Source organism: Corvus moneduloides, chromosome 16, assembly GCF_009650955.1.
Source record: "Corvus moneduloides isolate bCorMon1 chromosome 16, bCorMon1.pri, whole genome shotgun sequence".
Taxonomy (NCBI): domain Eukaryota; kingdom Metazoa; phylum Chordata; class Aves; order Passeriformes; family Corvidae; genus Corvus; species Corvus moneduloides.
The window spans coordinates 12,382,990-12,498,330 of record NC_045491.1 but is presented as its reverse complement, the minus strand read 5'-3'; the positions used below and the strand labels follow the sequence as shown (position 1 = coordinate 12,498,330).

At 42.3% G+C, this 115,341-nt stretch overlaps 1 protein-coding gene across 2 annotated transcripts; it reads right to left on the bottom strand.

Annotated features, from left to right (window-relative positions):
• Positions 1 to 271: 271 nt before the first annotated feature.
• USP7 (ubiquitin specific peptidase 7) lies at positions 272 to 71,854 on the bottom strand. 2 transcript variants are annotated; one of them, XM_032125707.1, is made up of 31 exons: positions 71,327 to 71,851; positions 41,075 to 41,179; positions 35,174 to 35,372; positions 33,636 to 33,774; positions 32,856 to 32,944; positions 32,025 to 32,133; positions 26,142 to 26,272; positions 23,682 to 23,736; positions 23,081 to 23,161; positions 22,896 to 22,986; positions 22,029 to 22,111; positions 20,487 to 20,596; positions 19,468 to 19,624; positions 18,443 to 18,587; positions 17,722 to 17,852; positions 16,479 to 16,613; positions 16,172 to 16,273; positions 15,378 to 15,483; positions 14,936 to 15,028; positions 14,066 to 14,133; positions 13,040 to 13,140; positions 11,520 to 11,673; positions 10,134 to 10,201; positions 8,978 to 9,086; positions 8,807 to 8,884; positions 8,348 to 8,448; positions 7,654 to 7,753; positions 6,688 to 6,807; positions 5,384 to 5,455; positions 4,370 to 4,460; positions 272 to 1,655 (listed from the first exon to the last, which is right to left on the bottom strand). In XM_032125707.1, the coding sequence occupies exons 1-31, from the start codon at positions 71,409 to 71,411 to the stop codon at positions 1,549 to 1,551; spliced, it is 3,315 nt and encodes a 1,104-aa protein (XP_031981598.1). In that variant the 5' UTR covers positions 71,412 to 71,851; the 3' UTR covers positions 272 to 1,548. The 2 variants fall into 2 exon arrangements, with proteins under 2 accessions (XP_031981598.1, XP_031981599.1); XM_032125708.1 differs by lacking the exons at positions 272 to 1,655; positions 4,370 to 4,460; positions 5,384 to 5,455; ... (5 more) ...; positions 10,134 to 10,201; positions 11,520 to 11,673 and adding an exon at positions 12,066 to 12,343 and having other exon boundaries at positions 71,327 to 71,854.
• Positions 71,855 to 115,341: the final 43,487 nt, after the last annotated feature.

Below are 115,341 nucleotides of genomic sequence, written 5' to 3'. Positions count from 1 at the left end.
CCTGGAAAACCTTTTATTTGTTAAGTTCAAATGTTACTAGTTAGGACATAAAAAAACCAAAAACCCAAAAAAAACTCCAAACCCCAAAACTATTAAACAGAAAACCCCACAAAGTTTCCCCAAAACAACCAATGAGGATTATACAATTGTCAACACTTAAGGAAAAAAACCCACACCTTTAGCAAAATCTCATGAATGAAAATGTTTCTCAAAACTCTATTTCCAAGGAGAGGAGAAATCTTCTTCAATGTCCATGTCATCACTCATCGAAAAAAATTTTATAGAAAATTTTATTCAACATACAACATTTTCCAGCAAAAAAAGGCAATATACAGGAAGAGGAGTTGTACACTGCGGCTACAGAAACAAAATAAAATACTGGAAAAGAATGTAAAATTAAGTGTGAATTGCTGATTCTATCTTTACTGCACTCAAAACTAGACACGCGGCTGGCATTAGCTCCAAAGAAAAGGAAGCAGTCTGGGGACTGAAATAAAACTACACACAATGAATATCAACATCAGTGAAATTCACTTGCAGACTCACCCAATAAAATTAACCTCCAAGTGTTAAATTGTACATGTTCATTCATTAAATATACAATTTCTTTTTTCGTTTTTTTTCTTCTTTTTTCGTTTTTTTTTCCTCCTTTTTTATACAAAGTCAACAGCTTACTAAACACTAGTGAGCATGCCCTCTGTGCTAAAAGGCTAGTTCTTGTGTTTTCCCCATCTCTTCCCATGGTAACTAAATTAATGATATTTATAATCTTTTCACTTGCTTTTGCCAACTTTTGAGTGTCATTCTATTTGCCAGAAGATGGCATAATCAATCGCAATGGTATTTCTCAGTGGTTGGAAATTTAATAAAAAGACCCAAATATCTCATTTTAGGACTCGGGGCATCCACTTGGTAAAACGGGATGCAAAGTATTGACTAAATTAAATGAAAACTAGTTTATTAAAAAAGATTCTATGAAGCTGGAGGAGACAAAAATCCCGAATAAGTGCCAACAATGTACACAATGAAGTAGAGATTGCTATTTATTGATGATGTGAGTTTTTCTTTTGCATTTACAAATGCACAAAAATGTCATTTAAAGTATAACTGAAGGAAATAAATCTGATGTGAGTCTAAACATAAGATTTACTAGCTGCAGTGATGGTGAACACCACACAGGAAGGGCAGCCAGTCAGCTTATGCCATCTATAAACGTACTACAGACAAATAATTTTGCCAATGTCAACTGTTCTACTAAACTCTTCCCTCATTATGCTGACAATTGCCTTGCATTACGTTTACCATAAAATAACTCTCATTGGCATCCAAGCTTTTATAAAAACACCTTCATTTTGCTCAAAAAGGGCAGTCAATAGATACAGAGAAGCCAAACTGAACAGCCTCAACAAAATAAAATTAACATCAGCAGCAAATCCTCTTGCTGAAGACTTCAGATATAGTGCACGTGTACCAAAGTTCTACAGTTGTTAAAAAGGTGCACACACACACTTATTTTTGTCCCTTGCCTTGACAATCTGGTTAAGTAAGTCAGTTATGGATTTTAATAGCTTTTTCAAGGTAAGTGTAGCGACTTCTCTTTGGGGCTTTATTGAAATGGTCAAGCCCTAGCCATGGCCTTGGATGAGACATGTTGCCTAGAAAAGAAAAGAGAAAAAAAAATAATGAAGTTTTAAGACTAAACTGGAAAAATGTTTCCATTACACAACCTACTCCTGTGTGCCCTGTCCACAGCTTGCTGAGAATCACAGGGGAAGGCAGAGGAGTGCAGAGCAGCCCCACAGCCAGCAGGGCAGGGCTTTCCTTCCAACAGCACATTCCGCAGCTCTTTCTGCATCAGGTACCTGGTTTTTCTCTTCTTCAGTTTCCTACAGGAGTTTACAGCAGTGAAGGGTGTGCTAAAGCAGGAAAACTGCTGTTTTATGGCCAGAGGCACATCAGAGTACCAGCTTTCACCAGAGTGCTGAGCTGGTTTCAAACAGGGGGGAATCTGCCATCGAAACATGACAACCTACAGTACCTGCCATAATCTCTGCTATTCCTATCATCTGGTTTAACTGGGAATATCTGTTAAATTAATGTAAAATGCAAATAATGCTAATTAAGAAATCATGAAACTGACTCTCCTCTTTATTTTCCAAGAAAAAAAAAAAAACCCTAGTCATTCAGATTGCAAAGAAAACATGCAGATTTTTTCACTTGTTCAACCCAATATTATTTATTTTACTGCTAGTTTTCATGATAAACCACAGTCCACATACTTCTTGCAAAAGGGAGAAATTCTCTTTTAAGACGTCCTCAATGCAGTGCATCAAATGTTCTTTGAAGTGCAATGATAAAGGCAGAAACTAAAGAGGCCCCCAGCAAGGAAAGCACATTCTACATTCAAAGCCATCAGCTGCAACCACTAAAGCATAAAACACGTGACCTTGTTGGTTGCCTGCATCTGCATTTTGTGATATATTTTCTTGAATTTTTTTTTTGTTTGTTTGACATAATGGTCAATGTCGAATTAAAAGAGAACTGCCAATCTTAGTGGGAGAATGTGAATGTTTTTGAAGGAAGAAATTAGGTCCTACATGGTTAGTGCCAGCACAGTCATGGCTATAGTTAGTGTACCTTAGCAAAAGCAAAGGGACACTGTTGACATCAGCTATGCCAATCAAACTGGGGAATGCCACAGCTTTGTTTCCATCACTCCAGTGTGTGTTAAAATTTGGTATTTGTAGAAATTAATTATATCAAAGCACATTCTATCAAAGGGGTGAATTCTATGAACTCTCAAATTAGAACATTTTGCTCTCACATTCCCTACAGTTCCTACAAACAGTTCAAGTTCTCCCTTTTCCACATTCTGACATGCTCTGTGCTTTTGACCTGGTTACCTGGTTAGTTTTTCAAGCTGTTTTGGCACCACTGGCTCTGCCTTGCTCACCAAGTCCAACAGTTCATTCCAGACTATTGCCTTTCCCTCCCTGACCCAAGAAGGATTACTCTCAGAATAAAATCAGGACTCTGCTCTGACCACAAAAGAGAGAGTTTATCTGCCTGTGGAGAAATGTCCACCTCCAAGCTGACCATCTGGAGACCCTTCCCAAGTAGTGCATGAAGAGGTCCTGCAGTGACACACTCCTGGGCTCTCAGGTGACTTGTGCAGCTGCAGGCACTCACAGCTCTGGCAAGCCACGAGCCATGGACCTGCCTGTGCTACATACACAAAAGCTCTGTTTGCTAGGCTCCTGCAAGGTACCCAGCAAGAGCACAGGTCTAACTGTTCTCTGCAGGTTTTGAAATAAATGGACAGCTACAGGATTTCTTTACAACTGTTACATAAATCCAGAGCACAGCTGGGAAAAATTGGAGAAAACTCGACCCTAGCAGAACCTACCAATAAAAACCAGAATTCCTAATTGTCAGAAAAACAGAACTGCAGAGAGCCAGTGCCACTCACAGAGAGAACAATCAGCTAAGCTGGAAGAAGAAACCCCAATGAATTCAAGGGTTTCAATGGATCCCTGACTGCAGATCCAAAGGTGCCATTCCCAAACAGAACTCCCAGAAAAGAAGAGAATTGGATTTAGAAGCACTGGTGCAGGTTGCCCAGAGAAGCTGTGGCTGCCTCATGCCTGGAAGTGTCCAAGGCCAGGTTTGATGGGGCCCTGAGCAATGGGTCTAGTGTGTGGCATGTCCCTGCCCATGGCAGGAGGGTGGAATGGGATGGTCTTTAAGGCCTAAACCATTCTATGACTATGAAAACACTCCAGTGGTGGAACTCCTGAAGGACTAACCTGGTTTCTCCCATGTGTAAATGTCTAAGAAAATAGAGGTTTAAATATCAGTCAAGTTAACAAGCTGGCAGCCTATCCAAATTTAGAACGGAGCCACATTTGTACCTTGGTGAATCATCTCTTGTGAAAAAAAAAAAATCTAACAGCATCTTATTGAGATATTTAATGTTCTTGCTAGAATCTTCAGATTCATCGAGGAGATCGAGAATGAACAAGAATTGTATTTCCATGAGAACCAAACATGCAAGGGAGTAGATGGACAATAAAGGTAAGGTGAAACTGATGCTGCAAAGTGTGTTATACTGATACTGGACCCATTTGGTCATTCAAATGCAATCTTTTAACTCAAAAGGAAACAGATTATTTATCTATATGCCTATAAAATACATACTCTGGAACTAACACATACATGTAACACTGCTCAGTGTGCTCAGTCACTACATCTAACGTATGTCATGTAAAAAGAACAAACTTCCTGCATCCTGAGTTAAGGATAAACAAGTAACAACTGGCAGAGCAACTTCAGCAGGCCAAAAGAATAGTGAGGTTGTCTAACAACTTACCAGGTTGGGACTCAAAATCTTTCAAGTTCACTTCATACTCATCTTCGTTGAGATACTGGTGTCGGCCCATCATTACAATGGCAAATTTAAACTATGAAAAGAAAAAAAAAAAAACACAAAAACCAAGTGGTAGGATACAACACTAAAAAAATTTAAAAAAAAGTCCTCAAGCCTAAGTTCCCAGTCTAACTTGCAGCTGGTTATAAATAGTACTCTTCAGGGGCTGAAAAAGGCCAAACCTGTTTAAAACCCTCACCAACAACCTGGATAATGGGACAAAATAAATGCTTGGGAAATCATGGACCCACATCCTGGAATACTGCGTCCAGGTTCAGGCTCTCCAGGGAAAAAAGACCGGGCAACAAACTGCAGCAAGTGCAGCAACAGTCCAGTGAGACCGTGAGAGGACTGGGGGGGAAGCTGGTGTACAGGAACCTCTGGGAAATGGGTTCTGGTTAGCCCAGAGAACAAAAGGCTGACAGGGCATCTACAGCTTTCCACCACCTGAAGGATGGTGCACAGGAGCAGACTCTTCTCAAAAAACTGCACAGAGGTGACCTCCACAAGTTGCAAAATGAAACATTCTGATTACATGCAAGAAAAGAAAAGCCTTCACAATCATAGTGGAAATACTCTAAAACACAGTGTCCAGAACAGGGCAGAATTCTCACCCGTGGGAGTTTAAAAATTGCAACTAAAAAACCCGGTACAGCCTGAGTCACGTTCTGCTCTGAGCAGGAATGTGAAGGGGGGATGGCTCCTAAAGGTCCCACACCAGCTACATTTTTCTGGGTTACTTTAATGTTTCACCAAGTATCTCTCTTGGTGCAATACAGAAATAGTGATCCTACTCATCCTACCTAATTAGTCCTAGAAAAAGCATTATTTCAGTCAGGAAGCTGCTCTATCACACAAAATCTACACTTATCCCAAGTCTGTGCTATTCCAACTTATTAAAATAAACTCATTTAGGGTTTACAGTCAGCAATAAAAACTCTCCCAAATTGAAATTACCTTTTCAAATTCTTTTTCTTGTATGTCCAGCATTGTCTGAATCCGCTTCATAACCTCTCTGAAGTGTTCACCCTAGTAATTACAACAAGATTTTTAATGTCAAAAAAATATAGGAAAAAAAAGGGAAGCTGTTAGTATTTCCTGCTTTAAGCTTCATTGAAAAACACTGCCTCAATCTCTCAAAAATTACACAAGTGTCAACATCATTCTCTACAATATGGAGTAACAGCAGGCAACTTGCTCTAAATTCAGGAACTTTAGAAGTCTTATTGATTCACCATTATGCAAACTGCCCCATAAATTGGCCAGGCACTGCCACTGATATGTGCAAGTCAGGTTAAAGTTAAGCAGCAAAGTTAGAAAATTAGCAGCAAAATAGAAATTTGGAAAAAAAAAACCATATTCTGCTCCCTGTCTATGTAAACTGCCCAAAAAAGTGACAAATACTATCAACTTAAAGATGAATAATATACATTAACTGTCACAACAAGGAAATGCAGAACAAATATTTTCCACCAAAAATCACAGGCTTTACTCTTTGATCGAAAGTATGAAAATTAGTAAAATTCTAATTTTAGAGCTTTAGAAGCAGAGAGAGATGGGCATATTTCTCATTCCCATATTTTTAAAAGTAGCTAATTTTCACACAAGGTAACATACATCAACCAGAAAAAGTTTAGAAGCAAATGGCTAGCTGCTCCCAGAAATACACTTTGACATTAAGAAAATCAGGTTGACATTCAGCTGGAGCAGCACCACAGAAAAACTTGAGAATTTAAATTAAGCTTTCAAAATTAGCTTTTGTTCTTGTACTAACTTTCAGCCCTAGAAGATAAAGCACATCAAATTACAGAAGGGATGAAATGCAAAGTCATCTCAGAAAGTGCTGGAGAAAGCAAACCCATTTTCCATAATCACGTCTCAGTGAGAGCAACCATGGCTGGGCCACTTTTGCCAACAACTCTGCACTGCAGTTACTCAAGCACTATTAGAAATGGGGTTCTGGGTTTGTTGGGGGATTCTGCAGGGTCAGGGGAAGGGGGTAGTACTGATTTGACAGCTGATGCCAAATGCCTGCTTTCTAGGTATTGCACAGGCTCACTGAAACACTGAACAACGCAGATATGCAAAAGGAACTGAGCTGGGAAGTGATTTAACCATAAAAAGGCACAGATGGGGCACAACCTTTGATACAAGAGCTGTATTTTCCTACACACTTCTTACACTAATGCATTTCTTTGACAGTACTAAAGAAAACATCATCAGTATAATCCCACAGAGAGAAAAAGGGAGGCATACTGCACCTGGTGTATCCTCAGCAAGAATGGAATTCCAAATGTCCCGAAAACCTCTTTGTGGAAATGTGCCACTGTGATTAGCATCTCATTTTCTTTATCTATATCTACCTGGTCCAGAGGAATTTCCTAGATCCAGACAGAGAATTGTGACTCCAATCAGCTAAACTTCCACAAAAAGAAACTAAAGCTTTTAAGTTATTTTTCCAGTTATTAAGAAACTGAAAGCATTATTGATGTACTGTTACTGATCTAAAACAATTCCATTCAAAAACATTTAGAAGAGCCATGTCTGACAGAGTCTTTTACCAGAGTCCCTCATCCCTGGCATGACAGCACTTCAGTTTTCCCTACTCAGGAAACACTCTCCTGGCTTCCCTGAATGGCTTTTTTGACAAGAAATCTTCTATCAGTGCAGAACTAGCTGACTGTAACACAGCCCTCTCGTCAGCTCCTCATTACAGTTTACACTGGAAACTTTTTTTTGGATTTCTGATCTTTGAGGCAAGTTAGCAGATCTGAACAAGATATTTAGGGAAAAAAAAATCACATAGTAAGTATCAAATTTGCCTTAAGAACCTCAAATGTAACAGAAAAGGAAACAAAGCCTTCTAGAATATAAAGGGCACAAAAGGGGGTTCTAAGGATAAACATTTCTACCATGAACTCTCAAACAAACCTTCGAATTATTGCTAAGACATTAAATGTCCTATGGACAGGCACTTGCAAAGTCTTCATGTATTGTTATAAAAAACATACATAAAAATGAAAGAATGAAACCATTATAGGGAAGCAGATGGAACAAGTGACGATTTTCCTAAAAGCATTATCTTTAAAAATACATGTAATATTATCATGCAATCTTAGTACAAACATCACAGTACTTGAAAATCAACATCCAGAAAATTACCACTTGAGAGGGTTTCTTCTCTCAAAGTTAAGTTTTAAAGCTGTTTAAAGACAAGCACAATTTACCTCTATTCGAAACGTTCGACTTGTTGCAGGTGACAAACACTCTAACAGCTCATCCTCCTGATGGACACCGATTATTTTGTAACTTACAATTTCTAGCAGCCTTAAAGATAAGCAGGAAAAGCATTTTAAAGAAGTGAACTAAAAAAAAAAAATAATCGATGCAACATGTCTTTCTCAAACCTTGAGACAGATTAGTGTGGAATGTAAACTGATGCTGCTATTGTATTTGTAAAATTTTAAATTCAATCTTTAGTAAAAATTAAGCAGTAAAGCCACAAGAGGTTACACTATTTCTGGCTCATGACAAAAAGCCAGGATGTGCCATTACAAAATAGAGGTTTCTAGTGGAGATTATTTTATATATCCTCTTTAAATGACCTCACTTTTAACTCCTGTAACTCCTGAGAAGTGAATAGCATGAAATTCTTTGATTTTAAACAATTATTAAGTTGTGACTAACAAATGCAATTGATGAAACTCAAGGATGTAACTTTATTAAATACAAAATAAATAACGGTGTAAAAACCTATATTTATAGTTAAGAACTCTTAACAGTGGGAATCTAGAAGCTTTTAACACAATATTACATTTAATCTGTTAATAATGGTTTTTACAGTATTTTAAATTCTACAGATACTTTGCAGCATAAAATTTACATGATCACATAGAAGACATCATAGTCATGCAGCTTTACCTTAATTTCCCTGAACCTTTTTCAGAGAGTTCTACAACTTTTTTACATTCTTCTAACAGGTCCCGCACACACCCATGCTTATCTGGATATACTGTTATTTCCTGTGGGATTTGAAACACAAAAATCATTAGAGAATCTGAAAATGTAAACAACTACGTGACAGCACAGAACACATCAGATTGTTGTCCTTAAACACTCATCTTGAAAAGATAACTAAAGTCAACACCTACGTTATCTTCAAAACTTTTGTTAACAGATCTAATTTTCTCTTACATTTTTTCTCTTACATGGTCTTTAGGTGTTTTTTGCTGTTGTTAGATTTTTTTTTTTTTTTTTTTTACATTATGCATAACCTTGTTCTAATTTTGTGTTACTCAGGGGTAGAGTGTGTGACCCATAACCACAGTCATACCAGCTCTGACACAGGAATGACAGCAAGTGTGTAATGGCTTCACTCACCTCTTCCCTAAACTGGCTATTTAGCCATATGCATTTAAAACTTCTTCTGTTTTCAAAATCAGTTATCTTCATTTTGAGCTTAAGAAAGAAAAGAAAACCTCTTTAGGCATACTTTGAATAGGGCAGAATTATTTTTTACAGCTCATCCCAATAAAAGGAACAGACTCTTACCTGTTGATAGTAGAGTTTTTTTGGTTGCCTAGGCTTGAAGAACTGCAGAAGATCTCTTAAAGTACCTTCATAATTGTGTCTAAGAGGATTACCAGGACCATCTCTATAACTACAGGAGGAAAGAGAACATGTTTTTGAAATCCATCTCTTCAAACTCATCACTGCTCAGTAAATTGAAGCACCAAGTACATTTTTATTACTGTCTTTCAGTTTCACGTAATTGCTAACACAGCCGAAGCAGCACAACACACAGAACTTTAGTGATTTTTAAACACAGCTGGGCTGTGGGAACAGAAAACTATTCAGGGTGTATGTTAACTCTCCTTTACAAGCTCACTGTCAGTGCTGCAGGCTGGCAGACCTACATTCCTCTGAAATTACTGGCATAGCAGCACATGCTTTAGATTGTGAAAGGTTAATTTGTGGAGCCATATGACACAACAAATTCCACAGTGGCCACAGCACTGGAAACTACAAATTGCTACTCAAATTCTCACTGATGATGAAGGGCAATAGCCTTAGGTAACTAAAGAGCATCTACATTTCCATGTATACAGAAAGATGTAAGTTTGGTGTGTGCATTATTCCTGCAGCACATACACAGAGCTGTAATACACTACTTTCTGCTATAGTTTTATGTAGATTCAAATCTAGTTTTACACAAACATGCATAAAACCACCACTTGAACCAGAAATATCCCTTTGAGCACCTGTGAACTTGTTAGATTGTCATCATCTTCATAAAACTTCATTTGCAAACTTTGAGGGAGGAGGGGGAAATTCAGTGAAGTAACTCCTGAATTTAAATTTGTAAAATCAGCAAAAATCAGCTTTTATGTGCGCTTGTTTTTGCTCTCCTCCATTCTAGAAATCTGCATTCACTGAAACAGCACTTGCATTAGCTTAGCAATTTATCCCACAGCATCAGGCTTTGACGTAATTAATGATTTTTAAAATGACATTTACTAGAACTCTTCTAAAACATGCAATTCTTTGAGGCTCTAGAGACAGTCATTGCAATACTTCAACTGTCAAAGCAACCTGCTGTGTTTGCCAGAAAGGTAACATCTTACTGGTAGAGAATTAGTTAACAACCTGGCAAAGGCTTATTTTTGAGGAACAGCTTAGACACAGAATACTAAGGAATTCATCTTACCCTTGGGACTTGAAAAACTGTAATAACATTGGATCCGTGTTAAGTCTCTGAGCGACTGTCTTTGCAACCTGAAAATAAATTTTTGGTAAGTTCTGAATTGTTTCACACAGTTATGACATTGCTCTACAATCATACAGTCATTCATTCCATGACAAGAACATTATGCTACTGAAAGTCTGAGAGAACCCACTATGCCTACCTCCCAAAGGCTAAATAAACTAGTATTGTTAGCTTCTGAACAGTTGACACAGAGTAAGATATACTAAGAAAAGAAAATGAGGAAATTGTTTTATTACAGTAAGTTACTGTTGCCAAAAGGCTACTAAATCCACAACAATAGCTCCATTCTTCTTTTGCTTGTTTTTGTTGTTTAGTTGCTTTTTGCTGTTTTTTGGGTTTTTTTAAATCATAGTATTAGGGAAATAAGTAAGACTTACTCTTTGAAGATTCCCCCTCCTTTAATCCCCTCCAAGCAAGTTAGCTTGCTGAGTAATAACACCACATTATTCCAATGAGTACATTTCCCATCACTACCTCACAAAGGCAGGGGCATTCTGGTTTTGCCTGACCGAGAAACCTCAACCTATACAGACCTTACACCTCAAGTGAAAAGAAAGTAGGAGAGAGCAACTAGCCTAAAAACAGATGATGAGAACAGGACAGCAAAACTCATCCCTGACTTTCCCTGTGTATGCAGGTGCTCAAAGTTTCTGCCTTTGGGGACAGAAAATAAAACTGTCTGGTTTTAAGCAGGTTTTTTTTTTTTTTTTTGACATTGACAAAAGCAACTGCAGGAGAACTGCAGGCAGTCAAATCTACTCAAGCTCTTAATGGATCAGACCAACTTTATTTCAATTTTTTTCTTATGTTTCCATGTCCAGTTTTCCTCATCTGAACACCCCAACCCATCTATTATCAACACAACAGGTTTGATCTGTTAGTCACTGAGCACTAAACTGCACCGTGTGAAGAAAGCAATACAGCTTGGTCTACAAAATAAATATTGTTGTTGATATTACAAGCACAGAACAGGTATCACTAGAATCCACAGGTATTTTCCTTTTAACGGCCAAATAAGTTGAGCAAGTTTTACATGTCACTTTGAAAGCAAAAGCGTAATTTCATGAGAATATAATTTCCCTGACAGAGCAGAATGGCCTACCAAGAAAGAATTTATTATCAAATAAGTCATTATTAATAAAACTGGGGGGTTTATAGTATTTTCTTCTCACAAGCCTTAGTGGCTTCCTTCAATTTTTCATTAACTCCGTGGAAAAAATGTACATGGACAGTTTTAGAATTTTTAGAAAAGTATGTATAATGCATTTGTGAACTACTGCAAGTTACTTTCAGAACAAGGAAACAAAAGAGAAATAGGACACATGCCTGAAAGTAATTCATCCTATTGGATAAAGTAACAACAAAGCCTGGGTCATTGGGGATGGTTTTATCACAGAAAATGACATCCACACGGTGATAGAGGTCCCGGAAGTATTCCTTAGCTGTTGGGAGCTCGCTGTTATCATTTTCTGGGTCATCCCTACAAGAGCAAACAAATGATGATACCATTACACATCACACTGTTACACACACAGGCAGTTTGGGCTTTTAAAAACACATTCTACAGTAAGTCAGCGACAGTGGAGAGATAGAGATGAAGTTTAGAAACCTTTTGCAAGAGCCACCACGGATACACAGTAGGACTGATGCAGTCAGCAGTGACCCCAGAGCCCGGCGTGTCTGTGCGGTCAGGGCCCGGTGCCCTCGCCTGCTGCGCTGCTCACTCAGCAGCCTGGCCCTACTCTTGATTCCTGTGGGTTCACAGCACCATCACAGCAGGCACCATCCCTCCCTCCCACCCTGGCACATCCCTGTGTGTCTGTACTGATGCTGCACAGCTTTCCATGAACCCCTGTATCAATTGCTTTGCACAGAGGCCGGATGGACAACATTCCTTGGCACAGAGAGGCAGAACAGTGGGCACAGGGGCTGGTTTGGGTCACTCCTGACTGGTACCCCAACTTCTCTGCAGAGAAATAGCACCAGGGTACAAGCTGTGCACTTACCCAGGAGTCAGCAGCCAGCCAAGGGTGCATAACACCAACTGGGTCAACTGGGAATGCGAGTTCCAAGGCATGACATGAGAAATACATTCATCTCACATAATCTGGGGTAAGAGTGCTGAAGATAGACTAGCTGGCTTCCACCCACTGTCAGCCCATGGAGAGAAACAGAGCAACACAGTTGGGTGTGACCATCAGGAGTGAGAGCATAGAAATGCTGATTTATAGCCCCGCCAAGCTTATGAAAGATCCCTTTATTGGATACAAGATGCAGGAGTTCCCCTTTTGCCTTGGAGAAATCTCCAGCTGAAGCACCAGCACATCTACGAGCTGCACGTGCTCAGGCAAACTGGGAGCATCTCATCACCACAGAGCAGTAAGGAACTGACTGTGAACATAAGGGAGAGGCAAAAAGGGAAAGCAATTTAGCGTAGTTCTGGGCTGAAAGGAGCTCCAAGAGCCTTGTCCAGTGGCCATGGTACTGAGCCCAGGATCTGAAATGCTGGAAGGCTCCTCAGTGTCTGTGTTACAGTGGCTCCAGTATAAAGCTGCACAAATCAGATGCACTGCTGAACACACTCTGGGAATATTACGACCTATTTTAGGTTATTGGTTTTCTAAACCAGGAGGACACCTTTTCCTTAAGTAATGTGGCACATGATAACTCAAATACCACTGATATTTGCTCATTTCCCCTTTGAATAAACAAATGAGAACTGCTGAGAACACATCTACTGCTGGAATGTAATACTTTGCTCTTGACAAAAAAGCTTAAAGGAAGTTAAGCTTTCAAAGTGAACCAGGTGATTTAATTGCAATAAGCTGCCACCTTAAAATACATACTTCTGAAACACTATGATGTCACCATCCATGAGTTCATCAAGAGCTTTATCAAGAGATACATCATAGTCTTGAATCCTTTCTGTTAAATTGGGTTTAACTTCCTGTAATAAAGAACAAAAATTATTGATCACAGAATAAACAAGAGACAAAAATAAAGGTCACAAATAAAGGTCACGATAGTGAAGAAATCATCAGATAAGGTAACCTGTATGTTCTTCCAACTGAAACAAATGGATAGATATCTATCCATACAAATCAAATGCATGTATTATAAAATATCTATACACATATTACATATTTATACTTGCAGGCTGACTTCTTGGGATAGAAGCACCTGTGTAAACAAACTAGAATGACACTGTAACCCTGACCTGCCCAGAGCAAGGAGTACAGCTTTGCTTTTTAGGATGGCAGTGTGTGTGCTGCCCTGGAACCACAGAGAGAGCAGCAGGACTGCTACCAGAAATTGCAACAAAAACCCAATTCCTTGTTCTTCCTGTAGCAAGGACTTTGCCTTGGCAAGATCTGCATCTTCAGCACTCAATAAATGTAGCAGTTATGAAGATTTATTGCTTCTGTATTTGGGCAGAAACAGCACAGCAGACTAAGGATTTTGTTTGCTGACTTCTTAAGGAAGGAAGGAGAAGATGCAACATTTTCTCAGCTCCACTGTCTAAGGTGGGCACTGAAAACATGATGGCCAATAATGTCAGCAGCATTAGCTCCTCTAACACAGCAACACAGGTTTAGCACAACAAAGCTGCTCATATAGAACTTCATGGAGATTTTTTTTTGTTTTTGAAGCCTTACACTTCTATCTTATCTGCTTAATATAAAATCTCTTTTGAAGTTAACTCTCTGCTGCTACTCTGTTGCAGCACGGTAGACTTGGAAGTTGCAGATTACAGTGCTGATGATTTATAAATTACCATTGTTATAAGCAACTTTTTTAAATTAATAAGTCTTTTTTCTTTCTTTACAGCATGCAAAAGACAAAAAAGTTACAAAAAGTTTATCAATCCAAACCTCATAGAGGATAAGGTTAGTTTCTTGTGGAAATCCTGCTCTCTCACACATAACTGGAAGCAAGTCACCTGTTGGGGGAAAAAAAAGGAATGTGAAATATGTTGCACGAATTGCTAGTGAGACCAATCACAAAAAGGAGAGAATCCCTTTTTTTACCCTGGGCAGATGGTTCTACAATGTCTAAGCCCTCCAGGTTAAAGTTTCCCTTATTGACATTCAACCAGAGACACATTTATGGTTTCTTTCCACTTAATCTGAACAACAAAAATACATGCAAGGTCATTGAAAATCCAAGAGATGAAGTAACACTGCTCCTTCCCCATAGAAAAGGTTTAGTGTCTTTAAAAAAAAATTCATGACAGCTAAAATTAAAAATGAGACATTCAAAATGACAAACTAAAATATTTTTAGTCAGTGGGTATTTGCTGAATTCCTTAAATGGACCCCTATGAAAACCAAGGCTCACACACAATTCAGGCTGAGCAGCTGCTCAGGCTGCCATAGTGAAAGGTTGTAGAAGAGTTATTTGAAAATCTATTGCAAAAGTATATTCCAAAAGTATCAGAACAGATAGAGGTAAGTATGAAATCCCAAAGCTTTACAACAGGTCCAAAACAGCTCTTTGTGGGCAGTAACACCTGGTGGGTACAGCAGCAATGAACTGACCACCAGCGGGGCTCTGAGGCTCAGACCTGCAGAAAATATCACTGACACAATGTGGGGACAAAACTACTCAGGTGCTGGGTGAAATAAGAATTTGCTTCTATGGTGTACCTTTGGTTTCAGTGATGGAATTATTATTAAAGTATGTGCAATCTACTTCCATTAAAAACTTCAGTGATAGCACTGAAATTTAAATTCAGAACTCACGTATTTTACAGGATATAGGGGTGTAGATATGTCCACAATAATTCAAACTCCGAGTCTTCGGATCATACATCTTCAAAAACAACATTACATCATCTACAAATTAAAAAACAAGATTTAATTTTAAGTAAGGCTTGGGGAGGGGGAAGGAGATCACCTAGATATTTTTATTTACACAGTAACAAATACATGTCTTTGATTTATTAATTCGGTGCTCTTAAAATATAGAGAGAAATTTATTCAGTGAGTCTAAAACATGCAAAACATGTCTTCCACTTCAAGAGAAATGAAGGAAAAACTGCATGAGAAAAATTAATTTCAGCACTGTAGTCGTTTGATGGATACATCAACCACATTATTGAAAAAAGGAGTGCACTGTGTTTTTGGAGATATACCCAAAATGGAAGTGTTTTGTATTTCAGAAATGTTTAGACCATATGCTTACGATCTTTATCAAACTTGGGCAATGTTGCTCCAGTAGCAGCCATCTCTGGATCTACTGTTTCCAAAAATATTGTCCATGGATTCTCATTGTCACTGAGCTCAATCATCTATGTAAAAGGATGTGAGAGAAGAAAAAAAAGTCTCTGAAGAACATAATACAAACCTGGTATCTGCATTTTAATCAGATACAAGAACTTTATGACATTCTACAAGTGGGAGAGGTTTTTTTCTAAGTTGTGTTAGAGGAGGTTTATGAAGTTTATTAAGACACACAAATATAGGTATAAAACTACCAAAAACTTTGATGAAGCACTAACAGTAGGTTTTACTTAAAATGAACCCACTTCTTTATCATTTAAAAGTTGACCTACAGCTACCTTTACAGTGGCAAGGACATTACTTTGTTTTAGAATAAAAAGACACTGAAATCAATCTCTGTCCTCAGTGGTATTTACACACATTTTACACTTCAAGCAAGAGAATTTATTAAATCCAGCGGGTTTGCCCCTTTTGGCAAAGGGACATTTCTGTTTTAATCTAACATAAAAAAAATCACGATCACACCTTTTATCCACAGAAGAAAAATCATGCACCAACCACACTCCTCTGCTTCCTATCCAAATTAATCCACTAAACCTCAAGTCTTCCCAAGTATCAAGCTTCACCAGATACAGTGAAATTAATTTCAAATTAAAAGCCTGAAAAATCTTACGTCTCAAAGTTAGATATTCTTAAAGAGAACTAAAAATCATGGGATATGTACAGAAGTAGTATCATCTCTCAGTGACTACTTACCGTTTTATTGCCATCTGCTTCATTATCTAACATTGCAGGTCTTTTTGTTCCATTACTTCTTGCTTGCATTGGCCATAATCTGATTTGATCCTGGGGAAATCCCTAAAATAAATAAAAATTGTGACAGGAAACGAAATCAAAACAAGGGAAAAATAGGCTAAGATGCTTTTACTAAACTCAAACAGATCTTCTGTGTTAAAAGGTCTAAATTATGATTGCTGTCAGTATGTGGAGAACATAAGGGCTATGAAACAACCATAATGTAACAAAATACATATGTGCTGGTATTCAGCTACAGAAAACTCACCATTGTTTGAGAGAGGTTTTGAACAAATTCTGTAAGTGTGGAGTTTTTTAATACTTTGAAAACGGTGTATTTCACTTTTTCTTCATCATACATATCATTGCCTTGGTGACCACAGAACTGATCCTCTGCCACTATCTGAAAAATGACATTTAAAGGTTACTATTCAGATTAGCCCAGCTGCACCACATAATACCTTCTCAGGATGCTTTACTGTGCAGCCTCACTGGCCCTCTGGCACAGTGCTAACACTATTCATGTTCTCAGGGAGTAAATTTGCAAGAATACAGATTACAATGAAATTAAAAAATTGTGATTGATAATCTCATCAGTGCAAGTAATTAAAATACATTAATTCTTACAAATCCCAAGCAATTAAAAACCAGTCGTGCTTAGATCCCAAGTCTTGGAATGTGCTCTAACAATCTTGACACGTGGAGAAAATAAAAAGGCTACATAATTCTGTGCCTGGTGTAATGCAAGGAGGCCACCTAAGCCTTCCCCTGCATTTCCCACAGCTCCCCATCACTCTTTGTTAACAGAAGCACAAACTGTGCAATGCTGCCAGTGTCCCACTGCAAACTGCTCAGTGCAAATGCAGTGCAGAACAAGCTGAACTTGACCAGTATCTCTGCTTATCAACACCAGAAAGAACAGGCAAGGAAACATGGAGGCCCATGGAAAATGGGTTCTATTTTCCTGTACCAGATGGGTTCTGGAAAGAGCCATAAACAGGGTTCCTTAAGGCAATTCATAACAATCTAGTCCATCTGGCTTTTCCAAAAAGATAATTGCAAATATAAGCACTCTCTCCTTCTGCTTCTACTTGATGAGCTCAGTTTGGCAGTAGTCCAGACCTGCAGCCTATGGCTAGATACATTCTAATTTTAGAAAATAATTCCTGAAGGAGATAGAAGTGCAGTGGCAGGGCAGCCATTTGAAATAACCTGGTCCTTTTCCCTTTCACCTGAACTTACTATTTTCACTCACAAGCACAATAAAAATTCTAAAGAAAACAGAAATGTTTATAACATACAGTACTGTGTGTTTTGTTATGATTCATTGCATATGTAAATATACTTAAAAGCACTAAAATCATTACTTCTCTTCAAACACTACTTCGGAACAAAAACTTAAAAAAAAAAAAAAAAAAGGAAAGAAAAATCAAGGTTTGCCTCCAGGGTGGCTCAATATTCTAAATTTTCATGGTAAAGTAGTTGTAACTTAATCTGGTTCAAAAGCTGACCTGCACTTGCATATAGAGGTGAGCTTCCTGCCTCTCCTTCCTCTTCTGAGCTTCTATCCTTTTCTCTTCTTGTAGCCTTTCTACAAGTTGTTGAGGAATATCATGGTCGGTGACAGGCTGCAAAACTTCACCTACAGAACAGATTTTATGATGTCATTTCAAGATTTACATCAAACAGGTTCTTTTTCATAGACACTTGACTTACTTCTGATTTGAAGTCAAAACCAGCTTTCTTTATCTTTTGCTTAAAAACATGGTTTGGTATCATCATGCTTTGGCAACATTGAAGCACTTTCTACAACAAGCCAAAATGCACTACCTCCACGAAATATGTATCATAGACTTTTGAATGAAATATTCAGTTCAGAATTAAAAAATATTTACCACCACTCCATTTTTTTAGCATATATATGTATCTACATGTTTACAATCAATATGATTCAATTCCATTACTGAAGTCAGTTCACTAAGTTTTCCATTCTATAAACCAACCAAGGCTGAAGCACTTTGTAGGTGCCTTACTGAGCTAAAAGATGACACAGAGCAAGCAGCACATGCTTTCCAAAAGTGAGAGAACGGCCGGTTGATCCCATGGGATCTCTCCGTTCTGACTGTAAATAACGCAGTCCTGTTGTATAGGAAGACTGCCAACAACTCAAGAGGTAAAAAAACCCTGACTCCCTGCCTGGAAGTCCCCCTGGAGCACAGAGAGGACACGTACTGAGCTTGGACTCCCTGATGTACACCAGCATGTAGGCATTGGTGCAGTGTCGCACGGACAAGTCATCGTCGTGCCCCCCGTAGTTGTGCTCGATCGCCTCCTCCTTCGTGCATCTCGACACAACATCATCATCGAATTTACACCACTAGGGAGAAAGTTTTATAGAAAGATGATTTTACATGTAAAAACATATTCCTGGATGATAAATTAATCCTATTTCTGGCATGTCTTTCAACTCTTTGAAGTAACTAAAATTACTCTTCAAGCGGCATGACTTTCAAAAGGAAATCTAGTTCAGTATAATTTGTGCTACCTGCTACTTGTGCTCAGCATAAGGAAGTCCATAAATACCAAACCTTTACTGAACATTTTATAGTGAGTACCAAAAGCACAATAATTATTCCAGGAAGCTTTTCTTAAGACTGTTATTCAAATAGCTAGTTATTTCTGCAGGAAACAGAAAATTGACCTTTTCTGTTGTAAAATGAAATAAAAAGCAGTGATGCACAAGTCATCTAGTAATTATTTGTACATTTAGAGCAATATACATCAAATTTTAAATTAAAACAATATGGCCAATTAAGAATAAATTAAAATAGCAACAAATTCCCAGTAAAATCTGACTTTTACTGTGAACAGTCAGGTACACACAAAACCAGTGAACTCAAGGGAAGAGGTACCTGACCTATAAGTGTCCAATCCAATCAAGTCACCTGAACCCGGGACAGTGGGACATATACAAACATGCTGAACTTCTGAGTCACAGAAACATTGGAAATGCTTGTATTTCCTTCAGCAAAGTCAGCCTCAAAAAAATGCTGGATAAAATTTGATCGAAGTAGAACTTCAACACATACACACACAAGTGAAAGAATTTCCTCAGTTAAAAAGTCTTTTGCTAAGAGTCAAGTGTGTCTGCAGACTTTTCTTTTAGGGGACAAAACTTCTAAAGACTTGTCCATTATGAAAACTGCATATATGCATCTACAACACACAAATACTTTTAGGTGCTTTTCAATACTCACTTTGCCATCGCCCTTTGGATTTAAGTAAACAACGTAATGTCCACCATGGTTATCTCCACTGTGTACTAGAACTGCATGGAGAATGTAATTTGCAGGATCTTTAGGATCTGTTTTTTGCAAAAATTCATCTAGTGGCAACTGTTCAGGAAATTCAAACCTAGTTTTGAAAAGAATGAAGACAATTGTATTTGTACTTAAGATAGACATACTTTATTATGCACGTATTATTATGGAACATTATGTGTACTCCTAAAGCAAAGTATAAAAATTGAACATGTTACTGTTACAATGCCATTTCTATCCAAGACATACTGCATACAGTGGCAGAATTTATACTATTTAAATATGGAGTAAAAATAAACTTTTTAAGCAGCTCAGGAAAGTATACCCTCAGTAACAAGGGCAAGAGCACTTGAATGAATTAGGGCTGGTTTGGATTCACTGTGTCAAGGCAAAAGCTTTACAATCTGTTGTTTTCTAGCAGACAAATGCAGCTTTTCTTGCACAGGTACCACTGGACTGGAACATTACTCTGAAATGTCTCACCTTGGTGAGAATGAGATAATTGCAACACACATTCAGCTTACAACCAACCACGTATCTCCTCGAGAAATTATCAGCCTCTACTTACAGTGAGTGGGCAAATGGCTCTCCCTCCATCCATGGAAACAGATGGAGGGCAAGCAGGTAAATCCTTATTCATCCTGCTTACTCTGGTGGCAGCCTAGCCACAAACTACCCAAAGAATGCTACACAAGCCATTAAAAGATGCAGTCACCTGTTCACAATCAAAACAGTCACTATAAATTACCAAGCACTCAATTTGTCATTCTGAACCTCAACATTCAACCAGTACACCTTTAGGGAACCTCCCCTGTGTGTGACTGCACACATCTGCCTCTCAAGAGTTTACTCAAAAACAGGATCTTAGGAAGCTATTTTTTGGTAAAATACATTCACAGGTCTAAATTCTGTTAAAAAAACCCCAACCCACACACTAAACCAACCAACCCACTTACCTATCATTTATCTTGATGTTTTGGTCAGTCTGAGGATCATACATAAACCTCATGAGCTGTAGGTGTAATACTGGTGGCAATGTTAGGAACTTCACACCTTTCTCTGCCTCCTAGACATTTTAAAGGAAATAGAGGGTTGAAATTTCAGGATTTTTAGCAACTCAAAATAGTTGTTTGCCACAGATACTCTTCATATGGACTTTTATAGACTTGATGACACAATGTGCACCAGAATGGTTCAAAACTTGGGTGCAAGTTAAGTATCCTAATGCTGCACCAATCTCCCATGAGCTACTCCAGTAACACAAGAACTCAGTTAAATTAAATTTAGGCCATTCATACAAGCATATTTGGACACCTCCCTGCATTAAGAGCAAGTTACCTGCATAAATAAAATCGAGAGAATATGGAGGCAAAAACTCATTTTTGATCTATTAAGAATTTCATGTTCATTGCATCCTGCCAACAAGTATTTGGCTACTGTGCTGCACCTTCCTAAGAACAGCTAAAGAATATATAGAACATTACTGACAAAACCTGGCTGTGGTGGCCAGTGAACCTACATTACAAGGGACAGAGAGTTCTCAGTAAGACCAGTCCCGAGTACCACAGGAACCACTTTAGGTTTGGGTGACCAGAAAGGCTTCTCTCAGGATGCTTGTTCAGTTATGTTAATCTATAACATAATAATCTAATATAATTTTATATAATCTATAATCCAATTTGGATTCCCCGGTTGGCTGTTAGCCTCTACCTCTCGTCACTCCCCCGGAGATCCCCATTGGTCCCGTTCCCTAGTCCCGCCTTTTCCCCGCCCCCAGATAAAACCCCGGTTCGCCTTTGTTCTCTCGTCTTTGCCCCTGAATCTTCGGCAGTGTAGAAGCTATAAATGCTCCTGCTGGAACTCATGCAAAGGCCCTTCCCATCTCTTTGTAACCGACTTTACACTGAAGCAGGCCATGCATTTGTGTGTGCGTGCCTGCATGTGACCCCACAGAGCTGGACAGAGACAGCAACACCTGGCATGTCAAAGCTGCAGAAATAAGCTTTAGTAAAACATTATTTATAAAGGACTTCAGCTTACTCCAGTGGGTGCAGCAAAGTGCAGCTGAAGAGCTCAGAAACACGTGCACACACATAAATGTTTAATTTTCATGGGTTCATTTGGTGTTCTTGCTGAGGATACAAACATGAGCTCTCCAAAGTTACTTTTAGAGCTATGCTGCTTTTTCACTTGACACATGGAAGAACAGACTACTCATAGAGGAAGAACTTCTCAGTCTTGAGACTGGTAGAAAAGTGAACCATTCTAGAAACTGGAAGACTTGGACCTATAAAACTCACTACTAATTAAATTGCTATAGAATCAGAGCTCCATTTTAAGAAAACTAACAGCAAATAAGAGGAGCTACATAAAATGCTTGTCTAAGAAGAAGCATCACCAAAATCAGTTGATAAAATCTAGAATGGGTTTTGCAACACAGCTGTGTTATCAAGGATAAAGAAATAAGATTTAAAACCAGGTAAAAAAAAAAACAATACCTGCAAGCCATGTTCTCCTGCATCATACTTGTTATCACCATCCAACTGCTCCACTGCAACGTAGTCAATGAAGGACTCAAAAACTAAATGAAAAAGAATGGGGAATTGTACAGAAGGAGGAAAAAAAGTAAGTTTCCTCTAGCCTGCAATGTATTAATCAAATGACATATTAGGACATGGCAGTTTGTGTTTGAATATTTCTGTCCTTACTTTAAGTAAAGTTTTACATTACTTAAGAATGTCAAGAAATGCACCATACTGCAGGAGCACATCTAAGAATATCGGTAGATTTTAAAATCACAGTTACAGCTCTCTGCCACAACTCCTCACTTTGCAACTGTTAGGCATCAAGCCAGATGCCTCTGTTTGCTGGACTCTTACACATCCTTTTCCATGCCTTGTACACCAAGGGCTCAGTAACGAGATGGTAAGGGACCACTGTTATGCTGTTCTGAGTAGTTCAATCTTTTTTCTTGCTTATTACTGTGGTCAGGTCTAAATAAGACTCTATTTTGTCTGAGTTCATCTTTATATATAAATTATAATTACTGTGACAACACCACTGTGATCACCATGGCACAGTTCTCTGACACCAGAAAATTTCTAAAGTTCTTCAAGTTTTATGAAAAGATACCAGTAAGAGAATTAGGGAGGAAAGAGCAGGGAAAAGAAATGGAATAAGGGAAAAAAAAAGAAATGTAATGCAGGCAAAAACATTCTCTGCATTGAAAATGTTTTCAATGAGGTGTCCTAAAGCAGGTATTTCCAATCACTGTGCACCAACAAACCCATTTGAAATCAGCAGGCACTAAAGTTGTGCAACATGTTGTAGTACTGGATTGGTGCATATCACAATGTGTCACTTACTATTTTTCTTTCCCTTTATACTTAGCTGGATGTCATAATAATCTTCTATTCGTTCAGATCGATAGTCTACGTGCTTGCATTGGATATAAGACTGGAAACAAAAACGAAACAACAGGGAAGTTCAATTTTATACAAGTAGCAAGAGTTAATTTAAATTATTTTTGAGAAAGGTATTAAATACATACCACCATCTTCCCTCTGAACAATTTAGGGATTGTGCCTTCTACACACGTGCCTTTCATTTTATTTTCCACATTATCAAGCAGCTGAAAGAAAAATCAGTTTTTACACAAGACAAACTTGCAGTTTTTAAATTTATTCATCACACACACATGATTACTTGACTGATTAGATACTAAGTCTCTTGGATAAAAACGAAATATTAGTCTATTTGTACTGGCATCTCCTTTCTAGTCCTTTAAGTCCTCCTCCTCCCCCTAAACTGAGGGCTACTCCATTCCTTTGAGTCTGGAAAACCCCACAGATGTAACAATGCATTTCATCTTCAAAACTGCATTTCTCTCCACAGCTATAAAAGTACCACTAGCACATGCTCCAGCTACTTTCAAGCTTCCCTACTGTTTACAAATTCCTCACCCACAAAAGGCCACAAGCAATTCATTCTTAAAGAGGAACCAAGGCAAAAACTCTGTCTTTGAGACCTAATTTAAATTATTCAGGGCCACTATTACTCTGATTGTTCCTAACTATATCATACATATATACACACAATTTCAAGAGACAAATACATACATCACAGATCAGCAAGAAATAATATAAACATACCACTCGACATAATTCCTGGACATCATGTTGCATGAAGCTGTCTAAAGTTTCCCACCTTTGTAAGGCAAATAAATAAAAAATTACTAATTATGAAAAAAACACCTCAAAAGACATTTTTCTGATTTCTTTGCAGATCAAGAATGTAAAACACAGCAAGATGTAAACACTGAGATTTAGGACTGGCTGCTGCACAGGTTCTTTAGTTGTGTAGGAAGAAGGGGCAGTGAACTCGTGAGACATTTTGGCAGCCGTTCTGTGGCCACCCTCCTTCTCCTGTGTGGGACTGGGGACAGGGACTGGGAATGCACCCAGAGCCAGCTGAGGAGGCCACAGCCAGGCTGCTGCTCTTCCAGTCTACAACCCAGTCTCAGTTCATGCCAAAAAGCTCTTAAGAGAAGACTTGAGAGCAATTCAATGCCATCAGTTTCCACAGCAGGTTTCCAGCTGCCTCTCTTCTGAGGGCACTTCAGGTGCAGTCAAGTATCATTTAGGGATTATTTCAGCACAGGAAAGGAAGCAAATGGATTTATAGGAAAGACTGGCTCCTTTGTGCTCATCTAAACAGTTAATCCTGGGCATGCAGTAACTCCAAGGAGGCATTCAGCTTTCTGAACTGTCCATGTGCAAACACACTGTGTGAAAGCAGGGGTAAGGGCAGCAGGCTCTAAATGCCTTCTAGCCAGCATGCCACACAGCAGCAAGGGTGTTCAGCACTTCTGCCTTCAATAAAACAAGAGTAACATGCTTCTAGCTCCAGCATTAAATACTCCTGTGAGAACTGTAACTTCAACTCAAGAAAACTTTTAAGTTCTAAGTCTCTGACAATTTTTTTAGCAGCAGTCACCACTCCCAACTGTAGAAAATAAACTCTGTTGACTGTAGGCTCCAGCTTCAGTGGGATGTTCCACCCTGGCCCTGGAACCAGCACCAGGGTGACCAGGAGCAGTGCTGACTTTATCCTCCCTCACACTCTCTTCTCAGTGACTCACCCCCACTGTCACACGGCAGCAAATTAATCTCCAAAGTGTGCCAACAACTGTGCGGGGTCCACACTTAAACAAGCTGAATCAAGTGACTTGTCAGATAATTAAGAATAGAAAATAATGCCCTGAACTCTCTAGGCTTTACACACTAGTCAGCTCATAGGACAAACCAAAGAAAAAGGTCACACACTAAAATTAGGATAAAGAAGGGCCCCTTCAGACATGGCATCATTTTCTACTTAAAGAGGTCAAACTTAGAAATTCACAACACTCAGTAAAAAGTACTACCCTAACCAGCATCTATCTAGGTAGGGCCCACAAGGCCAAAAACCCCTCTCTGATTCAATGATGAGGGAAGGGGAAAACCTAAATCTTCAAACACATTCTAAAACTCCTTCCCAAGAACAAAAGCAGGCATGAACACATTTTTAAAGCCCTGCTGGTTTGGACATACATTTAAGCATCTGCAACACCCTTGGGAAAGGTCTCTTCATGCTACTGAATATGACACAGTTGGGATCTTAAGTGAAGATGAAATTTTACTCTATCACCAAGTCCTTCCAATGTAACGGGACAGCAGGAGCACTGATAAACTAAATATACAGTGTGGTAGTAGGAAGAGGGTATGGTCAGATAAACAGACAACACTGAGGCTACTGATTTCCCTTTAAGATTCCCCAAAGGGGGAAAAGTCAAGGTTGCAAAGACACAAGGTTACAAAGAGTGTTTCTAGGACAGAGCACCACTACAGGCTGTAGCAGCAGACGCAGGATGAACACGGAGGACAGCTGTGTGGAAAAGATGATACAAACTCCCTAATGTGTTTTGAACTAAAACAGTGCTTGTCAATATTACTACAAGACTAACCTACAGTGAGACAAAGTAATACAAAATCCAGTATTTTAGAACAGATTTTAATAAAATCCTACTCCACACTTACAGCACATGCAAAGAGAAGACCTGTAAAGGTTATGCTAATGTTAGTTTTTCTGTCCTAACTTGTGTCTTTGATATGTTGTAAGAAAATGTTACAGCAGCCAACAATGTACAACATGGACATGCAAATTACTGCTATTGCACTAAATCTAAAACAGATTCCATTTTAAAAAGATATTACCAATGCATGAACTGCAATGTTTCAACAACTGTTTTGTTCTGAATTTTACTTAAGTCAAATTCATCACACAATGTTCAAGTAACAGATAAATTATAACCCTGCTATTAACAGCTCTGTTTCTGTACCATTCCCCTTCCCAAAAAAAATCTGACTTTTGGATCAGCTGTCCTTAGTACTGGCTACAAATAAAAACCTACCCAAGTCAACTACAGAAAGTTAACAATAATAACAATTAACATGTTATATTAACACTTCTCTGCACCTCTCTAAAAATAACCTTATTAAAATAGAACATTTTTAAAGAAAAGCTTTATGAAGCCTGCAAAAGCCCAATAAATAGTGCAAGTTTCTGAAACTTACCCAAATGATTTTGTTAACTTTTTAGTTCCAACTGGTTTGTCACTATGTTGCAGCTCATAAAACACTCTTTGCAACGCTAAAGGAACACTTTTGGATGAATCATCTCCTTCTGTGGGCATCATGTACACAGCCTGAAAAAGCATTTAGTTCAATTAGTATCGGAAAAGTTTATTGCTCATCCTATTTAATGCATTCTTTCCTCTTCAGTGACTTCCTTCATAGAACTCAATTTAATCAACACTTCAAAAAAGTCTGAAAAAAAATCTTGTACTGTAGTGTAAAAATGTTAATTGTCTGGAACAACTCTTCTTAGAGCACAGTGGTTAGAAAGATGTGAACAACAGATTCCATTCATGGTTATTTTATCTAAATAGTTCCCTTATTCCAGCCTAGAACCGTAAATGCACTAAAGCATTTAACACCTTCAAATAACTCTCATGCCTGGTATGTCTGTGCAATCATCACAGTAGGACCAGATATACCAGTCAATACTACAGACTTTTGAAAATAACTGGTATCGTGAAAAAGCAACCACATGAAACCATAAAGGGCAACAAGTGAACAAAAACAGAAATGGCCCACATGGAGAAAGATGTCAGAGGAAGCTCTGAGAGCTCCCGATACATTCATTCCTACTTAACGTCATCACTGTCCAGCAAATAAACAGCTTAACAATTCAATTCACTGATTATACTGATCTGTGAAGGACTGAGAACAGAGAAATTACACAAATAGACCAAACAGGGATTAAGAGTTCAATAGTCATTGAAATGAGATTTACTTTTTAAGAAGTGTACATCAATACATCTAGGGACAAGGAAGAGCAAACAAAAGGTATTTACAGGGAGATGTTCATTTAAGAAGCATAAATAATAAAAAGAAACAGACAACCCTGTAAGGAGATTAGGCAACAAACAAAACTAAAAAGGACCCCAATATTAAGTAGCATATGAGAAAATAACCTGTTAAAAACAGAAAAATTGCCACCTGAATTTTTTTCCTGTGAAACAACAGGGAACGATCCATTTCTGTGAGTGAAGTGCTGAACTGGACTTCAGTGACTCTCCCTCAGTTTGTGCATTAGCCTGAATTCCAGAGGTGTGCAGCACATCTAACTTACCCTGGACTTCAGTTCCCTAAATATAGAGCAAGGGTAGCACTTCCAGCAGGCAGCTGGGAATTGCTGGGCAAACACAGTCACTGCTACAGGACAGCTCAGAGTGATGGGAATCAGATGGGACAAGCACTAGATGAAGACAATGCTAATAGAAAAAGAACACAAGGTTGTGGCAAAAAAGAAAAGAAAAACAGCAAAAGAAGTTCCTAAAAAGTTGACAGGCCCGTTTTCTATTCCAATTCTGAGGATCCACTACATTTTCCAAAAGTACAGCAACAGAAATACTTCAAAGAATAAAGAAACTGTCATCAGAGTATCTACAGCAGTAAGATGAAATAAGAGAAATAATTTCATAAAGAAAGCAAATTCCTGATATTCTGACAAAAAAAAAATGGTTAATTAAGCAACTGTAAAGTAATATGATAATTCATGTGACTGTATCTTTAAAATTTTTAATTTAATTTTCAGAAGTTACCAGTTAATAGAGATGACCTAAAACAGAATCATGAACACCAGTAACTTCCAATTTTTATTTCTACTCAGTTGCAAGCTACACTGTTAGTAGTACTTACACATACAGAAAGGAAACATTAATAAAAATTACCTGAAATTTATCATCAACTATATTCTGAAGGACAGTCAACAGAAGTCTTTGTTAGAGTAATTTTAAGAACAATAGCCCAACCTCACCCTAATGGCAACAATAAAAAAAGTCTTTTGCTCTACTTTGGGATTTGCTTAAACTGCTTTTATAAATTTTATAAATTGAAGAAAACAGCATCTTCAATTTTATCACTGGCAACAGGTTTTAACTGTTGAAACTCAATAACCCTTCAACTTTTTTAATGTGTTAAGCACTGCTTCAAGAGTTTATGGTGATGCAGTCTGGAAGAGAACTCTGTAGGTTCTGATCTCTGTTCCTGCCCATACAGGTGCCAAGTTCAGAGTGGGGTCCAGGTGCTCAGGATCAGATCCAGTTAAATTCTGAGCATCTCCAGGAATGGAGATCCCACCACCTCTCCATACATCCTAATGTAAAGCTGGACCCTGATTATGGAAATTTCCATCCTAAGATCAGAACATTCAGCTTCAAAGCAATTCAAGTAAGCTAATGAAGTAAATAATTTCCAATTGCTTTATGTTTATCATCCAAATGCAGAATCCCAGTTAACCAGATCAATCTGAGCAAACTCCAATTCAAATTTCACTAGCTAGGCTTATACCTCTGATTTCACAAGCAAAAATTATTTCTTGCTTTAAAATATGAACATCAAAACAAGTCGCCATGCTGAAGAGTCAACTTTAAACCTCTTCCTGTACCTGGTTTATGAACCTTTTTAAGAGTGGGTGTCACCGGCTAAAGGTAGAAAGAGAAACAGTTCAACAATCAAGTCTCAAATCTTCTGAATCTCTATCACCAGCCCCTATTAACTTCTTTGAATATCTTATAAATTCTTTTTTTAAAAAAAATATATATCGACACTTGCTATGTTTAAACAAATAGAAACAGGGTGTGAAAATCAAGTAATGAAAAAATGCAAATATAGTCACTGCTGATACATTCAAAAAATAAATACTAAAATGCTAAACTTACAGCAGGCTAAAAATCAACATAGTGATTGACTCTTCCATCAAAAATGCATAAACTGGAACTCAGAATACCTTGACAATTAAACAAAATTAAATCCTTTGCCTTTAGTTCCTTTTTTTTTTTTTCATGTTTTTCTCATATACCATCTGGACAATTAATTCCCTTCCTGTATCTCTCAAGTAATATTCAAATAATAATTTACAATTTACTTATAAGCACTACACTCCAGCTGTCATTGAATAAAAACACCAGTTTTATTTCTCTGGAAGTTCTACATGTGTTATGACAAAGCAGACATTTAACACAGCCTTTCTTGGCTCTTCATTCTGTTTGTGTATATAGGTAATATTGGAGCTCATTTATCTAAGTTTTTCTCCACACTACCTCTTTTTAAGTATTTTCCTCTTCAAACCTTTATTTTTATGCCTTACCCTCCCAAATTCTGAAAGCCTGACCTCAAGATAAAGGAGTGAGGCATTCTGATCCACTTAAAAAAGCAAGGTCTCTTAATTTAACACCTGAGAAATTCCCTCAGGAAATGAATACAAAAGAGGGATAAGGACATGTATAGGCATACTGACAGATATGAGAAAAATTTTAGATATTTCTATAATAAAAGAATGGTACAGGTAACTTTGAACACATTGCTTAAAGCCAGGAATTACTTGAAGAAGGGAAGAAAATACTGTGCATGAAATTCCAAGGTTAGGTAAAATATATTGCATAACCTTAGGAGAGCCAGGAAGAAATGGACCAGTACTTAGTATTTTAATGTAGTTCTATCACCATTCTACAATGTTCTCATGAGTTGTAGGGACTTTTTCAAGGGAACCAGCAAAAAGTTCCCAAATGGACTGAATGCAGCCACAAGCACGGACAAGCTGGAGGCACTAAAGACAGTTCTGGGACAACTCAGGTAACAGACCCCAGGATCAAACCTGGATCCCTCTGGAAGTCACCACTGCCTCTTGCCTACATGGACTGCAGTTAAGCAGAGATTATCAGTCACAAACAACAAATAACAATATGTTCTAATGTGAAAGTTCCTTTCTTTATACCCTACCACTAAAGCCACCTTGTTGCTTAAAGGGGAGGTCTCGTTTCAAACCCCCAAGAACCTCCTATCTGCTATCTGGAAGCAGAGCAGAGAAGAAAGGACCTCTCCATCAATCCTCACCCACGCTTCCCCAGGGCCTGACTTTCCATAGGTACGTGCCTGCCTTTGCTATTGTTCATTGCTTCCCCAGCTCTGCTCCTGACAGCAGCTTCTCTGGGAACAAAGCTCTAAGTAACAGCAAGAGAAATCATTATTTCTTCCAAGGAAGGAGGATTCACAGAAATTATGGAAACAGTGAGAAGCAAACCAAGGATACTGCACATTTCATTTTACTTTGGTTTAAGAGGAACGAGTTTGGTCAAAGTGAAAACAAAAATGTAAATAATACTTTTTCCAGACAAGGCAATTCCTGATTCTTCCTGATCTGTACCAATGCCAAGTGAGTGCTAAAGCTGTCTAAAACTGCCACTGTCATCTGTTCTGTTTGGAGGGGCTCTGAAAGCCTAAGAAATGAGCAAGGAATTGGGTATACCAGCTGAGTCCAGGAACACTTCCATAAAGGAAGCTGCAGCTACCAACTTTAGTAAATTAAGTTTCCTCATATGGTCACTAGCCAGATATTAAGAGACTCTGAAAGCTGCTATTTATTTTGGGGCTGCGGAAGAAGTGCAGGGGAATGCCTTGTAAGATTAGTTCAGCTGAAACCAATCTGTATTACAAAAAGAATTTCTTCTTCACTACCTCATGGTACATACTGATTTAGTGACTACAAGACAATCTTGAGCAAGCTACTCAATTGCATTAGATGGAGCTATTACAAAAACACTTTTTTCTCTCAAGCAAAGTGAAGTTGTCCAAAAAAGTAAAATGCACAAACATTGAGTGCTGAGCAGAAAGAACAGACTTTATAATGAGTGATAAACTGAATGAGTAAATTATACCTCCTGCAAAAAAGAAACAAAACAGGTGCATCATGTAAAACAAGACAAGTGTTTATCTCTTGTCCATGGCATTGGTAAGATCTCACTTACATTCTACTGGAGTTTGAAGTGCTATTTTTTTTGCAGCACTTCAGAGTAAACAGCACATTGCACATTGCAAAGACAGAAAACAAATGCCAACTGGGACACTTACAGGCCACAGGGATATAAATAATAACATGGTGGGAAAATAAAGGCAGTGGAAAGCAGGTACATTGGAAAGGGAAAAGAAAGCTTAACTGAACAGCAACAACTAGTCTACACAAGAGAAAGCCCAAGTTAGAACAGTTCATTTTCACCAAGAGACAGAGAGTAAGTGCAGAAATGCACACAAGGATGAATTAGGATCAATAGGACACTCCAATACACTGAATAGTTCCAAGTTATTTTTTTCTCCCAGTACATCCCCTCTTCCAGATCACCACCTCCAATATCAAGTCATCACTTCTGTTTTTAATCCCAGTGAGGGCACTGCACTGTTTTAAAATTATACATTATCTAGTTATTTTATTCTGGCTTTGGATGAGACATTTATTAAAAGGTATTCAAAGAAGTTCTTTCCAGCAAAGAAATAACATCTACAGTAAACAAAAAATATTACTAAAGTAAATATAAAATTCAGTGTTTAAACTACTGAAAATACAATGCTTTCCATCACTATAAGGATGGCAATCATAATAACAAAAAATTCTGCTGCATAACATGAATTTCAAGATGGAGCAAATGTGTATTTTTGTGCATTGTTTATGGGCTGAGAAGCCATAATTCCCTATTTTAACTATTTCAAAAAAGGGAAATTACTTCCATCTTTTATCTGCAAGATTAAACTCCTTCTCCTGCCCCCAGCAATTCCTAGCAATATTAGCACATAATACAGTCAAAGAAACACCCCCTAAGCTCAGGTCTTCTGCAGGTGCTCTGCCTGCTTCCACAAAAGACAAAAGCTTGTGTTCCACACACTACAAAAGGGAGCTTCCTGTACTCTGCCTGCAGTACGGCATGCATGACCATGTAAGTCACAACTCCTCTGAAAGGATAAAGGAGGCAAAAGGATCACACAACTCTGTTTTGAAGCATTTATAAATGCTAAGTAGAACAGCCAATGTTACAATCTCATGTTCTTTCATGTATTACTTACCTTTCGTAGCTGATTTGTGAAAAATAAAGTCTGTAACAAGCTGTTCATGTAACAAGTTGCTCCCTGGTTCTTTAAGCCAACATATCCTGTGTGCTTCTTTGAATCCCACCTGGAAAATAGTTTGTGGTTGAAACCAAGAGAGTTCTGTATTGCTAATAATAAAGAGTATTTGTTCTAAGGTACTGCTGCTGGTAGATACCAGCTACTCTTCATTGCTACTGAAGGTTCAAATAAACTACACTTCATTACTGCCTGCCAGTAACAACAGTCTTTGCAATGAAATGCTTAGTGATTTTATTACTTTTTAAAGAAATATGTTCTATATGGCAGAAAAATTATGTCCTATGAGAGAGTTGTGGAACTCAGAGCTGTACTTTTAAGGGGCAAGTCTGCAACTCTGTACAGCCCCGTTGTTTACAAGTGCCATGAAGGGGAACAACTGAGATGAAGCAGTTTTACAACAACTGCAAACCAAGGCAAGTTAGACAGCAGAGCCACCTGGCTGCACCTGAAACCCCATCAGCTCCCACACCACAAATGCTTGGGCCAGAACTGCAGAGGTGTTGAATCACAAACCAACTCACACAGAAGCTGAGTTTCCACAACATTTTGCTGACTCGTGCAAACAGAAATTTAAGCTATAAAAAATCTCTATGCGACTATGAAAATATTGCCATGTGAGAATTCATCAATTAGTAGTGACAAAGTGAGAATGTCTGATGGGAGCTACAAATGGCAATAATACAAAATACTTGAATCATCTCAAGCAACATAAAAATGCTAGAATTAAGAATTTTGAATATTGATTTGTTTTTAATCAAAAATACTTACGCTACTCCGTGTGGAGCATCTGCTTGAACATAGACTTCAAAAGTAACTTTGTCCTCTTCTATAAAGCCTTTTTCAGGATCAGTAACTTCCTGTAAAACAGGAGTGACACAGGAACATGAGAAGTGGAACACGCATCGAAGCATTCAGTTAGACATCGCTTTCTAATTTCCAAGCCTGAGCTATCAGTAATAATAAACTGAAGAACACCAAAGCAGCTGTTTGTCAGCTTGCTACATTTAAATTCTTTTTCAGTGTCTCAATGCAGGAAACTTGTTGTTGCCTTTTAAGATTTTGCAGTAGTTTTTCAGTTTTCAATGATATAAGTTGGTAATAAGAGTTGGTAATCAAATGTTCTAGTTCTTCTAGACCATATTCCAAAATCTTTGCAAATGCTTAAAAAACTGTCACAATTCAAGAGAAACCTCAGTAATATTATTAGGGCATTAAATATTTGTACACATACACAAAGAACATATGGAAATGCAAGCAAATGTATGTTGCTCCAGAATGTCATTGACTTTCACAAAGTGAAAACAAAACACAAGCACTCAGATAGACAGAAAATAATAATGAAGGAATATTTAAATTACAACATAAGTAAAAGCACTCTATAAAAATCAAATTAATACAGTAAGAAATTGAAAAGAAATCTACAGCAATGATAGAAAAAAGTAACAGCTTGGGGAAAAAACCCCCTTGCTATCAGCATCTCAGTATACAAGAGTACAAGCACAAAACTGCTCCTATCTAACATAAACTAATACATGTCCAATTACTCACACTCCAGGCCATGAAGTTAGAAAAGCCCCAGTCATTCTCCTTATGAAAGAACAAGTGACTAATACGACGACTGAATGATTTTTCATCATCCTTGTAGTTTATTATCTTGAGAACTGCTTGTGCATGACAGGACCATGACCTATAAATACAGAAGAAACACTTGAAACTCTTTCAAAATCAAGCTTTTTATAGTTGTTACATAATTTTTTTTGTTAGGGATTTTTGGCACATTACTTTCACACACCGGCTTTTTTTTTTCTTTTTAGATGTTAATTGTTATTGAGGGCATGAACCTCTGGGGCTTTCTGAAGCCACGTTATGAACCAGGAATGGAGATTTTCTTATGGCAACAGTGTTGACAAGAAAGTGTGTCAGTGACTTGCAGGTTGGTTTAAGAAACTGACGGCTCTCCCACATGAGTTAGTTCTGATCAACCTCACTGCACATGGACAGGCCAACTCCAAGTACCCTTGGTGTCTACAGAGTGGGAGGTCTCAGCCTTTGGTAAGGAAAGGAGGAGGAGCTTCTACCCATTTTCCCAGAAAGTAAACTCCCCAACACTAATTGTCTCAGCAGCACTTCTTCATGACCACTGGTGTTCCAAACCACCCTACTCGTGCAAGGCAATCAGTCTGGATACCAGCTCAGACAAAGTCCTGTCACTGTCTCATGCAGTGACACTGATGCTTGCTCAGCTGCACCAGCTGCACCTTGGTTGGTACTTCTGAAGATCACGTTGTTCTTTTTCTGTAAATACTAGGATGTGAATCATGTCCTGTGACTTTGTTAATATACTTAAAACTTTTTCTTTACATTCTGCCCTGAGCACTCACCTCTAAATCATAAAAACAATGAAGAAATGCAACTTATTATTCAGAGTAAACAAGCTTTGTGAGATTCAGTGTCAGAATGGGAGTTACCCTATTGGAAAGGACACCTGAGAGGTCTGCACTCTTCCTAGATAAGCTACAGGAATGGCCCAGAAATTTGTAGTTATTTTTTAAATTTTTTCTATTATTTACAAAAGCAGTCAAAGGTAGCCAATGTTGATTTGCATGCAGGACTCCAAGAACACACATGTGTTCAGATCTTGCTGGATGAGTGATGAACTCCACTTAAAGAGAGGACTCATGCCCTGTTCTGCCTGCACTGGTAGCAGTTACCTGTTCACACGCTTCACAGGGCAGCATTTATAGCTTGGCATGGTTAGAGAAGCTCCACTTTCATTTGAAATAAACCCAGAACTTTTTCCATGCCAAGAAAACTGTCAGTCAAGGACTTCTCCTTCAGCAAGCATATATCTAAATTCTACCAAAAATTTCTAGTTACACAAGCTGATTTTAGCTCATCCTAAAGAGGGGATTATTCTTATACTTTGAGATTTAGAAAGGTGGGGGATAAAGGGGACTCAAGCACTTGCAAGAATTCTCTCCTCTTGCAGAAAGCAAGGCGAAGTATTTTTTGTAGATGTTTGTATTTCTTGCAATAGATTAACCAGTATCAAGCGAGGACTTGTACAATAATTAAAAGGGTCTTACGTGGAATCAGATTCAGCATTGCACTGAAGGAAGAATCCTACGCTTTTTTGGTGTGGTCTGTCCGGGTAGAGGCGCGGCATAACCATGATCTTCCATGGCAAATTCCGCACGAAGCAGGGAGGGCTGAGGACTGACTCACTCAACCTGTTGAAGCGTTCGACTGTGAACTGAAATGTTGCTTCTGATCGCCAACTTGTATCTGTAATACACACACACAATTGTTTGAAACACCTTTGAAACATCTTCACTCCAAGATGGCCAACATCATCTAACATGAGCATGTTTCATGTGGTGGGATATTGGAAGGAACAAGAACATCCCCATCCCAGTGAACTACTTAATTACTGACATTCCAATTTTTTAATTTTGAAAAACACTGCAACTCCATTCGGGCAAACAGGGCACTGCAAGACGTGTCCCTTTTGTACACAATTTCCTTAAATGCTTCTTTAGCAGTAGGATTTGTTACCACTCCAGTTTCTTCTAAAGCAGCAGATGCAGCAAGACAGAGACATCAAATGCTTTACAACTAAATCACAGCCCACTCTAACTCTTCTTGTTGTGTAGCATCTCTACAGCCCAGTTTAAGTCAGTTCCCTGCATGAACCCATATGCACAAAGGAATTTGACAATCTGTTCAAATGCCCTGTTGATATCATGTCACCATTTAGTTGGTTTTGGCTTGCAACAGTGTATTTTAGAACAGATGAACGCCACAGGTTGGTCATTGGATTTTTGTAAAATCTTATCAGTTTGCCGAAAATTAGCTCAAGAATGGGGTCCTGTATTCTTTGTGGTATGCAAAGACTTCAGAGATTTTTAGTGGTCTAGCACGTAATTAAACGAGACTATTTTTTTTTAAAGAGCTTATTTTGACACACACGATTAAAGTAATTTTGCCTTCTTCCCACATACCCAATTCTTCACCTACCACAATCTGCTCTGCTTCTGTAGTACACAGCTATAACAGGGTGCTGGAGACTGCGACAGTTTCAGCAAGGCGCAAGACCAGGCTCTCTCTATTGTGACACGCCTCATATTGCACTTAGGGAGAAAAAGCCTGAAACTTATCCCAACAACTCTACAGGCCAGGGATGCACAAGATACTCCCCTCCTTTTCCATGGTTCCAGTCTGACATTCATGTAACACTGAATGCTGCTAGGCTGTAAGGAGATTGGACAGGCACGCAGGGCGGCACGCAGCACCCATGGTCACCCTGCTGTTCTCACTGCACCTATGGGGGATGCACAACTGAAGGTGTGTGACACATGCAGTGACACCTGAAATCAAAGAGCACTGAGGGACAACACCACCAAGCCAGAAATCGGATTGTGAAATTGTGACAAGGAGCACAGCACAATAAAAGTGTTCTTTCCGTACACGGACAGCAGTCGTTTACTCAGCTTGGCACAGCACCAGAGACAGCGCTGAATCATTTTTTCAAAACACAGGTGAGTCCTGATTGCTACCTTACTTAAAAAATGAAACACTGTTGATTACAACAATGTAACAGTGTAAAGATTATACACTTCATACTGAAAATTACCAAGTTTTATCCACAACTGCCAGGGAGCTATGACAGATTTCATTCTTCTCCCTTGTGAAGCAGTTTTCAAGCAGTTTCCTACTCCTGAACTGCAACACAGAGGATTTTTTTGTGTATGGCCCGGCAGCCCTAAGCAGTCCAATTGTCTCTTGAAGGTACTACAGCCCAAACCAGCTTCCTGTCCCCTCTACTAGTGCAAAGACCTTCGTGTTGCCCTGTGCTGTCAGCTTCCTCAGTAACTTAGGAGTTCAAAGGATTACTCTCTCTTTTTTCCCTACCTGCAAGTGCAGCTAAATAGCGGTCTGTCACCTACTTAAAAACTGCTCTCTTCCCAGTTTCACTACTCACTGCCTGTTGATAGAGTGAAGAGCTGATCTTCTACACCCAAGAAGCTGGCAGGCTGCAGACAGAGGAGCTCTAACTTGATTTGCAGCCAGGATAAAACAAATCTGTAACATACTTAAAAATTTAAAATCAGTCTTGCATCACGTGTATCTCAAACCAACTTGAGGCCACCTCCCTACTCACAATCATGATCAGTGCTTCTGGGCTCAGTCTGAGCTTCCAAAAAACGAGCCAAGTTTGCTTTCTGCCTCCTTTGATGCAGCTTTCAGAGCACTTCAGCACAAGGATGCAGCAGTGCTGCTACAGTGTCAGCTAAAAAACGCAGCCCACGCTGCATCTGCAGAGGCTTCAGAGAAAGTTTGCCTGTATTTCTTGATTTCTTTTCAGGAAAGCCTGTGCATGAGAGCTCACCAGGGAATGGGAACTCTTCCTTGTAAAATATTTGAGCAATCACTAGTAACTGCTCCATAAAAATGCAGCCTCGTAACACAGGTCAAGCCCAAAATAGAAGCTTCTTTAAAAATAAAAACCTTCCTTTCTTTCCAGTAAGCCCATTTCTCTCTTCGCAAGTGTAATGATTTAAAAGAGGAATTTTACTAGAAAAAGAAGTTTACATAGCAAATGTGACAATTATTTTGAGTATGTCAATAAATAAAGCCTTTTTTTGCCATCATGAACGTGTCCTCCAGATTCCAGTTACAGACTGCAGCTGGCAGGAGGATAATTTAGCAGTGACTGGCAAGTGAGACTTTTACGAATCCCTGAACTACAAACTGAACACAAGTTAGAAAGGACTGATCCCACTGACAATACTTGGAGAAGTTACATGCAATGGACTGTCTTTGCTATGTGGAAAAGATTTTTCATTGATGTGATGAATGTTATATTCAGCATCTTCATGGAACAAAGATCCTTCAAACCACAGATCCAAATACTGAATATGATCCATTTTAAGACTGAAACACATATTTAAATGTTTATACTTCTGGGAAAAGCAGATTTCTTTATCCTCTTAGTAAATGATGCTACCTTTAAAGTGCACTGGGGTTATTAAAATATTCTGAACCTGAATTATTAATGGAGAAACTGGCTGAATATTCTATGAATATTTTAATAATGATCCAAATACAGCATGCAATACCAGCATACGGCTAAGACTGATGCTTCTGAAAGCCTTCTTGCCTCTGCAATTCTTCACAGAAATGAGACTTCAGGAGGTAATGGCAAAGCTGTGAGTTTATGTTTAGCTAGGGACCTTCTGTTTGAACTTTAACTTCTAAGAGAATTTATTCTATGTGTTGCTTTGAATACTGATGTACTTGCAAACAAAATTTGATCAGAGCCTTGTTTTTATTATTTTTTACTTTATTTGCAGAAGCTGCTATTCCAGCTTTTAAAGTCTGGTTCATTTAAGTCATTCTCCATACAAAGCACAGCACAGTCCTTCAGCTGGTCCTTTTTAATTGCTAAGACTTCATACAGAGCAACAACAGGTACTGGTCACAGCGCTTGAGAGAACACAGCCGTATCTGAAAGTCCTGCTGGTGGTCCACTGCTGCTCCCATTCCCTGTGCCTCACAATGCCTGCAGCCTGTTGCCTAGCAAAGGGGATGAGAGCCACACTTTTTTTTCCCCCAATCTTATCAGTCATTTCTTTATGTGCTAAGCTAGAAGAACAAAATCACCTCAAAAGTTACTTGAGCTCAGAAAATCACCAGAAAGCTGATTTCTATGATCCAGCTGGAAGCATCAACCTTTCACCTTACTGTTTACCTCTCTCACAGGAACCATTAAACTCATTAATTTTGCTGAAGAGGTACCTAAATTCTCCTCATGCATTCAGTATCAGCTCAGATTGATGACCCTTGCTATGAGTAACAGCAAAGAAAAACTGCATGTTTATCAGAGAAGCCAGTATCTCCCATTTTTCCCTGTCTTTGGAATCTCTGAGCTGTCCATTACCCATGCACATCATGCTGCAAACCAGGTTAGCAAGAGCACAAATAGCAAGAGAGCAATTGCACTGATGTGTAAATAATGCAACAGCAAGCAACTAATCGGATTTACAAGACTTGGAAAAGAGGCATCATCCACTTATGTGATGCAAGTCTTCAGGAATGTTTCTGCAACTCTAACATTTTGCAATAACAGTGTTTTCTATCTGTGTCAATGCACAGCTGTAGCAGCACTGAGATGTAGCCAGACACTCCTTTATTCAAATATGATAATGAGGAACTATTAAGAGTATTGCTTAATAATCACACTTGAACCCTGAAGGATGTCCCACTGCAGAGAGGGCCAAAGCTCCTGGCCATGCTAGAAGGCCACAAAGGCAGGAAAATGCTTTCACAAGCCTTCTGTCAAATGCGTTCAGATACTTCTCTCTAGTGCAACACCTTCATACCCAGTTCTGAGAGGAGACAAACAGCTGGAAATTGACACAAACAGGTTCACAGTAGTTTTTTGGTTAAAGGGTCAATGTTATTCTAAATGAAGAGGTGAATATCTGATTATTTGCCAGCCCTGATATAGCCTGGCTTTCGTCAGCTAATTTGTACAAGTCTATACAGACCAACTAGTGGACAAATTTTTTTGCTAATTGACCAATGTGTTATGTACTGGTTATATCAACAGCAAACACCATGAGGCTTTCTACCTATAAACATCACCACTAACAACAGAACTTGAACAGAGCTGCTCTTGCCAGTTGGTGGCAACCTATGGGATCTTCTCTTGCCACCCTCTAAATACCATGGCCTGACAGACATTTAACATCTTCTGTAACAACTTTTGATAAGAACAGAATTCCCTGTTTCAGGCACAACTATTTACTCTGAGCAATAAATCAAAACCCTCTGAATGAGATTAGGTAATCACACAAAATTCATAGGCTAAGGAGACTTCATTTTCATTTCATTGTGAGACTCTGGTCATCGAAACCTTTATCTTTGCCAATAATACAGAAGTGATTCAACCATGAGATGCTTTTGTTCTGAATTTAAACTCTATTCTCTTCATGGAACATTACTATTTGCTATCAGTATTCTATGTTCCTTGAATGCATGAAAGTAAGCACTGTTTTCACCTTTAACCTCAAACTCTAATTTTTCTGAAAAAAATCACTCAACATTTTTGCATAACTCTAACTAAATGTTTAAGCCTAGTCCTGAATGTACTCTCACAAGACAGCATGGAATATGGAACAAATCCCACTCATATGATATCTCCCTTCGCTCAACTCAATTTTATTTCATTCTTGAAAATGAGCAGTCCCTACCCATATCCTCTCGTAAGAAAAGAAACATCATTGCACATTTTCCTCACTAAACATAACAGATTTAAATGAATTAGAGACTTGTTACGTTTCTTTAAATACACCCGGAGTTGTAACTATCTGATCTTCTGTAACAGAAAAACTGTACAACCTTATTTTCATTTAATGGACCAAGAAAAAGACTTCAAAAACACATGTCCCCTTTTATTAACAGGACATTAATATATAATTTTTCCTTTGCTTTTGCAAGTAAAATTGGGCATCAGAACTGAGGGCAAAAGATGTTCATCAACAGAATAGTTACCACTGACTTACCACACAAAGACAAAACCAGAGCACAGCTGCCACCTGACAAGAGAGCAGGACAGATAAGGATTCTAAACACCCTGAAGGAATTGCGTAACTGATAAAATTACTATTCAGCAAAGCCCAGCTGCAGCACCTTTAAAGGGCTGCATCACAAAACATAACAATGGACAGTAGCACTTTCAGCAGTTTAAACAAGTACCTAGAAAGAGTACAAGAAAAAAATCCCAAACCTTCAGTAGTCTAATCCTATTGTACAGCTACGTCAAAAGGATGCCTACACAGAAAACCTGCAGCCATAACTACAAAGGGATTCATTTTTTAATGAGCTGCAGATCACAGGACACAGGTAAGATGGACCACTTTCTCCTCAAAATCATAAAACCAAAGAAGCCAAAAAAACCAGGATTTTATCAAATATTTACTTACCATCTTCCATGTCTTCCTCAGTGTTGTTATGTCCGTCAGCCATCGCTACATTCCCATTAATGACAGGATTTTGAGTAATTCTTGGAGGATCATCTGTATCTCCAGCTAAGACAACAAAAAGTACGTAAAAATTAATAATCAGAAATTAACTTTTTTGTCTCAGGTAATGCTTATGAGACACACAAATGGTGCACACTTGCACAGAACAGTATTTAATTAAATTATTTCCCCACAATTGTACTGGTATTTGTCTAATGAAAATTCTTCATATAGGTGAACATTTATAGACGAAATAAAAAGTCCACATTAATGTGGAGTACAGATACAAAGAACACAAATTGACTTTTAAGTTTCCAAATGGCCTTAAAATCAGCATCTCATAATCAAATCTCATTAAATAAAAACCTTTTCTTGCATTCTGCATTTTTACACAGATTCAAGTTTCTAGTAGCAGACTTGCTAAACAAGTAAGTTACTCTAAGACTTCTTCGGTGTTACTGGTTTTTTTAAAAAAACCCTGAACCTCTAATCTAATGTAATGGTAAGATTTAAATCTTACTTAGGGAAAATTGGAAAGGAAATCCTTTAGGATCAAGGAACATTTTAGATACAATATTTTCCAGTTTCTAGCCATCACTGCCATTAAGTTTTGCTACAGTGACCATTACACATGTAAATGCCACTACACCAAGAGATATGAGACAACTCAATGAACTGAAACCCCGCTATTTCTCAAATGCGTTGCTTTGATTGAGCAAGCACCTTCCTGATTCCTCCAACAACCGAACAACACCTCATTCCATTGCTTCCACACCAAAAGCCAGTGGATAGTTTCAGCACGATTATACAAAGTGGATATATTCTTGGATAAACCAAACTGAGTTTTATAATCAAACTGTAAAACCTATAAGCCCTTGCAACCATCTCAAGGACAAGCACTACTTAAAAGACACTAATTTAAAAGCAAGGTTTCTCTTTGCTATACAAGTCGTGCTATTAACTTACATATTCTACTATGCCCCAAAAGTCCCAAGGTCACTGATTTGTGTAACCACGAATAGTCTTATACCCAAAAGCTACACACAAGTTATTGCCTGGGGATGCAGGTAACCTCCGCACAGGAGGGAAACCATTCCCAAGGGACACAGCGCGATGCCAGCTCCAACACAGCAGCCTGGCCGTGCCCTCAGCCGTCAGCACCCTGGACAGAGCCGCCCTCGCCACGGGCCTTGCCGAGCTCCTACCCGGCTCCGTGCTCCCCACGGGCACGCAGGGATGCCCACGGACCGGGGTGCCCACGGACCGGGGTGCCCACGGACCGGGGTGCCCGGCTGTTTGCAAGAACTGCCAACTACCCTGGACATTTGCCTTCTACCAGATTGCAGATGAATCTCTCCTGGGCAAAAGGGACAAACACAAGCGACAACGGGAATCGCTGTGTGATTATCTCCCAAGTCTTTCAAAAGCCAGGGAGGAGCTCGCACAAAGGTAGGATAAGCCACGGGGGAAGTGCAGTAGGATCAGTCAGCAAGTGCTTCAGAGTTCTCCCTCTCCTCAGAGCACAAAATGCTTTTGCAGCCTCATTCCAATTCACAGCACACAGGAAGACACTTTCACACCCGGCACTCCTATTCTGATTGTTTACTCTCCCAGTAAATCCGCACAAGTAGTAACCTCTGCCCTCAGCACGACAGAAACAGCTCCGGTTAAGGACTTACTTCTGGATTAGAGCCATGCTAGATCACGAACTTAATGCTCACACACGGCTTTTGGAAGCTTATTAGGGTGCAGCAGATCTCACTGAGGTACCAGTGAAAGGGCTGTTGTGAAACATACAGTGTGCAGCACCCACGACAACACGTGCACTTTTCTAAACTCCCAGTTTTAGAACAAAAGCAAAATCAAGTATGACTTGAAGTTTTGACTTTGTAAGAAAAAGGGTTGCAGAAGATTAGCCCGGGTGTGGTAGAGCCTCAGGGGCCCCCTCAGCAGCAATCGGCACTGGCAATGCTGCATTGGAACAGCAAGTTAAAGTAAAGATTTACTACAACAAAATTATGGAGGGACAGGTTTGAACTCCTGCAACTCAAGAGCAGGAAAAATGATAAATATCAAGAGTGAGAAGGAAAGATCTCCATTTCTACATCCTGCCTTCCGCCCCCCCCCCGCTTTTTTAACAGCACGGGCTGGTCTAAACAGAAAGCTGTCCTCTGGGTCACTGCTATCTAGAAGCATACACCATGTTCTCAAAATGCAACAATTGTTTACACTGAATTAACACTAGTTTTTTTTTCAATTAGTATTCTTCCTAAAGTTATCATCAGTGCAACTTAATATCTGGAAACAACCTGAAGCAAACACCTGAGGAATAGTTCAATGTTTCATTAAAAGCACATACAATGTTTTCTTTCAACAGGGAATTTAAATGTTGACACTGTGTTTCATGGGGAAAGAACGCTCCTTAACTAAGAAAATAAAGAGCTTCTAAGAGATACTGCTCTACCTCCTTTGAAAGTATGAGTTAGAGAGCATAGCAATAGCAATCAACTTAAACAGAGACAGCTTCTGAGAGATACTGTTTAGTGATAAGACAAATGAACCATGATGAATGCCCTTGCTTCTTCTTCTGACATATATGGACAAAAAGTTTGTGATACAGCTTTCAGATATGGAAACCAGATAACACTAGTCAATGTTTTTGGCTTCTGTGAACAAAGGAAGCTTTTTAACTGCTAATAAAATTCAACTAATCCTTTAAACAAACAAAACACAATCCTTCTTCAACAGATATACTAGCAAGCAGTATGACAAAATACATTTTCTACAAGAGCACTGAAAACCAGTAATTTGTGTTTTCCTCTCTTGTCCTTAAGAGCTCATAGGAAAGAATTGTAAAATCATACCAATATTTAATTAAGAAGTATGTTTTCCTTTGCCTCAAGCAGAGGCAATGCCAAAGACTTAGTCAAATTACACATTACAGGATTAAGAAAGAGGAAAAAATACCTGTCCACACTGGCCAGGAAAACCTTCCTACCACACATACTACTTAATACACTGCTGTCTTTAATGCAGCTTAAACCACAGTGTGTCAACATCACGCCAGTCATGTCATCTGTCCTTTCCTAGATCAGAATGCCCAGTTTTAATCATATCCCTGGAATAAATTTGAGATGCAGTCTATGAATCAACTGAAAGTTAACATAAACCACATCAATTAAGGACCTTATGCATAGGAAAGCAACCTTATGAATAGGAAATGTTTTTAACTCTTTAAATACATTACTGAAAAATATTAAATAAATACAGCCTTCAATAGCAAAACTGAAGACATTGTAAGACTGTTTTGTAAGCATTTGCTTTCCACCTCCCCAAAATGCAACACATAAACCTTTGTAGATATTCTTTTGTTACAAAAAGGAATGCAAGGCAACATAAAAAAATAGTGATGACAATTTCTTCTGAAACATTTAACATCACATACCATTTTCTCTCTGCCCATAGCACTGTGTTACAAATGAAAAATACATCTTGAAGAGTTTAAAGGGGGTCTCTGAGTTTGGAGGTTAAGACAACTTCCAAGAAGACACATTTCAGATGTTAGTTTGTGCAAAAAAAGAGCTTTCACTTAGTTACTGAAAGGTCGTGAATGCTGAAATAAGTCTGAGATATGTGACTGGAACAAAACTGAAGCGTGACACCACAGCTTGGGAAGCTGGTAAGAAGTGTCAGTCAACCTTACATAGACAAATTACTGGATTATATATAAATGACTCTGCAGGTGCACACTTCTTATCACTCATTAACTAAGTCTGTTACTGAAGTGTTGAGATGAAAGCCTGAAAGCAGAATGGTTGTGGCAATTGCTGCAGGGGAAAGCGAGGGAGAGAAGGAAAAAAACCCAACCAAATTCTCTGAAACTATAAACTTGCCATGCAATGACAGACCCTACAGAAAGTATATATATTAAAAAAATCTGCTTGTTATGGACTATGAGCTCAACATTATCATATTCAAATACTCACACCATTAAGCAATCAGAATTAAAACAGCATCAGTGCTTTAAAAAAAAAAACAACCCTGTATTCAAAAAAAGCTGTTCAGATGGATTCCGCCTGTTTAATAATATGAACTCAAGTGTCACTGAAAGATACACTGCTCTGTTCTACTGTTCACAACAATTCAAATCCACAAGGAAGGAATCTCAGTTTGCCATATTTTTTTCCTACCGATGAGAAAGCGGAAAAGATTTTGTCAAGTTCATATGGCCTCTGGCATAACTTAAATCCTGTTCTAAGACAGGAGCACTGCAGAGTGCTCCGTCCCTGAGCTGCAGGACATTGCTCAGCATAAACACGTGTTTGCAGTAACATGTGGCCAAAAGCTACAGAATGACTCCACAATCACAGCAATTCCACTACAACAGAAACTGCCTCTATTTTAAAAGCTATGACAGCGAGCTGTAACTTTACTAGCTGGCTTTCAGTCATGACTCACATCACAGCAATAGTCGAAGTCTGAAAGATTATTTATAATGTTTGTCATTAGCTTTTGGAGCTGGCAGCCACTGAGGAGACACTGAAGCAGTCTCCGCAGCAGGTTATGAAACATTTGTTTCCTCTTGAGGTTAAGGAGACCACAGCGGAGGAGTAATAGTGATACTAAAAACTTGGTTACAGTTATCACACACATCCGTCTCACACTGGAAATCACTCGGGACTGAGGGCTTTTAGTTCCTGCAGACAGTTTGCACAGCCCTCCATGCAGCAGTGCCACAGCAATCCCAAAATGAGCAGGGAATTGCACCAAGGGCAGCATTAGCAGCCTCAACAGGGTCAGTCATTCACAGCAGCTTTAAGAATACCATGAACTTTCATATCCGGAGTTTGGCTTTTAGTGGAGGAACGCAGAAAACAACATGACTTTCTCCTCTTCTGCTCGACTAAATGGACATTCCAGAATCAAAGCCTTCATGAAAGTTTTTAAGGAGCATTTTTCTTTTTAAATACAAATACAACACTATATACAGATATGATTGGGGGGGGTGAATTCCAGTGGATGAATGAGCCTGCAGTAAACACTAAGAAAAGGACTTACTGAGTAAAAATATAAGGTGGCAGGAGATAAGAATAAAGTCAGAGAATGCAAATGAGCAAAGCCCATGCTGTAGCAGTCAACCTACATCAGCATCAAGGATATCCACTGCATGCTCAATACACAGTCGAGGTCTAGCTTTGCACCTCAGCGTCAGGACTCAAAGCTGTCACACCCCCCAGGGCAGCCCAGCAGAGCCACGGTCCTCTGCACTCACTACAGAACATCTCTTCAATTGTGGAACAAACCAGAATCTCTTCAAAAGCTTTTAAATTTTTTTTTTTTTAATGCATCAGTATTTTAAATAAATCAACATCTAGAAGTTTACTTCAGTGCACCATTTAGAATACCAGCCTGACATGGATAATAGCACACAAGTAAAAAAAATAAAGAAATCACCACTGCTAGAAATCATAATGAATAAACATTCTGTGATTTTGAGTGTTATAATAAATATCACCTCTTTAACCACCAAAGTGACCCTTGCTATTGTAGCTATTGGGCAGCATATCAAAACACATAATTGAGAAATTCCTAAAGCAAGCAGGAAATGTCATGCTTTCTGAAGCAGTTACCGAACTGTGGTGCAAAGAGGACACTAAAGGACTCAAACAGAAAGCATGAATATTACTTATTGAAAGCAAACAAGAAAGTTAGAAAAATGTGAAGGAGATGATGAACAAATACCTGCCTTGAGCTGGAAGAAACAATGCCAAGAGGTTACTTCACAACTCTGTAGCAAAGACTGCCCAGACCATGCCTGTAAGGGCTGCAGGCACTCCAGTGGAGCTGGTTTTTATGTGGCTGTTAACAGCTCACAAGAAAACTTGTGGGCTCCAGCAGCTTGCTTCTCCAGAAGTCTGGAAACCAGCTCTCTGAAAGCCAGATGAACAGGCAATACTCCCAAGAGGCAGGGTTTAAAAAGAATAACCAAAAACCAACCAACCAACCAAACACCAAGACCAAAAAAAAAACAAAACCAACCACGCACACCAAAATTAGCCAAACAAGCTCCCAACTCCATGACCTGAATGGAATTCATTTACAGTAGTCAATCTTTGAACTACTAGAAGTGTTCAGTCAAAAATTTCCCCTCACTTGCCTTGGAAGAACTCAGCTTTTCCAAAGTAAGAGAAACTATTTGGCCTCTAATCCCTACCTGCAGTTAGAATACAAACACCACTTATTGCACAAAGGGACTCAAGAGAAAAGGAATTAAATGAAAAGCATTCTACACAGCTTCATTTTTCCAAGACAGTCCTAGGTTGCTATAATGAAAAATCTAAAGAGGAATCAAGCAATTTCTGTACTGTGGCTGCCTTTCAAAAGGCATCCAAAAATAAAGCAATTCACCTAAAACATTTCAAAGGTATGAAACAGTAACAGAGACTGAGATTAATTTTGGCCAGTAGAATGGGAGGAGGGGAAAGGGAAGTACATAAAGGCCCATGATCCTATGGATCAAGATGTAGGTATCTGCTGTCACAGATGTTTCCATGATTTGTAAATATTATGTCATTTCTCTTAGCAGTTAAAAGTTAATTCTCCCATTAGCAAAATTTGCAATCTTTTGCTGTGGTTTCATTTATTCTTTTTCTTTCTTTATGGTTCATTACTTGATCCAGTGCCAAAAGGTATCTAGAAATGTATGTACCTTAACAAGAAAGTTATGAAGGACAATGACTAAGTCTTAAGGGGAAAAAGCTTCTAGAGAAGTTATCAGAAGGCAAGAGCCAAGCTTACAGACTAAGGGAGAAAGGTATTAGGGGCATAGGAAGCGAGCAGACTTCCAGCTAGGGAAACAAGATCTTCAGTGCTTTCAAAATATGCCTTAGTCCATTTAGAAAGAAAGAAGAAAAGACATTTATTTACTAAAGAGCAAGTAGCCAACGTTAAATCTTAAAAAAAAAAACAAAACAAAACCCAAACCAGTATTATATGGAAGTCTCTAGCTCTCAAACTGTCACCTGAAACAAGTAATTATTGCATTATTGACTGGGAATTGCAAATCTCCCACAGAAGGAGATGATGTTACACAAGACAGCAAATGAAGAACTGGGATGGAACAACTTCCTGGAAGCAGACTCATCTCTGCCATGCCTCCACAATATGTAGCAATGACTAGACAGACAGTAACAACACTGCAGCCACCACTTATTACACTGATCAACCATTATATTCCTGCTGCCTCGCATTCCCATCACTGGGTCTGCCCAGCCAGAGAGGACATTTTGACAAAGCACAGGATGGCCAGACTGGTTTCTAACTGTGCCAATGTAACTAATGAATGGGAACAAAACTGTATTAATAGATTACATGATTATTCTATTCTTAGATAAAACAAAGCAATTACACTCTAAGAAGCCCCTGAACACTGAACAACACACATGAACAATACCAGTCTGTAAGGTAAACAGTATCAGAAGCTTCATCCCACTGATACAGTTATCTTCATGCAAAAATGAATGGGAGGTACAATGTAACTTTGGGGATAGAAAAATAGATGAGAACAAATAGCCTATGCAGAACCTGCTCTATAACTAAGCAGCTTGCTGCAGCAACTCACTTATCTGCTGATCTTCAAAGACAGGAGCAGGCTGATGGCACTTTACAAAACAAAACTCTTAAAATGTTTTAAAAATGTGATTAACTTCCTACTGACACATAAAAAGCATTTAGGGTATTATCAATACAACTACTCAGTGAACTTTAGGCTGCCATTGAAGAAGTCACCCCAATATTTGCTAAAACCAACAGTGACTAAATTACCTGCTTTCAGCAGTTTAACCCTTTGCTTTATGAATAATTCAATGTCAGATGAAAGACTGTGCGAACCAGAGTGCCGTTTGGACACTAAAAACACACCTGTAATTATCCAACAAATTTACAACTTATGCTCTTGGTAAAGGAGTGTGTATAGGCAGCCTTCACATTTCAAGGGATCTTTCAAACGCTTTTTAAGCCACAGGTGTTTAATAACTGGGGTAGACAGCAGCACTGGCATGAGATTTTCTTCAGTAGAGTGAAATTATTTATCAGAAGACACCAACCTGCCTGTCTCATTATTCCGGCTTTATGCATTATACAGTGTCACAACCTCTTGGCACTCACCAGGATAAGAGAAGGTGTGCTGAAAAATCACAGTTCCTTTTCTTAGTCTGAAGAAATTTTTTAGCTTAGGTTATGCTTCTAGAAAACTATCAGATCAGGAAGAAACGCAGGAAGACTGCTTCTGGCTACCCTGTAATACTCAAAAAACAGTAACTAGAACAGTTGACAGGATAAATTATTTTCTTCCATGATCAGAAAAGGCTGAAACATCACAAGTGTCATGACCTATTATGGCAGCAGCTCCTGGACTTGCACTACCTTCTCCTTGCTGTATCTAGAGCAGCAAGGCTACAGAAGCAACTACCCCAACTCGTCACGTCTTGTCTCTGCACATTCCAGAGATGGCAGTGTGATTACATCTCTGCTGGGATCGGGCACTCGGTCCCAACCTACCGAACACACCCTAAACAATGTGTTTTTCCAGTATCACACCCCTCTTTATGTTTTACTGCTCTACTGAGTAATGGCCTTCTCTATTGCAACAACAAAGTCTACCATCCATGGCATCACTAGAGAGGTGGCAAAACTACTCACAGAAAAAAGGAAGTTCTGACAGAGGGAAGAAAAGGATGCACCCTCAGCTGGAGCCAGGGCAGTCCAGGCATTTATGTTTGTGTGACACTTTACCCAGCATGCTACAGTGTTGTGGACATGATTGTGGTGTGTTTAAGACAGACAATTAAAAAGCAATTAAAATGAGTATATTTGGATAATAATATGAGAACATCATGGAATTAGTGATTCTGCTCCCATTAGCACTTCTCTCTTTCCTTGTGGAAGTCTAGAAAAGCACACACCTCCACCACCAGAACCAGCACGATTTTTATTACGTGGATACATACATTTCACAGAACTCACTTCTGTATCATTTTGGATGAGTACAATCCAGAGTCTCAGAAAGTCTTGGGGTACATCTATTTAATTAACTACAATAACTGAACACTCACAATATGCTTAAGCAGCAAAAAGGTTTTGCACATTTACCAGTAGCATAAAACATTGCCTTACATGGGTATGATCACACATACCACTTGCCCAAACTAGCTCTGAAGGTACAGTGCTTCTGCGCAGTTACTTTGCTACAGAGTCAAAATATTATTCATCACTATTTCAGATTCTGCAATTCTGTTTTGAGACCAGAATCATCCTTACAGCAAATGCTAATTGCACTGCTCACTCCTGAACTCAGCCTTGAAGCATGCTGAGTTTTGATCACACTAGCGGTAGCACAGAAAGATAGCCTGAATGTATTTTCCTAATAGTGATGTGATTTTTAAACTGTTGAAACACTGTTGATCTGTCCATGTTGGAGTTTAAAAGCAAAAATAATTTCCTAGGAGAGAAAACACCAGATAATAATATGGATTTGCACTGGAATTAATTTTATAGGCACTAGAAGGAAAAAACACAAACCACCTACTTCAGCCCCATCCTTTAATTTACCTTTAAACAGAAAAGATCACTCCAAACCACAGAAATTGTGCAATGTGCCCAGAAACCTCACATTTAGGGATCTAACACCTCCAGCATTTGTTCCTGTTATTTTCAGTAATGCTTTTAAAGGTCTATCCTTTATTACTGGAGATTTGCTAACACTGATCTTGTTTTCCCTCTTCCTCTTATGCTCCCTCCTATGCAGAAAAATGGATAGATACGTAAAGCAGGTTCACAGGAGTCACAGATAGATACTAATTCTGAGACTAGGCTTTGGTGAGAAGAGGGAAAGGCAAATAAATCAGATTCATGATAACAACATTAAATACTACATACAACTGTGAAAAAGCAGGCAAGCACAGTTAATTGTGTTTCCTTCTCACCTGACAACACAAACAAGCTTAAATGCAGGCTCCTTTGCTGCATAGTAAAAGAGTCAAAATCAAATATTCTCACAAGAAAGTACTCCTTTGAGGAGGACTATGGAACATGTTTCAAAGGTGGCTGTTGTAGCAAAGCAGCCTGAAATCACAGGCCAAAGCATCTCCAAACTTGATCTGGTAATCCTATGGCAAACCTAGGAAAGAGCAAAAACTGTGTCCCTGAGGACACAAAGAGTGGTGATTTCTGCCATGCCACTGGATGCATACACTGCCCAGTGGGGATGCACAACTGGAAGATTTCAGAGGCACAGTATCTGACTACGTTTTTCTTGAGGTGGTGGCTTCGGTGACCAAGAACCACTACAGACTCTAATTAGCACAGTGCACTGAGTACTAGAGCAATCTGAAATGTGGAAGCAGAAAGATATTGCTTATACAGAAGAACCGTAAATCAAGCCTGTTGTGTGTGCTGGTTTGGCTTCTCCATGACTAGAGAGGGATATAGGATTTTCTACTACTTACAATACACAAGGGACTTTATATTAAATTACCAGAATGCAAGTTTAAAGAAACAAAATCTGCTCTCCAGACTTTTAGCACATATTTCCTCAGTTATCCAGGACCCTTCCTAGTCTACTCAGTCAATACCACTAAACAGCCATTTGATACCTCGTACCATCTTTATTTTCCTTGCTGTAACTTCTTTACTTCTCCTACACCTTTTCAAGATGGAGGAGGAAAGCAAGGCTGTTAACCAGGCTGCACTCAGTGTTCAAAATGCAGCAGCACAGTGAACTTACACAAAGCATTTATTATTCCCAGTTCACTTCCAAAGGCGATGCAGTGAATGGAAGAAGATTCTATGAGGAGTGGTGAAAAGGTACAGAGGCAGCATGGCCAGGCTCAGACACCCTCGGGGTGTGCACAGCAGGGAAGGGAACTCGCCATCCCTCCCCTGCACTCACGTTTAACATCAGCATCTGCCACTGACAGACCTCAATGCACCAGGTTAAACAATTTTGCTCAACCCAGGGTGGCTAATCTTATGCAAATATTCAAGGTTTCCATAAGGAGCTTTTGAACATTCATACCGGGAAACCTGTTACCAGCCTAAAGTTTAAAAAAAAGCCCCAAAACCAAAGTTCCTGACTGAGAACGGAGTTTTGCAGAATCTATAAAACTTTACTGTAGAAAAAAAAAAAAAAAAAAGCCTATTGCCACAGTGTTTGGCACTTTTAATTCAAACTAAGAGCAGGCCGAAGTCATGCTTCTCTTCCACTCCAGGACAAACATTCCCAGTCATGGAGAAGCATCCAGGCGGCGTGCGGCTGGGAGCAGGATCAGCCCTACAGCCCCAGGTGGGTTTCCTCCTGGTTTGAGCAGCCAACTGCTCTGAGCAGCCTCTGCTCCGAGGAAGCACCGCGGCAGTGAAGTGCAGAGCTGAACCAATTAGCGTGGGGTGCCCGGTGCTGATAAATCCTAACCTCATGTCAGGGTCGCTTTTACAAGTGTAGATTAACCGTGGGGAAAACGACAACAACAATTAAACCATTCAAGGCCTGAGGTTTGGGGTTGTTTTGTTAAGTCCTTTATGTGAACTGATCCACATGCACACGTGCACGGCCTGGTAACACAGGAACATTTACTGCTTCCTGCCAGCCATACAGAGAGCACTGCTGACAAAATCATTATTTTCTACTGAAATTCAGTTTTCACTGTATTTAGTAACAGATACATTTCAAGCATAAAAGTAAGCTATGATTTTAAGAGATTCCTACTACAAAAAAAAAAAACAATCTACACTTTGGGTTAATTTTTACATTTGTTTTCGATGTAATTAACTAGAAGTAATTATGCTCTCATCTAAAATTAACAACTGCAAAATGAGCAAAACAAAAAGCGTTCCTTTTTTCAAATGAGATGATATGGAAAAGAAGCTGCTTTCTTGTTCTCTAAGACCCAGATTTCAGAGTTCTATCCTCCACTAGTTTCCCAAATTCCTGAAAGACATGGTTCCCGGGAGCTTTTGAGGTTGTTCCTTAATAAGCTCAATTTTCCAGCCCTGTCTGTTAGCACTGTGCCATGTTCTACAAAAGCTTCACTGACCAAAGAGGACAAGCAGGGAATGACTGCATGGAAGGGGTGCCCAGCTGGGACGTGATGCCCCTGCCTTGAACAGGCAAAAGGCTCAGGACTGGTGCCCCAGGGAGCAGAGGCTCTAGGGCGCTTTAACCCATCCTGCTCCCATTTGGAAAACCCCTTCCCTGCATCAGTGTCCCCATTTTGGCTGGAGTCTCCGTGAAGATTTTGGGGTCTAGACACTCCCAAGAAAACCCAGCCATTAAATTTCTGGCCAGCCTTAATCTATGGAATCATCTGCCAGGTGGCTGCTTTCCCCTACTTTGTAGCATAAACACTAGCAATCATTAAAATAGTTTTAAAAGCCTTAACAGAGCACTGAACCAAGAGTTTTCCTCAGTCTCTACAACAGAACCATTAAATCCCAAAGCAGTTTATGCTTTCTTCAGTATTCATTTTAACTAAGGTTTTACCTTTATTTTCCCTTTCCATTCTGACAGCAACCTTCCTACCCCCAAGTGTTAATGCAAGAAAATAATTATTTAGGCTCTATGAAAGAGTTGACTATTGTTGTAAAATATTCTGAAGATCAGCTTCACTTTACTGCTTTGAAGATGAAAGTTACTGTACCAAAAACATCCAAATGTTAGCAGACACCAAAATTAGCACTAAATAGTGTTAATTATTTAATACTGTCTACACGGAGAACAACTTTCTTCAAACAAATAACACAGCTGAAAAACTGTTTTGTATGGAATCTCCAGTGTCAGTCTCCACTATTTACCACTGAATTCTTAAAAGAATGCAGAATGGGAACTTTATAATCCTCAGCTAAGCACTCCACTGACAATTTTATCACTTTTCTTTGTCAGCAATTTTAAGTCACATTCTTTTCTTACTGAAAACAAAAGAAAACTTTTAAGTGACTAAAAAAGCTCTTCCTGTTTAACTATTCAGTGTTAAATAGCCAAGCAGCTGTTCTGGTGCCAAACAGGCTGCCATGGGACCATGGAACCAAGTCCCTGCTTCCCCAGGCCTATTAGTTAAGCAATCACTATCAGAAACGAAGTTATACTTTGTATTCTAGAGAAAACAGTATACAGACCCAGCCACATACAGATTTTGAGGCTAACTTGCTTTTCCAAATCCTAACACAAACACACTGAAATCTATGAGGCAAAGAAACTGCTGCATACTCCTCTACAGGCACATTAGCTGTGAAAAGCCAAATTCAGACCTCCAAACCCGAGAAACTTGTAATGCAAACAAGAGTAAAAAAGAACCTACTGATAAAACACTGAAACACCTCTAAACAAGCAATCTTTTAGAACTATTCTTTATCACAGACAGAGCTTGAACCCTGTGCCTCATACAGTAACATCTGCAGCTGCAAACTTCAAAACTACATGGTTTATGCAAACAACTATTTCAGAAACAGAAATACGAAGGATGCATTTAAGAAAGACGACCTCACACCTCTGTAATTAAATTTTCATTTCATTTTACAGAGCAACCAAATGTCAGGGGTGGAGGGATAATGATGCTTCTGATGGAGTTCATTGTATATGGTGCGGCTCTTGGATATTTCAGTGCTCTTGGTAATGTCCTGTTGTGTTACCATCCCAAAAAATCACCCAAATTAGTTTTCCCCTGTAAAGGGAGACAAAACAAGTTGGTCAAATTTCTTCTCTTTCTTTGGAAAACCAAGTTAGTTCACATGTGGCAGCAGTTATAATTAGCACATTTTTCATCAAACATACATTCTGAAGAGGAAATTGTACTTCACTGCTCACATGTTTGTTGCATATTTACTTTCTTAGTACATATTACATTTATTTTTTTTTTCATGGCCCAAATCCTCAGACAGTATTTCAATAGCTTTCTGGTCAACTATTCTTAGAACATAAAGGCAACAAAACAGACTTGAAAATGCATTTTAGGACAGCTGACTACTGTGTGTCACTCAGTGAATTACATCTTTCCTATGCTTTGCAGAACACCCTAATTCCAGAAATACACTCCCAATCTCAATACTCTATTCTTTCTGGCAAATCTTTCCAACTACTTCTATTTTCGCTCCACTGCTAGTACCACTCATCTGAAGCAAATTTTGAGGACTTCCAAAATTAATTACTGCCTTCCTGCTTTGCCTCTGGCTAGAAGCTGGTATAAACACCACCACCAAACTAAGCTGTATCTCAGATTCCTTATCCTATTGATGATGAATGATTCTTCCTTTGTCTTAGGAAAACCCAAAGTCCCTTAAGTTACTCCACACCCTGTATTTTTCTCTCTAAAATGCAGCATTTGTGGTCTGTGTCATCATCAGCCACTACAACCTCACACACAGCTGGGACGGAAACCCTCACTACTCGCGCTTCTTTTGCTCCAGTTAGCCCATTTACATTTCCTGCTACAACTTTTACCCCACAAATGCTCTCGCTATTTGGAGTATACCCCTGGAGCATACAAGAGCAGATTTTCTGTCACTACTGGATCCTCATCTCATTTCCTCTCTTTTTCCTGGACTACTTTTCCATGACTTTAAAACTGCTAACAGTTTTCCTTGAAGGGGTGTGAGCATGGGATAGTGCATAGCAGTGGATCACAGGGGAGAAGAGAAAAATAAATCCATAGAGGTACACCACAAACTGTCTAATATATAATTCCTGGCACTTCCTCAGCTCCAGACCCTTTTCACCAAAAAAATTCAATTAAGAAGCCATAAAGATGTTTCTTCTTTCAGAAGCAGAAAGGACATGATTTAAGAGATCTTACTGAAGAAATAGAAGCACATACAAAAAAAAAGTATCTGCAATTAATGTGTATTATTTACAGGTTTTTCATTCAAAAGTCACTAATTTTTTAATGCATTAAACTAACCAAACTCAAGCAGAGAGTTCCAGTTTAAATACCATTACAGACAGGTCAGACCCAAACCTGAAACAAGCTCCAGATGTTACTGGTCAAAGTCAGAATTAGACCAGGATTTAAGAATTACTAGAGACAGTAATAATTTAACTGCAACTGTTATCCCTTCAGGAAGGGGAAACTTTTTTTCTGAAAGAAAGGAAGAGACACACTGTGCCCTTGCAGTAAAGAAGAGACATAAAAGACAATTTTAAAAAAGGAGAAGATAAAATAGACAGGGACTGAAAAGAGAATGGTTACTTTAGTGGTTACTTTGCTGGAGGATATCAGGGAGGAGAAGCTGCTCTCTTGGACACAGTACTCAGACCAGCAAAAGAACCAAACTGACCCTTTGAACGAATATTCAATTATTTTACCTACAGAAACCAGGTGGCTGCAAGCGGTGGTGCTGTGCTTATCCGGGCAGTAACACTACACTGGCATACTTCGAGCAGCCAAGCTACACAACAGGAAATTTATCTGTGCACATGTAACAGGAGAGTCTTTACCTGTTTAAGCTTGTTCACAAACCCCATCAGACACAACAGATTATCTAGATTTTTACCTAGCAGATGTACTTTTTTCCCCCATTACATCCTTTGACCATAAAAATGTTAAAATAAACATATGCGGTTTGATTTGCTCTAATTCATATGGACAAACTCAGGTATTTTACCGTCCCTGTGGATGTTTTATTATTGATGCATTTTCAGCACACTTTAAGATCAAAGAAACCCCACAAGACCAGAAAGAGAGAAACACAGACAAGGGGGACAGGGCGAATACATCTCTGTCTCACTTTGACTTGGACAATCAGGGTAAACAAGATATTTCACTAAACACCCAGATGATAATCTGTGGGATGCTAGAGATGTCTGGGATTTTATCAGAAAACTTCTATCAAGCTGCAGGATCTCCCCATCCTGCCCTTCTCAAGGCAAGGCCCTGGGATTTAAGCCACCTGTAGCTGTATGGCAGGAGAGAGGCAACGCACCCCAAGGACCAGGCTGCACATACAGGAAAAATGCCACATCCACTGCTGCTGGGTTACACAATGCAAGATAAAAAGGTGCTCCTTCAGTGTACAAAACACTGCAAACGCCACCCTCTCTTCTTTGAAAATTAAAATACTGACTTCAAAGTGCTGACACAAAATAAATGACCCCAGAACAAAGAGAAACACCTTTCAATTAACTTCCAGGCACCTGGTTTTAGCTTTTGCTATTGCTTGTGCCATCTTACCTGCCTAACACATGCAGTGTTCACAGCCAAATTTGGCCAATGTGGCTGGGGAAGAAGGGTATTTTCATTATTTTCTGCAAATCCTATTAGCAACCAACTCCAGGAATTTCTCAACCAAGCAGAAACGCTACAAATGTAAGGATTTCAACACCAATAGTGCTTATTCCCTGCCCGAATATAATCCAGCACCCTTGAAGTCTGAGCATACTCCAAATCCCTGCAAGCTTCCTTCTCAGGCACAATTCTGAACTCACCCTGGTGAGCTGTACAGGGAACATCCACCTGACCTGAATGCTGACCTCCAGTTACTGCGGAAAAAGGAAGACTATTCCACATCTACCAATAAATGCACTCCTCGTGCATTTGCACACATGCACACAAACTCAAGACACCAGTCCCAAGCAGGCCAGCAGAATCCTGGCATCCCTCTGCAGCTGAGGTTAAGAACCAGCATGGAGTGACAAACTCCTGCTACACAACAGCACTGCCTGCACTGCATTAATTGTGTATTACAACTACTGCTCTAGGGACAAATATGATATTTTTGTAGATAAAAAAGTCTGCTGGACATGCAGAGTTTCCATGTGATTTTTGTTATCAGTTTTAAAAAGTATGCAATCAGATTGGATCAACAAAGGTACAGCTCTCACACTTTCTGTTCTGTGAGGACTAAATCAGAAACAGTCGTATTGGTATTATTTATAGAATTCAGTATTACTTTAGTATTACTGACACTATTATTGTAATACTCAATTTATATAAATACTTTATCTGAGATGAAAGCGATGTTTTATTTGTTATACTTGGTCTGGCCAGATCTTGAACAGGATCAGCAATCCAAGTACCAGCAATACAGTTTCTCAAGGTCCAACAATCAGAATCTATGCTTATGCAGGCCCATAACCATCATGATGCTTTATCTTCAGGGAGAAACAGAAAGAAAACCAGACAAAAAGCAGGAGTTCTAGGGCTTTAAGGGTTTTCAGTTTTTGAGTTTTGTCAGAAATACAGAGAGGATGAGTGAAAAGCTCGGCAGGTACATGATGTACACAGATGGCAGGTACAGGATGTTCACACAAGAACTGTTCCTGCCACTGCTGGGTCCTGCTACCTCACTGGCGCTCTATAAACTTCTTAAATGGTAACATGCACTTCATTATAGCTCGAACAACTTAACACCAATCCTTGTATTTGGTTATCATTGCTTGAAAAAACACATCTCAAAGAGCTGGGAGAGCTCTGTGGAAAGCAGCAGGTATTTCTCATTACTACATGCGGCATATCTACAGTAATTTATATTTTCTCCCAAATCTTACAATACACAAAGTGATTAAACAATCTGGATAGACCATAAATCAAATTATTCAGGTATATTCAGGTGCTGAGCTACCATTAAAATAGCATCTTAAAATAGCTTTTGCTGCTGCTGAAGATCACAGAGCAGTCCAAATTTCTCTGCAGATCAAGGAGGCAGCTGCATACATTCAACCACTACAGGACTTACAGATCTTAGTGAGTAAATTAACATGTAAAGGAAAAACAGTAGGGTGAGGAAAGCATTCCAGCTCCCAGAAAATTCAAGCCCACTCAACACAGCCAAGTATACAGCTATCTTGTGAATATAAGCTGAACTTCTGAAATGAACATATACCACTAAAAATTCCATGTTATCCAAGTGCTGGCACCACTCCCTGCCTAGCAGGCAGTTAACACACCATCTTCTTTCTCTGCGGCAGCAGGAAAAGGGAGCAGGTACCCCTCCAGCCTCTGCTCAGGTCCAAGGACCACCTAGACAAGGCTGCAACCAAGAACAAGGCATCTTCCCAGCTGCCCACTTCTCCAGGTGCCCTTCTGAACTGGACCAGTAGGTAGGGCACAATTTTTCTTTTGGAAGCAGTTACATATTTTCAAAGCTTCTCCTCCCAGGGCACCTCTTCCTCTACCTTTGGCGCACCCTCCTCTGGGAAAGGGGCATAGAGCAGGGTCCTGCCATCCCAACAGGTCACCCAGCTGGGAGATGGCTCCCATGGAAGGAGTGCTGTCAGGAACAGGACAGGGGCCACATTAACTGGCTACAGGGTGCAGCACATCCCCACTGGAGAAGCAAGTTACCAAATGAATAACCCCTCCCCAAATTTCTGAGCACGATGTAGAAATCAAAATTGCACACTACCAGCAGCGGGTTTACAATACCGAGAGTTTAACCAGCTTCTCACAGAAGGCAATAGTCCATATTTAGGGTAGAAATTAACCATAATTGCTCAACAACTCCATTTACTTTAAAAAATTTCTTACTCCAGAAAACCCAAATATCTATTTACAAAGCTGTATGCTACCAAAATTTTAAATACTTCTATTGTACACTCATCCTTTGATTTAATAAAGCATGCATCTGAGGTGGTTAATGTGCATTTCAAGGTATATTAAAAGTGAGAGATCAAAAATTAGCACTAGCCCAGTTAATCTCTGCCAATATTTTGCTCCAGCTACACTAACCAGACCCTGTCTAGCATTAAGTTCATCAGTACTAAGCCAGTTTTACCTTCGTAGGTCTAACCAGTGAATGTGATGCTAATTGCAATAGGCATACTTTAAGCTGAATTCAAAATGACAGAAATTTCATGCATCATCTTCTGCAAACTTTCCAGATCAGGAAGCAGGTTAACTCTGAAACTCTCTGCTTTTAACATACCTGCTAAAAACCTGTATGATCCAACCATATTCCAGAAATCAGTGTCTCCTGTTTAAGTGAGTACCATTACCCTGGTCAGAAACCTTGGCTAATCAAACAGCTGCAGTAAACACCAACTCCCGGTCTAAATGCAACCTGGAAACTTTTATCCCACAGGAAAAGACAATTTGGACAGGAGACTAAACCCCCCCCGAATACATTTAGATCATAATTTAAATTATTATTTAGATTTATAATTTCTATTATTATTTAAATTTGTAATTTAAATTAGGTAACTGTTTGACTTTTTAATATGTACTTAAATCAGAAAATAGTAACCCACTTTGTAAAGGCAAAAAAACCAAAGGCCCTTCAGATGTATATCCAAGTTGGAAAATGCAAGAAACTATATAAAGCTACAAGGAATACCCTTGTGGGAAGGGGAAAAAAAAAAAAAGAAGTAACAGAAGTGAAGACATTCAGAAGCAGACCTGTAATGGGAACAATTTCATCCTCAGAAGTGGTTTGCATCTGAACGACATTCCATTTTTATAATGGTAAAACCATGTGGCTGCACTAAGAGCCCTGTAAACTCAGATCTTATACCTTTGGAACTTTGCTATGGCCCTGCAATGCATTTCTTGGGGGAGACAGGCCCAGGTGTCCAATAAAGGGTCTCGGGTATGTTTTAAAAACAAGTTATAGAAGCTATTAGTGGCTTAAGAATTTTCTCTTCCTCCTGCCTCCCCAGTCAAATTGACCCACTTGTCTGTGGGGCCAAACAATAGAGCAGACCAGTGAACGGAGCTAGGTTAAAAATAAACACAAAATAAGGAAGTTATTTTAAATTCAGATCTCTTCATTCATCTCCTCATGAGCAAGGAGGCAAAAGGGAAGCACAGAGGTCAAAAAACCCTGCTCTAGAAGACAACCTCTTCTCTGTAGCAATGTTGAAGTGAACTAGACACAACTCTTCCCCCAGCTCTCAGCAGCATGTAAAAGTCATCTGATATAATGAAGTCTGGTGCCCAGACCAAAATCAAGGACCTTCCCTGCAGCTTGTGCTCAATTTTGGGTTAAGCTCCTCTTTCTTGCAGGCACTATTCTCAGCTGGACTGCTGCACAGCCACCTGACACTGTACCAGTCAAGAGACTCCTTGGAGGTGGGAGACTTTTGATGCCTCTGGCTCCAGAGAGGTCAAACACACACACCTGCTAAGTGGGCTTCTGATGGACTAATTTAAGCAAAAGCCAGGTAACAACAATAGCAATCTTGAACAAAATGGGCCTTCAAGATGCACTCTGTGTTGAATTCAGTGCTACTGGTACAACTTCACTAGCAAAAGCAAGCGTTTACACATTTGGATAAGTAAGGCATTGAGAAGGCTCCCATGGTTCATATTCAGACCTTGATTAAGCTCTACTTCAAGCAATCACACACTATTCTTGGATTTGACCTCAGTTCTGTTCTTTAAAGGTGGCATAAAATACCTAAATTTTTATTCATCTTAATTAGTTGTTGCAATACAGATTTACACAAACACTTCTGGGGCATGTATGATCTGAAAGACAATAAACAGATATAAACATACTGAGGAGAACCACTTGAGGCATGGGCTCTCACTGCACTCAGTTCATTGTAACTGCAGGACGCTGAAAGGTCTTACAGAATTAATTGGAATATTTTCTTAATCCAGCAAGAGAGATCACTGACCAATAAAGCTGAAGTGTTTTTATCCCAGGTTTAAAAGTCTGAAGACAGATGCTGAGGTTCCACACACCCTTCTTCAGTGGCAATGCCAACAGGCTCAGTCCCACCTCTCTCTACACCTCAACCTGCCCCACAGCCAGCTCAGCTCCTGCTCAGCTACAGGGACTGAAGAGCCCCTGGGTCTGACTCCTGATCTCCAGCCAAGCACAGGGAAACAACAGTCATGGCTTATCAACAGGCAACTGACACAGGCACAACGAGATCCATTGTTGTGCAACTTTCTAATTATTTTCCCATTAATCTGTGCTATTATCAAAATCAAGAGGGTTTCCCCAGCCGAGCTCTGCTGATAAGCAAAGGAGCTGCACTGCTTTCCCTCCTTCAGAAGGAAACCACAAGAATCCTTTCCAGTAAGGACCATATCCCTTCCCACACCAGCCCTCTGTCCTGCTTCGGGTGATACACTCCAGGGCACAGGTGTTAGGTCAAAGCATGAGCCTGATGAACAAAAGTTGAAAACACAAGACAAATCTGCTGAGGACCAGAAAATATTTTAAAATCATTATGGAACTGAAGCAGTACATTTGAAGGAAAAACCCAATTATTAAATCCCATGGTTAAACTTTCAGAATTAACTACTTTTAAAGAAATTATTAGTAAATTTTTAGTTCTGGCAGATTTGGGATTGATTTTACTGTTGCTTATTTTTAATTCCTCGACCATAAGGACACTTTTAGAAAGAAGGAAAAAAAAGGAAAAAACCCAACACTTAAGCTTATGCTTGCCTTCGTGGCATGACAGAAATATTGCAAAGTGTTATAGTTTTTAAGGGGACTGTTTTTTTGATGCAGAATGCAAGCGCAAAAAGTATCTGAAACAGACTGAAATAGAGGAGGTGAAAACCACACAGGAAGAATGAGAAGAGGGAGAGGAAAGCAGATGAAAAATTGTGAACCACCACTACGCTAATTGCTACTAGCAGGGAAGGTTTTGCATGTGGCTTGTGACCCACTGTTTAATTCATGTAATACACAGACACACCTGAGTTATCTCTGTGTTCAAACTGCTAATAGTCTCTCCTGTTCTCCAGAATTAGGTTCACCCCTTGATATTACTAAGCAACTAACAGTTAACCAGGTGAAAAATTCTTTAGAAGAGGTCAGTTCCTTGCTATTCCCAAGGAAGAAAGAAATCTAACTATCCTTAGCTTGATTTAATGAACAATAAAAGGTTCACACAACCTCTGCTTAAGCAAATTTCTTCTTACAACAAGTACACCTCACATTGTCTTAGGACCTGAAGCCTGTATACCCACACAGCAGCATGCAAGTGTCCAGTCAGCTCCAATTTCTGTAACAGAAGCAAATTAACCATTTATCTAAATGGAAGAATTCAGATACGCTCTGAAGGACAACTCGTGTCTAAAAATTGTTACCTGACCTCGGTTACCAGAAATACCTGGTGGTAAATAACTGCGACCCATTTCACAACTACTGAGCAGCAAAGAGGCAGATGCATCAAGAGAACTGTCTACACTTGTGAGCAGGAAGGGAGAATGCAAGTTTTGCCCTACCTCCAAATAAAGTGATCTCAGTTCTTGACAAAAACCAAAGATGATACAGAAACCACCATGCCCCTGTACTAGGATTCAGAACTCCACCTTGATTGCCTAAGACAATATGCATTTTTAGATGGGGGGCGGGGGGAGGAGGCAAAAAAAAAGAAAACATTCACTCCTGAAACATTTCTTAATCTCTTCATTATTTTCCAGCAGAGATTATCAAGACAAAAAAATGCAACAGGTTATTGTCCAAAAACTGCAGAGTGCTAAATAGCACAGTCATACAGGGGCTGAGCAGCCTGAAAGGACCAGATCCTTAATGGTCCCTATCACAGCTGATGCATGGAAACACAGATCCCAGGGTGACCACCATTTAGATCCTAATACCTGCACACTGGAATGTTGGTATACAAGCCCCTACCATTGCCACAACCATGTCCAGCACAGCAGGAGAACTGCAGAATATGGCCAAGTTCCAAACACCTACCCGAAAGTCCTCGTCCTCTGCTGAGGGATATGGGCTCAGCTGCAGAGGGCAGCAACAAGAGCAGGTGGGCACAGCTGCCCCAGTGCCAGGGCAGGGTGGCTTCCTCCCACAATGTGTTGGTCTTACGTTGAGAAGTCTGTTTCTTTTCTTAAAAATGTAATTTCTCTCTTCTTAAATGTCATATATTAAAATAAATAACGTAATTTATTTCCTTATCTACTAAAGACAGATGTAACATCTGTAAATTTTTAATTCACCAATTAGGCATTTTATGAAATAAATTTACACCACTAATGCCTGATCTATTTATCAGAAAGAATATTAACCTCCTAAGTTGTATTTGGAACTTAAAACCATCACCAAGTTTTAATAGGTACTCTCACCCTTTTATCAAAATCTCCAACAAAGTTCTGCTGAACAGTATCAGGAATATTAGAAAACTCACTGAATCACATGGGGAGGAAAATATCTGTTGTGGGACCACACAACCATTCCTTTTTTCAAACATGGCAGAAAGTCATCCAACTGTTGTATAACACCATATTTAGAATCCTACACCAAAGCTGTCCCTAGACCTTTACAAAAACACACATGCACAGCTGGAGATGCCATATTTTTAAAGAATATCCATACACTGAACCTTGTGAAATCATCAGATGATCAAGATTAGAGCTCAGTGAACACCAATGATACTCCTACACATCCTTTGCTATTTACACTAGGAAAAGGGAAATTATGAAAAATTACCTCAATAATTTTCACAGATTTCTGCATTTAAATCAATTCATCATTTAAATCTACTGGAGTGCATTAAGCCCCTTAACAAACAACATATAAAGCTCCAAGTTCTGCTTCCCAGCAATTTTATTTTTCATATCAAACAGATGTGACTATATTAAAAAAACTCATCACCTCTCCTAGGCTGAAAAACACTGCAGTACTGCTAAAAAAAAATATCTATTTTGAACTTTCTCCTCATATGACACTCCAGCTCACTATCCACATCGTCTTCCTCTGGCTTGCAATATGCTTTGGAGTGCAAGCTGAGGTCTTGGTTATGATGCAGCAAAGCTGACAGTGTTCAGGACACCTGGAAGACTGTCTAGATCCACACACCAGCACATACGCAAAAATAGGCTGAGGGAACAGTGTTTTTTCTTTCCCAATTTAAACAGGATGCTCCTGGCACACCTTCTCTGAGTGGCATCACTCTGGAGCTCTCTTTACAGCTGCAGTCAGGAAGAACTCAGGTTTGCAGACAGTGAACATCCTGCTCTCCTAAGACATTTGATGCTACAGAGCATGATGGTTTTGTTTAAATCTTCACTATAATTTGGGTCAGAAATGACTTATTTTGGTAATGTTTAAAACAGCTGCCAAGCAGCAATTAAAAACACTAACTGAGCTATGCTGTATTGATTATAGCATGGAATTTGAGTTTTCTGAAAATTTATCACTTAATCTCCACATTTTTGATTTTGCCTAACAAATATGTCCATGCTGTTATGCTGGACAATCAAACTGTGATATTCTAGATCTTATCAAGTCCAATATAAAACAGTTTTCAAATGTATTTTTAAATTCTGAAGAGAATCCCCAAGATTCTTAGGCACTACAGTAAGACTAACACTGTCTTCCCCAAACTGGAAATAGTCAGCACAGTATTTTCAAAATCCATTTACTAATGTCCAGAAGCCTAATTATTTCTAGTTGACAAAATCTCAGCCTTCTAGGGAATCTAAGCAAATTAAAGTCAGAGTAAGACACTATTTCCAAGTTGACCATTCTTCATTTTGCTGGCAAGTCATTCAAACCCTACTCAAAGTTTCTAAACTTACAGAAATAGTTTTAATACAACCAACAAGGCAAGATGAAAAAAATATGGATTAGCAGAAATGTTAAAATGTTGCAGTCTAAGCCTGCAACAATATTAAGCCTGCACAGATTATGCTACAGCCACTGCCACTGATTAGGTGCACTTTCACTATTTTTTCTAATATATGAAATTAAAATGCTATAATCACTGCAGCAAAACACATTACGTGACCAATGGAAATGTTTCAGAAAACAACACTATATATTTAATAACTTGACAAATAAGATAGCCAGTCTCCAGCCTCCCTTCTACTTGTCAGAACATTTTTAATAACTGTTACCCTTGTTGGTGGCAATGTCAAATCAGCACGTAGCAGATTTTGAATATATTACTATACATATGTATTTGCAGGGAAAAAGCACACTTGCTATGGATTACTAGTAACTTGTATTGCGAGCCACACAATACTTTACTCCCTTGCAATCAACAGCCCTAAGCCCTACAGCCCCAAGATACAAAGTCAAACTGAAGTGACTGATCTGAGACACCTCAAAGCACAAACTAAAGCAAACAATGCCATATTTTAAATTCATTATCATTCAAGAAAAATTAGATGCTTCACAAGCTTTAAACCAGTTCATTTTCACCCTTACCCCAAATATCGAATGATGTCATGCAGATGTACTGGCTAAACTGGTTTAACTGCTACAGGCTGGATGCACTGTTTAGATTTTCTTGTGATAAATTACTTTGCAGCAATGAAATGGATTCTGTTAGTTTTAAACAACTATCTTCACCTGCTTTTTTAAAGTAGTTTGGGCTTCTACTACTTTTCCTCACACAGCTTGACAGCTTTCTGCTTTGCTTTGTGTAACTCCCTAGGAACAACAGGGAGCAGTTTTTACCACTTCCGAATTCAGTCAACAACATGGAACAACTGGAGTGCAGTAAGGAAGCCTGAGATACAGAGCTCATCCTGAGGAGTGTGCAATCTGCACTTCCCTCTGAAGCTTGCACACATTTTCCACTACTCCACTATTTCCACTTCTTCACAGAGAGTTTACTAAATCTGACAACTTACTGAGCACCCAGTTTATGGAGAATGCACAGAAGGAACTCCAGACATAGGCTGTACTCTTCAGAAGCCACCAAGGCCGTTTTCCTGGCTGGCATGAAGTGGCTACTTGAGAATGATCCAATGCACATCTTCTCCCAAGGCCAAGCAAGCTGTTTCCAGAGCTACTACATATGATCATTACTGGGAGTAAGAGGCCAGGCCTGGTTCTTTGCCCTAGGTATAACCTCAGAATTAACCTAATTTTGCTTGTTGTCCACTGCATCAGCATTTTTATATTCCTTCGCTCGACCATCATCTATTTCATGGAAAACACTGGAGAGGGGAAGGGGCAGGAAGAACATATAAACAAGCAGATACCCACAGCTATATAATGAAATTAGTCTGCATATTCTCCTCTCAAACACACAGCCCCATTTTTATCACCACCTGGCTAGAAGCAACATAGAAGACAGCAAAGGAGCGCAGGGAAAAAGAGGGATACAGGCATTCAGGAGGAAGGCATAGCAGCAAGCAGAAAAAGAAATGAACACTGGGTTATGTATGCAAATGATATTAAATTGCCAGGAATTGAGAATATTAATGAGGACAAAATATGAGAGGGAAGCAAGCATTCAGAAGACAGGCAAAAATAAGTTAAGTATTTGAGACCAGTATTCCACAGAGGGTCTGATATCTAGCAAATTCTGTCAGTAATGTGCAAGGAGCACAAACTTTCAGCTGCATGGAAACTGCAAAATAGTGTGATTTTAAACTTTTCACATATGCACATTTTAAACTTTTCACATACGCACAGACACGTCAGGTTTTTTACTGGGTTTTTTTGTATATATCTTGCATCATTTCCACCTGAAATTCAAGTCTCAATTTTAAATTGCCCAAACTAAGGAAAAACTTAGAAGATGGCATTACCTGAGAGGCTGCAGAGCTGACACAGTGACAGAACGCAAGTGTGCAACCTGAACTACCAGTCACTGCATGTTCCCTGCCTGTGACACTCTTGCTAAGCCTGTGCTGGCTACTTCAGGAAAGAAACTTCCCTAATGAGAAACACACGTACCTATGGAACTATGGGCAGAGGCCAAACCTACAAAAAACCAGTTTCAAATTATAAACAAGGGAAACTTATAGTTATTAAACTGTAAATGAGTCTTTCCATGAAAGAACTCTATGCAATATGTAACTGTAGATTTGTATTAACCCGTGTTCTTTGAAGCTCATGCATTTGTGAAAAGATGTTACAGAGGAAGCATATATAAAGTATCAGACTTTGATTCAATTACACTTTAAGAGCAACTCACTAGCAATGTGAGAGCCCTAATTCTTTGCGTGATAAAGCAAACTACACACACTACTTACAGTACAGAAAAAGTTATTACTTATTTCTTCCACTAAATTTATTTAGCACACAAATAAACTCTTCAGAATTTCCACAGGATAATTTACTAATCACCACCCCAAACTGTTAATTTATCTAACACCCAGGCACCAACGGCTCATCTGCACACTCCCACTCTGTTTCGGCCCAAAGGCAGCCAAGGCACCCAGAATCACATGCTTTTATGCAGCAAGAATAAATGAGGGGTGCACACAAAATCCATGACTAGTGACAGAATTTGGCCAGGTAACTGTCAGCACCTGTGCTACCTCAAGCTGCCCTTCCTCTTCCTTTCCGCCCCAATGCCAAACCCTCACCGCATTCACACAACACTAAATGGGGTTGCAGGATGAACTCAATTAACAACCTGAACTGCATTTTAACCCTCCACTTTCTGTTTGTAATAGTCACAGGGAGGTGCAGTAGCCCAGCCGCTGGTGTGGCACATGAGGGGACCACCACCAGCAGCAAACACTGTGTTGTCGAAGTGTCCCCTCAGCCTGGGAAGTAGCTGCCCTCAGCTACAGGGACACAACCCCTACGGTACTCTGAAATTTAAAGTTTCTCTGTCTACACATCACTGCTGCCAAGCCTCAGTAAGGCTAAAGCTCATTACTAACAACACCCACAGGTAACAGGACTAAATACACAAAGGGGTGACTGGTAACACCACAGCATTCTAGCGAGTACTGCAAGAAGGTGAGGCTGCATCACCCTGGTCCTGCTGAGCATGTACCTGGCCTTCACCACGGCTGTCACTGCTTCATTCCTTCGAGATGCAGAGATTCATTTTTCTTTTTAAAGGGAATGTCTTCGTCCCTCGTGAAGTCCAAAAGCCCTGTCCAGCAGTACTTTCATTTACACAGAGTGTCCATAAGCTCATCAAGAGTAAATTAGTCATAAGGTAAAGGGGAGGGGGAAAACAGGGACATGAGAGCGAACACTCAAAATACCATATCTGATTCAACCCTGAAGAGTTTAATCCCACACTTCAATTACTACATCTGAAATTGTTATTTCGCTCTTTAAAAATTGTTCATCTGGTGTAGCTGTACACAGACTAAGCAAACTTTCAAGTAATTTAAAATCAAGATGTGCAATTTTCCACTGTGCATTCTTCACATGCCTCCTAAATCTAACGTGATCACTCGCTGAAGAATGGCATCCAATACTGCTCTGTGCATGTTAAAATTAAGCTAACTACATGTTATTAAGTCTTTTCCTCACTGCTTGAAAACATCTCTAAAGAAAGCACAAACACCCATATATTAAGATGATGAACACTGTTTTTACACATTAAATTAATATATACCCATGATGTCAACTTTTAATAAAAGTTTGCAATAATGCGATTTCTGCAGTCCTGTAAAATTAACATGTTTCTCTAAGAAAAATCAAGTATGGGAATAAACCTCCAAAGGCCAGACTTTCCTGGTTTTGTTTTCACATAAATGGGCAGTTCTGTAAAGTCTCAACAATTAGCAGGTTTGTCATATCAGGTGGAATCAGCTGTGTGTAGTCTAAAAGATTTCAAATAGATTTCTGAGACAATGATGTATTCTCAGTGTCACTATGTTGATATGTGCAGAGACTCTTCCCTCACCCCTCCAATGAAGGTGATCACCAGCGTGATTTTCACAACCACCACAGTGATTTCTGAATGTATTTTGGTCTCCTGTATTCCCACTGGCAAAGGGGCTGCAATCCAGAGAAGTTCAGGACACCTTTAAACTGCATAAAAATGTCCAGCATGTCACAGTGAGCCTAGCACGCTGGAGCATCCAGCCCACAAAATTCAAAATAAAAACAGTAAATACAGTCAATATTCTAAAGGACTTGAAAAGGACACTGAGAAAATGCAGATTACTAATGGCTATCAAACAATCTGCTGGAAACTACAACCCACAAGATGTTAATATTTGTATGTAAACAAATGGGAGGTATATTTTAAATCACCTCCTTTTACATATTTGTAAATTTGGAGATTTTACTAAAACAGAACTGAAGAGTAATTCAGATAGTAAATAAGTTTTAGCCATTATTGTATGAAATGGACACTAACGTTTAAGAAAACTGGGCTTTATGTAATGACCTTCTAATCTTGAAATGTAATCTCACAGTCACTGTGACAAACTTCCACTGAAACACCTTAGCTCCTCCCAATTTCAATGGCTATTATTTAGCAGAAAGGCACATTTGCTAAGTCGATTGTCCCGTTTTCAAGCAAAATATCTTGTGCTGGCGAGTATTTATGTCACTCTTCACTAAAACGAGTGAATGAGAATTGTCATCTTCAGAGCCAGGCGTTCTAAACGATATTTAGGTAGTTGATGATTTTGACCTCCAAGTCAACTGGTACGAGTAGCTTACTGTGGCCGTCCTTCCTTCAGGAATGAAACCCCGCCATACATTTGCCCAAAAAAATTTTACAGCGTTGAATTCAGATGGGAGGTGTTGTTCAGAGCAAGGGAGGGCGTGTAAAAACAACACAATGCAAAAAAAAAAAAAAAAAAAGAAAAAAAAAAAAGAAAAGAAAAAAAAGGCCCCGCTAAAGGCACCACTGGAGACTACACCGGACGGGGGTAGGGTACATGCAAACGTAGTACCTCCTTTATGGAGCCAGCGCAACTGCATGACGGTGCAGGATGCGGGCCGCGGGCTGTGCAGGCGCTACACATGGCCAGCGCTGCCCGCCGACCCGCGCAGGCCCGGCCGGCAGCGGGTTCTGTAAATAACCCTCGGAGGAGGGTTAATTAAAAATGGCGAGCAGCGTAGCTGCCTGCATACAATGAGCGGCCAGGCAGGGCAGGGCTGCAGCCCCCCGCCCGCCCCGCCGGGCAGCCCCGCGACAGCCGCGTCCCCTCCGCCCGCCCCAGGCAAAACCCTGCCCCAGAATCACCGCAACTACTTTGACCGGACCCCGTCCCCCCACCGCGACTCGCCCCCAAGCCCGGCGGGAGGCTCCGAGGGTCTGGGGGCGCGGGGCTCCTTTTGTAGCGGCGCTTCCCCCGCGCCCTCCCCCTCCCGCGGTGCAAATTCCTGCGGAGCCCCCCCGGCCGCCTCCCCCGGCCCCGCACCGCAACTTTCCCCGGCGTCCCCCCGCAGCCCCGCCGGGCAGCGCTCCCCTCGCCCCGGAGGTGCCGGGGCCGGCAGGAGCGGCCCGGGCAGAGCGTGTTTACCGCGGAGGGCGGCCCGGGATCCCCGAAGGGACGCGGCGGTAGGGGAGCCCCGGGAGCGGGGCAGAGGGGCGAGGGGGAAACTCTCCGCGGAGTTGAGGGCGCGGGCCCTGCCCGGCTTTACCTTCCATCTCCATGTCCTCTGGCTCGCTCAGCTGCTGCTCCCCGGGCTTCTGGTGCTGCTGCTGCTGCTGCTGATGGTGGTTCATGTCGGGCTGGGGCTGGGGCTCGGCGGCGGCGGGCTGGGCCTTTCCCGCGGGGGGCTGCGGGCCTGTGTCGAGAGGGGAAGGGGCGGAGGAGCGGCGGGGCCTCGGCAGCGGCCGGGACTGGGCGCCCGGTTCGGGGGGCTGCGGCGGGGCTCCGGCGAGTAGGGAGCGGGGCGCCGGCGGAGGCAGCGAGACGCGCACGTATTTGCTCGCTATTCGCCCAATCTCGGCGGCGGCACCCGGTCGGGGGAAAGGGGCTGGGAGGAGGGACCGGCCGGGGGCGGCGGCTTCCCCGGGGGCCGGAGGGGAGGGGACCGGGAGGGGGGGACGGGAGACCCGGAGTCAGGGCCCGGCGGCGCCCGGCGCTTCCCCTTCCCCCGGCGAGGTGTCCACGGCGCTGCGAAGTCGGGGAGGCGCCGCAGGGCCCCTGCCGTGCCCTCCCGCCCCCCCCGGCGCCCCGGCACCGCCGCTGGCCGACGCCCGGCTCGCCGCTCCCGGCCCGCGGGCCGCCCCCGTCGCCCGAGCCCCGGCGCGCTGCTGCCGCTCCGCCGCCGCCAGCGCTCTGTACCTCAAAATGGCGGCTGCGGTAACGCCGTGAAATGTCACATCCGCATGAGGGGGAACAGCCCCGCAGCCGGGGAGGGAGGGAGCGAGTGAGAGAGGGAGGGGAACAGCGCCGCGGCCGCCGCCGTCGCCACAGGAGGGCCGGAGGGGCGGGGACAGGGGCCGGGCCGGCGCTGCCGCCGCGGCCTCCCCGCAGGGCTGCCGCCACCTGCGCGGGGAGCGCTGGGGCCGCGGGTCTGCACTGTCCGCTGGGCCCTTCGCGGCCGCTGCGGCGGAGACCCCGCTGCTCGCCCCGGCTCTGGCTGGCGGGGGCCGCGCCCTGTGCTCGCCGTGCGGGCCCGGGGCGGGGAGCGGAGGGAGCCCCGCGCGGCCGCGCACCGACACCGGCCGCCGCACGCGGGACCCGCGGGGCTCCGGCCCGGCTCCGGCGCGGCCCCGTGGGCTCGGTTGCCTCTTGCGCCCTGGCCCGCGGGTGTGTGGCTGTGCGGGGGCTCATGGCGAACCCTCCCCGTCACGGGGCTGCAGCCGGAGCCGGGGCACGGCCGGGCCGGGGGCTCTGGCGGGGCCGTGCCCGAGGTGGGCCCTGCGCAGAGCTCGGCCCGTCCCCGGCAGGGCACTCGCTGCCACATTTCCCACTTGTGCGGCGTGGACGGGCGGATAAAGGACATATTTGTGAGACGTGTGGAAAGGGAAAAATCTGCTGTAAACAAGACTGTTCTTCGCCTGCATGCCACTATTTTTTAATGAGCCTTGCCTGAAGGATGTAGTCGCTCCCAGGGAAGAGACCTGTTTTCAGAGGAGGGATGGAGGAGGCAGGGGTGCATATGAATAAATAATACCAGGCTGCGGTTAGAGCAGTGAAGGAAGCAACTTCATCTAAGGATGAAAGTGTAGTTGGAAGGCTGTGGAGAGTTCCATTAAACAGTCCAGTGTTTGCTTCAGAATCCTGGGAAACAGGCAGCAGGACAGTCTCCAAAGGGAAGGACTCAGAACGTGCAAAACTGGGCCTCCTGAAGGGACTGAAAATGTACCTAAGCAGACAGTGCTGATCTGCCTGCAAGAGGATAAATTAGTTTTAAAAATTATTTGTTTTTCTAGTTTATAAAATGAGCAAATCAAAACCAATCTGAGGGGAAAATTCAACCTGTCTGGCTTCCAGTTTCTCAGCAGCACAGGAGTATACAGGGGCAGGAGAGGAAAATAATTTCCAAGTGTAGAGTGTGAAACCCTGCCTTAAGAAGTAAATTCCGGGTCTAGAAATTGGAAAAATAAGGGAAGATGAGGATAGTAGTGGGAAGCTCAGGTTTTAAAAACACTTACTTTGATAGTTTGCCTCTCAAAAAGTATATTCCTACTTTCCTTATTGTTCCTCTGAATTTTCAAAAGCTTTTTAAAGAAAAATGAATTACAAATCTGGAAATTTTTTGTTGCTATTGACCCAGGCAAAAACATGACAAATCTGGGGTTACAGTGTCTCAGCAAAAGAGGAAGATTAGGACAGAGGTTCAGAGAGAGATTGATGCACGTATCTTTAGTCTCCTAACATCCTAAACTTTGAGTTCCCCACTGTCAGTATTTCCCTATAATTACCTCCCAGAAAAATTGCTCTTTCCTAACAACTTCCATTCCAAGCTCCTAAATCATACACAGGTTTAAACTCATCCTTCCATCCTCCCTTCCAAGTGATCCCCAATACAGGATGAACCAGTATGTCACAACAAGAAGGTGGCTACGGGTTATTACCTGATTCTTCAGCCACAGACACAGGCATGGAACAACTGAGGAAAACAATTTCACTACTGCAAAGAGCGAGTCCCTAAAACTAACTGTAGGCTGATATTACCATAAGCCTTAAAAACATTCTTTTGTATGCAAAAACTCCTCTGAGCTTCAGTTCATTTTAAGGTAGATAATTTTCCAAAATTGTCAAAATAACGTTCCAAAATTCCTACTGTTTTAGGGGAGTAAAAATTGTACAAAATTCATCTGTACAAATACTTTGCTGTGGAAGAGGTAGTATTGAAGAGAGCGGAAGGAATCTTCCTGTCATTAGCTGCATGTGGGAACAATGTATCATCAGTTTGTGAAGGCAACATATCAAAATCCAGCACTTGATTGTATATTCCTAATTTAAGTTAACCAAGTCCAGTTACAATAAGGTCTAAAGTATCCTAAAATGTTTTGAAAAGACGTATGAAAATGTGCCATTTGTATTGTGCAAAGCCAGCAAGAATCTATTGAGAATTGATTCAAGTATTTCTATTTAAGAGGGAATAAATTTTTAGTATGGGTGTATAGTAATGTCAAATGCATTTATAAAATAATTAAATAGCAGGCATTTTATACCATCAGCCAGTAATTGTAGCAGTGTGATTTGATTGTTTCTAAGCAGGAAATAGAAATCTTATTAACTGTTGAGCCTAAGGTGAAGTCCAGATCTCAACATATGCTAACACTTTATCCTAACTACACAAATAATACTTCTGCTGAATATTCCTGACCTTTTGCCACTCCCTCCTGAAACTTTCTGCTCTCCAGTACAAGACACAAAGGCTCTGCCCTTTGAAGGAAAGGACGGTCACCTTTGTATAACCACTCGGCTGTGTCACTGCCGCCAGCATTTCACACTGCCTCCATTCCAGCACTGATTCCAAATCGCTTATTTATCCAGCTGATCCATAAATGCCTCCTATTTTCTTGCAAACCTGTTTCTGCACTGCACACCGCATCTTCCTGTGACTTCTGTGCACTGTAGTTCTGATGGCAAATTCCTTGTGCAGGAAAGTTGGGCAAATCTCTGGCATGGGTTACTGATATTTACAAAAAACTAAAGTAAATATCATTAGCAGGAACATAATGAATAGAGTCTAGGTATCCATTCCTTTCATTCTTGTCCTTCCTTTTTCACTCCTTCCTTTCGTTTCTTACACCCACTAACAGAATCTTCTCCAAAGTTAGGCCTCTGTCCTGTCTTCCAACCCAGTCCCTCTTGGCCCTTGTGCCCCCACAAAGCACTGGGCAATCTGGTGAAGCTGCACCTAGCACAGGATTTCATCTCCCAGGTCCAGGCCATGGATCAGCAGGCAAAGGCGATCCCCCCGTGTGTGTGCTGGGGTCAATAGGGTTGTGACTGGCTGCAGCCTTGCCACATTCCCTCCACATTAGTCATCCTAATGAGATGAAGTTAAAGAGGTGCTATCATCTTTAAAATGCCATTGAAGAAATGGGCTTTGTTTTGCAAGGCTGACCTGCTCCCCAGCCTCCCTGAAACGTAAAAATAAATCCAAGTCAGGCTGTTTATTTTTAAAACACTCACAAGCCCGTGTTTGTGCACCAGGCTGAGCCTTCAGGAACCAGAGAGAGCCCCGTGTCTCCCTGTGCCTCTGCCCTCCAGGAGAGAGATCCTGACCGTGGCAGAGCCAGGGAGGTTCTTCCCATCCTGCTCCAGGCTACCCCCCATCTTCAGCCGGGCCTGATGCCCACTGCTTGGAAAAATTTGGGAGGGAACTGCAGAAAACTGAAGGAAAGGAGGAGGGTGCTCAACCCATCCTGTGCCCCGTGGCAGAATCAGCCAGACCAGGCATGTTTCTGCCAGCCCGCTCGTTTCCTCCCTGCTGCAGGAAATCTTGCTTCCCACTTGGCTCCATTTGCCGCCCTGGCTTCAGCCTAGAGATGGCCTCCCCTGGCCAGTGCAGAACTCATTTCCAGCACCACGTATGGTGCTCCATAATGTGTGCAGGTGGCCGTGTCTATAATTAAGAAGATGTATAGCCATTTAATGAGAGGAGGGAAATTACACCAGCACACACCCTTAATACAGATGCACTAAACCAGCAGAACTGGGGTTCCTGCTTGTGCAGCTTATTCTGCTGTGTCTGTGGATGAATATACATTAATGCAGACGTGCCTCTGTGCCAGCAGGCACTGACACACTCAAGACACTGAGTGTGCCCCACTCAGGCAGCCTCTTCTGGTCTCTCATAGTTTTTCTCCTTCATCTCACGTATGCACAGACACTTGCTGCTACAGTGATAGAAGTAGTTGATGGCCAGAAGCCCCCTATTCCATTGTTCATGATCCTTCTGATGCTTTGCCCCATTGCCTGTGCTGCCTGGCTTGGTTTGTACCTGGAAAGAGTGAAAGGGAGATCTCAAGAACCTTTATTTAGGGACCCAAAGAATCATATCCATTGTGCCAGGTACTCTAGATCAACATAATTGCAAACCAGAGACCTTACAGCTTCAGCAGGTGGTCAGCGGCTCTTGCGAACACCTTCAAGCTGAGTGTGGAGAAAGAAACAATCATAAGCTTCCTGCAGCACGTGAGATAGGAAGCCAACAGGCAAAAGCCATAAAATGCTGTTAAAGGTTCAAAATTAGCTGGAAAAACTAGGTGATTTGTTTGACTGCAATGTATGTATTTAGCTATAGCAACTTGTTCCACAGGTAGTGGGATGGGTGAAGTCTCATGCCCTGTAAATGTATTCTCTATGTTTTGTAACACTCAATATCCTGCAATAACCCCAGACTTTCATGGCTTTTCTTTCCAGTGGCAAATGGCTTCAAATAACCCCAGTCTTTCTCTGAGCAAGGGCTGGACTCAATGACCTCTGAAAGTCCCTTCCAGCTGCAATAATTCCATGGTTCTTTAATATGCCAGCAATTTCCACAAAGTATGCAGGTATTTCCCAGTTCAGTTTTTTCCCCTTTACTGCCTGGGAGTTTTTTTGAGACTGATGGACAGGCAGACAGTGCAATAACCTAAGCTTTGTTTCCTCAGGAAGCTAGGGAAAAAAATATAATTGCATTTTCAGGGATCTTCTCAATACAGAGACCTTTGGTTTGATGATTCTCTTTAATCTCACAAACATTATATTTTAAGGAGAGATATAAATCCTTATGCCTAAGTAATAAAAGGTGGTAAATTCATTACAACTGAATACGTGCGATAATTCAAAGATTTACATGATTTAAAGTATATTTTGTAGCGGTTTCTCAAAGCCACAATTTTCATATGACTTTCACAGGCAGTCAAGATGTCTAATGTCATAACTATTAAAAAAAAAGAACTGATGAACTTTAATTTTCACAGTAAAACCGGGACTGTTTTGCTGAAAACTTGAATATTTACACCTAAGTTGGTAGGTGGTGATTCAGTCACTGTTTAACATCTTTGAAAAGTCCAATGATTCCTTTTTCTCATCTTCTTTTATTGGACACTGTAAAGTATAAAGTCAAGTATTACAGCAATAGACATCCAAAGTAAAAAGGGAATGGAAGGTGCTTTACCAGTCCATCTTTTTCTGTGCAAAGTAATTAAGTAAGGGTAGCAGTACAAGTGGTGTCTCACTCTGAGGAGGCAGAAGGTAAAGCTGAAAAGTGCAGTGAGGGAAATTTGCGGTGAGGTAAACCAGTCCTTTTAAAATGACTGTGGTGCTAGCAGGAGATTGGGGTTGCCAGCAGGAACACTGATCCTTCACATGCCATTCTGGGGAGGTCCTCACCATGCTGGGAACATGGTGTTGGAATAAGCTGTGCATCTCCTGGTCTGCGAGGGAGATGAGGAGTGTGAGATCCCTGTATTTACAAACAGGCAGCAAGAGCTGATGTGCTTTGTGGCACAGCACAGGTCACACAGCAGCTCTCTCACTGTCAGTGCCAGAATGTGAGCTCTGTGTGTATTAAAGTGAGTTAGATGTCCTTTTGAGAAAAAATAATGGTTTGTGTGTTCTCTCCATCCCTGTATCACACACCCCAACAGAGGTGGCATAGAGCAGTGGGATGAAAATGAGATTAATTCCTCATTTGGCATAGCAATTGATCATTGCAAATTTTTTAATCTTCCTGATTTTTGACATCAAAACCAAGGATCACCTGTGATGGCAGTTGGCCACTTTTCTATCCAGCTGTGGATACCAAAGAATTTCTGTGCATTTTGCCCAGAGAGTTCTTGAACACAACGAGAATAGAAACTTTCCAGTTAAGGTACCAGGCTGAGACTTAGGAGATGTAGTTCAGTTCTTGTCTTCGTCACATCTGTGTCACAGCTGTGACACCTGCTCTGCAGAGCACCAAATGGCTGACCCAGAAGACCACAGCACACATTTAAGTTGGCCTTGCTAACTAGAGGCATTAGTTGTGTGTCCACAAATGTATTTCTCTGCTTTGTCTGATGGCAGGAAAGGGACACAGAGACAGGCAGGTACTGTCTCTGCTAAACAAAAAGCATTTTTTTCTGCCACTTGTTAGTGCTGCTAGGCAAACAAACTGTTAAGGAAACTACTATGTTAAAATGAAAATGAATATAAAATAAACCATGAAAAATCTGAGTTTTTAAAATTTGAGCCATTTCTCCTCCCTGAAATTACCTCCCTTTGCCTGCCTGGACATCACGTTCCCACCTGGATGCAGAGTTTAGCTTTGGTGTCCTATGAAGCTTATGGCAGCCCAGACATCAGCCTGAGACCCATCCTGCCATCTAACTCCAGCAATTTCCATATCTCCTGCCTATGCCTTCTTCCTCAAAAGAAAAACCTGCCTCCACAAATCCTTTCCTCCTTTCAAGACTCCACATTAGTGATGACCTCCTCTCTGACACTGGTTCTTCTTCATCCTGGTCTTCACGTCATCCCAACAGTTTAACAAACTGCAAAAGCAGGGCAGGGGCAGCATAACCAAGTGATGCCATGGCTACATCCAATCTGTATCTGTCATATTAGAATAATCTGTTGTATACCAAGGGGTAGATTTGATTTCCTTTCCAATGTGTTATTTACAATCTGGCAGAGTTCAGGAGAAATGTAGGAACTGATCCTGCAATTTGATCAGCCCCAGCAGACCCAATGAAGTCAGTGGAGTCTGCACGGATGGATCGGATTCCAGTATTGAAGATTATTCTTGTAAACTGTTTCTCATGCAAACCTCACAAAATCTGTAGTCACGGAATAATTAATAAACAGGGCAATTGACATCTGTAGTTGGCATTTTTACTTCCTAAGAATGTCACAGCATTGGCTGAATTAATCCATTTTTGTTAAGTGGCAGAGAAAAGATCCTAGAGAGAGAAAAAAATAGAAGAAGTGAAACTAGTAACAGAGAGAAATTTTTAAAAGATAAGCTTGGGAAGACACACCTTTTTCTTTGAAGGGAATAAAACTAGGTCCTAGAAGACAGAACTCTCTTGATACCACTTTCAAATGAGAGCCCTGATCCCGACAGGGAGCTCTGGGCAGGCAGATGTATGTAAGAATCAATGTAGTGTCCTTCAGCGTCTCAAGTTTTTATTTCAGGTCAGAAATTCCCAGTAAAATGAACAAAAGTATTTTCCCCCTTTTTTTTAAAAATCAGAATTATGAATCTTCATAATTCCTATAAGAAATTCGTGAAGTAAAAGCCTTTTGGCTTTTGATAAAGATGTGACTGCTGAATTTAGCTGGGAGAAAGCTCTCTCCTAGCTATTATTAGGAATTAGAGTTCAGTAGGAGGAAGAAGTAGTTTAATTAGAACCCCCTGCCCTCTGATTGCTCAGATATCACTTTTTGCCACTGTCATCCTCCTGTTTTTCCTATGCTATCTGCCAGCCAGCAAAGCTGGAGAAGTCAAAGTGCAAGCCAGCCAAAAACCCAGGACAGAATAAAAAAGGTATATTTAGTCTTTTGTCATAAAGGCCTTGAGAAACAAATCAGATCTTTTTGTCTCCTCGTTAAGGTAATTTTCAGATGTATATGCTACAGACATTTGAGCAGAAACTGAGTATTAATTGCTATAAAACTGCTCCTGATGTGTTTTTTGAGGAGGAGGAGTTTCTCACCAAAGCAATGCCTGGATTTTGCAGCATGTTGCAGAGAGAAGGAAGATACCAATTAGAGTAATAGAGAGAGCAAGGCTTGGAACACATAGATAAACATCTGGAAGGCTCCTTGGGGCAATTGCATTTGAAGACTTAAAAATAGGAAGGATTAATTTAACTGAGATTCTGAACTGGAACTGAAACTGGAGTTGTTTGCCGGTGGAATCACATAATTGCACTTCTTCCTATTATCAGTGGCAGTTTACATTCAGAGGAGTTTGGGAAGTCTGACTTTTAAGAACAAAGAAGGAGAACTGACAATAGTGTGGGAATTGAGATGAGAGCATGAATTAACATTTCCCCAGTGCTGAAGTCAATGTCGAGTGTGGCATCTGACTACCTTTATTTAGGTAGGCCTTTATCCTCAATATTTAGCAATGAATATTAATTGTATTTATTGCAAGCTGGTTTGTTATCTGAATAGGAGACATTCAGCTGGTGCTGACAGCACAGCTTAGAGCAGGCTACAGTGTTTCAGCACACCCTGCTTTTCTGGCCATTGTAACGGGAGTGCACTTTCACTCAGGCTACATTTTCGTTGAGCTTGGGTTTTAACAACAAAAAACCATTTGATTCTATTGAGAAAACTCTGGAATTGAAAATTTTTTGGTATAAGTCACTTCTGGGATCTTTAGGATGATACTTTTCAATAACTTTTGGGCTTGATCCTGCAGTTGCTGCATTCAACAAAATGCAGTATTCCTATGATTCCTATACTCTTTCCAGCAAGCATATGTATATGGATATATGTGTGTATATGTATATTTCATGTCCCTCATAATTTCTTCCTGACTGTGCGTGGCAAAGGAAGTCCCCACCGAATCACTGCTGCTTTGCCAATGGTGAAGGCTGTTGCCTGGAGAGTTATGATGCATGTAGGAACCTGCTTGGACACTTGATTTCCCTGGCTGCTCTGGAGGTACTCCAGTGTTTTGGCAGACTGGTAGTGCTCATTATACTTCTTGCCTCAATGCTCAGGGTGCATTGATACTTCAAAATGCTTTTCATTAATAGCTTAACAATCAGAATCTTCTACAGAAGCCTTAATTCAGTGCTTCTACAGGCTCAATGGCACAGCTTTTTCATGTTTTTGTCCATAGGCCCAATAAACTCTCACCATCAAACTGGATGTTTCTGCCAAGGGTTAACTCACAGAGTCATCTGAATGCTCTGGTCACAGCAAGGAACAAGGATTCTTATAAATGGGATTTTATGCTCCTGTGTAGCTTCAAGGAAATTGGTCTCAGGGGTCTTCCACAGCAGCAGCTGAAGGAGCAAAAGCCATCTTTCAGCACAGCCCAAGCCCCAGAAGGCTGGAATATTTAAAGTTCTTGTCAGGAGCTTTCTATCAAAGGCAAATCTTTTGCCTCTGCCCTTCGAGCAGAAGGAGGAGAAGATTTTTCAGTGAAGATCAGCTGGGTTTCAAACTTGGGAAGACCTACAGCTGCAAGTGAAGAAGAACTGGTGCTTTCATTTGATGATTCCTGGGTGATTTAGCCCATCACAGCACAAAGTTAAGCCACTGACCTTCCCCAATACGTGTGGGAAGCAGTACATCCAAGTAGTCTGGCTCCTTGATGTAAAAATGCCAACAACTTTTACCTGAACTGAATTACTCCAAGGTAGACTCTTAAGACTTTGTTATGGGTTCATATGGCAGTGGGTATTTTTGAAACCACCTACAAAAAGCTCTTTTCTAGGGTCTTTATGAGGGTTGGATATTACTGACTTCCTTCAATCCAATCATTGTCTGGTTTCTTAAAGACTTTTTTGCTGACCTCAAGTGAGTTTCATGCATCAGTCACTTCTTTATCATCTTTTAGATTTTAAATGGTAGAGTGCTGCAGAGAGTCCCTGCAAAGAGGAGACTTGAGATACTTTGCCATTTTTACCCTGAATCTTATCATGAAGCCCTGTTATAAATTTTTGTTAGCAACCAGATGTAAAGTTGTAAAGGCCACTGCAGGTGAGCTGTGTGGACTTTCCCTATGCCTCTACAAAACCATTATGCTTTAGATTTGGTCTACAGCAAGAAATCCTATTTTAGTCATCCTGTGCTGTGGAAATTGTTTCTGATATTATAGAAATCAAGCTGTTCAAGCTAGAAACTTCATCTGTTTCAGGATAACATTCCTTAACTCTGAGTTGCTTTTGCTGTAACCTTGCGTACATCTTTCAGAGAATGCAATGCCACAATGGAAATTCTCTGAGTTACCCCACCCTTTGTTTCAAATATGACTTGGCTTCTGTATCCATCCCTTTCTCCCAATAATTCCATCCTGACATGGTTTTTCTCATAGTTGTAGCTTCTTTTTTGTCACCTCCTGGTACTGTAGGGGTAAGAGTCCAGATAGCCCTCTGGAGAGGGCAGCCACTCACTCGAGCTGATTTCCCTGAAGAGACTCTTCACCCCTGTCATTTAACAATGGCAGAGTCTGACAAGATATTGATTTTGTAGCTTCTGTGTTGTTCTGTCAGACTTCCTTCCCACTCTCATCCTCTTTTATTTTTTGCCTTCTGATTTATTTCTCTGGTAAAACATTGACTCCTGCTCAAACTGGGAGCTGCATGGAGCAGCTGATCCAGCCATGGAAACCACCAGTTTGTGCTCGGCACTTGTACTCAGCCATCACAGTATGGACCCAAACCTCTGTGGGTTATAAAGGCTTGTGTTTATCTCATTCTGAGAAGTCAAGATACAGAACTGAGAATCTTCACTGAAATGAGGATCTGAGTGTTCTCCTCCAACAGTAACCTTTTTTTTAAGGAGTTGATATTCCACAGTCAATACTGTTCGGGTGTTGCTAGTATAGTATAAGATCTCACGATGCATTCACAGCACTAACGCTTAACCAGAGCTAGAGAACAAACCAACAACAAGGAAAAAGCATGCATACATTAATGCAGAAATGGGTTATTCTATGAAATATTTCAGATTTGCAAAGGTACAAAATTAAAAAGAGCTATTATTTGCTCTGGGAATTTGAGTAAAGGTAAGAGAGGAGAAAGAATATTTTCAAAACCTTTAGACTGAGTATATGAAAAATGCCTTATTAGTGCTAGGTGCTAAATCATGGACATACCTTTCCATGTGCCTTAAGGGGTTTAAATAGTAGGAAGCAATCCTGCACTAGCAGATAGGATGGACAGAAGAACAGGTTACACAGACACTCAGGACCTGAGGAAGGCAGAAAGTGCCTCAGCCAGCACAGGTACAGCTGGAAGAGGATGAACCATGATGCCCTCAGGCTCACAAGGCTTTCCAAAGGGGATATTCCTGTGCATAACTTCACACATGGCTATTTGCAGACCTGTAAATCTAGTGCAATTGATGTCTTCCTCTCTATATCCTATAATTTGAGAGCTGAAAATTACTTATAGTAGAGGGAGTGCTCTCTAAACGTGAGAGTAACTTGATGCTTAAATATGTTGTTTTTTAAAGATTCTTCCAACTTGCTACTGATCATCTCTTGGTCCAACAGCTCGGCACTGGTTTCAAGGGAGTAGGATACTTTCTCCAGTCCAATGTCCTCATTTCTGTGTGTCTGAACAACAATTTATAGCAGTGTCACACAGTCCCAGAAAAATTATGTTGTCAAGGTCAGTATGTTTAAAGATGTCACCACTGTTGTTCACCTTTCCCGTCCTCTTGCCAGGTGTCACTGTCCTCGAAACAAGGACAACTTTTTGTGAATCAGCACTGGGGCTGCTGCAATTCTGTATTAAGGCCAATGCAGGCTGGAGTTATTTCCCTTCAGTATGTTGGGCTGACAGTGGCAATCTAGGACCTGATTCCCCAGAGGATCAGATGTCTCTGCCTTGGAGAGGAGCAAGGCTGAAGGTGGTGTAACCTCAGACTATTGATTTAATCTGCTGGCCCAAGCATGCTGGAGCCTGGCTCAGCATCAGATAGTGGCAGCCATGGAGAGGTTCTGGGCAACGTGACAGGGACTAGAGGCCAGGTAGATTGTTGGTCTGATTTTGCTGCTTGTGAAGAGCTTGTACATAGTGATAAGCCATTTTTGAATCCTGCCAGGCAAAAGCTTAAGGACTGGCTATCTGGAAATCCATGGGACATCCTCAATCTTCTGCTCCAATGGAGGAGAGAGAAGAGTGAAGTAGATACACACAGTAGCAGGACAGCAGGGAAACATGGAGGAGTCACAGGTGGAAGGACTCTAGGTGACTCTTGAGGACTTGCAGGAACAGCATGATTTTGGGAATTGGTGGCTGAGCAGGGGGAGCTACATCTTAGTGTGGAGGTGGGAGGAGGCAGGAGGCCTGAAGGCAAGGGAGTTTCCAAGGGTAGGCTGAAGTCCTGGTGTGGATGGGTTCCTGAGAGCAGGGGAGCCCAGGCAGGTGCCCAGTGGCTGTGCCAGGGTGCAGGTCCAGGAGGGCTCTGTCCGTTTGTGGTGACCCCCTCCGGCCATTGGGCAGCGTGCGCCTGCCCTTGGCTCTCTGGCTCCGGTGGGTCTGGGCACTGCCAGGGAGCTGCAGTTCCACAGGGAGACCTGCACAAACACATGTGCTCTGTGCAATGTCTATACTCTCTTCTTTCTCTGTTACACAAAATTCAGGCTCGTTACTTTTCCTTCCCTGTTATTTTAGTTACAAATCACTTTTTTGGTTAAACCAAAAAGGGTTTTTTTTTAAAAAAAAACAAACAAAACCCCAACATTTTATAACTGTCAGGGAAGCCAAAACTTTTGAAAACTTAATTCTTCAGAGCACTTTGGAAATTCCCACCAGAAAACATCATATAAAGCAACTGGAGGGAACCAAGGCTGGTTTGGGAGTCGTTTCTTGGAGTATCAGACTTCAAGGAAAACAAATTAGCAATAACCTGTGAGAAGGACAAAGGCCTATTGTTCTTCCTGTTCTTCTGGCTCCATCAGCTCTCTGACTGTTCCTGCCCAGAGGAGCTTCCTCGTTCTTTCCCGGTTATTTTTCAATCCATTTCTTTCCATTGCCAAAAGACAGAATGTGAAGCAGATCAATGAACAAAATAACAAATCTCAGGTTTCCTAACACCAAGCAAATACTGCCAGAGCCCATTTGACAATGCCCAGGATGGAGGATCCCTTTGGGAACACCAGCTGGCACCAGAGAGGAGCAGGAGATGGCCAGACCCTGCAGCAGCAGCAAAGCTGACAGGCTCTCTCTCCTTTTGAGACTGAGAGAATTAAGTCTTTTTACAAAACTTATTTTGTAGAAAATTTTGTAGAAAACCTTATTTTTCATTTGTTTTCCTAGATTGGTGGGGTGTGATTCTTCTTCTTCTGCTTTATTTATGGAGAGATGATTTAGCCACATGATTAACTAACAGAACAACCAGTTACACACATTGTAGTAATTGTGAGTTTGCATACAGAAAACTTGCCATGGAAATTACATGAAACAGGCTCATGTCAGTGAAAAGAAGGAACACTGGCTGTTAGAGCAGGAAGAGTGTAGACCATGTCTTCCCATACAGACCTGTCACCTTGCTTTGCTTTAGCACTCATGGGGATTCTTTTTCAAGAAGCACTTTTGGTGACATTTTAAAAGCCCTGCAATTTACTAGATGCTCACATTTGGCATTTATTGTGTTGGACAGTGACTCAGATAAAATCCTTGTGGCCTGTGTTTGTTGCTAAATGTTTTTACTGTGCAAAAGACACTTGAATGGGGATGTTACAAATGGGAGGTGTTTGTGTGGTGGCTTGCAGCCAGCAGACAGTGTGGCCTCTGCTGCTCAGGACACTTCCTTAACCCTTAGACTGGAAGAAAATAAATACATATAGGTATTGCAGAGGCCCTGTAGAATGGCTGCTCCCAAGAAATACAAGTCTTCAAATATCTCTGACTTCCTTGTTAGGAAGTTGGAATCATTCCTTGAAGGACAAGATAGCTCAATGGTTGAATCCAGGAAGCAGAAAAATAGGTTAAGTAAGTGACAGAAGCACAAAATGATAGCAGTAACTGGTAGGCAATCTCAGTTTGTCCCAAAGGAATATTATCACAGAAAGGCAAAATGGTTCTGAGATATATGTGGAATTAAAAATTCACAAATTCAGACTACCTACTCCCACTCCCAAAACAATTTGGTGTAAGGTTTATCATCATCTCAGCACACTGATGGTGAACTAGGAGAAGTGCCAGCTAATTCATGAACAGAGGGGACTGGGCAGCAGTGTAAGGAAAATTAAGAATTCTGTGCTTCTCACTCTAATAAAAAAGGCCAACACCAAAATAGCAGTTATAAGTCTAATTTTTCTTTATGGATTTAAACTCATTGTTGTACACCAAGGAGGCAAATACATCTGTGTATCTACACTATTACTGTCAGTGATACTGAGAGAAGGAAAGGCAGTTGTTGCAGTCATCAGAAATATAAATATATAATCAGGGTTAAAGATGGATGCTGAAAACTGATAAAGGGAACCAAAAAAATTACTAGAGCATGTCCTGTGAGTATCCTGGTCTTTCACAGGGAGCACACCTGGAGCAGCAGAGCAGAGGATCACACAGCAGCTCATCCTCCAGCAGCAGCTCATCGGGAAGAGTGCAGGACAGCCATGGGTGGGCACGGTCCCCCTCCCAGGCGCTACAGGAGCATCTGATAACAAAATAAATGCAAAGCTAACATAGCTAACATGCTATGGGCTTTGCAGGAGACATCCTCAAGAGCTGTAACATGAGCAGTTCAGCACAGTCAATCCACAAATTCAGTGCACCGAGGCATTGGGGCTGTTACACACCCCGTGGTGCATCTTGCAAATCTCAGGTGACACCACATTCCTGGAGAAGCACGGTAAAGGGGGAAACAGTGTGCCATAAACCATGGTCATGTTCAGGCACCAGCCTCAGGTGGCTTTTCACGTGGCCTTTACAACAGCCATAAACCAGGTCTGTGTCAGCCACCCTGCTGTGCTCATGGGGGACAGACACCTTCCCCACAGAGCCAGTCCTGCCCATCAGGTGTTCATTTATATACTCAGGAGTGATCTGCTCACTCAGAGCTTTAGAAGGGTAAGTGCCAGCTGCTGGGGTACTCATTTGGTGACCTGAGGTCTGGGGCTCCCCGTGTGGGATGAACGAGGAGTGCTGGGAAGTGCTCTCTGCTTTCCTGGCCAGCCACGTGTGCTCTGCATGGCTGGAGAAGGGCCAGGGGAAACCTGCTAGGAAAAAGTTCCTGTTTGGCTTATAAAAGCAAAGGTGAGCCCCAAGTTAGGCACATGGTGTTACTTGTTATTGCCTGGGACCAAGGTCAGGTGTGCCACCCTCCTTCCAGCAGTGAGGAAGTGCCCTCTGTGCTGCTCCTCAGTGTGTCTGTGACAGGTCAGGCTGTGCCCTACACATTTGTCATTTTTCCCAAAAGCAGCAAGATTAGCTCCCAAATGAATACATCCAGAGTGCTCCAAGAGTGTGCTATGCAGGGAAGAAACCCACCATGCCTCCCCAGTTATAATAGCCACAAGAAGAGCACAATTGTGCTATCAGACATCAGAGAATCTGATCTGCTCGGGACAATGTGCAGAAACCAAGTCTCATCATTTCTGTTGTTCCTAGAGCATTGTTTATAAGCAACATTTCTCCCTTTTGTAGGGTCCTTAGACATAACTGACTGTATTTTAGCAAGATTCTTGTCTGTCTTCCCTTGTTTCTCAATGGGTTGCCATGCTGAGAGCATAGGAAGCAGCCTCCTCTATTCCTTTCCCTCCTGCTCCCCTGGGGATCTCTCCCTCCCCAAATTGCAAGCAGATTGAGACGTCTGGCATCCAGAGAAGTGGGAAAACAAACGACTCTCTCACCCCTTGCCTGCCCTGTGAGCCCAGCTGGGCTGTGTGTGCTGGCTGTGCACAGTCCATGAGCTGCTGCACCCAGCTAGCAGTGCAGGGCCATGGGGAGCTTTGTGCCAGTGCTCCTGTGAGAGACACGTGCTTTAACACTCCTTCTGGCCCCTGTGAGAGAGGTTAGACTCCTGAAAAACTGCCTATCTTAACTTTACCACTTCTGTTTTTTCCCTGTTCTACAGGCTGCAGCATAGTGGATTAAACGTCTAGAAAAAAGTGCTGTTGGAATTTTTTGCAGCTTTCAGTGGTTCAGATGAGGCGAGCAATCAAAGGGCAAGGCAGAGGCATGGCTTTTCATTGCTGCTATAAACAATCAGACTGAGACTTTGCACCATGTAGAAGGCTGTGTTATAAACAAGCACGGCTGCTATCATATTACCATCCCCAGGCTGATTTATATAAACTGCCTTCTGAGCTCTGATTAGCTTCAAACACATGAGCTGTATAGGCAGAGCAGATTGCTGGAATAAAATTTTCAATAAGACTTCTAATTATTCAGGTGCCTACTAGTGAGAAATTTCTGTTTTGGGGAAGTTGCATGCAGTTTCTGAAGTGTTTGAGGAGGAAGGTAGTTAAGCAAATGAAGATGGACTGGAATTTCTCTCTGAGGAGGCTGTGTCTCTGCACTGTGCAGGCTGTACATGAGTCAGGAGCAGTACTTGTTCAGCAGATCACTGGAGGGAAAAATAAATGCATTGTAAAGTTAAGGTAGAGTGCAAACATCTGCATCAGGGCCTTTTAATTTATTCTGTGAAAGGAATATTTACAGCTAGTGAAATCCAAGAGTTTTCAGGCATATATTCAGAGGTCATGATCAGGGCTGCTGCATGTGAATTTGCACAGCTCATACTTGACTACAAAAAGACTTTCTGTCAAGGCATATACAGAAAGAACAGTATTCCTTCCACTCAGTAACTCAGAAATCACAAAAGCGCTTGATTATAGACTAGTGTTCTGCTCCCGTAATATAAACCCCTCTTCCCCCAAAAGATTTCTGAGGCAAAGACCCCCTCTGTATTTATGTGCAGTGCCAGACCTACCTATGGCCGAGAATATATCCAGTCCTGCCTGTTCAAATGGCAGTGAAGTGAGGCTGGGGACGCAAAAATTAAACATTATGGTGGAGGCTTAGCTGCTTAGAAAAGTGCTGCAAATGACTAGGAAGCAGCTGCCCCAAAATAAACTCGGGAAGGTGCAGTATAGTGCTGCAGCTGAGCCCTGCATTAGGAGAGCAGTGGCACAAATGTGCGAAATGGGCGAGTCTTTATCAGGCAGAAGTCCCCGCTGGCCTGGATTCCCGTGCAATTGAAAGCAGAGTCATCTGCAACAATGGGAGCTTTATTTATCCTGAGCAATTGCTGCCAAAGCAGTCCTGGGACGTCCATGAGACTGCTATGAATATGTTTGGAGCGGGATGAATCTGGCAGCGCGCTGCAAAACTGCTGCATCACCAGTCTCAGGTCTGCCGGCTGGATGCACTGACTGGCAGTTTTTGTGCAGGGTTGCTAAGGAAAATATAAAGCTTTTAGGAGCCTGAAATGGCACTGTTCAGCCTGCCTGCCCCTGTGGAGACTCATGATTGCTCTACCCTCTAGAGGCAGTGGCCAGGATGTAATCGCTGCTGTTCTGGGAGCTGACGGAGACTGGCAGTCAGGGCTGTGGGCTGTGCCCAGCCCCGCATCCCCCACACGCTCACAGCTCCCACTCTGCTGGTGGGTGTTTCAAGGAGTAATGCATAAAGAGATACGTCAGGGGTAAAACGGGAGTCGTTTTACATCCTCTGAGGGCTCCCAGGACCCCATCAGGAGATTGCCCGGTTTTTTTCCTTATTCAAGGTAGAAGTAGGTGTACCAAAGGAATGAGAATTTTAAGTTTTTCCCTTGTCAGGGACATTTGGCACTTTCTGATGTGCTGCACCGTGCTTGTCAGCAGGGCAGAAATCCGTGGCCATCTGAGTGTCCTACTGAACTGTGCTTAATCCTGTTAGCCTCACTAATACGACCTACTTCTTCCCAGGACTGAGAGTCATCCGGCTTTCACGGGAAACAATCATGAAACCAAATCTGCTTCCAGCATGTAGAACTCCTGAAAGAAGAGTCACTTACTGACAAGCCTGGACTCGATACCAGAGAGGCAGCAGGACTGACAAGTTTGCACCAGAGAGCACCTCGGCAGGTTGGAAGACTTTTCACTGGACATTATTACCAAGCTTGCAGGGCCTAGGGAGCAGTGAGAATTTGGGAGCACCAAACTGATAACTTATCTGGAAAGGTCACTGGTTGCATCAGGGAAGATGGAGCCCTTACAGCAGAAGGATTCGATGCTCTACAAGAGCTTGGGAAGAGATGTGGGAAAATACTTTACTGCCTTGTAGCCAGGGTCTTTCTGTAGGAGAATGTTCAAATCTTCACTGAAAATAAAATAACAGGAAGAATTTCAAGGGGAATATCCTTTCCTGTTTTGTGAATGTGCCTTTTCTTTATGTAGTCTTCCTGGCTCCTCACTACATGAACCCTCCAGATGTGAGGGCTGAGGCAAAACTCAGACAAGATCAGGATTGCTTATGGTGAACAAAAAGAAGTAGGGGACAGAAAAACAGCATAACAGGTACTCTGTGAGGTGATGCTGACCTTATTTCCTAATGGGCTGAAAAGAGAGAGGCAATAAGCAAATATAAAAGGATAAAAGGAAATTTTATATTAACTGTCTACTTGATCTCTTCCCAGGGTGAAGGTGAGAACCTTCTTGACAGCTTCCAGGTACCCAGGGTTCTGCTCCTGGGTAAATGTAAATTATGCTTTGTGGAAAAGCCACTCAATTCTACAGTTTGAATTTGGCTGATTAGAGGAGGCCTATTTCTTAACATATGACCCTTCCCATGAGAGGGACACGCTCAGAAACTGGTACACCAGGGCAAATGTAGATGCCAGGTACACCCTGAACCTGAGAACCAGAGTCTCCAATGCGTGGTTATTTTGTTCCTTAAGAGAAAGGCTTCTATTCTGCACTGCAGTCCAAGTCATGAGCCAGGTGGGGATAGAAAGGCAAACTTTGAGTTGTGCTGCCCAGGCACAAGGAACTTGTCATGGATCCAGAATTAAAGCCCGGCGAAAAGCCCAGAGTATCGCAGTGGCAAGCCCCTAACATGCCAAATGTCACAAACTTCTCAGCAATGCACAGAGATGTCAACAAAGTTTCTGTGCAACATTCTGTTGTCATTTCTCCTTGGAGGTATGCAGGAGGACACTGTCACAGCCTGCAGGGCCACCGACGTGAGCCATGCCGTGCGTGTGAGACCGCGGGAGAGTCTCCCTCCTTATCAGATGCCTGAGAAAATCCTTGTCATCCTGATACTGAAAGCAATAAGGTGATAAATCAAAGGAAATGAAAGCTTGTAGGTTGACAGTGGCTCAAAAAATACCTGGCAGCCCCCAAGGTGTTCATCTCCCCCTCCCATCATCACCTCCAATTTGCTAAGTGCTGTTTGCTTTTCATTTTGGTTTAACCTTCCATTAGCTCTGGCATAGTGGCAAGCTGTGAGACCATTCAAAACCAACCTGCTTACCTCTTGCCTCAGCTCCTAAATCCCAAACTGTGAGACATCTCGCAGGGGGAAGAACAAAATGTGCTGTCCTGCTTTATTAAGAGACTCTAGGGATCTACAGTGCTCCAGGGAAAGAGAGGCAAAGCTCAGCAGTGCAGGAAGGTGGAAGGGCTGGCAGGAGATTGTGGGAAGGCACAGAGACCAGATCCCATCTCTTCTCCCTTGTTTTAGTCAAATCACTCTCTAAATGTGTATTGCAGGGCTGTCCCGAGCAGCTCAGTTTGTGTTACAGGCAGCTGTGATACAACACTCAAATATCGAGGTGGTTGCTTGGCAGTGGTAACACAGCTCAGTGGTGGAAGCCTCTCAGTGGGGAAATGGATCTGTGGAGTGCAGTGGTAGGGGAGATACAAGGTCGAGAATGTTAAACTAGAAATGCTGCTATTGGCATGCAAAAGAATATAAACCAATCTCTTAGTATGAAAACATGATAAAATAATGTAATTTTCATTGAGAAAGTAACACAGGGACCTATTTGGAACCTCTCTTCAGCCCTCCCAGATTCAGAAGTATTAGACATGTAATTTTATTTCCCTGTCACAGCTCATTATGAAAGGACATGGCATGTTCTGCACCCTCTCTGGTTCTAAGATTGGTCTTTATCTCATAATGTTCTGTATGTGAAAGTGTCCTGATCTTTGATCAGCATTAGACCTACACAAACAAAGTTAGAGCAATTTCACTGGACGTTATCTCCAGAGAAGGCAGGATTAGGAACAAAAGATCAATGTAAGGTGCATTGACAGAGCTGGATGCTGAGCTGTGTCTGTTTCTCTGAACAAGAGCAATGCTTGGCTTCTGTGCTGTTTTCCAGCTGGTTCTGTTCTGCGTGGTGACTAATGTTACACTGATCTGGTGGAATAACGTCAAGGATCGTATGAAAATAGTCCTTCGAGTACAGTTTGCTACCAATCAAGTTGCTAATGGGGTGAAAAGCTTGAAAGAAACATTGACTCATCAAGCTGAAGCGGTTTGGGCTTTGCCCAAAACTTCCTTTAAAAACAAAAACTGCTTGAAGAGTCCTCAAATCTTTAATAGGATGCCCCAAATTAAGAAAGGGTACAGAGAGATACAGGCTCTCAGGATTTCTGGTGTGTGTACCATTGCTGCCCAGCAGCCAGATGTGGGTCTGCTCCTTCAGAGGCTGCCCTTGTGCTGCCTGTCCCACCCTGCTCTGGATCAGTGATGCTGCCCAGTGCCTCAGATACTGCTGTCAGGGACTGTGGTGAGATGAGTGTGGTGACTCACTCCTCTGCTCTGCTCAAGAAGGGTGTAAATGTTGTACAGCTTCTCTTGATTCTAAAAGAAAAAATAAAAGAGAGTTTTTAGAGTTTCTGAGCACAGTGCACGGCAGAGCCACAGGCAGACTGTATTACATTCCTGTGAACTCGCAGATTCTCTTCTTTTTATGGGAGATATTTTTCATTTTTTTCACCGAGTCAGGGGAGAATCATCTTCCTGTCCACCACCCATCCAGTCCTCCACAAAAATGTTTCACTAGAACTTTTCTGATGGTGCTAAAACCTGACAAATGGCACATAAAATACAGCACTATCAAAATATGATCAGTCATAAAGCACCTCACTCTTGGTGAGGCGACACAGATTAAAAAACAGGCTGGGGATTCCTGATGGATTTTCTGGAGCCTCATCTTCCCAACTTCTTTTACTGTTATGCATAAAACAAAGAACATTTTTTTTGTGGAACATATCAACTTGCTTAAAACAATACAAGCAAAGGAAAACACAGCCCTGCCTCCCTTTTTTAGTAAGTTTGCAAACCAGTATGGTCTAGCCATTTATCCAAGAAAATTCAGAGGAATTTGAAACCCGTTCCCTTGGCAGCAGGACAGAGGACTGCATCAAATGGGAAAGCCTGCTCTTGACAGCAGAGAAGTTCCCTTCTGGTATGAGACATAGAAGTTCACATCCTCAGCTGTTAAAACAGAGATTTATACTACATCAGGAACTGTCTCTTTCTTTCTCAGGTTGACTCCAAAAGTGAAGATGAAACAAAATAGGAACCAAGATACAAATGTAGTTATTTAAGCACTGACCTATGATCGATTCGGACAAATGAACTCCTGTCACCAAATGTCCTGGTTGTTTGAAGGTGCCATGTGCCAGGGAAAGGCCGCTGGCTTTGGACTGGAGCTTTTTGTAACCAGAGGCACAAGAAGCAACCCAAGAGACCCTGGGCACTCATAAACCAGGGCCCTTGGCCCCCTCCTGCAGGTGCCAGCAGGGCACGTCTGTTCTCACTGACAGGGAATAACACTGGCTGTGTGCAGTCTGGCAGCACAGGCTGACAGAGGCAGTCACTGTGCAGTGAAGTTTCTGCAGGAGCCCGGGGGCAGTAAGGTCAGCCAGCGACTGGGGCCATCCCCACCACCCACACCTCACTGGGGGAAACGGGGCTGGAGTGTCTGAACAGCTTCAAGAGTGGGAGGTTCCACCTCAGCCCCACTTGCAGCCCCCCGTCCTCTCAGATATGTCACTCATGGATGACCCAGCGGATGGCAGTCACCAGGCCAGGGATCCTTATTCACTCTTATGCAGTTAAAATCTGATTGATTTCCATCTGGTGACTTCAGAAGTGGTTGCCATACCCAGATTGCCTCAGGTCATATATTTTGTCTATTTATATCCTTGCAAAGGAGAAATAAATACAGGTAGATGACATGGGAAAGTCCCCTGAACCAAGCAGAAAGCTTTAGTGATAGCAGTTTTATCATTTGTAATGATAAACTTAATATTGCAGAAAATGCTAAAAGCGAGAAGAAATGAGAAAAATTTGTATCTCTGTGGCTGAATTGTAAACTGTGACACCAGGGCAGTTCTATCCAGAGAAAGAAAACCCACCCCCCTCACTGGTTTCTATTACATTCAACAGTTAAAAAATGATGCTGGTGGGTAAATCTTGCTCTAGACAGAATAAAGCATGGCCCAGCTGCAGTGCAGAGCTTGTTTCCCTGTCTGTGTGTGCACAGCGTGCACTCTCTGTAATGAAGGATAATTGTGTCAGTACATAATTAGAGATAAAAAAGCGGGCGGGTGAGATGCCAGTGATGAGATCAGCATGGCAATCCTCCTAAAGAGATAGATATCTACTTGCCACGTGGTCTGGGGCCAGGTCTGGCACTAGGGTCAAGGAACTACATCTCTATCTAGGCTGTTGCACGACCCTGAGGAGAACGTTTAACTTTTCCTTGTCCCATTTCCCATGTGGTGCAAATGAAAGCTGATTGTTCAGATGAATGTCACCTCTGTGCAGAGGACCCATGAAAAATTCAGGCAGTATTTGAATCATTTAAAGGTTCTTTCCAAGATGCACTGGAGCAAAGTATACAGAGCAGTTCAAAGGCTGGAAGACTTGCAAAAAGATTTGAAGGGGATTATTTGTGACTTAGCTAAGCACTGATTAGTGGACAGTGTGTGTGGAGGCAGCCAGGATCCATGGAAGGAGGGAATGGGCAGTAGTGAAAGCATCAGTTGTACTCTCATAGGTCCAGCTGTTGACACAATGACTGGGAGAAGTCTAAGATGTTCTGTAAGTTGTGGTACTGAACATGACACCTTATTCTAGAGACACAGGGGGAGAAGGGATTAAGGTAGGGAGAGAGATTTGGGAAAAAAAGGGTTTGCAGAAGAGGATAAGGTGGGAGAAAGGAGGATTGCAAAAGGGGAAAGGAGCCAGTAAGAGTAAGACAGCAGGGTCAGAGTTGGTAGAGGCTCTCCCTGGGCATCAAGGACAGCAGAAATCTCTTCAGCCATGCCTAGGAGGTGGTGGGGCCTCAGAAGTGAGACCCCTGCATAGCTGGGATGCTCCCTCCTCCGTGACTGAAATGAGTGTTAAACCCTTGTTCTGGGCACACCTGGATCTAAACTCTGATATCCTGTTGGAAAAGTGCCAGGTAAGGGCCATTAGTGTTAGAGCCCCAGATAAAGGGCTGTTTTTACAGTGCGGGTGGTCTCATGGTCAGTGCCATCAAGAGGAGGGGCCCGAGGAAGCCCTGATGAGCAGCCTTACTCTGACTCTGAGGAGCACACCGGGCTGCGCAGCCGAGCGCAGAGAGAGCAGGGACATTGTTAAAACCACTCCTTTGTGGGACATTCCTTTTTTTAAAGGCCATTCATATAATTCTGGAACAAGAATGGGAAATGCCTTGTCTCGGGCTTCCTGTTGTCAAAGCGAAAAACGATCCCATATCCTCCCGCACGGGCGCTGGCCTGGGCCCAGGACGCTCTGATCACGAGCGGGGCTGCGGGGCTGGCGCGGCACGGCGGGGCTGGGGCTGCTCCTCCTGCCCGTGGGCACTGTGCCTCCTCCTCCAGCTCATATTTTATTTTTAATTCAGCTACTCAGAGGGATGGAGAGAGGAAGAGGCGGGTGCTGCTGCCCTGGGTTGAAGTCCAAAGAGCATTGTTTTCTCATTATGAGCATTGTGTTGCCATCATGGATAATTATAATCTTACATCCCATTTCATTTTTTTTGAAAACCACACAAAAGCACTGAAGCCAGAAACTTCTTGGTGACAACCCAGGAGATGTCTGTTGTTCTTCCTGACTGTATTTTATCTTATGGGGATTTGAGGGTATTGCTGTGGAAATGCCAGATATTAAAACCTCATTATACTTCTGTTTGCAAAACAGATCTTAATCGCTCGCCATCCTAAACAATTACCCTGGCAGGCAAATTCTGGAAAAATTAACAGCCAAAAAGGATGAAAAATCTTTTCTTTTTTCTTTGTTGAAACAGCAAAATCTGCATGCAAATTCACTTAATCAGCCAAAACGCCCTGCTAACGCAGCCCTATTCCCAAGGAGGCACTTTTCCAATTTTCTAAAGTGGAGCTACTTGTGTTTCCTAAACCTTATTCCAACTATAGCTATAATATAAAGTTCAATGTTTTTCTGCAACCTGTCCCAGCATATGGAGCTCTGCTATGAAGCAGAGGGACGTACTCCATCCTTGCCCTCATTGCCTTTCCCGTGTAGCTCACACCAGAAGTGGGAAGTGCAGAGCCCCACTGGTCCCAGGGTGGTCAGCACTGCAGATCAGCACAACCCATCTTGGCACTAAAAGTTAGCAAGGCAGCACTGGTGATTTCTGCTATCTCCTTGTCCAACAGAAAAAAAATCTCATGCACTTTTGCTGAGGCTCCTGAGTGATTTCCACATCCAAAAATGATGAGTTAGGACTGCCATGGAAATAAGTAGTGATGTCTGATAGAATTGTCTTGGTTCCATGGGGATTCCAGTCCTGGAATTCCTGTCCTTGTGTTTGACTGAGTTCCCTGTGGTCTCTGTTACCCCTTGGGGTCTCAGTTACATCAGCCACAGGTCTCCTAATTGTCAGTTCAGGCTGTACTTAAAGCAAAACCACTCTCAAGAGGTTCAGGGGGCATTGCTTTTATGACAGCCATTTCACTAAGTGATGACTATGACTTGAATGCTTACTTGCCTTGGAGAAGATTAATCTCTTTTGCTGTTTTCCCCCCTGTAGAGAGCAGTCATTCCTCGACTCTGGAGATCTGACTTCTGAAAAGCTTGAAGTGATTGGTCTGTGTGCTGCTGCTCCAAGCCAGTGCTCGGGCATCAGACAATTCCTGAGATTACAACAGAGTTCCCTCCGGGTCGCTTCCTCCAGCGTCTCTGAAAGGGCCGTGAGTCAGCTGATGCACAGGCTGCTGCTGAAGGATGCTCCCAGCGAGCCCCTGAGTGCAGGGCAGCTCGGTCCCTACATCTGTCTGCTCACAGCCCTCCCTGAGGGCTCAGGTAGAGCCTGCTGGCCCCCCAGCAGCACCCCTTTTCCGAGTGGCTCCCTGGGGAGCCAGGGGTGCCCTGCACCACCCAAGGGGAGGGCACACTGCCCTCATCGCCCCCGAGCCCATCCTGGCACCAGAATCCTGTAATAAATTACAAACACCTGATAGAGCTTCTGGAACACCTGAAAACCACGAGTACAGGACCCCGTGTAGGTCCGTGAGGCAGAGCAGAGGCGAGTACATTGCTTGGGTTGGCTTTGGTTTAGCCGCATTTTAAGAGTGCTGACGAGGTGACAGAGGGGCGGTGGTGTAACTCTCCTCTCTAAGACTCTTCTCGCCTTGCCCAGCCAGCAGTTCAGCACGGCACTGGCCCCAGTGAAATTTCTGAGATCACTGCTCTCCCTTAGGGGCTGTAACTATTTAAAAACGCCAAAAGATAAATGGACGTTATGAATTGCGTAACTTCATGTTTCATGTCTCAGCTCCCGGTGGCCAACAGATGTTTATTTACTTATTTCGTGGAAGTTCAGTACCTGGATGGGAAGCTGAAGCCAGGTGTGAGAGTTCCAAGCGCAGAGCCAGCACCTCTGCGGCTGCTGAATGCTCCAGGAGGAGCCCGGCACAGGGAGCTGGATGCTGGGCTCTGGGAGCAGGGAGCTGGGCGCAGGCACCTCCCCGCCCCGCTCTGAGCCCCGGGCGCTGCTCAGGGTAGCGATTTAATGCTAATTTGAGTTGATGGCCGTGATTTCCAAAGCACTCAGCGTTATTGTGCACACCTTTTCAATATTCTCCCTTGGTTCAATACACAAGCTGAGGTTTCCACTGGCTCCCAGCTAATCCCGCCGTCCCTGGAGGGGCAGGCTGGGCTCCGGAGGCTGGACAAGGACCAGGAGCCAGAGCCGGGCCGGGACAGCTCATCCATCCCCTCCCTCTACTCTCCCCTGCACCCTGACCTCCTCCCTGCCTCAGCTGAGAGTCTGTTCCCTTTAACAGGTGTTAGACAAAGGTTTTATGTGAAAGATCAGCATGAAGGTCCCTGAAAATTGTTTCTTTTCAGGAAGCAAAGCATCCACTGGTTATCCCAGGAATGTGTGCTGTAGAAGTGTTTACAGCGACATTAGTCATTCAGGATCGGCTTCGGTTTCTCATTTCATTAGAAAGACATAGTTGTAAAGGTGCACAATGAAAAAAAACCAAACCAAACCCCATTAGGACCATAAGGTGCTCCATTTGAATTTGGAATATTGCTTTAGATACACAGCGCAGGGACAGAGGCACCAAAGATACAGAGATTATGCAGCACCTAAAGGCAAACACACTGGAGAGTGTTTCTGGTGAGAAAGTGCCTGTTGAGGCCTTTCACACTTCTCTAAAGGCAAAGGGACCTCGTCCGAGGTACCCGAATCGCCCTGCGCTCCGTCTCTCCCGGCGCCGCCGGCTCGGGAGCCCAGCAGCCCCTGCCGCAGCATTCCCAGGACAGAGCCAGCTCCCCCCCGGCTGCCACGGCCTGCCCGGCACGGACCTCACTGACGTGATCTGAAGGGATTTTCTGGGCTGCTGTGTCCATGAGGAATCGGCTTTCATCAAAACATCACGATAACCGTGTTACCTTAAACCTGCTCCCAACGAATGTGGGTTACAGCCGCCCTGACACAGCGAGCTGCTCCCCGCTGCCAGTGCTCCTCTCTTCCCCTTCATCTGGGGCAGGAGCAGCTCCCTCCTTCCCCCAGAGCTGTGCCAGTGCTGAGCTGCCAAACCCCAGGCAGAGCCTATCCCTGGCCCCGTGGCTGCCACGGCTGCCCTCCCCAGACCCCCACCCGAAAAACTTTAATTCTGCACAGATTTTTCCAAGGTGGGACAGTGATGCAGACGGGGGGATCCCCTCAGGCCTGCTGGATGCAACTTAAATCTGCGAATCCCGCTTTGTTGTTAGACAGAGACGAGCTCACAGAGAGGCCACCTCTGTTTCCACTTCTGGAGAAAAGGTAGTTCCGTTGTTTTGCCCTCAGGCGATGGCACTGACACAAACATTTAGTGTGCACAATGACAAATACTCTGTATCTGAGCACATTCATACTTCAAGAGTCATCAAGAGGGATTTCAGCTCATCCGAGTGCTTCAGCAGGAGTGGGAAGGACAGAAGATTGTGCTTAAAACTTCGCAGCCTTGCCTTAGCAAGAATTTCTGACAATCAGAGTCAGGCCGCAAGGAGCTCCTGCCAGGTATTGTATGCGAGTCCCCTTTGCTGCAGGAGGATTTTAGCAAAAAAGAGTCCCTTTATGTCAAGTGAGTGGATGCCATCAGTCCGAGCAGAAGGATGTGACACAACACAGGCACAGGGGCGCCAACCTCAGGAGCGAGTAAACCATGGTCCGCCTTGGGGGAAGCTAAGCACAAGGCAGAGCTAAAGCTGTAAGTAAAGGCTGCAAGTCCGAGGGGAGCTCTGGGGCTGAAAGTGTGACTTTCGTGCGGGAAGGGCGCCGGGGGGAGGGCAGCTGCTGGCGCAAACCCCCGAGCCAGGATGGATGGGAGATGTCTGCTTAACAGCCCACATTCCTGGGCTCTGCCAGCTCCCCCTAATCTCCCGATCTTAACAACAACCAGCTATTTGTCCCTAAAGTGGGCTGGCGGGAGACAGAAAAAGCCTTTCAGGTACACAGGTTCCTGCGGCGCTGCCAATTCTCAATTATTATATGAGGCATTTCGCAATATTTTGTGTAATTGACTGCTTTTTTTTTTTTTTAAGCTTCACGCACTGGAATTATGTCAACATGTGAGAATTTCAGCCCGGATTTTAGATAATTTCTTTTCGTAACCTGCAGCTTGCTCTTTCAGAGGAGGGGAAGGTGACTTGGGAAGCTTTGTGCTTTTAGAGGCAGTGCCCGTAAGAAGTGCTGCTCATCACAGCCTGAACTCGGGATCAGCCCTATCAACCCGAAGAGCAACTTCCCTAAAATCTGGGAACCTGAGGGGTGAGGTGGGCAGACACAGCACAGTGTCTGACAGCGAGAAGAGGGACAAAGACCTGTTGCTTCCCTTGCAGGAGGAGTGGGATGGAGGATGGAGAGGCCGAGCCGGGGAAGGATGGGGAGCCAGCCCGGGCTGTGCAGGCGGCCCAGGGGCTCCTGAGCAAAACGTGTCGCTCCCGAAAGGGCAGCAGCCCGGTTATTTTGTCATGTCCAGAGTGAGTGTGGCGGTAGGAATGTAATGTTCCTTACAGCGGCACCGCAACACCCAGAGAAAGGTATTTGGAAAAACGTTTTTGGCACCATCCCATCGAAACGGCGCTGCCAGCGCATCTTTCAGCGTGAGGAGCCGAAGGTGTCACACCGCCGATTGGAACGAGAGAAGCGGACGCAGCAGTTTGAGATAAGATGCAAAATAAGTGTGGGCCAGAACTTGTGCTAAAGATCTGCTCACAACAGCAAATCCCAGGTAACAAGGGACTGCTGCTGGTGCCCGCGGGACCATGAGGGACCTGGCTTTCTGCCTCACAGGCACTAACGATGCCAATCAAGGGCTAACGCGCAGCCCATCCGTTCTGTGCCCCACACAAAAGCCGCTGACCTTCCCTCGTTAACAGCTCAGTAAGAGGGGTTGGATGGCCCTACAAGTAACCTGGAGCAGTGATTGATACTCCAGGATTTCTCTCTCTAGTATTTGTCTAAGTCACTCCTTACACAATTCGTTATTTTCACTCCAAAAGGCTTTTCTTCCCTAGAAAAAAAACCCACTCTTAAACAGATTCCCGAAGTTAGAGCTGAGTTAGTGTTTAATAATCTTTGAGAGTAAACTGAATTCCCCCTCTTAAAGCAGCTGGGAGAATTTAAACGGATGGTTTCTATTAAAGGAAAACGTTCCCTGTGAAATTTTGCCGATGCGTTCAGCGGAGTGCGCGAGTCACATTTATGGTGAGCTATTCATGTTTTCACTTTGAAGTGTAGGGTGATGGTATGGTAAAACCCGCAGCGCTGGGAAGCGTTTATTTTGGAGGAAAAGTTATTTGTTGGAATTTCTAAATGTATTTTGGGTCGATCTTAAAATAATTAACCCGCCCTGGAAGGTCAGTAAGGGGAAGCCTGCGGGGAAGCGCGGCCCCCTTCTCCTGCCCTGGAGGTGGGCGTTAAGCGAAAGAAAGGAGGAATGTTGCTTAGCCCGAAGTTACAAGAAATCATTTAAAAATCACCAAACTCTTTTCACAGGCAGCGTTCGGCTTCAGGGACACGCGCTGCCTGCAAATATTCCTTGGGACCGGGGGAAGCGCTGGGAAGCGGCTGTGAGCCGGGCTGGGACACGGGGTGGCCGCGGGCAGCGGTGGGCAGCGGACAGCAGGGGAAAATAGCGACCGACAAAGGACAGCAGCGATGGACGGGGACAACAGCGAGGGACAGGAGCGACGGGCAGGGGACAGCAGGGGACAGCAGAGACAGACAGGAACTGGCAGCGGCGGGCAGGGGACAACAGGGACAGTAGGGGACAGCAGGGATGGGCAGGGGACAGCAGGGGACAGCAGCGGGCTGCAGGGGACAGCAGGGACAGTAGGGGACAGCAGGGATGGGCAGGGGACAGCAGGGGACAGCAGGGACAGTAGGGGACAGCAGGGATGGGCAGGGGACAGCAGGGGACAGCAGGGACAGTAGGGGACAGCAGGGATGGGCAGGGGACAGCAGGGGACAGCAGCGGGCTGCAGGGGACAGCAGGGACAGTAGGGGACAGCAGGGATGGGCAGGGGACAGCAGGGGACAGCAGGGACAGTAGGGGACAGCAGGGATGGGCAGGGGACAGCAGGGGACAGCAGGGACAGTAGGGGACAGTAGGGGACAGCAGGGATGGGCAGGGGACAGCAGGGGACAGCAGCGGGCTGCAGGGGACAACAGGGACAGTAGGGGACAGCAGGGATGGGCAGGGGACAGCAGGGACAGTAGGGGACAGTAGGGGACAGCAGGGATGGGCAGGGGACAGCAGGGGACAGCAGCGGGCTGCAGGGGACAGCAGGGACAGTAGGGGACAGCAGGGATGGGCAGGGGACAGCAGGGACAGCAGGGACAGTAGGGGACAGCAGGGATGGGCAGGGGACAGCAGGGACAGCAGGGGACAGCAGCGGGCTGCAGGGGACAGCAGGGATGGGCAGGGGACAGCAGGGGACAGCAGGGACAGTAGGGGACAGCAGGGATGGGCAGGGGACAGCAGGGACAGCAGGGACAGTAGGGGACAGCAGGGATGGGCAGGGGACAGCAGGGGACAGCAGCGGCGGGCAGGAGACAGCAGAGGGCAGCCAGTCCCCTGTCATTCACCTTCCCAGATTTCTTCCCGTGGGTTGCGTGTGCAACAGTTGGCATTCCCAGCCTTTCCTTCCCTCTGTTCCCGCTGAGTGCTCCGGGCCGCGGGGAGAGCTCATCTCGCGCGTGGTGTGACCCATCCAGAGATCCGCCTCTGAGCACTGAAAAACAACTGGCAATTTCCAAAGTGGCGGAATAATAATAATAATAATAATAATAATAATTCATTGCCGGTTCCCCGGAGCGCTGCGGGGCCCGGTGGGAGCCAGCAGCATCGCGGCTGCCCGGCCGCCCGGCGACAGGCGGGCCCTGGGTGCCACACTCGCCGCGGTCACGGCAGGGTCCTGGGGAACACCAAGAAGGGGCGATTTATCGATTCACACCGGCCCGTGTCTGCTTTGGCTTAACCTCCCTTGGAGCGGAAAGTGTCTCCGCATCCAGATTGTTAATCCAGGCCAGCGGCATCGGGCGGGCTACAAGACACGCGGTCAGGAAGCCCGGTGCGCCAAGCCCCAGGTGTGCCAGGTGGGCACACAGAGCAGGTGTCCGGGCTGGCAGCAGCGTCGTGCCCATGGCTGGGCTGCAGGGACACAGCCCAGGGAGCCTCCTCTGCCACCCAGCCCGGGCTGGCACCGGAGCACTCCCTGGTTGTTATATAGGTTAAGCAATCTTTGAGTGTCGTGTCTCACATCAGACCTTGCCGTGCAGGAGACTCTATTTATAGCTATAGACAGGGATACAGAGATAGAGACTGCGCTTCCACAGGGAGTGGTTGTTCCTCATCAGACCCTTGGACCTAATTTCCTTTGGGATGTGTCATCTTAAAGCGTTGCCAGAGACTGATGGATTGTATCCAGATAGAAGGTGACAGGCACTATACAACCAAATTATAAAATGAATGAAGTCAGTTGTTATTTGAAAGAAAAAATGCATCTCCCAGAGCTCATAATTTATTAAAATCTGAAATCAAGAGCTGAATATTTATAGTTTACTTTTGTTCCTCTTTCTGGAGCTCTCTAGACAGACATTTTGTTCAGTTGGCCTAAAAAATTAGATCTGCATTCAGAATGAAGAAATCTGAAGTGCTCTCACAGCTTTCTTTCCTTCTGGAAGACAGTAAGAGTTTGGCCCATGATTTTTCCAGTCAACGAGCCTCCTGGCCTTTAGTGACTTTGGACATGGTTTTTGACAACATTGTCCAAAGCACAGCTCACAATGTGATGCCATGGCTGTTTTAAATTGCAGTGGTAGAAAGAATAATTATTTCTAGATTATCACCTAAATTGGTATCTGCCTAAGAAATGGGTTTATTTGTTTAAAAATCTCTTTCAGGAGTTTTTTTCCCAAATGACAAAGAGTAATTCAACACCCACTATATAGAAACAAATCACCCACAATCAAAAGCACATCTGGGCTTATTATTAAAGGCTGCTTATTCAAATTATGCTGACTAGTAGTTCCTTAAGGAAATGGACTGAAATTAAATCCAGGTAAGATAGCTATAGCAATCCCAACTTCTTGTCTTTGTGCTACCTTAAAGCTGAAACACTAGCAAATCCCCTCCAAAGTCAGCTTCTGTCCAGGGGTGGGCAGCAGCTTTATTCCTTCCATCCCAGTGAAATCCCTACTGAGGAATGAAGCAATTACATTGAATCCATGGACTTTATACTCACATTCAAAATGAACGGGCATATGCCTCTACATGGAACAAAATGAACCACAGGCTAATTTTTAAGAAGTGTTTTTAAATCCTGAGTTGAGGGGTTCTCCTGTGCATACATAGGGTGAGACAGACACACAGAGCCCTGGCTCTGCAAAGGAAGAGCATGATTCAAAAAGTGAGGAGGAAGTTTTAATTAAACTGGTACGGTATGGCGCAAAAGGCCAAATCAGTAGGAATTCATCTCCTCAGCATAGGCTGGTGCTCAGAGCAGGTCCTACAGATGTTCTTTAACAGTAAATATTTTGTGCCTTTAGGTGCATGTCAAAACCTCCTGACACAGTTGGGAAGTTTAAACCAGAATTCTCTATAAAGGCACCTGCTCAGGAGAAAAAGAGGCAGCAAAAGTGAGAGCTGAACCAGTCCCTCTCTGCACTGCTGCAGTTCGGGAATTCTAGTGCAAACATCGGAAAAAAGCTGTTCTATTTACACAGACAGAAGGTCAAAGCCCTGGCTGGAGCTCTGTCTGGTGTCCTCAGGGGCAGGACATCAGGGTGGACATCAGTCCTGAAGGCAGAGGTGGCAGAGGGAGAGGCAAGCGCAGCAGGATTCTGGCTCTGGAGCGAGATCCAGTGCCCAGTTTCCTCACTGCTGGACATATTTGTTTGGCAGGGTTTAGTGTTATGTGACAGCTCAGAGTCATCCACGGGCTGACCTTCCAGCTGGACATGTGAGGAGTACAGGGGTATAGAGAGAGGCCTGACAAAATACATGCAAGGACTGCACTCCTTCTCTGGGACAAAGATACCTCCAGTGGCAAGCTCTTCATCCTGGTGGAGACACACTTGAAGTATGGTATTTTCTCCCTTCTGTTAAGAATGTTGCTGACTTTGACAGATTTTTCTCTGCTTAAATAATATTTTCAAGTCTGAAGACAGCACTAGGAAAATCTGCTTAGCACTCAGCAGCAAACTTCTACCCCCGAGTTTTACACAAGGAAGCATGAACTGCCCAGAAATGCGGAGGATCCACACTTATGCTTCAGGGTAACTGGATTTTCCTCCCAGCACTAAAATGCTCATTTGTCCGTGGGTTATTCAGCAGGGAGGCAGCCAGCAGCTCGCCATAGGCTCCCTGCAGCCTCTGCAATTATACACCAGAGCAGGGCTGTGCAATTACACAGCCTCTGCCATTCAAATGCCGCAAATCATTTTGCAAGCACTCATTAAACTTGCACAACAACCTTGCTGATAAAGTACACATGCTAATCATGTCTGAGCATCACAGGCTGAGGCACAGAAGATTCAAGGACTTGCTCAGGGTCACACTTTGAGGATCAATAGGAGTCACTGGTGGCTTCCCTCTCATTACCCAATGCCAGTTCTTATATGCAATGTCCTCCATTTGGATTTTAAATACAGATGACTGATGCCATCTTCCTATTCCTGTTGGAAGGAATCCACGTGTCAAATCTGAGTGTAAAAATACCATATTTTGATACAAACATATGCCATAAAAGGAGATCATGTTAGTAGAGCTTGCAAATTCATAGCTCTTTGAGTCCTGAAGCATCTCAAAGAGCTCTTCCTGAGTATTTATGTGATTTTCACTTTACCACCTCTCAAGTGGAACATAACATTCCCTTAATAGCACACAGCAATACCCAGCATAGAAAGTGAAGAACCACATCCAAGGATAGGTCTGAAAATGAGGAGGGATTTAAACCCAGAAATAAGGTAGTGCTTCAACAAAAAGCTTGATCTAGAATTCCAATTTATTTTCCCTGCTTAGCTGAAACGCTATTATGAAAATCTGCCTGATTTTCTGCGTATGACAGAGCAGAGGATTTCAGCCACAATGTTTTACACCAGGGGAGTGTCAAGTGTGCTGAAGGGCAGGGTCCCCACACTCACCCTGGTACCACAGCATCCTTCTGCATCATCAAGTTGCACTCACTCCTGGGTCAAACAGAAGGAAAAAAGCTACTTACAGTCTGGTTTGCTGAAAATGATCCCATAATATATAACTTCCCAACAGCTCTGGTTTTTTATAAAGGGGCAGATCAGCATTGTTATTATTGGACATGGATGGAGCCTTGGACTCAGGAAGTCAATAAACCACTGCTGTGAGAGTGTGCACCAGGGAAGAGCTGCTCTGTATTGCCTCACTGCTGAAGACAGTTGCCAGCCTCCTTGGCCCTATTCCTGCAGGCTTTATAGTGGGAACTTGGGGAATTCCTAAGTCAGAAGCATCCAGATCACTTGTGATGCTGGTGATGAATCTATTAATTTCTTCAATACCTTTATTTTGTTTCTCTGGCATTCCTGATGAGATCTCTGGCTGTTTCCATGTCCCTTGAATGCTCAGGTGCAGGCTTTCCCAGGTGCAGCATTCCTGTCTGAAGGGCTGCAGTGGCTCCACAGTGGCTGACAGCCCCAAGGACTGGGGTATCTGGGAGCAGGTGCTCCTGATCTGCTTGTGCCAGCTTCACTGTCCCACTTCTGTCCCCTGTGGATGCCATGGAATTCCAACACTGCCTTTGTATGGGGTGTAGGGGTGAAGGATGTGGGCACTGAGGTAATGGGGGGATCAGGTAAGGTGAGCGAGAACATCTGGAGGGAACACCTGGAGATCCAACTGCTCTGCAGCCGCCAGCCTTGCACTGAGCTCATATCAGTGTTTCCAAATCTTTGTGAGAAAGAGAATATGAGTTCTGGGCTGGTTCAAAAGCAGTGCAGAGACAACTCCTGCTGTCAGCGACAGTAAGGAGCCATTTACAGTAACCTACCCCTTAAAGCAAGGACACAGCCCTGCACAGAGCAGAGGTGAGGAGTGGCCCCATCACAGCCAGAGCTGAGCCTTCTGTCCGTGCCCGAGGCTGCAGGGAACACTCACAGCCTCTCTGCCATCTATTCCCTTCTCCCTCTCTGCTGTCCTTTCCCAGCGTTTTTGGTACCCTGTCTTCCGGGCCTTTCTGATGAGCAACACCTTCCACGGACAGGCTCTCGGGGCGGAGAGCAGCTGCCTACGGACAGAGATCTTCCCCCTCCTGCCATGGCTTCTCCTGCCATGGCTGTTCCTGCTATGCAAGGGCTTGGTGTGTTCCCTGCTCCAGGAGTGCAGCACAGGAGGAGGAGGCACCACTGCTCCCTTCTCCCTCCCACATAGCCTTTGTGTAAATGGGGAGTTTCTGTTCCATTTTTTAATCTGGTGTCCTCCTGTGAATGCCACTGGGAGCAGAAATTCAGGAAACCAAGTTTTAAATGTTTGGATGTTCAGATCCTGTTAATCAAGGCTGGAGTTTCTTAATGAAGAAAAAAGAGCAGCACTTTCATTTCGTTTTCATTTCTGTGCAGAGAAGAGGGCTCCAGAAATTAAGTGATAATTTCATTAAATTATTATCCATTGAAATACACCCAGATTAGTGTGATAACTCAGCTAATGGCATCTGTAATTATTTGATTACACATGCTGAACTATGGATCTATGAATATTAAATATATTAGACACTAATATAAAGCCAAGGGAAAATCTAACTGTCATGAATTCAGATAAAACAGTTGTAAAAAATACAGTATTAAGCCCCCCAAATGAAAATCAGCAGTACATCCCTTCCCAAATCTAACTCATTTTGGTGCTTCTAGGATATTTAGAGAAACATATTGCTTTTTAGAACAGAATAATTATCTTTTTCCCTCCAAATATTTGAATATCTGTGCACTGACACACACCTTCTCTATCCTCATCCCCAGCGTCCCTTGAACTTCCAGGTGTGGCACAACATGGGCCAAGACACTGAGCCTGCTCCAGACAAGAAAATTAAGACATTTCTTATCCCATACGTATTTTTACAATCTGTTTCCACTGATTCAGAGGGAAGGACCTGGCACAGTGATCTTTAGATGACAGAAAGAAATACCATTGCAGCTTTTGAAAGGGATATATGATGATATATGATGATCACTCTCCCCAAAATGGAGCAAACCTTATGTGGAAAACATGATGTCCCATGTGGACTAGAACAATTCAGTTTTGAAAAACACTAACAAAACAACAAAAGAGGTGGCAGCAGGAAAGCATGACTTCAGAGGAAGAATAGTGAGAACTCCTGGGAAGAAGGGAAATGTCTCAAGTAGCTGATCTCATTGGTGTGCTCTGTGACAACTGTTGGGTTTTGGGTACAGGAAAACCGCAGACCTAAAAACAGTTCATAAAATATCCAGCAAGACCCAACTGCTGCCCCTGAAAACACATCACAGGTACCTGGCAGCCAGGTAGAACTCACTGTACTCACTGTAAACACAAAGGTACCAAAACTGCTCTGCTCCGGGTGGGCACGTTCAGTGTCTTCAAACCTCTGGCAGCACTGAGGCAGCAAAGGAAACCAACCCAAATGATGATACAGCCCAGGAATTCCCAGCCTGAGCAGATCCCACAGGCTTTGGTACACCTGGCATCCAGCACCCACCTGCAGACAGGACTTTCTGGTTGCCAGGAGGGCACTTTATTCCAGATAAACCACCTGGATGGATCACCCCGGGCTGGCAGAGCTCCATCTGACACAGCCTGCCAAAGCCCGTGCGTGCCAATGGGGGCATAGGGAATTTAAAACAAATTTCAGCTGAGTTTTAGAATGCCTTATTTGTTCTACAGGTTGTACTGGGGTTATTTGTGATTTTTCCTCACCATTTCAGCAGACATTTTTACCTCAGGGAAGGCCAATGTTTAAAAACTCTCATTCCCTTTCTTATTCCTTCTTCTTTCCTCCCAAAAGATAACCTAAAGGTGAAGGAGCTTGGCAGCTAATATTTCACCTGCAGAAGAGAAGAATGACTTAGAACACAGGATTTAGCTGCTGTTGCTTGACGACTTTATATTGATTTATGTCTGCTCTGTCACCATAATGTGTCTCAGCACCTCCATGTTGCATGAGGCCAATGACCAGCTTGGGAAACCAATTTGACTGAAAACCAGTACTTTTACAAACACAGTAAGATGAAAAAAATGCCTTCAATCTGATCTGTTTTGGCATGTGATGGACAGTTGGGAATGCTGACATAAAAGAAATGGAGGGAAAATTCTGGCTGAGGACTTTTTGGTGAGTGCCTGTACTTTGTCCCCCTTTGGCTGACACTGCCCACAATGAAATGGGGTGAGCTGGAGCAAAAGTAGGCAGAGACAACCCAAAATGCTTTGATCTGCAAGGCCAGAACCAGAACTTCAGATCTGGAGTAAAAGGCAAAGAAAAAAGTTTTTAAAGAAAGTATATCCCATTTCCATATTTATTGGATTGTAGGGTTTGTTTCTGTCTGTTCCCAGGAGAAAAATACAGCAAGAGTTACAGAACATTTGTTGACAACAACTGACTATAAAAATGGGGGGAGAAAAATATGCTTTGGAGTAAGTGCTTCAGCATCCTCATAAATCTGCACTGGAATAGACTCTGGCCATTGTATTTCTGAGGCTGCTACAACAGAGCACAGCATGGTGGTTGCTCTCACCATGGCAACCCAGAAACTGCCCCATCACAGAAGGCTTGCACTCTGCAACACCCATCTCTCCCTGTCCTTGCTTCTCAAAGGAGACTGATACATTCAGGACTTGAAGTAGCACTCGAAGCTAGAGCCCCAGCTCCAGTGCCACTTAAAGTCTCCTGCACTCCATCCAACAGCAGCGACTGGGAACATTAGCAGCAGCTCTCTTATGCTGCAGAGAGCTATTGAAAAATGGGGTCAAACCTGGGATAGAGTATCTTCAATTTCTTCAATACACAGCAACCTTTTGGGGCCCAGCACTTGCTCTTTATGGAGAGTACTGGAGAGGTTTAATGACCTGAGCTGAAGTTTTGGTTGTGCTCTTCACAACATTGCCCTCTACCACTGTACTACTACCCCACCTTGAAGAAGGGGGCTCAGATCATGGCCTGAGCCCTGGGGTAAATGATTTTAGGCCAAGTCACTGGGCTGCACTGGGGGAGATGGTGCTGGGGCTCACACAGCCCTGCCACCCTCGCTGTCCCAGCTGAGGCTTCTGGCAAACACCAGCCAGGCAGCCAGAGGTGACAATGTCACATTACATCTACAAACCAGAAGCTGTCTGTTAAACCTTGTGTTCTCTAGTATTTTCATCCTGTTTCATTTGAAACACTTTATTAACACTTCATGGCAAGAATTTGCTTTTATGCAGTCTGCCTGGTGAGACAAGGTATTTCATGAAGTACTTCTGGAGTCAGTAGAACATCACTCTTATTTTCCTTGAGCTAGAAAACCAGTCATTGAAGAAGAGGAACCACATGAATTATCCACTGAGACTGAATGACTCCACTACCATCACCAGCTCACGTTCTGTTTGCTGAGGACAAATTGTTAAGATTTTAAAGAACTGACACTATGGGGATCCCTGAAGTGCAGGTATTATTCCATACTTTTGATGGAATAGAAGTGTATTATCTCCTTTAAATAGGTGGAGAACTGAGCAGAGAAGCTAGAGGATGCATTTTGGGAAGTGTTGTGCATCCTACTCCCACACAAACTAAGTGAAGTCTTCCCTGGCCAGGGTCCTAAGAGACTACTGGTATTCCAACTGCTCTTGAATCCTCCAATCCCTGAGCTGCCGGACTGCAAATATTATATTTAGCACTTGAAATTCTTTAAACTTGAGCAGTCAGCCATTACATACATTATAACATGGGAGTGGTGGTTTGTTTTTTTCCTACTCAACTGATAAGAAGAGTGTGGGGAGAAATGCACTTTTTGAAATAAATAATTTGGTGGAGAACTGAGAGGACATTGAAGTTGGTATCCAAGATCCGATGTCTACCCTCTGCTCATACTACTGCCCCCACCTATGCACAATACATCCACTTGCTCTTTTAAAGAAAAAGTTCAAATTCATTTGTCCTTGAGCAAGCAAAATGTTCAGTAGTTTCAGTGGGGGTTTTGCTGAGCCTCAAAGGCTGGATCAGGGAGCTGGCTGTCATGGCTTACTCAGCCATCTAATCCTGCTAAAATCATTCCCTGCAGAGCTCTGGGGGCACAAGCAAATCAGAGCCTCCAGCACTCCTGTTGGTGTGTGTCCAGGCCAGTTAGTGGGGCTGAGGCAGGCTCAGCTCTAGCACTGATGTGGGTATCAGATAAAGGGAGGGCATTTGTTCTCATTGGGAACAATATCAGGTATGAAAAGATGCTGCTCTCCAAAGCCAACTCCAGCAGTACAAAACGAGTGTTTGCATGACTGCACCCACCACAGCAAGTAATAAACTCGTGCTCTGCCTATGACCCCATTTCTGGGTTTCAGAACTGGTGGGCTATGTGACATTACTGGCTGTGTGGAGGTTTGCTGACAGCTCAGAGAGAAAGCCATTGGACTGAGACTTCCTGCCTAAAAACAAACAAACAAACAAACAAACAAACCAACCCACCTCAGCACAGGGTTATCTTAAGAAACACCCTTGCAATCTGCAATTCCAAAACACTCTGCAAAGACTGATGCAGCAAACTACGTTTTCTTTCATAGTCTCTGATGCTCTCTAAAAAGAGAGCAACTAAGTGTTGCAGTGACTCAGAACTGCCTTTGGGAGCACACAGACAACCTACTGGAGGCCTTTGACATCTTGCTCCTCCTTCAACTAACACATGACAGTAAGTGGTGAAGCACCTGCCAGCTGCAGTAATTTGCATAGTGCCAAATATCCCAGCATCTCACCACAAGTTCACATGGAAAAATTCTACTTTCATTAAAGTTTTTTAAAACCCCTTGGTCACCTGTCTCACGAAGGTACTGGAGCAAATAATCTACTCTGCTAGCAAAGGAAACACCACTTAGATGACCCCCACATTGTTTTTTTTCCCAACACTTTCTTTATTTTTAGTACAGTCATGTATTGGCAGTAAGCAATTAAGATGGTTTTACAGTTAGAATGGGACCTGTAGCAGCTGGAGATTATGGGATATTGTTTCTCCTGCAGCATTGGACATGGCTTTGGGTTTCAATTTTGGGTAAAAATTTCCATATTTAGGCCAGCAATTCTACTAACCATAAGCAGAGCACAAGCTCCCAAACTGAATTCAGCTTGGAGACCTGTCTTAGTGCTGACAACATTAAGGACTACCAGCTTGTGCACAGACTAATGGGGTGGTGTTATTAGAAGTCATCTGCTCATTCATTGTATAGCATGAAAATGTGTTTAAATTGCTGGTCTTTCACAGCAAAGACCATCTCTTTCATTTGTATGCAGCCCTCAGCAATAGGCCCTTGTTGGCAAATCTCAATCAGTGTGCTATGTAGAAACTGTTTTTATTTTTGATGACACACTAGAGAATTGAATTTCAAGAAAAAACAAACTGTTTAGAAAAGTTTTATAGACAAGTAAAGTTCTCCTTTCAGAGCAGTTCTTAAGGCATGAAGAAAGATTAGGCTGCTCTGAAGTACCGAGCAGGAGGACAACTGCACATTCACCACGTGTTTTATCCTGTTATGCAAGAAATACCATTAATTTCAGTGGAACCATGTATGTAGTGAGGTACTACCCAGCAAAACTGAAAACTGTGTCTCCTACTCTTTTTGGTAGAGTTTGAACTCACAAATTATCTGTATCCCATAGGAGTCGTGTGGTCTTTCCTGCAAAAGGAGAATCTTTCTCCTTGTCTGGATTGTTTAATGATTTTGGTATCAGAGCCCTGACATGAGGTTTGGAGACTCTTGTTCTCACAGAGTCAAACTGCTTTCCTTCTCAAACTGAGCATGGCTTTTGGGACAAAGTCTCTGGATCACTATTTTAGGCAAACCCAAATTGACCAAGCTTTAATCACATAGTTTCAAGTTGGTTTTATGTGACAGAATTTTGATCATGGTCTTAGAAGTGCTGTTACTAAAATGCTCCCAGGAAATTACAGGAAGGATACAGGTGCTGTTGCAATACACATCTTTTATTTAAGGCTATCAACATTTTAAAATTCAAACCAGCATTTAACTAACTGTTTTGCAGTGCTTACCTAGTTTTGGTTTTTCAGAGCAAACCATTACCTAGGAGCACATACTGGAAAAGAAATCCTTTAATCCTATTCTATTACTTTTCTACTTCTCATGACTCAAAACCAGGAGAATATGAGAGTCTTGCAACCATAAGGACCATCATACTTTGGTGGTCTCAACCTTTGTCACTCGGTTTCTGTTTCAGACTGATCAAGTGTTTGCACTAAGGGTGCTCTATTGTCACATTTTTCAGTGGGGAACAGCAGTAAAAGCCAGCAGACATAAAAACTCAATCTGAGCATATTAGGAGCAGGTTAAACTGTCCTGATAATGTGATCTACAACAGTCAGTGCACGGCTGCTCTCTGAGAGCCAGACTTCTCATAAATACCTGCTGCTTGCTTGCTCAGCCACACTATGTCAGACTTACTCGGGATGAAAAATTTTGTCTGAGAAACATTACAATTTGCAGCTGAGTAATTGCCTTCCCTGCTGACCTGCTTTTTTTGGAGGACAGCATACTGAGCCTCTGATCCCAAAGGACAAAATGGTGAAGAGAAATGAAAATATAGTCACTCAGACCTGTTTTTTTCCCTTTGGTGAAATGAATACCTGCTCCCTTCAGTTCCTCCTCTTAAAATATCGTGAAAGTTCTCTTATACAAGTATCCAAGTTTGGCTGCAGCACTGTGAAAACATTCCCATGTCTGTATTGAGCCATCTACACATTCAGATAATTTAAAATGTCAGTGTTCACTTTGAATAGATTGTATTATCAATAAACCTTTCTATTCCCCATTCCATATTTTCATATTAAAAAAAAATGTTTTCCCTTATTTATCATTAAATTTAACTCCCAGTAAGAGTTTGCATAAGGGAATAAAACAAGTCTTCAGAGCCTTCTACAATTAGCATATTCTCATCATGCTCCAGTAATTATCTCCCTTGATAATTCAGTTGGGATGCCACACTGCTCTCATCACTACAGCATTCCCATGGGGGAAATTAAGAGGCAAAACACCAAGATTACTCAGATTCCACATTCACCATGCGCACACCAGTGTCCTCCCAGTCTTTGTGCATTTGTCTCTGGCCAACAAATCCCTTACCAGCAACCAAAACCAGCACACTCATGTTTGTGCCAGGCCACCGGCAGTGGGTCAGAAGCACTGAAGTTGTTCTTTATTTCTAGGGAGGAAAGATTCTTTAGTGAATCAGCGTTGCTCAGAGCTGCTTAGGAGGCGTTGGGGAGAAGAGTGTTTGGGTGTGTTAAGGGGTTTTGTGCACAGCGCTTTTGTTCGTTTTCCTTCTCTCCTTTGCTGCCTCCTCCACAATTTACCTCAAAAAGTCAATCAATATTGTCTTCATTCTCCATTTAATTCTCCTTCTCTACCTGCAGGACTCATTTGGTACATTATTCTTCCAGTCCCAGAAAGTGCTTGGCTCCTTTCCCGAGGCCCTAACACCCTTTTTATCTTCAGGTGGCATAAAGAAGTCTGTAGACCAAGTTAGAGTTCTTTATTCTACCAAAAAATGACACTTTTCTAATTTCAAAATTCAGTATCCCTATGTTCTCAGCTAAGCCCCTCTCCATTATTATCCCAGAAATTCCCAATGGCCACTTTACAAAACTATACAAACAATTCATACAATAACTCCAACATTACCCACCCCACCTGGTGTAAAGTGTGCAGAAAGGAAAACAACTCTCAGAATCCCAGCGGTTTCTATCAGCCATAGCTACTCCAGAGAACAGTGGGTAGCCAGATTTGCCTAAATTAAACCAGGAAATTCGGCTGCTAAGCTTGTGCCCAGGATTTCCCAGAGATGCATTACAGCTCTCTGTCTGATTTGCACTGAATGGGCATCAGCCATAGCCAAATTTCGGGACAGTCTGCCTTATAAATCATGACTGACACTACATTGTATTGCAGGAATGAACTGTTTATTTCACAGTTGCCAACATTATTCAACTCTTTAGAAATAGTCAGAAAAACAGATGTGTGGCATACAAAGTCCAGGATAGCCATGTCTCCTCCTCCATCAAGCTCCCTGCACTAACTTCTGATCTGAGAGAGCATTTGCAAAGTCCATGAAAGCTGACAGGAATTTCAGCTGTTTCTGATGAGGGAGATGAATTTAAATACTTGATTCATTGGAAAATACTAGAACACAATCCCATCATGCATTCCCATGTGATACTTTACAATATTTAAGCAATTTAAGAGTATAAGGAATGAATATTTTCAAGTTGTAGGTACTTTATAAGAAATCCTATTCAATAGAGAAGATTTCCTCTTCTGTTCTTTACTTTTCTTTAAACAGTTGCACAGGAGAAAAATCCATGTTGCACCAAATAGGTACTTACTGGCCATGTGATCAATGGATGATTTACAAAACCAAT

Excerpts from the sequence above, each read along its gene's own strand:
- USP7 (XM_032125707.1), bottom strand. The coding sequence starts at position 71,411 with ATGAACCACCATCAGCAGCAGCAGCAGCAGCACCAGAAGCCCGGGGAG. Across the intron at positions 14,134-14,935 it reads CCCTATATCCTGTAAAATAC|GTGACTTGCTTCCAGTTATG; the intron begins GTGAGTTCTGAA and ends TTCCCCCAACAG. Across the intron at positions 13,141-14,065 it reads CTAACCTTATCCTCTATGAG|GAAGTTAAACCCAATTTAAC; the intron begins GTTTGGATTGAT and ends TCTTTATTACAG.